A 144179-nucleotide genomic window follows, 5' to 3' on the forward strand; every position below is an offset into this window, starting at 1 on the left:
TATTGGTAATCTGGCTAGTGGTGTCAAGAAGGCATGCAACCAGTAAATTTTGTATGCATGTAAACTTTGTATCTCTTATTGAACCCACAAGTCCAAAAGAAGCATTGAAAGATCCTAGTCAGGGAGGTACTATGCAGGATGAACTTTCTCAGTTTGAAAGGAATAAGGTATGAAATTTGGTACCCAAACCTAATGATGATGAGAAGAAAAGCATTGGTACCAAGTGGGTGTTCAAAAACAAAATGGATGAAGATGTAGTTGTGATTAGAAATAAGGCTAGACTGGTAGCCTAAGGGTTTAGGCAAGAAGAAGGTTTAGATTATGGAAAGACATGTGCACTAGTAGCAAGGATGGAAGCAATCAGAATATTCTTAGCCTTTGTTGCTCATATGAAATTCAAGGTGTTCCAGATGAATGTCAAATCTGCCTTTCTTAATGGAAAACTACAAGAAGAAGTCTATGTCAAGCAGCCTCCTGGTTTTGTAAGCAGTAAATATCCAAACCATGTCTACAAGTTAGACAAAGCTCTTTATCGTCTGAAATAGGCACCTAAAGCTTGGTATGAGACACTTCATGTGTATCTCACTGGATTAGATTTTAAAGTTGGAACAATTGATACCACTCTATTTTCAAAGGAGATAGATGGTGGTCTCTTGCTGGTACATGTATATGTGGATGATATTATTTATGGTTCTAAAAATGAAAAACATTGTCAAGATTTTTCAAAACTTATGTCAAAGACATAGGAAATGAGTTTACAACGAGACTTGCAATACTTCCTTGGATTGAAAATCAAACAACTTGATGATGGAATTGTTATAAGTCAAGAAAAATATATCAATGATATGTTAAAGAAATTAAGTCTGGCCTGTTTAAAAGATATAGGGACTCCAATGGCAGCATCCATTAAAATAGATGCTGATCCCACTGGTGAACCAGTCAATATCACTGAATAAAGAGGTATGATTGGATCCTTACTTTATCTTACAGTCAGCAGACCAGATATTATGTTTGCCATATGTCTTTGTACCAGATATCAAGCTGATCCTAAAGAGTCACACATGCTTGCAGTAGAAAGGATATTTAGGTATCTAAAGGGTACTCCCAAACGTGGTCTCTGGTATCCCAAAGACCAAGATTTTGAACCACTTGGGTAATCAGATGCAGACTTTGCAGGTTGTAAAATAGACAGGAAAAGTACTACTAGTGGTTTCTAGTTACTGGGTGGCAGGCTAGTCAGCTGGACCAGCAAAAAACAAGATACTGTGTCCACACCTACCGCAGAAGCATAAGGTGTTTCTGCTGGTAGCTGTACTGCTCAAGTGTTGTGGATGCAAAGCCAGCTGAAGGACTATGGTGTTAACTTTACGAAGACTACAATCTATTGTGACAACATGATAAGGCTAAAAAGGAACATATATTTCATAGCAATATCCCTTCTAAATAATAGGTTTTCATATGTAATTGTATTATATTTTCATTGTAATTATTTAAATAAATAAGTGCGAAGACAAAAGGCGAAAACGAAGATTTGAAGACACAAACGTCCAAAAAGCTCAAATGTACAAGATACAATTCAAAAGGTTCAATTTATTGATGAGAAACGTCTAAAAATGACAAGAGTACAAGTTACAAAACGCGAAGTACAAGATATTAAATTATACGAAAGGACGTTCGAAAATCCGGAACCGGTACCCGAGCCAACTATCAACGCTCGACGCAACGGAGCTGAAAGTACAAGTCAACTATGCACAAGAATATAATATAATATTTAAATAATTCATAATAAGAATAATAATAAATAATAAAAAGTTGTTAATTGAGCATAGTTAAGGGGTCATAAGTGAAAATTTCAATTCAATATTTGCCTATAAAAGGCAATTCATTTGATCGATTTATGTACACCTTTTCTTCTTTCTTTCTCTTTACATGTAATATATATATTTATAATTTTAATTTTAATTTTAGTTTAAGTTTAATAATAATTGGGTTATTGTAAGGAATGTTTTACGGGTTTTAAAGTCGAAACTCTGTCCGTGTAACGCTACACGATTAATAATCACTGTAAGTTATGTTCTTCCTTTTTAAATTAATGTCTCGTAACTAAGTTATTATTATGCTTATTTAAGCCGAAGTAATCGTGATGTTTGACTAAATATTAAGACGGGGTTATTGGATTTTGTACCATAATTAAGGTTTGGGCAAAAGACCGACACTTGTGGAAATTGGACTATTGACTATTAATAGATGGGCGGGTATTATCTAATTGAATGACAACTCATTGGGGTCTATCGAACCTATCTTCAAATTAATTATCCTCATAATTAATAATGATTATGGTTGTCCTATTTAGTGACGTTCATATGGAATCTATTATAATCATTTAATTAATTATTCGGGTTGGGTAATTGATTATTCAAACTGATCAAGTGGGTAAATTAATATTCATATCTAATCAAAACAGGGGTAGATTACATACAGTGATAACTGGTGTAATTGTTGACAGAAGTGATAACTGCGTCACAGTTTAAATCCTTAATTAGTTGGAATATTTGACTTCGGGTATAAGGGTAATTTGACAAGGACACTCGCACTTTATATTTATAACCGATGGACTATTATGGATAAAAACCAGATAGGTATCAAATAAACCATGACAAAGGACAATTAACCCGAGTAACAATTAATTAAAATCAAAACGTTAAACATCATGATTACGGAAGTTTAAATAAGCATAATCCTTTTATTTCATATTCTATCGCAATTTTATTTATTGTTATTTTATTTATTGTCATTTATATATTTTACGCACTTTAATTATTGTCATTTATCTTTACGCTTAAAAATATAAAATCGACAAACCGGTCATTAAACGGTAAAAAAACCCCCTTTTATAATAATATTACTACTTATATATATATATATATATATATATATATATATATATATATATATATATATATATATATATATATATATATATATATATAGTTTTATAAAAATATAGTACGTAATCACTAGCTCCCTGTGGAACGAACCGGACTTACTAAAAACTACACTACTCTACGATTAGGTACACTGCCTATAGTGTTGTAGCAAGGTTTAGGTATATCCCATCCGTAAATTAATAAAACTTGTGTCATATTTTATAGTATTTTGTATTAAAAATAATACTATTCCGTACCCTCACGCTACATCATCACAACACCAGTGCCATTGCCATCACCAACAATCATGTGATGCACTCAAGGACCAAGCACATTGACGTTTGATACCATTTCATAAGGGATCATGTTCAAAAAGGAAATGTGGAACTGCACTTCATATCAACTATTCAACAACTAGCAGACCTGTTCACAAAGCCCTTAGATGAGAAACGTTTTACCTATCTCATCTCTGAGCTGGGTATGCTGGAACTTTAAAATAAAAGACAACTTTGTTGTTGTGCTGGTTCCATAACATACAGGGCAAACCAGTGTGACATACTTTGTTGTCTACTGCCCGTGTATAGACCACCCAGCATGACAAGGTCTTTTAATTGATTACTATTTGTAAAAAGAAGTAATAAATAGCTCACATAATTAAAAAGATACCCTTTTAATGGACCTCGTTTAATTCCAATGATTTAAATTAAATTCACGACAAATTAAATGTAATAAAACAATTTTTGAATTTACTACACAAAATGTCTTGAGGTTTTTAAAATCTTAAATTTGAATTAAAACCTACTGCATTTAACGCCTAATGGGATTCATGAGTGTTCAATCCGGTTAAACGTCATTTCTGCTGCACCTCGAAAATATGCCAGACTGTCACATCTGCCCACGCGCCTGCAGACGACAGTTGCCATTTTCTCTCTCCTGCACTTTTTTAGCCAATCTATATGGTTTAAATAGGGTGTTTCATTTTCCTTTTTACCCTTCAGTTATTCAACATTCAAAATCACTATTTTCTCTCAAAAACCCCCCAAATCTTCAAATCTTCATCTTCATTTTCATCTTCTCAAATTTAACAATAGCATAACAACAACAACAAACCATCCAGAACCAACCTTAGGAGCAACAGCAACCACAACAGCAAGAGGAACCCTAACAACCACAGTAGCTGGAGGAGCCCCAACCACAAGCTCTATTCTCCCTTCACCCAAACCTCATCAGGGCAGAACCTGTACCATCTCATGAACGTATTTGCCTGTTAAGAGGCAACACTACTCATACTTTGTTTATCCCTAAGTCAAAGTAGAATTTGGGCTTTGAATCCATCATTGAATACCCGAAGAACTCCCCCATTGCCAGATTTGTTCTAGGTGTTCCATCTCGATTCTATCCAGCGTGTCTTGGCTGCTTCTGGTATACGGAAACCATTGTCAGAACTTCTGAGGGTAATCCATGCATTCGAGGCATGGTCACTGAAACCCTAGATTTCTCTATCACTTCTGAAGCTATTCGCCAAGCTCTTCAACTGCCATCAAGGCCATTTATTGATTCTTTGACAAGTGATGAGTTCAGGAAGGAGGTACTGCAGTTCATCGACTATTAGGGTGGAGTTACTGGTCACAGTCCCTTGAGGATGAACATGCCATCAATCTGGAATTACTTCTTTGGCATACTGACTCAAGTCAAAAATCAGGTAGTTTCAACCAGTGTTCTAACTTTGAGCTGAAAAGTGGACATGGGTTAATCTTCAATCGAAACATTGACTATGTTGCTGAGATTTACACCAGGTTAAGGAAAATGGTGGTTGCACCAACACAAAGCGAATTGATCCCCTTTCCAAGATTCTTAAGTCTTGTGTTTAAAAATAATCTCGATGATGTCTATGGGAGCATCACTGATCCGACTGCTGAGCAGAAACCAAAACAGGGTGGTATTTCAAAAGATGCCCCAGTTGCACCTCATACTGGTCCTTCACTAGCAATGCTCCAATATCTAGCTGCTAAGCGAGGAGCTCACCTTAAGATAGCCTTTGTTGATGCACCAGTTGAGGGGGAGGGTTCTTAGTGAAAGCCGGCAGCACCAACGAAGCAACCAGCTACCACAACTGGAACAGCCACTGCCGCAAAAACTGGTAAAGCAGTAGTTGTATTAGAATCTAGTGCTCTCTGATAATATTGAACATCCCTAGTCTTATATACTGACTACCCATCTCTAGTTTTGGAATCTGTTGCTCATCCATTTCTTGGTAACATGCAAGTCTTAACATGCTAAAGCTGGCTCCAAGCATGCCAAAGGGGAAAAAGCACCAGTCTCAACTGATGTTCCTGTGAAGGAGTAGGCTATGGAACCTGGTACGTCTCTAGACCAATCAGCAGCAATCACTAACATAATTCCAAATATTTTATCTACTGACACAAATATTGAAAGTGGAGTTAAATGTATTATCTTTACTTCCAAGCTGACTGTTTTAAAACTAGTGTTAAGAGGAATAACAACCCATGTTCTTCTAACCAGATACTTCCACATATTTCAAAAACATTCTTCAAGAAATATCCTCTACTGACAGTACAACCAACAAAGAACATACTTGACCCCCAAAGCAGACTTGAGCTGGGTCTTTATCGTGTTGAACCAGCTCATGCTATTGCATAGCCCAGTTGTAACTTGGACCATGAAAAGAGTCACACTAATATATCTAAACCTTACAAAACTCTTACACAATCTGAGTCAACATGTGTTGCCAATGAGTCAGTAGAGCCACATCTGCACTTACAGACACCAAACTCTATCTCAATCGAAGGGCTGACTAAAACACAAGTTTGTACCCAGAGACCAACAACAGATGCAATTGTTGAGTCAAATTTATTTGGTTCTACTTTTGCTAACATTAAATGTTACCTTTGTTACAGATGATAAGCTTGCAGAGGGCGGAGAAGCTGATGCAATTGAAAAGACTTCCTCTGCTGATGTTGGTACTGGTGAAACTGATACTGTTGATGAGGAGATGGCTACTGCTGGTGATGTAGTCATTCCTAATGTTATTAGTGCTGATGACCAAACTACTGATGGTCATGTAGCTGATGATATGGTCATTGATTCAATTGTTGCTGGTAGTAATCTGGATGCTGATACTGCTATTCCCAGGCATTTCATTTATGTGAATGGTGTTGGTGATATTATTGTTTCTGATGAGGCACCAGATGTTGGTTCCAGGGGTGACTCTTGTGACGACCCGACAAAATCGCTATTGACGGCGCCATCAACTTAGGTCCCGTTACGTGGTCATAGTCCCTAAATGAGACGCGTTTGACCAAAATTATGTCGCATTCATTTGAATCGTATAAGACTTACAAAGTTTAGTTTACCCAACGGTTCGGAAACAAGTTCAAGTTTACAAAAGTATAAGGTATTATTGAAATAACTTGCGACATAATTACTTGAAAATCACAGTTGTTATAAATAGCGTACGTAGGTATGCTTTAAGTTTAAATCCAAAGGTGCTATTCCTAGCATATGCATGCGTGGTTGACCCCAAGCAAGTAATCAAAGTGTGCGAAAGCATGTATCAAGTAGCCAATCAAGAACCTGAGAAACATATAGAAAACTGTCAACGAAAAACGTTGGTGAAATCATAGGTGTATTTGTAAACGTTGTTTTTAAACCACAAGATTTCGTATTTCCATAAAGTTGATTATCCAAATCATTTACATTCCAAAAGTTTTTGTTATTCACGAGCACCCAATTATCAAGACTAAACTGTACACGAACCCCATAAACATAGTGTTAGAACCTACACTTATCCTCAAAAATACATTTCATCCGTCAACGGTCGCACCGTTCAAATGAGGGTTTGTCAAACCCGTATGGCCACACAACGTAAGTTCTCGCTTACACCCTGCAAGTGTAACTAATGATAATCGAATTGAGGCTTTTTGTTCTAACTCGCACGTGGAATGTTTGTTTTCGTACTTGTGTTCAAAGCATAAAAGTAAGTAGTATAAAATGTATATGTTTCTCATCCCATGATTTAAAAGAGTAAAAGTTATTGAAAATATGGGACTATGATCTCACCGTAGTCGCACGCCAAAGTATTTGAAATTAAACGTTGTGCAAATGAAAGTTGCTTAGCCTTGACCTAAACAAATAAGTCGTATCAATTACCGGTAACGACACAAGGTCGGGCGAAATGTGTTTAATTAGTCTTATGGCTCGTTACGACTCGATTAATATAGCATGTGAATCAAATTTTCAAGTTTCATGTGAGATATACGTATAAAAGCACGTTAGAACGATTGCATAAGTGTTTGGTTAAGTTTGACTAAAAGTCAAACTTGGTCAAAGTCAAAGTCAACTGGGTCGGGTCGAGTTTCCGATAATTTTTCCATGATGAGAAACCACATATAAGTATGTTGTCCAAGTTTCATGTTAATCGGAGTTGCGGTTAAGCGGGGGTGAAACTGTGGAATCACAAAGTGAGTTTGATCAGCCAATTTCAGGCCTTTCAGACCCTGCTCCGTGATCGTGGAGGTTTGTGTGTGGGGAGCTCCACGATTTCAAAGGTGGATTTTCCAGGAGCTGTTATGCTAAATTTTTCATATGCACGATTCAAACTCCAAACAAACATAACTAATGAACCGTAAACATTCAAAACACGTATCTTATATCGTTAGAAAGGTAATTTAACGAGGAATACAACTAAACACATATCATCAATCAAGTACATCATTTGAAATAACCGAATCCTCGTCGAATGATCATTATTTAACGTTTCAAGCTCAAAAATGCAAATGGTGATTCGGGCATCCAATTTACACATACGATATGCCGTTTCGAAGGTAATTAAACATACATTGCAACTAAACACTTACTAACCACATTTCATAGCATTCAAAGCATCAAAAGTTCATTTTAAAAGCTATCAAACCCTAACCAAGAATCAAGAATTTTACATTTATGTTAATGAAGTTTTTCTAAGTCAACCAACATACCAAAACAAAGCTAATGATGCTAGTAACACATTTAATATATGAACTTTAACATTTAAACAACATTTAATCCACCAAATCTCAAGATTAAGCACACCCATTTCAAGTTCATGCTAGTTTATGCAAAACAACAAGATCGAGCAAATAAATCACATATTCATGCTAGACTCGAGCTATAGACAATAACTAACACTATTTCAAGTCTATAAAACTAATTTAGAGAAATCTAGAGTTTTAGAAAAGTTACCCAAAAGTGATGAAGTTAGTATCAAAACGTAGAGGAAGATGCAAGGATTTCAAAAGTACAATTTGTTTGAGTTGAGGCTTGCTAGATCTTGAGTAGATGATGAATCTTTGTTGAAGATGAAAAGGATGCAAAAAAATGGAAGTATTACTTGAAAGAAAATGGAAAAGGAAAAAAAAGAAATGAAATGAATGGAGGAGGTGAGGTGGTTGACTAGTTGACCTAGTCACCACTTTGACCACTTGACACGATTAGTCCCTCAAGTTTAAAAGCGGATGCGTGAATTAACCGAACGAATTATTTTTAAATACGCTAGAGTAAATGAAAGATGTTATAATTAAATAACGGGAATATTAAGAATGTTAGTTAACGAAATGTATGAATTTAGATAACGAAAGACATTATTTTAAAAAAAGACGGGCGTTAAAATGAATTAACGAAAAAAGTCGGGTTGTTACAACTCTATGGGTGGTGATGATCAAACTACCACTGCTGATGTTCTTGATTCTGATGATATGGTTTTTGAAACAATTTCTCCTACTGCAGCTGGTAAGATGGTTATATCTGATGTTGCCCCTGATGCTGGTACTCAGGGTGAGAGTGTGGATGCTGGTAGCAACAAAGCTGATAAAGTTGAATCTGCTAAGGGTGTTGTACTGATAACATGCCCACAGTTGCTGATCCAGATGAGGTTGTCCCTAAGTTTGTTTACAAGGGAGTAACCATTGCTCCAAAAATTTCAATACTGGTTGATCAACTAACTATTGATTCCCAGAGTGCACTGGTTGCAGCCAGCAAACTGCCTGATGAGGAGTTGGTAGAGCTGCTTCAACAGTTAGATGAACCAGCTCGTGATGAAGTGTTTGAGAGGCTGGCCACACTTGAAAATATAAATGAGCAGCCATACTATCACTATTTTGGTATGCGTCCTAATAACATAACAATAACAATAATAATAATAACAATAATACTAATAATAACAATAATAATAATAATAATAATAATAATAAAGTAAGATTACTCATTGACTATTGCACTGACTGGTTAGGATAATTTTCTCCAATTAAATTACTAAATTTCTGTTTTGAATGAGCAAGTTGGGAGTGGTAAAGCACCCCGAAGCCGGATGACCCTAACAGGTGAAGCTAATGGTACTGTTTTTTTATATTGGATCTATTCTATATAGCGTACCAATGAACCCACTCCATGCAGTCGGTTAGTTCAACCCGGAGCCAGGTACAAAAGCTTAAGCTTGGTGATGTGATTGCAATTGCAGTTTGTGTTATAACAGTCCTCTATTCCTCTTTTCACAAAAAGGAATCAGACGGAAGAAAGACTTGATAGCTAATCGGACTTATGGTTAAAGGACTGTTATGACACAAGCTACAAGTAAAGAATCAGAAGGAAGATAGACTTGATAGGTAATCAGACTTATGTTTAGAGGCCTCTTATGAAACATGCTACAATTGCAATCACGACACCAATTTTAAGCTTTTGTACCTGTTTTCGGGTTGAACTACCCGACTGCATCGAGTGGGCCTGGTACGCTATATAGAATAGCGTCAATGTAAAAAACAGAACCATGAGCTTCACCCTGAGAGGGTCATTCATCCCTAAAAATGTCTTCACATTCACGGAGAAGAGTACCATGATCATGTCAAAGACAAACATCACGATGGATTTGACTTTCGTGTGAAATTTTAAATGTAACAATAGTAACCAAGATATATTATCTGTAACAACAACAGTACACTCGATGGTATCAATAACTCCAAACTCGAGCCATGAACCAATAACCACCACGTAACACCACAACCTAAAATCACCTAAGACCACTTGAAAGCACATAGAATAATCTCCTGAGACCACTACTCGAAAGCACAAAAGAAAAATCACCAATAAAACTGATTTTGACAACAAAAATATCACCACCCAAAAACGATCATCTAAGAACCATCTAAGACTTGAATGAAACTAAAAATACAATCCTTGCAATAGAATAAGTAGTTCATCCTTTCAATACTCAAATTAAACCTACCTTCCAACCTCAAGAAAGAAGAAGAAGAACACCTCTGACAAAAGAATATTTGTGACATGGACATCGATGTTTTCTTTCTATGTTTTTTTTTTTTTTTTTTTTTTTTTTTTTTTGCAATGTATTACTAACAATATTAGTAGATTATTATGGATACTTTATACGTATAAGACATATAGTATTTGACCTTTCAATTTTATCTAATGTTAATTTCATTTTTGAAAAGTAAATTGTTTGTGTTTATATAATGCTAAATTACATGACTATGTAATATCATTCAATTCCGCTTCGTCGTCGTCCTCGTCATCGTTATCGTCATCACACACAGAAAGTAAGCTGTTTTGATGAAAATCTCGATAACACGCATCACACACAGGATTGCACGCTCATGCGTGTTACGTGATGCGTGCTTAGATGGCATTTTTGAAATTACGTTTTTATAGAGCATATTGCTAAACAATTTTCTGAAATGAGGACATTTTGACCAATTTCCCATTTTATTTATATGATGGAGTAATTTTATTTTATAATAATAATTCCACAATACAATATTTCCTATCTAATCTGTAATTTACTGTAATTAGTAGATTGAAGAAGTTTATCAATTTAATCAAATTTAATAAAATAAAATAACAAATGTATTTCAAAGTCCATTTACAAGAGTAATTAAAAAATAAAGCAGTTATATGCCGATAAAATTATCTCCTATCCTCATACTCTATCTACCCTCCATAACAGATATGGTCATATTGTTCACTGAAGCATCGATCTCCTTGCTTTCGCCCGCAGTTGACTTTGACTCCACTCTGCCAATGACGAATGCTGGTCTATTTGGTGTGGGTAGTGAGACAGTATCATTAAGAAGCATGGTGATCATATCTGATGTCGTTGGTCTATCTGTTTCACTTTCTTGGACACACAAAAGAGCAACATGAACAGTCCGCAACAACTGTTGCTCTACAACAAATGTATCTTCAAGCGTTGGATCCTTCAACTCCAATGTATCTCCTTGTTTCCATAGCTCCCATGCCTAAATCATTAAGAGTAAAAACTTTTTCATCAATAATATTTATCATAGCATAAGCTGTTTGGACTCACTGAAAATAAGGTACTTCCTGCTGTATGACATGACAATAATAAGCAATTGGATGTTGCAGGAGTTTTATATGGATAGGGAGTAGACTTACATAGCCAATAAGATTGAATGTAAGGTCAAGATAAACGAAACTACTATTTTTTATTCCACTGATGATTTCTAGGATCAATACTCCGAAGCTGAAGATATCGGACTTGATGGAGAAAGTCCTTTCCATTGCATACTCAGGAGGCATATAGCCACCGAAAACACACAAAATTTTGCTTAAGGTATCAAGAAACATATATATATATATATATATATATATATATATATATATATATATATATATATATATATATATATATATATATATATATATATATATATATATATATATATATATATATATATATATATATATATATATATATATATATATATATATATAAATCTGACCAACATCAAATTCATACATACAGATTGACCATGAAGAACGATAACTTACTATGTTCCAACCACCCTGTTAGTCATTGCTTCTGTTTCATTCTTTTTGAAAATTCTTGCCATACCAAAATCAGAAATCTTAGGGTTCAAATTATCATCTAAAAGAATATTATTGGCTTTTAAATCTCTATGAATAACTCGCATTCTTGAGTATTTATGAAGATATAACACTCTGAGCAACTCCTTCTATGATGTTGAATCTTTTGGGCCAATCTAGCTCTGCCTTTCTATTTTCATCTGAAAGACATTATAAGATTGTATCATGCACAAACATCATCAAAACAACCACATTATAAATCAACTTATGATATAGAAATTCCTACCAAAGAGAAAAAAATCCAAGTTTTTGTTAGGCATATATTCGTAAATTAACATTTTTCCATCTCTGTGAATACAACAACCAATGACTCGAACAAGATTCATGTGTTGGAGTTTGGATATAAGAACGAGTTCATTCTTGAATTCCACTAGCCCTTGACCAGATGCTCTTGAGAGCCTTTTTATCACAATTTCTGGTCCATCACTTAGTTTTTCCTGTTTTATTTTAGTTACATTAGATTTTTAATTCGTCAGAATACTTGTACAATTGCAAGAACCAAACAAGTCTATCAAATATAGCTTGTAAACCGGTCTAAAACCACCTTGTCCTAACTTATTCTCATGTGCGAAATCATTTGTGGCGGTCATAATAGACGCAAAACTAAATAATAATACATTATTCCCTTTCCCGACATTGTTTTGGAGCTCGTGTATATCGTTGAAACTTTCAGAAGCCGTCAACTCTAGAAAATATCTATCTCTCTTTCGCCTCTCGTGCTCTATAATAAGTATATCAATAAGTAGAAACTACTACTTTGGATAATACAACGTAACTATAACATAAGTTCATTGCTATCATTATAGTAGTATATGTACCTTCTCGTTTATGCTTACGCTTCTTTATAAACCATAAAAGCCCCATAAAGATTATAACCAAAGGAATGACAGCACCAATTACTATCCATGTCCATTTCATGTTTCCTGCATATCACATTTTTAGATTCAAAACTGTAACAAAAACAATAGGTATAAACATTAATACCTGTACTTGGATTGATTGGTTGGTGGTTAATCACATATCTTAGCGTAGAGTTGTGATGCGGATTATTTTTAAACTTATTACTTCTGGTCCAAATAACACAGCCAGTTCCATTAGTAGTACTGTTATTGAATCCCACACAGTTACAGTTTCTCCAGCACTTAATGAAACAGTCACTAATACTTAAACTTGAATCATCATCATTGGTAACACTTTTTGTCAAAAACGGATCAAAATCGCCATTCTTTTCACTAAAACTGTCATTCTCTCTAATACATCGAGGAAAAGTAGAGTGTACACATCCATTACTTGAATCGTACCCATAACAAAACTCAGGCATCCACACATAGAATCATCACCATCTCTTAGCTGCCCTTTGGGTGTCAAAATCCACATGGGGAAATCAGTATAAGAACCTTTAAGGCTAATATAACCTGATTTGCTACGCAGCCCGTTTAATGCAAACTAATCACAAAATGATCTAGGGCAAATGGCCCAAAAAGGTAACATAAGTTACCAAATTTAACAATAAAGGTAACCCCAAAAAAGATGCCTGAAAAGGATTCCAATTTAATTTTTGTGCAAGAAAAGGATTGCGTGTTTAAATTTTTTTTTAAATTGAGGTAATATCCAATGAAAAAAAATCTAAAATCGAAAATTACTTCATATTGAAAGTTGGAACAGATTCCTAGTGCTTCGAATAGCATTTGTTGTGAAGCAACTTGATCCAAAACATCACGAAAAACAACGAATCGAGATGAACAAGTCGTTTGAACAAAACGACTTGTTCATCTCGATTCGTTGAATTTCACTGTCTCTAATTTGTCCTTTTGGTGTCAAAATCCACATTGGTAAAACAGAATTAGAACCTTCGTAGCTAATATAACGCTCTTCATCTGTGTAGAACCTTCTCTAATTTGCAACCTGTTTGGCCCCAGATACGGCTGTTCCATCCGGAAGAAACTTTAAATGGGAGTGAAGCACCCTTTGTGAGCTCGAATCCAGTTTTGTTGAAATCTCGACTGTCGGAGGGTGTAATTTTGGAGATTCCTGGCCAAACAATGAAGCCACAGTTGTTGACAACAGTAATAAAACAGGTTCAATTTATTTATTTATTATTTTTTTGTGTAGTACAAAGTACAGAGACAGTAGGATATACAGTAGATAAGTACAAGTAAAAAAAGAAGAATAAGGTTATAGATGATGATGATGGTGATAAAGAATACATGTTTGAATATAATAAAATAAAAGAAACTTTTTAGTTGAACTGAATAATTAATCCAAAGTTGTAGAAGAGGTCAAGTAAGTCTGTGTAGGTTCATTTGATGATGGTGCTGGACGATTAGTTCACAAAGTTTACCTAATTTCACCTGATGAGAAATTGGAAGAGATGGAGATGATTTTGATGAAACCCATTTGTTCAACACTCCGATCTATATAGTGTATTTAGTCAATTTCTCGATCAGTTTTGAATGTTCAATTGAATGAGAAGAGCTAATTTAGGTACAAGTTGTAGATCCAATATACCGTACCATCAATGTACTTAAGAATTTATTTAGTGAATTACTCAATTTAATGTGTTTTGAGTCGACCTGTATAGGAATTTATTTTATACGTAGTTTCTTAGACCCACCGGGTTAGAATGCATGACCCACCAGATCATCTGCTAAGTATTTTGGTGTAGAGACCCGTTCTAATCCATCTGGACGAAGTCCATATCGATTACAAACGATTCACAATAGTTGACTACATCGCAAGGTACTTGACCTCTATATGATACATTTTACAAACATTGCATTCGTTTTTAAAAGACAAACTTGTTTTACATCGAAAGTTGACGGCATGCATACCATTTCATAATATATTCAACTATAATTGACTTAATAATAATCTTGATGAACTCAACGACTCGAATGCAACGTCTTTTGAAATATGTCATGAATGACTCCAAGTAATGTCTCTAATATGAGCTAATGCACAGCGGAAGATTTCTTTCATATCCGAGAATAAACATGCTTTCAAGTGTTAACCAAAAGGTTGGTGAGTTCATTAGTTTATCATAATCATTCATTTTCATCATTTTAATAGACCACAAGAATTTCATTTCCAGTTCTCATAAATATACGTCTCATGCATAGAGACAAAAATCATTCATATGGATTGAACACCTGGTAACGGACATTAACAAGATGCATATAAGAATATCCCCTATCATTCCGAAAAATCCTTCGGACATGATAAAACAACATCGAAGTACTAAAGCATCCGCTCCAACGGATGGGGTTCGTTAGGCCCAATAGATCTATCTTTAGGATTCGCGTCAATTAGTAGATCGGTTTACTAATTCTTAGGTTACCAAGCAAAAGGGGCATATTCGGCTTCGATCATTCAACCATATAATGTAGTTTCGATTACTTGTTTCTATTTCGTAAAACATTTATAAAAATTTCGCATGTATTCTCAGCCCAAAAATATAAAGGGTAAAAAGGCAAATGAAACCCACCTATTGAATTTTATAGTAAAAATACATACGACGACACTGAACAAGTGTAAGGTTGGCCTCGGATTCACGAACCTATATCATTTGTATATATATTAATACATATAATCATAATCGAACAATTTTATATTTTATCTTTAATTATATATTATACTTATTTAGTTTGTGCATATATTCAAATTGTTTAATATCATATATATATATATATATATATATATATATATATATATATATATATATATATATATATATATAAGGTTAGCATTATATAAAAAGATATCAATAATTTGTTATATATAAGTATTTATATAAATATTATTATTATGTTTGATATGTAGGTATATAAACTATTAATATAATTATAATATATGTATTAAGTATATTTTAGATACAAAATAGTTATTTGTAACAAAATGATAGTTTTGATAATAATGATTTACCAATAATAATAACGATATTTGTTAAAATCGATACTTATGTTAATAATAATAATAATAATAATAATAATAATAATTGTAATGATGTTAGTTTTTAATAATAATAACAAATTAATAATTTTATTAAAAATGTTAATTTCGATGATAGTACCAATTTTTAAATAACATGATAGATTTTAAAAGAAATGATATTTTTTTGGTATTAACGGTAACAATATTAGTACTGATAATAATAATACTTATAAAAATATCCAATTTTACTACTAATAATAATATTGATAAAAGGTTTAATAATAACAATACTAATAATTCTATTAATAATAGAGATGATATTATTTATAATTACACTCCTTTCATTAATAATAATAATCGTAAACATAATAATGATAATAATACAAAAATGATAATAATAATAATAATAATAATAATAATAATAATAATAATAATAATAATAATAATAATAATAATAATAATAATAATAATAATAATAATAATAATAATAATAATAATAATAATAATATTAGTAATATTTATAATAATAATTTAACAATAATGATAATAACAATAATAGTAATACTTAAAGATAATACTTATAATTCAATTACTTATATCAATTATAATACTAACATTAACAATAATAATCACAATAAGGGCAATAATAATAATAATAGTAATAATAATAAGGAAATAATGAACATAAAAAGAAAATAACTACCTTAAGAGGATAGGCTTTTTAAAAAATAAAACGACTTAGCCCGGGCTCGAACCCATGACCTCCCGCTTAACCGATACACCTCTAACCATTCGGCCATTTATATTTTCCTGATATAATCTCGACCCAAAACCATATAATCCGTATTATCTGACTCCTCTTTTTCATCTTCAACCTCTCGATCAGTGACCAAATCGACCAGGGTGGAAACACAAATCAATTATTTAACGATTTAGACCACTTGATAACAACAGAAAGAAATAATAACGATATTTGTATGTAATGAAAACGAATTTAATATATATATATATATATATATATATATATATATATATATATATATATATATATATATATATATATATATATATATATAACAGACCTTCTGCTCGTCGAAGGTGTTTTAAAAAAAATTGATTTTCGATTTCGGAAGCGTTTTAGACTAAACATACAACACGAATTAGTTTTCTAAACATGTCTAGAAACTATTAGAATCGCCAATTGAAGCTAATACATCGAAACACTTACGAATTTCTTCATGAACGAATTTGTTGACTTTTTAAAATTCAAGTTTGACTCCAAAATTCGAATTAAATATGAAGAATTGGAGAAAGATCTTTTGTAGATAATTTACAATAACGAATCCTAACCAAACTGCATTATTACTTTTTGCAATTTGTTTAGGATTTGAGTTTTTCAAAATTTGGAACACGAACAGGGACAGTGGGTGTTCATCGTGTATTTTTTTTATATAAATTTCACAATGTAAAAGCTGTTTTTGTGACTTGTAATTGATAGTGGTAGTGTTATATAACAACCCGGAAATTTCCTACCAAATTTAAACCTAATCTTTATCTGATTTTGACACGTTAAGCATAGCCTGTTTTCATGAATTCATTAAACTTCGACAAATTCTGACGATTCACGAACAATTATTTGTAAATAATTATGTATTAATATTAATTTGTTATATTTATTATCATTAAATCATTTACAATTATTATTATTATCAATATTAATAATATTATCATATAACACATAAATATGAAACTTGATACGCGTAAGTTGTTATATTAGTACTATTATCATTATTAATATTAATATTATTATTATCATTATTATTGTTATTAATTAATATAATTACTAATATTATTAATATTATTAGTAATATCATTATTACTAAAATTATTAAAATTATTTTAATTGTTATTATAATACAACTTATTATAATCATTAATATTATTATTATTAATATTATTACTAACAATATTATTAATAATTATCATGATACTTGCTATTAATATTATTATTATTATTATTATTATTATTATTATTAATATTAAAAGTATTATATTTATTAATATATAAAAAAACAAAAAGATCAGATAACAAAATTAGGTATCTATTTCCAGATCATGAACGAGCATTGTATAATTTTTTTTTTCTGGTTCCTGTCTGATATCATCGTGAATTCCTATCTGTTTCCTATTTATTTTTATTTTATTAACCTGATTTATGTATTTTAATCTGATCCTGTTTCTGTGCTTGAGCAATCGACACCCATAAAATTCTTATATAACGTGATCAAATTCATTTGAGTATCACACAATTATTAACAAATATCAATTATCAATTTCAATTAAACAGAAGATTTAAGAAACCCAGTCGAATACCTCTGTTCATGTTCCATTTTTTAAATTATTCAAAAACGAATCAATATTCAAAATTCTTAAATGCAGTTCTATTAGAAATCCTTTACTCAATCAATCTGCAAAATCCTAGGTTTCAATTCCTAGTATCGAATTCAAAATCACGAGTCAAAGTTTGGGTTCAAAAAGTCAAACGATTTTTCTTTGAACAAATTCGAGTTACCTGTTATGTTTTAAGTTAAATTGACGATTCTGAAAGTTTCTAGGAAGGATTTACAACGTATTTCATGTAGAAATCATTATCTAAAAGTGATCGAAGTTTGAAATCATTGTTGGAGTTCCTCTCGTATTTTTCTTCACAGATATTTTTTTTTTTTGGTATCTGTTAATCAAAAAAATCACATTTTATAAGTTGATTCTGTTTTATCTACGAACCCAAAACGAATCATGATATTTATGTGTTGATTCTGTAAAAGTTGGTCGATCGAATTAGTGTGAAGAAAAGGGAGATAATTTGTTACGGGTTATATATATATATATATATATATATATATATATATATATATAGACAGAAAGATAGATCTGTTCAGCTGATTTGAGTACTTGACGGGTTTCGAGAGGTCACGGGTTCGAGTCCCGTCTTGGGCATTTTTTTTTAGAAGGGCTCTTAAGGTAGTTTCCATTTCTAATATTAATATTATTATTATGATTATTATAATTATGAGTATTATTATTATTATTATAGTTATTATTAATTATTATTATTAAAACAAGTGGAGTAATATTATAAAGATTATCATTTATATTATTACTATTATTACTAATATTATCATCATCATTAAAATTAATATTATTATTATTATTACTAAAAATATTATTACTTTTAAATCTATCCTTGGTATTATCATTTAAATTAACATTTTTAATAAAAATATCATTTTGTTATTATTATCTTTATTAAAATTATCAACATTATTTATTATCATTAATATAAGTATTATTGTTAATGTTGTCATTATTATCACCAATATGATTAACCTTATTATTAAAAGTGTTATTTTTATTAAAACTACATTTCTATCTTAACAATAATATTAAAACTTTTACTTTATTATTATTACTATCATTATTATTATTATTGTTATTATTTACTATTATTATTATTTTGCTAAATAAGTATTAAGTCATATGTATTATACTTATTATATAACAATTATCAATAAATCAGTTAATTAAAATAGTTTAATAAAACATATAATTTATTGAAACAACAATAAAAATTTCACCATTAATAAAATAATTGTTCAATTACAATTATAGATTTTAATATATAAACTTGATATAGGTTCGTGAATCCGAGGACATCTCTGTATTTGTTCAAGTGTTATCATACGCATATCATACAAACTATCGTATCGTGAGTTTCATATGATTTCTTTTACTCTTTACATTTTTGTGCTGAGAATACATGCACAACTTTTATAACTGTTTTACACGTATCAACTATTAAACTGTGATATGTTGGGCTATGACCAGCAAGTCCCCAACCGACAAGTATAAACGATAACTTGTACGGGGCAAACTTGAAAGTCTAGTCTAAATATCAGTACCAACTATTAAACTGTGATATGTTGGGCTATGACCAGCAAGTCCCCAACCGAAAAGTATAAACGATAACTTGTACGGGGTAAACTTGAAAGTTTAGTCTAAATATCAGTACCAACTGTTAAAACTATGCTATACCCGGCTATGTCCGACTAAGTCCCTACAGTGATATTTTTAATTGCTGCGGCATTCTTAATTATTGGGGATAGGCCTATCGGGAGTAACGTCCCCAATACATTTGACTAAGTCTTTGTATTACTTGATAATGAAATTAAACGACAAGGACAGAACAATTTGTCACGGGGCAAATAACGTTTAGTCTAAATATCACGCACTGGCATAACTTTTTGATCCTGCAGGAGATCAACTTGACTGGATCTGAGTGATCTACTTATGAAAACAAATCTCGTGGTCTAACACTATTACTGAAATCATTATTTATGACAAACCTATGAACTCACTCAACCTCGTGTTGACTTTTTAAGCATGTTTATTCTTAGGTACTTGAATATTGCTTCCGCTGTATATCTACTGCTTTGATGATGATTGCTTGCTATGCTTGGAGTCTCCATTACATATCATATCAATTAAAGGCATATTTATCTTCCGCTGCAAAACTCAACAAAACGTCTCATGTAGAGTCATTCTCGTTTATACAACCGTGATTTGATATAATTAGACACAAATACCTCAGGCCCTGTTTGGGGGTGTCACAGATTGGTATCAGAGCAGGTTGTTGTAGAGAACCAGGATTGCATTTTATTTGTGCCTTATACAATTAGGTACCTTAGTAATGTAGGACTACAACTTTCCCTGACCATAGTGCCTTTAATTGTTGTCTTTAATTGTTAAATGCTACACTATACCTTAGAAACTATGCTTATTAAATTCTTTAATATTTCTTAGAATGCCGAGCCAATCAGAGAACTCTGTCTACTCTCCAATTATGCCACCACATTCAAATGCGATACCTGTTGATTCTGCTGACTCTGGCTCTAATCACTCACCGGTATATAAACTAACGAGTACGTCTGAATGGGAAGCTATTCAAAGCCTTCCTAACTACAATGGTGACTACTCAGGCTACGAGCCCGAAAAAGAGCCTATTGAGGAATCGTCTAAAAACTTATCTCTAAAGAGAAAGCAAACCGAAACCGCTACTGCTGATAAAGCCGGTCCATCAAAAAGGGCTAGCTCACCATCTCGTGAAAACATCGCTCAGATAGAGGCGCGACTAAATAACCTAGAGAAAGAAAACAAAATCTTGAAAGAAATCATCATAGAATCCTTTGAAACCCAAACCGAAAGGCTAGAAAAACTTGTAAAGTATAACACAGAAAAAGTGATGGAGGAGGTGATGAAAGTGAAGGACGATGAAGAACGCAATACCCACTGGGGAAAACAATCTCTTACCTATTTGAGAGAAGATGTTGACCTTAGATTTAAGATGGAGGAAGACCACATGAATAGTCAACTTTCTATGAGGGACTACATGTACCATGTAATCAACAATGATGTTTCCAATCTTTATGATAACCTCGAGTATCTTTATGAGGAATAAAAGGAGAAGAACGAGAAAATTGAAAAGTTTATGAAGAAGGTTGAGGACGAGAAAAAGAAATATGAAGACTACTTCAATCTTAATATTTCCTAGTTATTTTTTTATCTATGCAAAGGCTAGGCCTTAAACTATTTCTATCCCCGAATCTTGTAAAAAGAAGGCTTGTTTAAAGCCTCGTTCTTAATAAAATAAAGTGTTTCGTTTATATCATATTCATCTTTATTCCACTTAATTTTTTTTTCAAACTTATGACCTATCAGATTTATCAAACTTCTATATGTTATTGAAGATAATGGTTCGTCCACGAGCTCCTGCTACTACTTCAAACACTCACGTATCTTATGCCTTTATGCATCGGTTTGCGAACCAGAAAATGTCACTAGGTTATCACAGTATACGAATTGAAATTCTTTAATCAATATCTGGTTACAAATCTCAACACGTCATACCACCATTATTACATAAATGGATGACACATCATATCTCATCATATCTATCCCAGTAAACTTTGTCTACCACTTTTCCTAAATTTCCTCCGTAAATTACAGAAATCTTTTTGCTATAAATACATATTCAAGGAGACGAATATATCATTCAGTATTCAATACCCATTTCATATCAAACCCTATTCCAAACACATAATATGAATTTCTCGAACTCCTCGAGCTCCCACGGCAGCGTAACCGGAACAAACGAACCAATCAGCCATCATCTATTCTGGATGAATTGGGGATGGGTTCGTAGCTGACTCAATCAATGGAGGCAAGAAGAAGGTGATCCCTTTCACCAACCAAATTCATATCTTGGCGAAGAACCTGAAGCACTTACCGGAAAACCAGTCCGAAACACCATTTTCTCTCTTCATTCCAGGGTATCCCGTCACGAATATATAATATCGAAGATTTTAGATCTTATTCACCCCCTTGTTCCAACCGCCAATCATCCCGGAATAGTAGAAGAAGTCAATAAGCTTCGCGCTCGAGTGGTGGCTCTGGAAAATTTGGTGCGAAACCTATGAACACCAGCAGCAGCACCTGCAGCATGACCAGTACCATCATCACCACCAACAACAACATCCGCATCACACTCAGTACCTCAAATATCAACATCATACGCCCATAGATACCAAGGAATATTAGCAATAAAGAGTTAAGATGTATTGACTCATTCTTCGTGAAGAATTATATATGTATACCTTATATATATATGATTTGGAATAATAATAAATTTTATCGTACTAAGCAATTATGTGAGAATCTCAACTAGTATGTACTACTTGGTTAATTCATATCACTAATATGCTATGTTGTACACCCTTCGCTAATGACTTAACACTTGTTAATCACTGCTTCAGCACAATAAACTCCATTTCATAATAAATCAAGTGTAACGATGAATGTATTGATTCATAACTTCATTAGCGAAATATTTCGCGACAATTATGAAATCTCTAAGGTTTTGGAGATTATTTACTCTCTTTTCAAACTGCAAATCAGATGAATTTAATATATATTAACTCATTAAATCCATGATTACATCTGAAGAACACATATATGAATGTATATCTTCATAAAGATTGTAAATTCTATTGTACAAACTGTTAATTGTGAAAATATTTTAACGGGTAGGTAATACCGGAGAAATATTTACATCTCACATTAATACACTGTACATTCTTCAATTTCGATTCATAAATCATTAATTATACTCACTACCTTCACTGTGATACACAATCATTTTCATACAAATTTAATTACACATTCTGAAATTAACATACCAGAATTCAAGTAAAGCTTTAGCAGGTGTTATCTTCCTAAAGATCACTACATTCATGAATTATATTCATTCGTATTCTATGATGAAGTATCACATCAAACCACTGAAATTATCATCAACAACGCGTATTCGCTAACCATTAGATCCGTTGATGATTACAATCAGCGTTTAATCATCTAAAAATAAAATTTCTTGAAACCATCTCGGATTGATAACCAATGATTCAGATATGGTAGCATTAAATGCAGAGGAAACAAAAGAATTTTCCTCGTCATTGGATCTTAGAAATTCTAAGATATCATTGTATTTTTCGTTATAAATATCCTCTATATTTCTGAAGATATCTTCATAACGATTGTTGATTGCAATTAATTGTCTCCTTGCGATATCTTTATCACATCATAAAGGAAACTGTTTTAGTTTCTATAGTTTAAAATATGAATGATTTGAAGTAGTGTTGGGAATTGAAGCATGATTTAGTATAATATAATGACGTCAGGCCAACGTGATTATATTACAGTAAGTCATGCTAAATTTTTAATGGAAAATGATGATTCATAGACTTTATAATCATCATTTGCCATGTTACACAACTCTTACATTCTACTTAAATCTCTAAACATATCAAGAACATATTTTCTTGATGATTCGGTCTTTTCCAGATATTCTGGTAATTTGACAAATCAAATCGTGCTATTACCTTTCCTTCTGCTTTGAATATTATGATCATTCGAAACTTCATACCTATGAATTCTGGACCGTTACTTGCTTTACAAAAGCATGAAACTTCGACATATAAGGGAAAATATAAAGCCCGATAACGATATCGAAATTACAAACCGTGTATATCAATGCGTATAGCAATATAAAGACACGGGAGAACTAAAAACACAATAAATCCTAGAGCATAATAGAAGTAAACAGACTCCTCTGGTGGAAGTTGGAAAAGAAGGAAAATTGTGGCAATAACCAATATAAGGTCAAGAACAAGAACTGGATTGAGCATATTAACAAATCTTTGAAAGTATGAATTGAGAAGTGGTGAAGATAATAAAACGGAAGAAGCTAATTTATATCAAAATTTCAGACACAGCAATCGAGGCAATTCACCGCATTTAATTAAAGAAAATCCTAATTTCCGTAATTACCGGAGAATCAAATCTTATAAAGATTTCGAAGATTTCTTTAATTCCTTGAAATCCGGAAATCAATCGTAACTACATCAAAAGTTAAGGCGAACATTTAATTTTCTCATTCACTCTTTTATGATAGCTTCGTTTATACTCTTTCTATAATCGAATTACTTTATCCATATTAAATATGTCGATAAAACTCTAATTCATCATTCTTGTTGTAAAGAATGACGATCTCTATCAAATTTCATGACTATAATTTTCATGAACTCCTCTCTGTTTTGTCTGCCCTAATATTGTAGCATAAACACACAAGGTTTAAACAAGCTCACTATTATTCATAACACATTTCATGTGTATTGAAATGCTTGTATAGCGTTATTATCTCTTTCTGAGAAAATCTAATCAATCCACTCTGGTTAAATTCTTTAGATAATCTCCGCATTAATAATAAAATGCACTTCGTAGAATTTATGGATCATATGATTTAAACCCTCGAAACAAAACAATATTCTATCGAATGAAATTCACGCAAGGCCCCGAGTATACCTGGGAAAGTGAAAACCAAATAAAACGTAAATATCCTCGTCTATGTACGAACAACGCCGATTGATGGCAACAACTAAATTTCGGGACGAAATTTATTTTAACGGGTAGGTACTATAACAACCCGAAAATTTTCGACCAAATTTAAACCTAATCTTTATCTGATTTGACACGTTAAGCATAGCCTGTTTTCATGAATTCATTAAACTTCGACAAATTCTGACGATTCACGAACAATTATTTGTAAATAATTATGTATTAATATTAATTTGTTATATTTATTATCATTAAATCATTTACAATTATTATTATTATCAATATTAATAATATTATCATATAACACATAAATATGAAACTTGATACGCGTAAGTTGTTATATTAGTACTATTATCATTATTAATATTAATATTATTATTATCATTATTATTGTTATTAATTAATATAATTACTAATATTATTAATATTATTAGTAATATCATTATTACTAAAATTATTAAAATTATTTTAATTGTTATTATAATACAACTTATTATAATCGTTAATATTATTATTATTAATATTATTACTAACAATATTATTAATAATTATCATGATACTTGCTATTAATATTAATATTATTATTATTATTATTATTATTATTAATATTAAAAGTATTATATTTATTAATATATAAAAAAAACAAAAAGATCAGATAACAAAATTAGGTATCTGTTTCCAGATCATGAACGAGCATTGTATAATTTTTTTTTCTGGTTCCTGTCTGATATCATCGTGAATTCCTATCTATTTCCTATTTATTTTTATTTTATTAACCTGATTTATGTATTTTAATCTGATCCTGTTTCTGTGCTTGATCAATCAACACCCATAAAATTCTTATATAACGCGATCAAATTCATTTGAGTATCACACAATTATTAACAAATATCAATTATCAATTTCAATTAAACAGAAGATTTAAGAAACCCAGTCGAATACCTCTGTTCATGTTCCATTTTTTTAAATTATTCAAAAATGAATCAATATTCAAAATTCTTAAATGCAGTTCTATTAGAAATCCTTTACTCAATCAATCTGCAAAATCCTAGGTTTCAATTCCTAGTATCGAATTCAAAATCACGAGTCAAAGTTGTAGTGACCCGAACTTTTCCATGTTTATATATATTAATTGAGATTGATATTTACATGATTAAATGTTTCCAACATGTTAAGCAATCAAACTTGTTAAGACTTGATTAATTGAAATATGTTTCATATAGACAATTGACCACCCAAGTTGACCGGTGATTCACGAACGTTAAAACTTGTAAAAACTATATGATGACATATATATGGATATATATATATAGTTAACAGGATACTATGATAAGTAAACATATCATTAAGTATATTAACAATGAACTACATATGTAAAAGCAAGACTACTAACTTAATGATTTTGAAACGAGACATATATGTAACGATTATCGTTGTAAAGACATTTAATGTATATATATCATATTAAGAGATATTCATACATGATAATATCATGATAATATAATAATTTAAAATCTCATTTGATATTATAAACATTGGGTTAACAACATTTAACAAGATCGTTAACCTAAAGGTTTCAAAACAACACTTACATGTAACGACTAACGATGACTTAACGACTCAGTTAAAATGTATATACATGTAGTGTTTTAATATGTATTTATACACTTTTGAAAGACTTCAATACACTTATCAAAATACTTCTACTTAACAAAAATGCTTACAATTATATCCTCGTTCAGTTTCATCAACAATTCTACTCGTATGCACCCGTATTCGTACTCGTACAATACACAGCTTTTAGATGTATGTACTATTGGTATTTGATAATGCTAAAAACGAACATATATTTCATAGCATTATTCCTCAAGAAAGACAAGCTTTTAGTTGCAATTGTTCTATTTAAAAGTGATATTCGTTTAAATAATAAAAGGTGAAGACAAAAGACAGATTCGACGAATTGAAGACGCAAACGACCAAAAAGCTCAAAAGTACAAAAGACAATCAAAGAGGTTCCAATTATTGATAAGAAACGTCTCGAAATTACAAGAGTACAAGATTCAAAACGCAAAGTACAAAATATAAAATTGTACGCAAGGACGTTCGAAAATCCGGAACCGGGACCAGAGTCAACTCTCAACGCTCGACGCAACGGACTAAAAATTACAAGTCAACTATGCACATAAATATAATATAATATTTAAATAATTCTTATAATTATTTAATATATTATATTTATTAAAAACCGTCGGTAAACAAAGAGCCAAACTCCTCTGAGCTGTAAAAGCAAACTCCGCGACTCGCGGAGTTTGAAGGCCAAAAAGGCCGCGAGTCGCGGAACCCCAATTTCAGAAACTCCCTATAAAGCTCGCGCATTCTGATCGTAAAATATAATCTTTTTTCTCTTCTCTCATTCATACGTAAAATATATATATATATTTATAATTTATATTTTAATTTTAATTATAATTCTAATAATAAGGGTATGTTAGCGAATGTTGTAAGGGTGTAAGTCGAAATTCTGTCCGTGTAATGCTACGCTATTTTTAATCATTGTAAGTTATGTTCAACCTTTTTATATTAATGTCTCGTAGCTAAGTAATTATTATGCTTATTTAATCCGAAGTAATCATGATGTTGGGCTAATTACTAAAATTGGGTAATTGGGCTTTGTACCATAATTGGGGTTTGGACAAAAGAACGACACTTGTGGAAATTAGACTATGGGCTATTAATGGGTTTTATATTAACTAAACAATACCTTGTTAATTTAATATACAAACTTATAATTTGACGTATTTATATATAACCACATACGCTTGACTGGGTACGGTGGGCGGGATATCTATAAATACCAATAATTATTCATTTTACCGGATACGGAACTGGATTAATAGTTAATAAACTTGTTGAAACAGGGGTGAATTACATTCAAGGGTAATTGGTGTAATTGTTAACAAAGTAGTAAAACCTTGGTTTACACGCAGTCGATAACCTGGTGTATTCATTAAACAAAGTATTAAAACCTTGTTACAATTCGAATCCCCAATTAGTTGGAATATTTGACTTCGGGAATAAGAATAATTTGACGAAGGCTTTCGCTCTTTATATTTATGACTGATGGACTATTATGGACAAATCCGTATGGACATATTAAATAATCCAGGACAAAGAACAATTAACCCATGGGCATAAAACTAAAATCAACACGTCAAACATCATGATTACGGAAGTTTAAATAAGCATAATTCTTTTATTTCATATTTAATTTCCTTTATTTTATATTTAATTGCACTTCTAATTATCGCACTTTTATTTATTGTTATTTAATCGCACTTTTAATTATCGTACTTTTTAATTATCGCAATTTTATTTTATCGCACTTTTATTTATTGCAATTTCATTATCGTTATTTATTTTACGCTTTAAATTAAGTCTTTTATTTATTTAATATTTTACATTAGGTTTTAACTGCGACTAAAGTTTTAAAATCGACAAACCGGTCATTAAACGGTAAAAACCCCCTTTATAATAATAATATTACTTATATATATATATGTATTTCTATAAAAGTAAACTAATATAGCGTTAAGCTTTGTTTAAAAAGATTCCCTGTGGAACGAACCGGACTTACTAAAAACTACACTACTGCACGATTAGGTACACTGCCTATAAGTGTTGTAGCAAGGTTTAAGTATATCCATTCTCTAAATAAATAAATATCTTGTGTAAAAATGTATCGTAATTAATAGTATTTCCTGCTAAAATTTAATAGTATTTAATACCCCTTAGCTTTGACATCAAGTATTTTTGGCGCCGCTGCCGGGGAGTCTCTTAAAAGCCGGAAACGCAACGCTAATATAAAATTTTTTTTATGTATTTTTAAGATTTTATTAAATATTTAAGTTTTATAAAGTTTCTTTATTTTTATTTTATAAAAACATAAGTTTTATTTAAGTATTTTATTTTTATTTAAAAACATAAAAAATATATATATATAAATCTAGTTTTAAGCATTTTATTAATTAAAATTATAAAGTAGTTCTATTTTATTTAAGTTTTTAAAATATAAGTTTTTATTATACACATATTTTTTTTAAACAGAAAAAATTAAAAACAGAAAATAAAAAAAAAATATATAAAGAAAAACGCGTCGAATTTAAATAAGCTGTCATCTGAATTTCTGAACCCCGCGACTCGCGGAGTTTGCAGCTTTAAATACCGCAACTCGCGGAGTAATTCTGACACACGACAGAAACCCTAAACTGCATTTATTACGGATAATTATTAATTAAAATTATTATTAACCCTAATTATTATTATTATTATAATTAGTTTTATTTTAATTTAAGTTTTATTTAATTTATATTTTAGTTTATTAAGTTTAATTAAATTGTAAAATTAATAGTTTAATAAAATAAATAATATAAAAATAATATTTTTATAAAAATTGTAATTTTTACAACTTTTTGTATATTTTTATATTTTGTCCCTTTTTAATCGTTTTAGCGTAACTTTTGTATTTTTAACTCATATTTAGTTTTAAACTTAGTTTTTGCCATAGTTATTTTTACTCCTAGATTTTTAGTCTTTGCCGTAGAATTCCTTAAGTGCTTTTTCTTTAGACTAAGATTTAGGTGCTTTAGAATTTTGCGACGCCTTTTTAAGTTTTAGTTTCTTTTTAAGTTATTTTCATTTGGGATTTAGTTTTCCTGTAAGCTTTAATATTTTTAGACACCTTTTACCTATGTATCAATTATCATTCCAATTAGTAATTTCAATTTGCGATTATAATTTTAAGTTAGTTGTAGTAATAAGGTTAGGTTAGTCAAGTATTTTTAAGTTTTATAAGTTTCTTTTATTTTTCCGTCACCTTTTATTTTTCAACCATTTTTCTTTTTCAATCTTTTTCGACGAACTCTTTTTCTTTCTTATTTCTCGCTATTCTAGTTTTAGGACATAGATTTTTATTCTACTTCTTATCTAAATTTCTTAAAATTACGAAAATTTATTTTAAGTGGTTAAATTGATAGACATCAAAATTTTCTGGTTCGTAGTAATAGTTGGATTTGTACGTGGACCGGGTTATTGGAGCCAAACAGTCCTCAATTATATTGAGACCAAACGAATCCTGCCCCTCTGCTGCATCTTTTGGCTATTCGAAACGTGGGCAAAATCAGAAAAGTCTATTAATTGGATAACTTATTATAATTTTTCTTTCCTTTTAAAAACTAATAGGATATTCAGTGAATGCACCGAGCAAGACGTTCACCACCTTTTGTACGTTCACCACCTGTAACTAGATCAAGACATTTAGCAAATATTACCGCCGTTGATTTTTCTTTAGAATCGTCATCCAGTCGACCCAGTACTTCAGTTCAAATTTCCGATAATCCATTTTTTGAACCCGACCTCACAATTGAGAATCCGGAGAATATTTAGGAACGATTCGTAGATCCTGAACCACTAAACTTTCCTCCGGAACCACCAATCATTCAAACAGAGATTGTTGAGGAACGAACCATTAAATCAGAATCCTCTAGTGATTCCGATTCAACAAATTCAATTATGGAGAATCTGGAACCTTTAAGTATGGAAGACCGAATGAGAGCTAAACGCACTGGCCAAGGTCACGCAATTACTCATCCAGACATTAATGCGCCAGATTATGAAATCAAAGGACAAATTCTACACATGGTGACTAATCAATGCCAATTTAGTGGTGCGCCGAAGGAAGATCCAAATGAACATCTACGTACCTTTAATAGGATCTGCACACTATTTAAAATCCGAGAAGTGGAGGATGAACAGATATATCTCATGTTATTTCCCTGGACTTTAAAAGGAGAAGCCAAAGATTGGTTGGAATCGTTACCTGAAGGAGCGATCGATACATGGGACGTTTTAGTTGAAAAATTTCTTAAACAATTCTTTCCGGCATCTAAAGCCGTAAGACTTCAAGCAGAAATTGTTACGTTCACACAGAAACCAAATGAAACTCTATATGAGGCATGGACTAGATATGGAAAGTTGTTAAGAGGATGTCCGCAACATGGTTTAGACACCTGTAAAATAGTACAAATATTCTACCAAGGATGCGACATCACTACAAGAAAAGACATAGATATAGCAGCTGGTGGTTCTATTATGAAGAAAACCGAAACTGATGCTTACAAAATTATTGATAACACTGCTTCCCACTCACATGAATGGCACCAAGAAAAAGATATCGTTAGATCATCTAAAGCAGCTAGAGCCGATTCTAGCCATGACTTAGATTCCATTTCCGCAAAGATAGATGCTGTGGAGAGACGAATGGAAAAGATGACTAAAGATATTCACTCAATACGAATTAGTTGTGAGCAGTGTGGAGGACCACATTTGACAAAAGATTGTCTCAGTATTGAATTAACAATGGAACAAAGAGAGAATATTTCATACATAAACCAAAGGCCTGGAAATAATTATCAGAATAATTATCAACCGCCAAGACCGATTTACAATCAAAACCAGAATTATAACCGAAATATTCCATACAACAACCAACAAGGTCCTAGCAATCAACAAGTATCCAATAATACTTACAATCAGCAAAGACCTAATTTTCAAAACAAACCACCACAACAAACCGATGATAAAAAGCCGAATTTAGAAGATATGATGACAAAGCTAGTTGAAACTCAAACGCAGTTTTTCACATCTCAAAAACAAACCAATGAACAAAATGCTCAAGCATTTAGAAATCAACAAGCTTCTATTCAAAATCTGGAACAAAAAGTGAGTAACCTAGCAAGGTTAATAGGTGAAAGAAAACCGGGAAGTCTACCTAGTGATACAAATGCTAACCCCCGGAATGAAACAGCTAAAGCCATTACCACAAGAAGTGGTGCAACACTTAAACCACCTGAAATACCTGTAACTTCTGATAAAACTATTCCTACTCCACAAGAACCATAACCTGATCAAGATAAGGAAAAAGAACCGGTAGTTGAAAAGGTTAATGAAGATAACACAGTTAAGGATAAACCTTATGTTAAACCATACCAACCACCACTTCCTTACCCGAGTAAAATGAAGAAAGAGAAACTTGAAGCCGAGCAATCCAAATTCTTGGATATGTTTAAATAGATAAATGTAAATCTTCCATTCATTGATGTGATTTCAGGAATGCCTAGATATGCTAAATTCTTGAAAGATCTAATCTCAAATAGAAAGAAAATGGAAGAACTCTCGGCTGTTACTATGAATGCTAATTGTTCAGCAGTGCTGTTGAATAAGATACCAGAAAAACTATCTGATCCAGGAAGTTTCACAATTCCATGTTTTCTGGGTAGTCTTAGTTCAATAGAAGCATTGGCAGACTTAGGTGCTAGTATAAATTTAATGCCATATTCACTATACGCTAAACTAGACCTTGGAGAATTGAAACCAACCAGAATAAGCATACAACTAGCCGATAGATCAATAAAATATCCTAGAGGGATAATGGAGAACATGCTAGTTAAAGTTGGTACTTTAGTATTTTCAGTAGATTTTGTTGTTTTGGACATGGAAGAAGATTCTCAAGTTCCTCTCATATTAGGAAGACCATTCTTAAACACGGCTAAAGCAATGATAGACGTGTTCGGTAAGAAATTGACTCTAAGTATAGAGGATGAGAGTGTTACCTTTTCAGTTGATAGAGCAATGCAACAACCACAATCTGCAGATGTACATGTTATTATATTCAAACTATAGATGCACATGCAGAATTATTAGAAGAATTTCCAGAATTACAAGGAACAGGAGAATGTTCTTTAGGAGAAGGTAATGAACCAATTGATGAAGCTGAAATGTTAGCTACACTTATAGCTAATGGATATGAACCAACAACAGAAGAAACTCAAATGCTAAAAGAAGAAGACAGATATCGATATAAATCATCGATAGAAGAACCTCCGAAATTAGAGTTAAAGCCACTTCCAAACCATTTGGAATACGCTTATTTACATGGTGAATCTGAATTACCTGTAATAATATCGTCTTCTCTTAATGAAAATGAGAAATCACAACTCATTTCTGTGTTGAAAGCTCATAAACCAGCCATTGCATGGAAGATTCATGATATTAAAGGAATAAGTCCTTCGTATTGCACACATAAAATCCTTATGGAAGAAGGTCATAAAACATATGTGCAACGCCAACGAAGACTAAATCCTAATATGCAAGATGTAGTTAAGAAAGAGATTATTAAACTGCTAGATGCAGGTCTAATTTATCCAATCTCTGATAGTCCATGGGTAAGCCCAGTTCAATGCGTGCCTAAGAATGGTGGCATGACTGTCATTACAAATGAGAAAAATGAGCTTATTCCTACTAGGACTGTAACAGGATGGCGTGTATGTATTGATTATAGAAAATTAAATGGCGCCACCAGAAAAGATCACTTTCCCTTACCTTTCATAGATCAAATGTTGGAAAGATTAGCCGGAAATAGTTACTATTGTTTTCTAGATGGATTTTCCGGATATTTTCAAATTCTAATAGCACCCGAAGATCAAGAGAAAACCACATTCACGTGCCCTTATGGTACTTTTGCTTACAAACGCATGCCATTTGGACTTTGCAACGCCCCTGCAACCTTTCAAAGGTGTATGATGGCGATTTTTCACGACATGATAGAAGAATGCATGGAAGTATTCATGGATGACTTTTCAGTCTTCGGTGATACATTTGAATCATGTCTAGTTAATCTTGAACGAATGCTTATTAGATGCGAACAATCAAATCTAGTACTTAATTGGGAGAAATGCCATTTCATGGTTAAAGAAGGCATCGTTCTTGGACATAAAATTTCAAAAGAAGGAATTGAAGTGGATAGAGCTAAAGTAGATGTAATTGCTAAACTTCCACATCCCACCAATGTTAGAGGAGTTAGGAGTTTTCTAGGGCATGCCGGTTTTTATCGACGTTTCATAAAAGATTTTTCAAAAGTTGCCACTCCTATGAATAAACTCCTAGAAAAGGATGCTCCATTCATCTTTTCAGATGAGTGTATCAAATCTTTTAATATTCTTAAAGAAAAACTAACTAAAGCGCCGATCATGATAACACCAAATTGGAATCTACCATTTGAACTAATGTGCGATGCAAGTGATTTTGCAATGGGAGCCGTTTTAGGACAAAGGATTGAAAAACGATTTCAACCTATATATTATGCTAGTAAGACGTTATAAGGAGCACAAACGAACTATACAACTACTGAAAAAGAACTCCTTGCTATTGTCTTTGCTTTTGATAAATTTCGATCATATCTCGTTCTAGCAAAAACGGTGGTCTATACCGACCATTCTGCTCTTAGATACCTATTTTCAAAACAAGATGCTAAACCAAGACTAATCCGTTAGATCTTACTCTTACAAGAGTTTGATATTGAAATCCGAGATAAAAGAGGAGCAGAAAATCTCGCCGCTGATCATCTTTCTCGTCTTGAAAATCCTGAATTAGAAGTTCTAAATGAATCGGCCATACAAGACAACTTTCCTGACGAATATCTATTGAAGATAGATTATAATGAAATTCCATGGTTTGCAGACTATGCAAACTACTTAGTTTGTGGATTCCTTGAAAAAGGATTATCGTACCAAAGACGAAAGAAATTCTTCAGTGATATAAAACACTATTTTTGGGAAGATCCACATCTGTTTAAAAGTTGTCCCGATGGAATAATACGCCGATGTGTATTTGGAGATGAAACTAGTAAAATTTTAAACCATTGTCACACAGGACCAACAGGAGGGCATTATGGGCCTCAATTAACAGCAAGAAAAGTTTATGATGCTAGATTCTATTGGCCTACAATTTACAAAGACGCACACCTTCTTTGCAAATCCTGTGATGCTTGTCAAAGGGCCGGAAAAATAAGTCAACGTGATGAAATGCCACAAAATGTCATCCAAGTATGTGAAGTATTTGACATTTGGGGTATTGACTTTATGGGTCCATTTCCAAAATCTCATAATAATCTATATATACTCGTAGCCATTGATTATGTATCTAAATGGGCGTAAGCACAAGCTCTCCCAACTAACGATGCACGAGTTGTAGTCAACTTTTTAAAACGTCTTTTTGCAAGGTTTGGAACACCGAAAGCTTTAATAAGTGATCGGGGTACTCATTTCTGTAATAATCAACTTGAGAAAGTTCTTAAAAGATATGGAGTAACTCATAAAATCTCCACCGCATATCATCCACAAACAAGTGGACAAGTTGAAAATACCCACCGAGCTTTAAAACGTATTCTAGAGAAAACTGTAGGATCAAATCCGAAGGAATGGTCCATTAAATTGGAGGATGCACTCTGGGCTTTTAGAACAGCCTACAAAACTCCAATTGGAACCACACCTTTTAAACTTGTTTATGGAAAAGCATGTCATCTTCCAGTAGAAATTGAACACAAAGCATTTTGGGCTTTGAAGACATGTAATCTTGATTTACATGAAGCTGGACGTCTACGATTAAGTCAACTAAACGAATTAGAAGAATTAAGACATGAAGCATACGATAATTCGTTAATCTATAAAGAAAGAACGAAGAAATGGCATGATAAAAGAATCAGAAGTTCAAAAGAATTTAAGGAAGGAGACAGAGTTCTTCTTTTCAATTCACGATTCAAGCTATTTCCTGGAAAATTGAAATCAAGATGGTCTGGACCATTCATAGTCAAAAGAGTTTTCTCATACAGAACGATAGAATTAATAAATTCAAATGGGATTGAATTTAAAGTTAATGGTCACAGAGTTAAACATTACATACATGGTCCGATGGAAGTCGACAACGAAGTTAATCACAATTTCGACACCACAGCTAACTAAGTGTGGGGATAATCAAGTCTTTAAAGGATAATATGTATTTCTATTAGAGTTAGATTGTCTGTTTTCGTGTAGTTCTCGAAAATGGAACCCGAATGGTCTTTCCCTAGCAGACCCTAAAGAACTAGTCTTCTCCCCCCATTCTGAATTTTTATTTTTTTTAGGTTTTTACGAAATGAAGACTGCCTGTGAACTAAACCATGGTCTAATGCTACACGCTTTGATCACTAAACGAAATAATGACATATTACCGAGTGAATTAGTATCAGTAATCAGAGAAAGAATGGACGGAGTTAGAAAAGAATCCAGATGCGAAGATAATAAGTTACAATTTGGTAAAGGAAAATCAAAATCCGCAGCGAAAAGAAGAGCACGACACCTATAAAGATGTCACAAATGCGGAAAATGGTCACATGGAGGTAAATGTTCAAATAATCAAACCTATTCAAACACCGAATTTGTTACTTTATGCAGAGACGGACCATTCATATGTTTAGAAGAAAAGACACTAAATGCTCGAGGTTACGCCTATGTAACCATGGAAAACCAATTAAACCGACTATCTTATGAATGGGATAGATCATATAACTAAGAAATCTATTTCACACGTAAGTCTGTACAGTTTTTATTTTATTTTATTTTTAACCTTTTGATAATAAACGCTAATTTGTTCGCTAAAAAGTATTAAATTGGTATTGAATAAAATTAGGTTTGGCGACCGAAATTATTGATATCATACAAAAATTTATTACATCACTGCGAAATTTAACGTTTATTCTTAAGGTATAAATATCTTTAATCAATCAACACAAAATATTTCAAAAATTCGTCATGAGTTAAATTAGGTATTGGAACCGAAATTACTTTACCGAAAAGAGGGGCGCATATTTTTGATAATATTTGATTGATTAAAGTGGGATAAAAAGCCAAAAAGATTTTTAATTTTATTTTTACCATGTTTTTAAAATTAATATTTAAATCTTAAATTAATATTGTAAACTTTTTAAAAACAATATATTTAAAATTGTAAATATTTGAAAAATTAATATAAGTTTGGTATGAATTTATAAATTTTTAAATTAAGTTTGGTGTGAATTTTTAATTTTTAAAATATGAAATTTTAATTTTATGCATTTCAAATTTTAAGTTTGGTGTGAATTTTTAATATTAATTTTGAATTTTATATTTAAATTGTGTGAATTTAAAAACAAAAATTTACTTTATCTCATTAAGTTAAGAATATGATTTTTAAAATTCGTCGTAAGTTGAAGACTAGGTCTTTGAACCGAAATTGCTTTACCCGAGGGAGGGACGAGAACTTTTATTATCATTATTTTTAATCTTATTGAATTAAAGTATGCCAAAAACATTAAAAAACCCAAAAATCTTAGCTTTTAAAAACAATCGCTACAAAAAGACAAATTTTAAAATTTTGTCTGAGGACGAACTAGGACATCGATCCGAAACGACCTCGTCCTAAATAACAAGGGAAACAAAATTTTAAATTAATTAATTAATTGTTTTAATTAGTATAAGATGTAAAAAAAAAAAAAAAAAAAAAAAACAAACTCCGCGACTCGCGGAGTTTGAAAGGGAAATCTCCGCGACTCGCGGAAGGACCAAAACCCAGAAAAAAATAAAACGTAAAAAACTGATCAGTTTGAAACCACACACCACAAACTCAAAGAAAACTGCGAAAATAACTGCCGAAAAAACCCCAAAAACACCCCCAAAAATCAAAATTTTTAACCGTTAATCACCAAATCTTTTACTAAAATCATGTTGAGAAGGATGCTATCAAGGAATTACTCAAGAAAAACGGTAAATTTCTACACCTAAACACCAATTAATTCGAAAATTAGTGTTCTTGAGCAATTTTTTCCCCAATTTGATTTTGATGCTTTTTAGTGTAATTAGGCTTAAATTGTTTATGTATTATGCTTGTATAACCTAGATTGATGCTGTTTAACATGATTAGAAGCCTTAAACTTCAAATTTTGAGTAATCTAGGGTTTGTGTTCTTGAGCAAATTTGGGGATTTTTGATATAAACAGGTTATGGCCGATTTTTGTCATGAATTGTTGCTAAATTAAGTAGTGTAACATGTCTAGGTAGTTAAATGATCCAAACTTTAAGCCTAAACATGATTTTGAGAATTAAAGTGGACTTTTTCAAGTCTAAAAATTCACGAACTTGATTTTTGAGAGATAATGCCATTTGAAACTTGTTTAATTGCTAGTAATGATTATTTTGACATGTTATTTGAGTTGAATGCTTATGAACTTGGCGAACATTTTCGTATATGCTTATTTGAAAAAGTGTAGATTTGATAAAAATGTGAAAATGAGCTTAAGTTTGATATAAATTGATCATGTCATTGTAATTATTTTGATTGATGATTTTGCTGACACTAATGCATATTTGGATGCACAAAAATTGTGTTTGATGTGTTTTGCAGACTGAAAGGGGTGAATCTTCATCCCAAGCTCGCAATGCTCCTGCTGAGAATGCGGAACAACAGGAGGTGGATAACTACTACAAGCAGGATATACCTCATCCAGTCATGACCTTTTCTGATATGCACTTGGAAGAGTTGCACCCGAACCTGAGATTTGACAGACTTTGGATAGATTATCCAAAATATTAAAGGGGTTTGCATACTCTTCATTCTAAGGTTGTTGAGGTACCGAGGGTCATAGAATGGGGACCCTTAGAAGCTGTAGAATTGGCCGGGCCAATTAGGGAATTACTTGTACAGAGGTATGGTAATTCTACTTTTAATGACTGGGTACGTCTATTCACCATGCGTAGACCTGTATATAAAGTATGGTGTGAAGAATTGTTATGTAGTATAGAGTTGAATGATCGGGTAGCTAGTTTAACCGATCGATCTTTTATTAGATTTTTGTTAGGCGGTTCGATGCGCCACATGTCTTTACTAGACATGGCTCAGGCTTTACGTATATATACGCCTGAGGAGTTAGCATCTGCTGATTGTAGAGGGTTGATACTAAACGGTAGAAAGATAGATGAAAATTTTGATACACACGGTGTGTGGAGTCAAATGACAAGCCATCACCGTTTCAAAGGGGGAAATTACTCTTATTTGGACATAGATAGAGCTGAATTAAGAGTAATTCATAGGTTTTTAGCTAATTCGATTACACAAAGGGGTAAGAACAAGGAAAAAGTAAATGAACAGGATTTGTTTTACCATATGTGTATTCGAGACCCACAAAGCGCTGTAAGTATACCGTATTGTGTGGGTTATTATTTATCAGCTATGGTTCAGGGGATGAGACCGCATAGCATAATAGGAGGTGGTATTTTTATTACTTTGATTGGTGAATATCTCGGTGTGGATATAAGTCGGGGGGGATTATTAGTAGAAGAACCAGAACCCCGAGATACTATAGGTTTAAATGTATACCATGGTGCGAAAGTCTTGTAGAGGCGAAATAACGCCGCAGTACCATACCATGGTAGACATCCACAGGTTGAGAGAAACCAACAGCAAGGTAATGTAGGAGGGGGGAATGAGATGCAAGAAATGCAAAGGTTTATAGCTTCTCAGGAGTACGAAAATGCTAGACAGAGAGCATTTGAAGATTGGCAAGTTCATCAGAACCAAATCATAGCTCATTGCCAACATATAGGTAGAAACTATATTCCTACACCGAAACCCATCTTCCCTCCCTGGTCTATAGAGATGCAGCCACCGTATCCTACGTATAACCCTGCCGAAGCATTCTATAGCACCAATGGTTATGCCTGGAACCCCTATTGGTATCAATATCATCCCTAGTTTACTTATTATATTTTTTATTTTTATTTTGTAATTTGTAATGATTGATACGTTTAATACTTTTGTTAATATTGTAATAGTTTTTATAATTGTCTAACTTTTATTCTTAGATTTTAATAATTTTTGAATGTGGGGTAATATACCAAACTTCAAAAATATGTATATATGTTTGCAGTTTATCTTATGTACACAACAGGGTAAAACAACGCATTTTCAAAGACTGGCATTAAGTTTAGCAAAAGCAACTAATTTTGACGACAAGATGCAAAATATATGTGAAATAACAACAAGACGGAATGAACAAATGATGTGCACCATTTATCATTCAGCAAACAAACACCAATATATTTGGAAACTTTGGTAAAAATTTAATCATTTTCACACAAATCACCCTCAATAATTTAAATTATTACTGATTTCTTGCAAATGAGGGCATTGCAAGATCTTAAGTGTGGGAAGGGGTTAAATTCTTACGGATTTTAAAATTTTTATCTTAAACACTTGGTTACCATTAAAAATACTAGTAAAGCAGTAGTTGTATTAGAATCTAGTGCTCTCTGATAATAAAGAACAGCCCTAGTCTTATATACTTGACTACCCAATTCTAGTAAAATTTTTCAAAATTTTCAATTAAATGAACTCAAAATCATGTTTATACATATTTATGAACGATAAAACTAGGTTTTAACACCGAAATTATTGTTACCTCAAAAAGGACATAAATTGAGAAACAAACCAAAATGTTAAAATTCATTTAAAATGGAATAGAGGACGATAAAAAGGAAAATAAAAGCCAAGTGTGGGAAAATTTACCAAGTTATCTTAAACATATGTCACATATATCTGTAACAAATAACTGAAAATACTTTTGCTTTGGACTAAACTAAACTGTTTTACCCGATGAAAGAAAAGAAAAGATGGATCTACACGATGAATCAATTCCATCATTAAAAGGAAGTAAAGTCTTCCGAAAAAGACACGCGCTTCTTGATTTAGGTCATGAAGTTGTCGTCCAGACCAGCTGTAGGTTGACGAAAAATCCAGAAAAGTCATCACTAAAATCAGCAGGAAATCCACGGACCTCAGCATTAAACAGGGTCGCCAAGTGGTCAGATTTATCCTGACCATGAGAAGGACTTATCTCGTACAATGGGGGGCACCATGCAAATTAGCTGGATAAGACTAATGAATCAGATCCCCAGAAAGGATAATCTCCTTAAAGATTAAAAATCAGCTTTTAAGACTGATATTACTCAATCCTAGAGATTGACCTTAAAGATTGAGAATTACAAACTCATGGAATTCGATGATATCTAAACTCGAGCTTGAACGAGAAAATATTTTGATCAAAATTACAAACCGATTTGTTTTCTAAAAACCCTATTTTCAATGCGTTCATTACCATTGAACGTAAAATCCTAGGAATTCACCTGGAATTCATTAGGTCACCTGAACCAAATCGGGTGTCAACCGTAAGAACGGTGGTTGCATAGTGGTCAAAGACAGGACCTTGTGCCAGACCGAAAAATTATAAGGGTGAGCCTTACTATTGCTCCTACCAAGGATAGTAATTGCGTCCGACACGTTATAGACCATAATTAAAAGCATGTCAGGGGACATTGCCTTAACAGTTGCTTGTTCAACGCTTTCCTTTACAACCGGACGGTAGTTTACCGAAAAGTAATATACGGGACAAGTAAACTGGACGTGTTGCTTTCCAAATACAAGGTTAGCAAGTGGGTGACACAAAACCATAAGTTTTGAGCTAAAATTTTCAAATCTGAAACCCACCAAACCCACAAAAATATTTTGCAAACACCGGTGAAGGGTTATTCCGGAAAACTTATCTAGGGTAAAAACTAGATTTAATTTTCAAAAGATCAAATGTTTTCATAAAGATCCAATTTCCTTAATGGATCTAAATTTTTATAGTCATGTGAGACTGTAAACCATATCGTTACTACCATTGTTTATACCACCGTATAGAAATCACTGATGTACAAAGTGTGAAGAATAAAGAAGTGATTCTAGTATTTCAAGACGATATTGCTTGAGGACAAGCAACGCTCAAGTGTGGGAATATTTGATAATGCTAAAAACGAACATATATTTCATAGCATTATTCCTCAAGAAAGACAAGCTTTTAGTTGCAATTGTTCTATTTAAAAGTGATATTCGTTTAAATAATAAAAGGTGAAGACAAAAGACAGATTCGACGAATTGAAGACGCAAACGACCAAAAAGCTCAAAAGTACAAAAGACAATCAAAGAGGTTCCAATTATTGATAAGAAACGTCTCGAAATTACAAGAGTACAAGATTCAAAACGCAAAGTACAAAATATAAAATTGTACGCAAGGACGTTCGAAAATCCGGAACCGGGACCAGAGTCAACTCTCAACGCTCGACGCAACGGACTAAAAATTACAAGTCAACTATGCACATAAATATAATATAATATTTAAATAATTCTTATAATTATTTAATATATTATATTTATTAAAAACCGTCGGTAAACAAAGAGCCAAACTCCTCTGAGCTGTAAAAGCAAACTCCGCGACTCGCGGAGTTTGAAGGCCAAAAAGGCCGCGAGTCGCGGAACCCCAATTTCAGAAACTCCCTATAAAGCTCGCGCATTCTGATCGTAAAATATAATCTTTTTTCTCTTCTCTCATTCATACGTAAAATATATATATATATTTATAATTTATATTTTAATTTTAATTATAATTCTAATAATAAGGGTATGTTAGCGAATGTTGTAAGGGTGTAAGTCGAAATTCTGTCCGTGTAACGCTACGCTATTTTTAATCATTGTAAGTTATGTTCAACCTTTTTATATTAATGTCTCGTAGCTAAGTAATTATTATGCTTATTTAATCCGAAGTAATCATGATGTTGGGCTAATTACTAAAATTGGGTAATTGGGCTTTGTACCATAATTGGGGTTTGGACAAAAGAACGACACTTGTGGAAATTAGACTATGGGCTATTAATGGGTTTTATATTAACTAAACAATACCTTGTTAATTTAATATACAAACTTATAATTTGACGTATTTATATATAACCACATACGCTTGACTGGGTACGGTGGGCGGGATATCTATAAATACCAATAATTATTCATTTTACCGGATACGGAACTGGATTAATAGTTAATAAACTTGTTGAAACAGGGGTGAATTACATTCAAGGGTAATTGGTGTAATTGTTAACAAAGTAGTAAAACCTTGGTTTACACGCAGTCGATAACCTGGTGTATTCATTAAACAAAGTATTAAAACCTTGTTACAATTCGAATCCCCAATTAGTTGGAATATTTGACTTCGGGAATAAGAATAATTTGACGAAGACTTTCGCTCTTTATATTTATGACTGATGGACTATTATGGACAAATCCGTATGGACATATTAAATAATCCAGGACAAAGAACAATTAACCCATGGGCATAAAACTAAAATCAACACGTCAAACATCATGATTACGGAAGTTTAAATAAGCATAATTCTTTTATTTCATATTTAATTTCCTTTATTTTATATTTAATTGCACTTCTAATTATCGCACTTTTATTTATTGTTATTTAATCGCACTTTTAATTATCGTACTTTTTAATTATCGCAATTTTATTTTATCGCACTTTTATTTATTGCAATTTCATTATCGTTATTTATTTTACGATTTAAATTAAGTCTTTTATTTATTTAATATTTTACATTAGGTTTTAACTGCGACTAAAGTTTTAAAATCGACAAACCGGTCATTAAATGGTAAAAACCCACCTTTATAATAATAATATTACTTATATATATATATGTATTTCTATAAAAGTAAACTAATATAGCGTTAAGCTTTGTTTAAAAAGATTCCCTGTGGAACGAACCGGACTTACTAAAAACTACACTACTGTACGATTAGGTACACTGCCTATAAGTGTTGTAGCAAGGTTTAAGTATATCCATTCTCTAAATAAATAAATATCTTGTGTAAAAATGTATCGTATTTAATAGTATTTCCTGCTAAAATTTAATAGTATTTTATACCCCTTAGCTTTGACATCATATATACACTCCAATGATCAGCTCTTAGCAGCCCATGTGAGTCACCTAACACATGTGGGAACCATCATTTGGCAACTAGCATGAAATATCTCATAAAATTACAAAAATATGAGTAATCATTCATGACTTATTTACATGAAAACAAAATTACATATCCTTTATATCTAATCCATACACCAACGACCAAAAACACCTACAAACACTTTCATTCTTCAATTTTCTTCATCTAATTGATCTCTCTCAAGTTCTATCTTCAAATTCTAAGTGTTAATCATAAATTCTACAAGTTCTAGTTACATAAAATCAAGAATACTTTCAAGTTTGCTAGCTCACTTCCAATCTTGTAAGGTGATCATCCAACCTCAAGAAATCTTTATTTCTTACAGTAGGTTATCATTCTAATACAAGGTAATAATCATATTCAAACTTTGGTTCAATTTCTATAACTATAACAATTTTATTTCAAGTGATGATCTTACTAGAACTTGTTTTCGTGTCATGATTCTGCTTCAAGAACTTCGAGCCATCCAAGGATCCGTTGAAGCTAGATCCATTTTTCTATTCTCCAGTAGGTTTATCCAAGGAACTTAAGGTAGTAATGATGTTCATAACATCATTCGATTCATACATATAAAGCTATCTTATTCGAAGGTTTAAACTTGTAATCACTAGAACATAGTTTAGTTAATTCTAAACTTGTTCGCAAACAAAAGTTAATCCTTCTAACTTGACTTTTAAAATCAACTAAACACATGTTCTATATCTATATGATATGCTAACTTAATGATTTAAAACCTGGAAACACGAAAAACACCGTAAAACCGGATTTACGCCGACGTAGTAACACCGCGGGCTGTTTTGGGTTAGTTAATTAAAAACTGTGATAAACTTTGATTTAAAAGTTTTTATTCTGAGAAAATGATTTTTATTATGAACATGAAACTATTTCCAAAAATTATGGTTAAACTCAAAGTGGAAGTATGTTTTCTAAAATGGTCATCTAGACGTCGTTCTTTCGACTGAAATGAATACCTTTACAAAAATGACTTGTAACTTATTTTTCTGACTATAAACCTATACTTTTTCTGTTTAGATTCATAAAATAGAGTTCAATATGAAACCATAGCAATTTTATTCACTCAAAACGGATTTAAAATGAAGAAGTTATGGGTAAAACAAGATTGGATAATTTTTCTCATTTTAGCTACGTGAAAATTGGTAAAAAATCTATTCCAACCATAGCTTAATCAACTTGTATTGTATATTATGTAATCTTGAGATACCATAGACACGTATACAATGTTTCGACCTATCATGTCGACACATCTATATATATTTCGGAACAACCATAGACACTCTATATATGAATGTTGGAGTTAGCTATACAGGGTTGAGGTTGATTCCAAAATATATATAGTTTGAGTTGTGATCAATACTGAGATACGTATACACTGGGTCGTGGATTGATTCAAGATAATATTTATCGATTTATTTCTGTACATCTAACTGTGGACAACTAGTTATAGGTTATTAACGAGGACAGCTGACTTAATAAACTTAAAACATCAAAATATATTAAAAGTGTTGTAAATATATTTTGAACATACTTTGATATACATGTATATATTGTTATAGGTTCGTGAATCAACCAGTGGCCAAGTCTTACTTCCCGACGAAGTAAAAATCTGTGAAAGTGAGTTATAGTCCCACTTTTAAAATCTAATATTTTTGGGATGAGAATACATGCAGGTTTTATAAATGATTTACAAAATAGACACAATACGTGAAACTACATTCTATGGTTGAATTATCGAAATCGAATATGCCCCTTTTTATTAAGTCTGGTAATCTAAGAATTAGGGAACAGACACCCTAATTGACGCGAATCCTAAAGATAGATCTATTGGGCCTAACAAACCCCATCCAAAGTACCGGATGCTTTAGTACTTCGAAATTTATATCATATCCGAAGGGTGTCCCGGAATGATGGGGATATTCTTATATATGCATCTTGTTAATGTCGGTTACCAGGTGTTCACCATATGAATGATTTTTATCTCTATGTATGGGATGTGTATTGAAATATGAAATCTTGTGGTCTATTATTATGATTTGATATATATAGGTTAAACCTATAACTCACCAACATTTTTTGTTGACGTTTTAAGCATGTTTATTCTCAGGTGATTATTAAGAGCTTCCGCTGTCGCATACTTAAATAAGGACGAGATTTGGAGTCCATGCTTGTATGATATTGTGTAAAAACTGCATTCAAGAAACTTTATTTTGTTGTAACATATTTGTATTGTAAACCATTATGTAATGGTCGTGTGTAAACAGGATATTTTAGATTATCATTATTTGATAATCTACGTAAAGCTTTTTAAAACCTTTATCTATGAAATAAAGGTTATGGTTTGTTTTAAAAATGAATGCAGTCTTTGAAAAATGTCTCATATAGAGGTCAAAACCTCGCAACGAAATCAATTAATATGGAACGTTTTTAATCAATAAGAACGGGACATTTCAAAAGTGTGGGTTCAAAAAGTCAAACGATTTTTCTTTGAACAAATTCGAGTTACCTGTTATGTTTTAAGTTAAATTTGTAGTGACCCGAACTTTTCCATGTTTATATATATTAATTGAGATTGATATTTATATAATTAAATGTTTCCAACATGTTAAGCAATCAAACTTGTTAAGACTTGATTAATTGAAATATGTTTCATATAGATAATTGATCACCCAAGTTGACCGGTGATTCACGAACGTTAAAACTTGTAAAAACTATATGATGACATATATATGGATATATATATATAGTTAACATGATACTATGATAAGTAAACATATCATTAAGTATATTAACAATGAACTACATATGTAAAAACAAGACTACTAACTTAATGATTTTTAAACGAGACATATATGTAACGATTATCGTTGTAAAGACATTTAATGTATATATATCATATTAAGAGATATTCATACATGATAATATCATGATAATATAATAATTTAAAATCTCATTTGATATTATAAACATTGTGTTAACAACATTTAACAAGATCGTTAACCTAAAGGTTTCAAAACAACACTTACATGTAACGACTAACGATGACTTAACGACTCAGTTAAAATGTATATACATGTAGTGTTTTAATATGTATTTATACACTTTTGAAAGACTTCAATACACTTATCAAAATACTTCTACTTAACAAAAATGCTTACAATTACATCCTCGTTCAGTTTCATCAACAATTCTACTCGTATGCACCCGTATTCGTACTCGTACAATACACAGCTTTTAGATGTATGTACTATTGGTATATACACTCCAATGATCAGCTTTTAGCAGCCCATGTGAGTCACCTAACACATGTGGGAACCATCATTTGGCAACTAGCATGAAATATCTCATAAAATTACAAAAATATGAGTAATCATTCATGACTTATTTACATGAAAACAAAATTACATATCCTTTATATCTAATCCATACACCAACGACCAAAAACACCTACAAACACTTTAATTCTTCAATTTTCTTCATCTAATTGATCTCTCTCAAGTTCTATCTTCAAGTTCTAAGTGTTCTTCATAAATTCTACAAGTTCTAGTTACATAAAATCAAGAATATTTTCAAGTTTGCTAGCTCACTTCCAATCTTGTAAGGTGATCATCCAACCTCAAGAAATCTTTGTTTCTTACAGTAGGTTATCATTCTAATACAAGGTAATAATCATATTCAAACTTTGGTTCAATTTCTATAACTATAAAAATCTTATTTCAAGTGATGATCTTACTTTAACTTGTTTTCGTGTCATGATTCTGCTTCAAGAACTTCGAGCCATCCAAGGATCCGTTGAAGCTAGATCCATTTTTCTCTTTTCCAGTAGGTTTATCCAAGGAACTTAAGGTAGTAATAATGTTCATAACATCATTCTATTCATACATATAAAGCTATCTTATTCGAAGGTTTAAACTTGTAATCACTAGAACATAGTTTTGTTAATTCTAAACTTGTTCGCAAACAAAAGTTAATCCTTCTAACTTGACTTTTAAAATCAACTAAACACATGTTCTATATCTATATGATATGCTAACTTAATGATTTAAAACCTGGAAACACGAAAAACACCGTAAAACCGGATTTACGCCGTCGTAGTAACACCGCGGGCTGTTTTGGGTTAGTTAATTAAAAACTATGATAAACTTTGATTTAAAAGTTGTTATTCTGAGAAAATGATTTTTATTATGAACATGAAACTATATCCAAAAATTATGGTTAAACTCAAAGTGAAAGTATGTTTTCTAAAATGGTCATCTAGACGTCGTTCTTTCGACTGAAATGACTACCTTTACAAAAATGACTTGTAACTTATTTTTCCAACTATAAACCTATATATTTTCTGTTTAGATTCATAAAATAGAGTTCAATATGAAACCATAGCAATTTGATTCACTCAAAACAGATTTAAAATGAAGAAGTTATGGGTAAAACAAGATTGGATAATTTTTCTCATTTTAGCTACGTGAAAATTGGTAACAAATCTATTCCAACCATAACTTAATCAACTTGTATTGTATATTATGTAATCTTGAGATACCATAGACACGTATACAATGTTTCGACCTATCATGTCGACACATCTATATATATTTCGGAACAACCATAGACACTCTATATGTGAATGTTGGAGTTAGCTATACAGGGTTGAGGTTGATTCCAAAATATATATAGTTTGAGTTGTGATAAATACTGAGATACGTATACACTGGGTCGTGGATTGATTAAAGATAATATTTATCGATTTATTTCTATACATCTAACTGTGGACAACTAGTTGTAGGTTACTAACGAGGACAGCTGACTTAATAAACTTAAAACATCAAAATATATTAAAAGTGTTGTAAATATATTTTGAACATACTTTGATATATATGTATATATTGTTATAGGTTCGTGAATCAACCAGTGGCCAAGTCTTACTTCCCGACGAAGTAAAAATCTGTGAAAGTGAGTTATAGTCCCACTTTTAAAATCTAATATTTTTGGGATGAGAATACATGCAGGTTTTATAAATGATTTACAAAATAGACACAAGTACGTGAAACTACATTCTATGGTTGAATTATCGAAATCGAATATGCCCCTTTTTATTAAGTCTGGTAATCTAAGAATTAGAGAACATACACCCTAATTGACGCGAATCCTAAAGATAGATCTATTGGGCCTAACAAACCCCATCCAGCATAGCCGCAGTACAGGCTGTGCTACATACCAACAATAACCTTGGATCTAGCAGTACAGGAAATCGTGTAGGATGCACCTACAAAGAATTCACTGCCTGCAAACCTTTGAAATTTGATGGAACCGAAGGACCGATCGGATTGAAACGGTAGACCGAGAAGGTCGAATCGGTATTTGCCATAAGTAAGTGTACTGAAGAGGACAAAGTGAAGTACGCTACACATACCTTCACAGGTTCTACGTTAACATGGTGGAATACCTATCTAGAGCAAGTGGGACAAGACGATGCGTACGCACTACCGTGGTCAGCATTCAAGCACTTGATGAACGAGAAGTACCGTCCCAGAACCGAGGTTAATAAGCTCAAGACAGAACTTAGAGGGTTACGAACCCAAGGATTTAATATTACCACGTACGAAAGACGATTCACAGAATTGTGCCTATGGTGTCCGGGAGCATTCGAATATGAGGAAGAGAAGATCGACGCGTTTGTGAAAGGATTACCGGAAAGAATCCAAGAAGATATAAGTTCACACGAGCCCGCCTCCATACAACAGGCATGTAGAATGGCTCACAAACTAGTGAACCAGATTGAAGAAAGAATTAAAGAACAGACTGCTGAAGAGGCCAATGTGAAGCAAGTCAAAAGAAAGTGGGAGGAAAACGGTGATAAGAATCACCAATACAACAACAACAGCAATTACAATAATAATCGCAACAATTATCCCAACAATCGCAACATCAATCGCAACTACAACAAATGGCCCAACAACAACAAATGGCCCAACAACAACAACAACAACAACAACAACAACAACAACAACAACAACAACAGCAGCAACTACAACAATCATCCCAACAACAATAATAACCGCAACAACAACAACAATCAGAAGCAGCTATGCCAAAGGTGTGAAAAGTATCACTCGGGGTTCTGCACCAAATTTTGCAACAAGTGTAAAAGAAATGGTCATAGCGCGGCGAAGTGTGAGGTCTACGGACCAGGGGTTAATAGAACGAAAGGAACAAATGGTGTCGGAACGAGTAATGGCGGAGCAAGTAGTGTCGGAGCAAGTTATGCCAATTTAGTTTGTTATAAATGTGGAAAACCGGGCCACATTATTAGAAATTGCCCGAACCAGGAGAACACGAATGGACAAGGCCGCGGAAGAGTTTTCAATATTAATGCGGCAGAGGCACAGGAAGACCCGGAGCTTGTTACGGGTACGTTTCTTATTGACAATAAATCTGCTTACGTTTTATTTGATTTGGGTGCGGATAGAAGCTATATGAGTAGAGATTTTTGTGCTAAATTAAGTTGTTCATTGACGCCTTTGGATAGTAAATTTTTACTCGAATTAGCAAATGGTAAATTAATTTCAGCAGATAATATATGTCGGAATCGAGAAATTAAACTGGTTAGCGAAACATTTAAGATTGATTTAATACCAGTAGAGTTAGGGAGTTTTGATGTGATAATCGGTATGGACTGGTTGAAAGAAGTGAAAGCAGAGATCATTTGTTACAAAAATGCAATTCGCATTATACGAGAAAAGGGAAAACCCTTAATGGTGTACGGAGAAAAGGGCAACACGAAGCTACATCTTATTAGTAATTTGAAGGCACAAAAATTAATAAGAAAAGGTTGCTATGCTGTTCTAGCACATGTCGAGAAAGTACAAACTGAAGAAAAGAGCATCAATGATGTTCCCATTGCAAAAGAATTTTCCGATGTATTTCCGAAAGAATTACCGGGATTACCCCCACATCGATCCGTTGAATTTCAAATAGATCTTGTACCAGGAGCTGCACCAATAGCTCGTGCTCCTTACAAACTCGCACCCAGCGAGATGAAAGAACTGCAAAGCCAATTACAAGAACTTTTAGAGCGTGGTTTCATTCGACCAAGCACATCACCATGGGGAGCTCCTGTTTTGTTTGTCAAGAAGAAAGATGGTACATTCAGGTTGTGTATCGACTACCGAGAGTTGAACAAACTTACCATCAAGAACCGCTACCCACTACCGACAATCGACGACTTATTTGATCAACTACAAGGCTCGTCTGTTTATTCAAAGATTGACTTACGTTCCGGGTATCATCAAATGCGGGTGAAAGAAGATGATATTCCAAAGACTGCTTTCAGAACACGTTATGGTCATTACGAGTTTATGGTCATGCCGTTTGGATTAACTAATGCACCAGCTGTGTTCATGGACCTTATGAACCGAGTGTGTGGACCATACCTTGACAAGTTTGTCATTGTTTTCATTGATGACATACTTATTTACTCAAAGAATGACCAAGAACACGGTGAACATTTGAGAAAGGTGTTAGAAGTATTGAGGAAGGAAGAATTGTACGCTAAGTTTTCAAAGTGTGCATTTTGGTTGGAAGAAGTTCAATTCCTCGGTCACATAGTGAACAAAGAAGGTATTAAGGTGGATCCAGCAAAGATAGAAACTGTTGAAAAGTGGGAAACCCCGAAAACTCCAAAACACATACGCCAGTTTTTAGGACTAGCTGGTTACTACAGAAGGTTCATCCAAGACTTTTCCAGAATAGCAAAACCCTTGACTGCATTAACGCATAAAGGGAAGAAATTTGAATGGAATGATGAACAAGAGAAAGCGTTTCAGTTATTGAAGAAAAAGCTAACTACGACACCTATATTGTCATTGCCTGAAGGGAATGATGATTTTGTGATTTATTGTGACGCATCAAAGCAAGATCTCGGTTGTGTATTAATGCAACGAACGAAGGTGATTGCTTATGCGTCTAGACAATTGAAGATTCACGAACAAAATTATACGACGCATGATTTGGAATTAGGCGCGGTTGTTTTTGCATTAAAGACTTGGAGGCACTACTTATATGGGGTCAAAAGTATTATATATACCGACCACAAAAGTCTTCAACACATATTTAATCAGAAACAACTGAATATGAGGCAGCGTAGGTGGATTGAATTGTTGAATGATTACGACTTTGAGATTCGTTACCACCCGGGGAAGGCAAATGTGGTAGCCGATGCCTTGAGCAGGAAGGACAGAGAACCCATTCGAGTAAAATCTATGAATATAATGATTCATAATAACCTTACTACTCAAATAAAGGAGGCGCAACAAGGAGTTTTAAAAGAGGGAAATTTAAAGGATGAAATACCCAAAGGATCGGAGAAGCATCTTAATATTCGGGAAGACGGAACTCGGTATAGGGCTGAAAGGATTTGGGTACCAAAATTTGGAGATATGAGAGAAATGGTACTTAGAGAAACTCATAAAACCAGAAACTCAATACATCCTGGAACGGGGAAGATGTACAAGGATCTCAAGAAACATTTTTGGTGGCCGGGTATGAAAGCCGATGTTGCTAAATACGTAGGAGAATGTTTGACGTGTTCTAAGGTCAAAGCTGAGCATCAGAAACCATCATGTCTACTTCAACAACCCGAAATCCCAGAATGGAAATGGGAAAACATTACCATGGATTTCATCACTAAATTGCCAAGGACTGCAAGTGGTTTTGATACTATTTGGGTAATAGTTGATCGTCTCACCAAATCAGCACACTTCCTGCCAATAAGAGAAGATGACAAGATGGAGAAGTTAGCACGACTGTATTTGAAGGAAGTCGTCTCCAGACATGGAATACCAATCTCTATTATCTCTGATAGGGATGGCAGATTTATTTCAAGATTCTGGCAGACATTACAACAAGCATTAGGAACTCGTCTAGACATGAGTACTGCCTATCATCCACAAACTGATGGGCAGAGCGAAAGGATGATACAAACGCTTGAAGACATGCTACGAGCATGTGTTATTGATTTCGGAAACAGTTGGGATCGACATCTACCGTTAGCAGAATTTTCCTACAACAACAGCTACCATTCAAGCATTGAGATGGCGCCGTTTGAAGCACTTTATGGTAGAAAGTGCAGGTCTCCGATTTGTTGGAGTGAAGTGGGGGATAGACAGATTACGGGTCCGGAGATTATACAAGAAACTACCGAGAAGATCATCCAAATTCAACAACGGTTGAAAACCGCCCAAAGTCGACAAAAGAGCTACGCTGACATTAAAAGAAAAGATATAGAATTTGAAATTGGAGAGATGGTCATGCTTAAAGTTTCACCTTGGAAAGGCGTTGTTCGATTTGGTAAATGAGGGAAATTAAATCCAAGGTATATTGGACCATTCAAGATTATTGATCGTGTCGGACCAGTAGCTTACCGACTTGAGTTACCTCAACAACTCGCGGCTGTACATAACACTTTCCACGTCTCGAATTTGAAGAAATGTTTTGCTAAAGAAGATCTCACTATTCCGTTAGATGAAATCCAAATCAACGAAAAACTCCAATTCATCGAAGAACCCGTCGAAATAATGGATCGTGAGGTTAAAAGACTTAAGCAAAACAAGATACCAATTGTTAAGGTTCGATGGAATGCTCGTAGAGGACTCGAGTTCACCTGGGAGCGTGAAGATCAGATGAAGAAGAAATACCTGCATCTATTTCCAGAAGATTCGTCAACACCTTCAACAGCTTAAAATTTCGGGACGAAATTTATTTAACGGGTAGGTACTGTAGTGACCCGAACTTTTCCATGTTTATATATATTAATTGAGATTGATATTTACATGATTAAATATTTCCAACATGTTAAGCAATCAAACTTGTTAATACTTGATTAATTGAAATATGTTTCATATAGACAATTGATCACCCAAGTTGACCGGTGATTCACGAACGTTAAAACTTGTAAAAACTATATGATGACATATATATGGATATATATATATTTAACATGATACTATGATAAGTAAACATATCATTAAGTATATTAACAATGAACTACATATGTAAAAACAAGACTACTAACTTAATGATTTTTAAACGAGACATATATGTAACGATTATCGTTGTAAAGACATTTAATGTATATATATCATATTAAGAGATATTCATACATGATAATATCATGATAATATAATAATTTAAAATCTCATTTGATATTATAAACATTGTGTTAACAACATTTAACAAGATCGTTAACCTAAAGGTTTCAAAACAACACTTACATGTAACGACTAACGATGACTTAACGACTCAGTTAAAATGTATATACATGTAGTGTTTTAATATGTATTTATACACTTTTGAAAGACTTCAATACACTTATCAAAATACTTCTACTTAACAAAAATGCTTACAATTACATCCTCGTTCAGTTTCATCAACAATTCTACTCGTATGCACCCGTATTCGTACTCGTACAATACACAGCTTTTAGATGTATGTACTATTGGTATATACACTCCAATGATCAGCTCTTAGCAGCCCATGTGAGTCACCTAGCACATGTGGGAACCATCATTTGGCAACTAGCATGAAATATCTCATAAAATTACAAAAATATGAGTAATCATTCATGACTTATTTACATGAAAACAAAATTACATATCCTTTATATCTAATCCATACACCAACTACCAAAAACACCTACAAACACTTTCATTCTTCAATTGTATTCATCTAATTGATCTCTCTCAAGTTCTATCTTCAAGTTCTAAGTGTTCTTCATAAATTCTACAAGTTCTAGTTACATAAAATCAAGAATACTTTCAAGTTTGCTAGCTCACTTCCAATCTTGTAAGGTGATCATCCAACCTCAAGAAATCTTTATTTCTTACAGTAGGTTATCATTCTAATACAAGGTAATAATCATATTCAAACTTTGGTTCAATTTCTATAACTATAAAAATCTTATTTCAAGTGATGATCTTACTTGAACTTGTTTTCGTGTCATGATTCTGCTTCAAGAACTTCGAGCCATCCAAGGATCCGTTGAAGCTAGATCCATTTTTTTCTTTTCTATTAGGTTTATCCAAGGAACTTAAGGTAGTAATGATGTTCATAACATCATTCTATTCATACATATAAAGCTATCTTATTCGAAGGTTTAAACTTGTAATCACTAGAACATAGTTTAGTTAATTCTAAACTTGTTCGCAAACAAAAGTTAATCCTTCTAACTTGAATTTTAAAATCAACTAAACACATGTTCTATATCTATATGATATGCTAACTTAATGATTTAAAACCTGGAAACACGAAAAACACCGTAAAACCGGATTTACGGCGTCGTAGTAACACCGCGGGCTGTTTTGGGTTAGTTAATTAAAAACTATGATAAACTTTGATTTAAAAGTTGTTATTCTGAGAAAATGATTTTTATTATGAACATGAAACTATATCCAAAAATTATGGTTAAACTCAAAGTGGAAGTATGTTTTCTAAAATGGTCATCTAGACGTCGTTCTTTCGACTGAAATGACTACCTTTACAAAAACGACTTGTAACTTATTTTTCCGACTATAAACCTATATATTTTCTGTTTAGATTCATAAAATAGAGTTCAATATGAAACCATAGCAATTTGATTCACTCAAAACGGATTTAAAATGAAGAAGTTATGGGTAAAACAAGATTGGATAATTTTTCTCATTTTAGCTAGGTGAAAGTTGGTAACAAATCTATTCCAACCATAACTTAATCAACTTGTATTGTATATTATGTAATCTTGAGATACCATAGACACGTATACAATGTTTCGACCTATCATGTCGACACATCTATATATATTTCGGAACAACCATAGACACTCTATATGTGAATGTTGGAGTTAGCTATACAGGGTTGAGGTTGATTCCAAAATATATATAGTTTAAGTTGTGATCAATACTGAGATACGTATACACTGGGTTGTGGATTGATTCAAGATAATATTTATCGATTTATTTCTGTACATCTAACTGTGGACAACTAGTTGTAGGTTACTAACGAGGACAGCTGACTTAATAAACTTAAAACATCAAAATATATTAAAAGTGTTGTAAATATATTTTGAACATACTTTGATACATATGTATATATTGTTATAGGTTCGTGAATCAACCAGTGGCCAAGTCTTACTTCCCGACGAAGTAAAAATCTGTGAAAGTGAGTTATAGTCCCACTTTTAAAATCTAATATTTTTGGGATGAGAATACCTGCAGGTTTTATAAATGATTTACAAAATAGACACAAGTACGTGAAACTACATTCTATGGTTGAATTATCGAAATCGAATATGCCCCTTTTTATTAAGTCTGGTAATCTAAGAATTAGGGAACAGACACCCTAATTGACGTGAATCCTAAAGATAGATCTATTGGGCCTAACAAACCCCATCCAAATTACCGGATGCTTTAGTACTTCGAAATTTATATCATATCCGAAGGGTGTCCCGGAATGATGGGGATATTCTTATATATGCATCTTGTTAATGTCGGTTACCAGGTGTTCACCATATGAATGATTTTTATCTCTATGTATGGGATGTGTATTGAAATATGAAATCTTGTGGTCTATTATTATGATTTGATATATATAGGTTAAACCTATAACTCACCAACATTTTTGTTGACGTTTTAAGCATGTTTATTCTCAGGTGATTATTAAGAGCTTCCGCTGTCGCATTCTTAAATAAGGACGAGATTTGGAGTCCATGCTTGTATGATATTGTGTAAAAACTGCATTCAAGAAACTTATTTTGTTGTAACATATTTGTATTGTAAACCATTATGTAATGGTCGTGTGTAAACAGGATATTTTAGATTATCATTATTTGATAATCTACGTAAAGCCTTTTAAACCTTTATTGATGAAATTAAGATTATGGTTTGTTTTAAAATGAATGCAGTCTTTGAAAAACGTCTCATATAGAGGTCAAAACCTCGCAACGAAATCAATTAATATGGAACGTTTTTAATCAATAAGAACGGGACATTTCAAAATTGACGATTCCGAAAGTTTCTAGGATGGATTTACAACGTATTTCATGTAGAAATCATTATCTAAAAGTGATCGAAGTTTGAAATCATTGTTGGTGTTCCTCGCGTATTTTTCTTCACAGATATTTTTTTTTGGTATCTGTTAATCAAAAAAATCACATTTTATAAGTTGATTCTGTTTTATCTACGAACCCAAAACGAATCATGATATTTATGTGATGATTCTGTAAAAGTTGGTCGATCGAATTAGTGTGAAGAAAAGGGAGATAATTTGTTACGGGTTATATATATATATATATATATATATCAGAGAGAGATATAAACAGAAAGATAGATCAGTTCAGCTGGTTTGAGTACTTGACGGGTTTCGAGAGGTCACGGGTTCGAGTCCCGTCTTGGGCATTTTTTTTTAGAAGGGCTCTTAAGGTAGTTTCCATTTCTAATATTAATATTATTATTATGATTATTATAATTATGAGTATTTTTATTATTATTATAGTTATTATTAATTATTATTATTAAAACAAGTGGAGTAATATTATAAAGATTATCATTTATATTATTACTATTATTACTAATATTATCATCATCATTAAAATTAATATTATTATTATTATTATTATTACTAAAAATATTATTACTTTTAAATATATCCTTGGTATTATCATTTAAATTAACATTTTTAATAAAAATATCATTTTGTTATTATTATCTTTATTAAAATTATCATCATTATTTATTATCATTAATATAAGTATTATTATTAATGTTGTCATTATTATCACCAATATGATTAACCTTATTATTAAAAGTGTTATTTTTATTAAAACTACATTTCTATCTTAACAATAATATTAAAACTTTTACTTTATTATTATTACTATCATTATTATTATTATTGTTATTATTTACTATTATTATTATTTTACTAAATAAGTATTAAGTCATATGTATTATACTTATTATATAACAATTATCAATAAATCAGTTAATTAAAATAGTTTAATAAAACATATAATTTATTGAAACAACAATAAAAATTTCACCATTAATAAAATAATTGTTCAATTACAATTATAGATTTTAATATATAAACTTGATATAGGTTCGTGAATCCGAGGACATCTCTGTACTTGTTCAAGTGTTATCATACGCATATCATACAAACTATCATATCGTGAGTTTCATATGATCCCTTTTACTCTTTACATTTTTGGGCTGAGAATACATGAACAACCTTTATAACTGTTTTACACGTATCAACTATTAAACTGTGATATGTTGGGCTATGACCATCAAGTCCCCAACCGACAAGTATAAACGATAACTTGTACGGGGCAAACTTGAAAGTCTAGTCTAAATATCAGTACCAACTATTAAACTGTGATATGTTGGGCTAAGACCAGCAAGTCCCCAACCGACAAGTATAAACGATAACTTGTATGGGGTAAAATTGAAAGTTTAGTCTAAATATCAGTACCAACTGTTAAAACTATGATATACCCGGCTATGTCTGACTAAGTCCCTACAGTGATATTTTTAATTGCTGCGGCATTCTTAATTATTGGGGATAGGCTTGTCGGGAGTAACGTCCCCGATACATTTGACTAAGTCTTTGTATTACTTGATAATGAAATTAAATGACAAGGACAGAACAACTTGTCACGGGGCAAATAACGTTTAGTCTAAATATCATGCACTAGCATAACTTTTTGATCCTGCGGGAGATCAACTTGACTGGATATGAGTGATCTACTTATGAAAACAAATCTTGTGGTCTAAAGTGATCTACTTATGAAAACAAATCTTGTGGTCTAACACTATTACTGAAATCATTATTTATGACAAACCTATGAACTCACTCAACCTCGTGTTGACTTTTTAAGCATGTTTATTCTCAGGTACTTGAATATTGCTTCCGCTGTATATCTACTGCTTTGATGATGATTGCTTGATATGCTTGGAGTCTCCATTACATATCATATCAATTAAAGACATATTTATCTTCCGCTGCAAAACTCAACAAAACGTCTCATGTAGAGTCGTTCTCGTTTATACAACAGTGATTTGATATAATTAGACACAAATACCCCAGGCCCTATTTGGGGGTGTCACATGTTAGGTTAACTGCTAAACTCATTAGCTGTAAAGGGTCGATTATATGACACTTGCAGGTGTGGATTTTTCTCAATAAGACAACAAGGACATTATATATACTAAAATAAAATGAAAAGCTGATTTTAGATATCAACATATTTGATTTCTGCTTGTAACAAAATCAAAGACATGAACAAAAATAGTTACAGATTGATGTTTACAGTTAACAACTTTGTACGATATCCCCATTTATATAACTTATATAATTGAAATTAATATTAATAATAATCAATAAATAAATATATTAGTGATATTAATAATTTTATATAATTAATAATTATAAATAATAATGATACTAATAAAAAATGATAATAATTATATTATTAATGATAACAATAATCAATTGTATTATTTTCTATTAATAACAACTATGATATAAAAATAATAATATGATAATATAGTTAATAACAATAATGATAATCATAATAATACTAATAATAACATAACAAATTACATGTAACAAGTTTTCATATTTGTTATTCTAATGATACTAATAATACTAATAATTATTGTAATAATAATATAACAACCATAATTTAATTTGTAATTATATATTCATTTGCAAGTAAATTTGATATATATCTTATTAACTATATAATTATATTATATATATATATATATATATCCTATGCTAACATTTATTGGATATTGAATATTTATATATTTTATATATATTATAATATGATAATAATTATTAACAGAAATTATATATATACATATAAATTCATAATAACATCATGTATACATTTATACATATTTATTTTAATTGTACATATATTCTTTTTATATTTTTTTTGTTTTTAATTCTAATTTAATGGAAATGTATTTTCTTTATTCAAATATTATATATACCCTTATTTATATTTTTATATAAATATATTTATATTTGTATTTATATACAATTGTTCGTGAATCGTCGGAAATAGTCAGAGGTATAAATGAATCTATATAAATAGTTCAAAAGTTTGTAGACTCAGTTTAACCGGCTTTGCTTATCAAGTCGCAATCATATAAAAATTAAATTTAAATTTGGTTGGAAATTTCCGGGTCGTCACAGTACCTACCAGTTAAAGAAATTTCGTCCTGAAATTTGATTGGGATGGTTATGGTTGACAATAAATATATTTTCATGACGAATATGAGTTGATAAATAGAATTTTATCATTATTGACTAATATAGATAAAACAATTCGATTATGTGAAGCGTACGAGTGAAGCAGTCACAACCGTTTGAGATAAATATTTAACTTTTGATGTAGTCGCGGTGGATTTCCGGAATTCAAGAAGTTTACAGAAAATCTTCGTGATCTGATTCTTCGGCGAATAAGGAAATCAGGATCTCTCTAATTAAATGCGGAGATCTGCCTTGGTTACTCTGTCTGATATTTTCATTATAAGTTAAGCTCTTCCGTTCCATTATTCTTACCATTCCTATACTTTCTTTCTTAGTTTATACATCCAAAAGATTATGAAAATGCTTAATTCAGTTCTAATCCTTGATATTTCCTAATTATCATTTCTGTCATCCTTCTTTTCAATCTTCCACCAGAAAATCTGTTTACTTATACTATTACCTTAGGGTGATATTATTCTTAATTCTACCGTGTCTTTATATTGCTAAACATATTAATATCCACGATTTGTAATCTCCGTGTTATTATTGGGCTTTATATTTTCTCTTATATTTTGGAGCTCATTGCCTTTTCATTCTCTTCTCGACCTCTAGTAAAGCGAGTAACGGTCCAAAATTCTTAAGTATGGATTTTCGAATGAACTTAATGTTCTAAATAAGAAAGAACGTAATAGCACGATTTAATTTGTCAATTTACCAAAATCACTGAGAATAAAACTATCAAGAATTTACTTTCTTGATATGTTCAGAAGTTAAGCAGAATGAAAGAGTTATGTAACATGGCACATGATGACGTTATGATTCTGTGAATCATCACATCCCATTAGAAACCCAGCATGACTTACTGTAATATAATCACGTTGATCAAGTGTCATTATATTATACTAATTCATGCATCAGTTTCCAACACTACTTCAAAATCATTCATATTTCAAGCTTGAATTTTTAAAGAAATTTATAAACTAAAGTAGTTTCCTTTATGATGTAGTATAGATAGCACGAAGAGATAAATAATTTCGGACGAGAATATTTATGAAAATATCTTCAGAAATATCGAAGATATTTTGATGATATTTTGGAATTTTTAAGTTCGAAGGTTGATGAAGAAAAATTTTCCGCACGATTTTAACATGACTTTGGAGCAAGATATTCTCTAAAGATTTCATCGGATCCAGAATTATCTGGATTCTTTGAATATAGGGTATGGTCCTTGTATTTGTCCTTGGTCTCCTTCGTGGTTAGCTCAATCCGTTTTTCAGTTCCAACTTGTAGAGACCCGGCCTAATCCATCCGGTCGAAGTCCATATCGATTATAAATGATTCACAACAGTTGATTACATCACAAGGTACTTGACCTCTATATGATACATTTTACAAACATTGCATTCGTTTTGAAAAGACAATCTTTCATTATATCTAAAGTTGACAGAAATGCATACCATTTCATAATATATCCAACTATAATTGACTTAATAATGATCTTGATAATCTCAACGACTCGAATGCAACATCTTTTGAAATATGTCATGAATGACTCCAAGTAATATCTTTAAAATGATCAAATGCACAGCGAAAGATTTCTTTCGTACCTGAGAATAAACATGCTTTCAAGTGTCAACCAAAAGGTTGGTGAGTTCATTAGTTTAGCATAAATAATCATTTCATAATTTTAATAGACCACAAGATTTCATATTTCCATTTCTCGTAAACATACGTCCCATGCATAGAGACAAAAATATCATTCATATGGATTGAACACCTGGTAACCGACATTCACAAAATGCATATAAGAATATCCCCATCATTCTGGGATCCTCCTTCGGACATGATATAAATTTCGAAGTACTAAAGCATCCGGTACTTTGGATGGGGCTTGTTGGGCCCGATAGATCTATCTTTAGGATTCGCGTCAATTAGGGTGTCTGTTCCCTAATTCTTAGATTACCAGACTTAATAAAAAGGGGCATATTCGATTTCGATCATTCAACCATATAATGTAGTTTTAATTACTTATGTCTATTCCGTAAAACATTTATAAAAGCAACGCATTATTCTCAGTCCCAAAAATATATATTGCAAAAGCATTTAAAAAGGGAGCAATGAAACTCACCTAATGTATTTTGTAGTAAAAATACATATGACTTTATTGAACAATGCAGGGTTGGCCTCGAATTCACGAACCTATACCATTTGTATATATATTAACACTTATAATCGTATTCAAACATATTTGTATATTATATCTTAATTTATGTATTATATATATTTAACTTGTGTATATTTATATAATTATATTATTATGTATATATACATATATATAGTTATTTAAAAATACTTCATTTGTAAAAAAAAATGTTAATATGATTAATACATACTTATACATAATATTACTTATAAGTATATTTTTATATAAATAATAGTAACATAATTTGTATTTGAGTATAAAGGTAATAATAATAATAATAATAATAATAATAATAATAATAATAATAATAATAATAATAATACTAATAATATTTAAAGGGTACAGTTTATAATAATCTTAATATTATCTTTAAAATTTTTATTTTCCTACACGTAATTATTTTTAGTAATAATGGTATTAATAATAATACTAGTACAGCTAATCATAATAATTACAAAAATTTTTACTACAATGATAATATTGATAATAATAATAATGATACAATAATAATAAATACAATTAATAATAATGATATTACTAATAGTTTTATATGACAATACTAGTAATGATAATATTATAAGTTATATTAATAATAATAATATTAATCTTATAAATAATAATGATAACTAGCATATTAACAATAATTAATAATAATTTGATTATCAATAATAACAATAGATAATAATGATAATAATATTAATAATAACAATAAAAATAAAACTAATAAATATAAAAACTACCTTTAAAGGCTTAAAAGGAGTAAACTGCTAGAGCCGGGACTCGAACCCGCGACCTCTCGCTCACACGAACCACTCCTAAACCACTCTTCCACTTCTTCTCTTCTGAAATTAGTTCGCTCCCGATAATATATAAGTCTTTTATTCGCCTTGTTTCAGCCCAACTTATTAACAGGTCACGGCCCAAACAAAACAGCCCAACAATTTGTCTGGGTTTAATATCGTGCAGATGGCCCATGAAACAAGGGTTTGGTTAGAATATAAACACAAGACAACACAGTAATTCGATGATATATAAAATAAAAAATATCATACACATCGTGGCAGCAACAGTTGGTCAATCATCATCATCTTTATCAAATATCATCATCATAAACGTTGTCTAACTATCATCTTCAACATCGATCACCATCATTATTATGATTCACATAAAATCATAACAATACCGTATATCATATATCATCCCATTGTTATCATTATCAATATCCGGTCATCACCTATCATTATCATGACATCATAACATCATCATCACGGTTGCAGCTGAAAATGCCATCGTGCACAGCCTGCTTCGAACAGAAACAGTAGACACAGGAAACAGGAACCATACGCAGGTGGGTGGCGATTAAATGGGTTTTGGTGGTTTTTAAACAGGACAGAAACAATTGCACAAGCTTCAGTTTAACAGAAAAATATCGAGTAATAATAACAACAGCTTATCATCTTCACGTCATCATACTGTTCATCATCTTCCTCACAGGTATACTGTAGCAGCAGCAGTAAATCAAATCATTGGTTTTTCTGGTTTCGTTAAACAGGAGACAGAAACAATACGTATAGTAGCAGCATAAACAAACAGTAAAAAAAATTACGTGGGGTCCCTGGCCAAGCATTACAGCCCAACTAAAAAAATATTCGGCTCATTAGTATGAAATTTGGAATACAGCCCAGATGGAAAAATTCAATGAATTTGATTATAAATGATTATAACCGATGTAATTTTCACAGTAGGGTTAACTAGTTGAGATTGTCGGTGATGACAAGAAGATTATTAAATAGAAAGTGGATATTAGCGGTTCCTTTTTATCATCCCACTATCAACAAAAATCGACTTCTTTTCTTTTCCTTATTGATTGGTAGCCTACAGCTGGAAAGGTTTTTCCCTTTTCTTTTATATAACCCGCCATGAAACAAAACATAATGAAACGAATAATGGTGGTGACGGCTGTGAATTAGGAACCAGAGAAAAGAAAAAAAAATTACGTGACTAGTAGCATCATCGATGGGTGTGGTTGTAGAGTGAAGCAAGAAACAGGAAAAATTATATATATAGAAGATGGTGGTTCTTGGTAGAAGAAAGAGAGAGTAAGGTAGATGATTGATACATTCAAGGTATATATCTAATATATGTGTGTATATATAGTATGAGATAAAGAGATTAAAGATGGTGGTTGTTTGATCATCACCGTGAACCTTATGGTGGTGAAGGGAGGTGATAGTAGCCGGTGGTTGAAGGTATCTCGAGCATGGTGGCAATTTAGTAGGTGGTGTAGGAGAGTGTTAATGGTGCAGTGGGTTTGATCAAAGAAGAAAGAAGTAAGAATGTAATGGTGATTGTTTTGTAGTGTTTAATTTAGTAGACAAGAATATCAATCAAGAATAGAAAAGAGAATAAAATAATAAAAGTTGGAATTGATTTCTAACTGAATTTGGGATGGATCGATTGTCTTATAGTACTGAGATATTTGATTCCATTGCTTTTAAGAGACAGAAAAAAAATATAATTTCATAAGGATGTAATTCTTGTACTCATATGATTTTTATATATTAATTTAAATTTAATAAATAAATAGAAATATATCAATACTAATAATAATAAATAATAAATATGATAATAATAATTATTAATAATAATGTTTAAAATGTTATTAATACAATGATAATAATAATAATAATAATAATATTAACAATCACAATAATTATAATTTTTTTTAATATTATTAGTAATAATAATATTAATATTAATAATAGTAATAATGATAATAATAACATAACCAATATATTGTAACTTGTAATTAATTTAATATACAATATCACACATTAATATTTTTTTGTAATATTTAATAACTATATATTATATATAATAATATATTTTGAACATTTATTATTTATTACAAAATACATATAATAATAAGTATGTATATAAATCATATATATATATATATATATATATATATATATATATATATATATATATATATATATATATATATATATATATATATATATATATATATATATATATATATATATAACAACATTATTACTTTATACACTATTTTACATTTCTAATTTTTCTAATTCAATTAGTAAATTTGTATCTTATCATTTCAAATTGTTATACATACCTTTATTTATTATAATATATATATATATATATATATATATATATATATATATATATATATATATATATATATATATATATATACTACAATTGTTCGTGAATCGTCGGAATCGGTCAAAGGTTAAATGAATTCATGTAAACTTGTTCCAAAAATTTTGAGACTCACTTTACATAATTTGCTTATCGTATCGGAAACATATAAAGATTAAGTTTAAATTTGGTCGGAAATTCCCGGGTCATCACACAACTTTTCTGAGCTTTTCCAACGTATCCTTCTTTACCATCAAACTTCTGACTGTTACGGTCGTTTACGTTATCTACAGTTTCTGCTACTTCATTCAACTTTTCAATATTCAGAGTGTTGATTTGTAGACTGAATGCTCTTCAAAATTTCAGAATGGAAGATGATAATTCTATAAGATAAATGTTATATGTATACATATAACTTTTGATGTAGAAACGCTGCGAGATTCAAAATACTGATTGCTAATTTCCTGATACTTGGTATGGCAATTCTCGTTACAAGATGCCGATGATTTCATAATAAGACTTCAATAGATAAATATAGTGATTTGTCGAAGAGATTTAAGCCAAGGAGCAACGAGGTTCCTGGTACGTCTGCTGGTAATATGATGGAATATAAAAGTTTCCCCGGTAACAATAACAGAGCACGCATATATATCAAGGTTATAATCAGGTTGTTTCGAATGAAAAGTCGAAGTTGACTTGCTGGAACTGTGACAAAATTGACTAATTTGAAAGGAATCATCAAGTTATTTTGGGTAGTAATAACACTAAAGGAATTAGCACAGATACGTGTTAAACATTTACTCAGGTTCCGAGTGTTTTTTAGGTGCAACACTATATGCATCAATCTTTTCTTCCGTAAATGAAGTGCAGTTGGATTCACGAACCTATATCATTTGTATATATATTAATACATATAATCATAATCGAACAATTTTATATTTTATCTTTAATTATATATTATACTTATTTAGTTTGTTTTATATTTTATCTTCATAGTTTCTTTAGTGGTTGAACACTTTTACTCTCTTCGAATACCCTCTGTTCATCGTCAATAATCACTTATCATCGGCAATGGCTCCGAATAAATACGAGAAGATTTACATGGTTACATCTGTGCATCATCTTATTCCCGTCAAACTAGACCTAGGAAAACTTAATTACTCTCATTAGAAGAAACTATTCACCATGCATTTTGCTAGATTTAAAGTTTCAAACTTAACCCTTCGTGCATTCACTCCTGAAGAACGCACAGATGCAGATTGGGTGAAAGCTGATGCTGTAGTTTATACATGGATATTCTTGACGATCTCTGAATCCTTACTTGAACGAGTGTTAAACTTGAAACCCACCATGGCTCAAAATACGTGGATGTTCCTGGAAAAGCTCTTTCTCGATAACAAACGTTCAAAACAATGGAACTAAATGCCGAGTTGCGCGGTATTGCAATTGGCGATCTCACGGTCAACGATTATTTTCTCAAAATCGACCACCCCCCAACGCAACTTTGGAACTTGGGTGCTAAGGTTGAAGAATGACTTGGTCAAGTATGAGGTTAATGGCATTAACGATAAGTTCGCCCATGCCTTTCATATTATCATTCATCGAGATCCTTTCCCGGACCTCGACACAGATCGATCAATGCTCGCAATGGCGGAGATGATGCTAAATCGAAAAATTGCACCTCTCTTGAGCCGCCACCAAACCCCTCTAGCCCTTCGACTCTGGTGATTCAGGCCAATTTGCCATCGTGAAGTAGTGGTCCACCTCCAGTATGCCGAAATTTTTCCAGAGGATTTTCAAGGTTCGCTGAAAAATGCCACATTGTACACCATTGGAATAATCGACGTGGTCCAACAACCCATGATTCTAAATTGCAACAGCCCACCAGGCCCAACAGCATGAGCCAGGCCCTGCTGCTAAACATAATCATGGCCTAACAACAGCTTGCGCAAACTGGTTCTTATCGGGCCCAAATCCACGCACTTACGGCCCAGTAGCAGCATGGTTTGTTCTCTAGTCACGGGTCCAAACTTTAATAGCCACAGGCTCATCAGCGTGGCATTCTTCCAAGCCGACTAGGTTTTCCGCGGGTTTCAATTGTTCCTGTTGGGCTTCCGTAGCCCGGATAACCCACTGTTTTTGTTGGGCCTCAGCAGCCCGGTCAGCTACTGGATATCCGGCCCACAGTTATTATACTGCACCTCTTGCTGGTTTCGGTTCATTTATAGTGGACCCAATTTCCTAAATGCAGGAGACAATTCTTCCTAATGCTTTCAGTGCCATGAAACTTCGGGATTACGGTGCAACTGGTTGTAACATGGACACTGGTGCGTCTACACATCTTACTTCCCGTATTAAAAATCTTAGTACTGTTTTTAATAATTACGAATATCTATCAGTCGCCATGAGTGCCGGAAACACCAATCCTCTCACAAATACAAGCCATAGCTTGTTACTTAATCTTCATTGACCCCTTCACTTACATAACGCACTTGTTACCCTTAACATTGTTAAAAATCTTATCTATGTCCATGAATTTACATGTGACACTATTGTTTATGTTGAATTGACCCCTTTAATTTTTCTGTGAAGGATTATCTGACGCGTCATCTTCTTCTTCGACGTGACAGCACCTAGGACTTATATCCCGTGATACCTAACTCACCCCAGCATGCTTTTCTCACCAGCCCCATTACCTGGCATCAATGTCTTGGACATCCTAGGTCTGATGTTTTTCGTAGACTTCTTTCTAATAAAGATATTATGTGTAATAAATATACGTCTTCTTTATTTTGTCTTGCGTGTCAACTTGACAACATGCTCGTCTTCCCATTTCAGTATCTAGTTTTAATGTTACTTTGCATTTGATATTATTCGATCTGATTTATGGACTTCTCCTATTGCTAGTATTAGTGGTTTAAAATATTATATTATCTTTCTTGATCACTTTACTCATTATGTTTGGGTTTTTCCATTACTTTATAAAACTGATGCACTTAATATCTTCGTTCAATTTTTTTTACATTTATAAAAACTCAATTTAAACAAGAAATAAAAGTGTTCCAATGTGATCACGGTGGTGAATTCGACAACAAAGCATTTCATCTTCTTCAATATGGCATTCAATTCCGATTCTCCTGTCCTCAGACTTTTCAGTAAAACGGGAAGTCCGAACGTATGCTTCGCACCATTAACAATCTAATTTGCACTCTTCTTTTTCAATCTCATCTCCCAGAGTCGAAGCCCTACATATGGTTTCTTATCTGCTTAATATTCTCCCGTCTTTCGCTATTAACCATGACATACCACACACTTGTCTCTAAAAACAAAAGCGTAACTACAACACTCTCAGTGTCTTCGGATGCCTCTGTTACCCTCATATTGACACCACAACTAAACTCGCTCCTCGCTCCACTCCATGCATTTTTCTCAGCTGTCTATCTCATCATCGAGGGTACCGATGCCTCGACCTTACCACCAACAAAATTATATTATCCCGTCACGTAACCTTTGATGAAACCTTTTGTCCATTCGGCTCCACGACTCTCACTTAGCCACCTTCTTAAGACTTTCTGAATCCCCCACCAAATCTATTTTCTCCCACTCTTCATTTCTCGAATCCTGACATCCTCTCTATTCCCTTCACTGCGCACTCTTTGGAGACACAACCTCCTCCTACTGAGGCTACCGCTTCTAATACAAAAACGAAGACACACCTTCCTCCTTTTGAGGCCACCACTTCTACAGCCTCCTCCTGCTAAGGCTACCGCCACTACTACCTCTGAGTCCACTCATCCAATGATTACGCGTACCCACCTTGGTACCACCAAACCTATCCAACAACTTAATATCAAAACATCTATCAAATCTCCTATCCCACGTACTTATACTGACACTCTTCGTGATCTTAATTGGAAACAAACTAGGACTGACGAGTTTAATGCTTTAATTGATAACAGTACTTGGAAACTTGTACTTTGCCCATCGGACACGAACATAGTTCACTCCATGTGACTATTTAAACACAAGTTTAATGCATATGGTAATATGAGTAGGTATAAGGCGCATATCGTTGCTAACAGTCACATGTTTTGATGAGACCTTTAGTTTGGTTGTTAAACTGGCTATGATTCAGAATGTTCTTAGTTTGGCGGTATCTCGACACTGGCCCGTTCATCAGCTAGATGTCAAGAACGTCTTTCTTCATGGTCAGCTCTCTAAGACTGTTTACATGCATCAGACGCCAGGGTTTCGAGATCCTTGATACCCAGATCATGTCTGCTTATCGCAGAAATTTTTATACGACCTTAAAAAGGCCCCATGTGCATGGTTTCAACGGTTTGCAGGGTATGCTCAGCGGATTGGTTTTCGACACAGCCGTTGTGACACCTTTTTGTTTATTTATCGACAGGGATCTGATATTGCTTATCTACTTTTATATGTTGATGATATTGTATTGACTGCTTCTTCCACATGTTTACTTCAGCCAATTATTTGTTCCTTACATAGGAATTTGCTTTGATTGGTTTAGGCCAACCAAATTACTTTCTTGGGATTCAAGCCACTCGTACTTCTTCTGATCTCTTCCTCTCACAGAAACTTTACGCAATCGAGATTATTGACCAGGTTGGTATACCCACATGTCATCCTTGCAGGACCCCGGTTAAGCCAAGTGCCAAACTTACTAGTCACGACCCTCCTGTTAAGGACCCGATTCTCTATCGGAGCCTTTCCGGAGCATTACAGTATCTCATACTAGACCGGATATTTCATATGTTGTTTAGCATGTATGTCTCTTCATGCATGATCCCCGAGATTAGCACATGCACGCCCTCAAACAGATCATTCGATACATTCAGGGAACCAATGACCTTGGTCTCCTGTTATATGCATCTACTCCCACCACATTGGTTGCATACTCCGACGCTGATTGCGCGGGCTGCCCCACTACTAGATGATCTACCTCAGGTTACTATGTTTTTCTCGGCAACAACCGTCTCTCCTGGTCGTCTAAGCGGCAACTCACGCCCTCTTGCTCCAGTGCAGAAGTAGAGTATCGTGGGGTTGCCAATTCAATTGCTGAGACTTGCTGGGTTTATAATATTTTTAGAGAGCTACATTGTCCTCTCACATCAGCTACTTTGGTATGTTGTGATAATATCAACTCGGTCTACCTTTCTACTAATCCTGTTCAGCACCAGCGAACAAAGTATATTGAGATCGAAATTCACTTTGTTCGTGATCTCTTTGCTCGGGGACATGGTCAGGTCCTTCATGTAACGTCCGGATATCAGTTTGCAGACATCATCACCAAAGGACTACCTTATGAACTATTTGATGACTTCTGATCCAGTTTGATCGTCTGCAGCACTTTCGCTCCAACTGCGGGGATGTTAGACTAGCTATGTTAGCCCATGTTATATCTTGTATTGGGCTTAGCCCATATTGCATTTGTAGGGTTATATTCTTTATGTACGTAACTTGTATGTACCGATGGGATTCATTCAAAAATAATATGTATCATTATTCAACACTTAAGACGCCGAACTTTAACATATTAGTACACTAAAATAATTCAGTCATTGGGGCGGCAAATCCGGTTGCACAACACTGGATCCGCTTCTTATAGTAGATAATAAAGCATAAATCAACTATAAAGGGAGTGTTCTTACTATGTTCCAACTACTCTTTTTGTCACTGCTGCAGTCTCATTTTGTTTAAAAATTCTTGCCATACCAAAATCGGATATCTTGGGATTCATATGTTCATCTAATAAAATATTACTAGCTTTAAGATCTCTATGAATAACTTGCATTCTCGAGTATTTGTGCAGGTAAAGCAACCCTTGCGCAATTCCTTCAATGATGTTCCATCGTTTTGGCCAGTCTAGCAGCGCCTTTCTAGTTTCATCTATATAATCATTCACCTCACAAAAAGATAATACATAAAAATCAACAAATATTCAAATCAGTGATCGAAATATAGCTTTAAAACTTTCTTACCAAATAGAAAACAATCCAAACTCTTGTTCGGCATATACTCATAGATTAACATCTTTTCGTGTCGATGGACACAACAACCTAGAACGCGTACAAGATTTGTATGTTGAACTTTTGAAATAAGTATGAGTTCATTCTTGAACTCCACAAGCCCTTGTCCTGAAGTTCTTGAAAGCCGTTTGATTGCGATTTCTCGTTCATCACTAAGTTTCCCCTATTTTCAACATCACATTTATCTTATTATGCAAATATCTTAATTTGAAGATGAAAATTGTGTTAAGTGTGGTGAAGAATTAAAACAAAAAAAAGTGGGACCAGCATAATGTCACTCCTGGTGACATATTGTCATCATTGGTGACATGAAGTGGTAAAACATGAGAATAAGGATTGAGACTTTTTGAGCTGATGTTGGTAGCATGTCACCAATGGTGACATATTGACACCAAATGTGACATCTTATCTTGGTCAGCAAGTCAGACAAATTTTTTCCTTATTTTGTGTTCCCCTATAAATATAACCCCCATGTGTGTAAAAGTGTGCACAAAAATAAAAATATAGTAATAATATCTGGTTTGCGCCCGTGAACTAAACCCTTCTTCGTGTTTGGAGTTGCGATATAATCACGTTATATGCTTGTGTCATTTTATGCTTTTATTGATCGTTCTTATGCTTTTATTATTCGTTTGTCATTCGTGGCTTTGGTTGTAGTGACCCGAACTTTTCCAAGTTTATATATATTAATTGAGATTGATATTTACATGATTAAATGTTTCCAACATGTTAAGCAATCAAACTTGTTAAGACTTGATTAATTGAAATATGTTTCATATAGACAATTGACCACCCAAGTTGACCGGCGATTCACGAACGTTAAAACTTGTAAAAACGACATGACGATATATATATGGATATACATATGGTTAACATGAGATTATGATAAGTAAGTATCTCCATAAGTATATTAACAATGAGTTATATACATATAAACAAGACTACTAACTTAAGGATTTCGAAACGAGACATATATGTAACGATTATCGTTGTAACGACATTTAAATGTATATATATCATATTAAGATATATTAATATATCATAATATCATGATAATATAATAATTTAACATCTCATTAGATATAATAAACAATGGGTTAACAACATTAATTGAGATCGTTAACTTAAAGGTTTCAAAACAACACTTACATGTAACGACTAACGATGACTTAACGACTCAATTAAAATGTATATACATGTAGTGTATTTAGATGTATTAAAATACTTTTGGAAGACTTCAAGACATATATCAAAACACTCATAATTAACGAAAATGGTTACAGTTACTTTTCCATTCTTTTCTTTCATCAAGAATTCTAGTCGTATTCTTACCCGTATTATACACAGCTTCAAAACGTACTTACTATGGGTATATATCAATAGGAACTAGCATGGGATTCCACTCTTGATTATGTCATGTATGACTAATCAATTTTAACTTCTACCATGAGCTAGTCAACTAACTAGAACTCCTTTTAACCCCACTCACCACTCACCAATTACCACTCATCATTCACTCCATTTCACTTCCAATTCTCTTTCTAATTCTCTCTCAACACACACACACACACACACACACTATTATGAACGTATTTTTCCAGTAGTTAATCATCATCTTCATCAAAAATCACTTCAAGAATCAAGCTATAATCATCATAGGAAGAACACTTCAAGAACACTTCAAAAATCCCTTCAGGTTTACTAATTTACTTCCAAGCTTTCTAATCTATTCCAAGTAATCATCTAAGATCAAGAAACCTTTGTTATATACAGTAGGTTATCTTTCTTATTCAAGGTAATATTCATATTCAAACTTTGATTCAATTTCTATAACTATAAACTATCTTAATTCGAGTAAAAATCTTACTTAAACTTGTTTTTGTGTCATGATCCTACTTCAAGAACTTTCAAGCCATCCAAGATCCTTTGAATCTAGATCATTTCTTGTCACTTCCAGTAGGTTTACCTACTAAACTTGAGGTAGTAATGATGTTCATAACATCATTCGATTCATATATATAAAACTATCTTATTCGAAGGTTTAAACTCGTAATCACTAGAACATAGTTTAGTTAATTCTAAACTTGTTAGCAAACAAAAGTTAATCCTTCTAACTTGACTTTTAAAATTAACTAAACACATGTTCTATATCTATATGATATGCTAACTTAATGATTTAAAACCTGGAAACACGAAAAACACCGTAAAACCGGATTTACGCCGTCGTAGTAACACCGCGGGCTGTTTTGGGTTAGTTAATTAAAAACTATGATAAACTTTGATTTAAAAGTTGTTATTCTGAGAAAATGATTTTTATTATGAACATGAAACTATATCCAAAAATTATGGTTAAACTCAAAGTGGAAGTATGTTTTCTAAAATGGTCATCTAGACGTCGTTCTTTCGACTGAAATGACTACCTTTACAAAAATGACTTGTAACTTATTTTTACGACTATAAACCTATACTTTTTCTGTTTAGATTCATAAAATAGAGTTCAATATGAAATCATAGCAATTTGATTCACTCAAAACGGATTTAAAATGAAGAAGTTATGGGTAAAACAAGATTGGATAATTTTTCTCATTTTAGCTACGTGAAAATTGGTAACAAATATATTCTAACCATAACTTAATCAACTTGTATTGTATATTATGTAATCTTGAGATACCATAGACACGTATACAATGTTTCGACCTATCATGTCGACACATCTATATATATTTCGGAACAACCATAGACACTCTATATGTGAATGTTGGAGTTAGCTATACAGGGTTGAGGTTGATTCCAAAATATATATAGTTTGAGTTGTGATCAATACTGAGATACGTATACACTGGGTCGTGGATTGATTCAAGATAATATTTATCGATTTATTTCTGTACATCTAACTGTGGACAACTAGTTTTAGGTTACTAATGAGGAGAGCTGACTTAATAAACTTAAAACATCAAAATATATTAAAAGTGTTGTAAATATATTTTGAACATAATTTAATATACATGTATATATTGTTATAGGTTCGTGAATCAACAGTGGCCAAGTCTTACTTCTCGACGAAGTAAAAATCTGTGAAAGTGAGTTATAGTCCCACTTTTAAAATCTAATATTTTTGGGATGAGAATACATGCAGGTTTTATAAATGATTTACAAAATAGACACAAGTATGTGAAACTACATTCTATGGTTGAATTATCGAAATCGAATATGCCCCTTTTTATTAAGTCTGGTAATCTAAGATTTAGGGAACAGACACCCTAATTGACGTGAATCCTAAAGATAGATCTATTGGGCCTAACAAACCCCATCCAAAGTACCGGATGCTTTAGTACTTCGAAATTTATATCATATCCGAAGGGTGTCCCGGAATGATGGGGATATTCTTATATATGCATCTTGTTAATGTCGGTTACCAGGTGTTCACCATATGAATGATTTTTATCTCTATGTATGGGATGTGTATTGAAATATGAAATCTTGTGGTCTATTGTTACGATTTGATATATATAGGTTAAACCTATAACTCACCAACATTTTTGTTGACGTTTTAAGCATGTTTATTCTCAGGTGATTATTAAGAGCTTCCGCTGTCGCATACTTAAATAAGGACGAGATTTGGAGTCCATGCTTGTATGATATTGTGTAAAAACTGCATTCAAGAAACTTATTTTGTTGTAACATATTTGTATTGTAAACCATTATGTAATGGTCGTGTGTAAACAGGATATTTTAGATTATCATTATCTGATAATCTACGTAAAGCTTTTTAAACCTTTATTGATGAAATAAAGGTTATGGTTTGTTTTAAAATGAAAACAGTCTTTGAAAAACGTCTCATATAGAGGTCAAAACCTCGCAACGAAATCAATTAATATGGAACGTTTTTAATGAATAAGAACGGGACATTTCAGTTGGTATCCGAGCGTTGGTCTTAGAGAACCAGAATTTTGCATTAGTGTGTCTTATCTAGTTTGTTAGGATGCATTAGTGAGTCTGGACTTCGACCGTGTTTACTTGAAAAATGATTGCTTAACAAATTTTGTTGGAAACTATATATTTTTAACATGTGAATATTATGTGATATATTAATCTCTTAACGCGTTTGATATTATGTGATAGATGTCTACCTCTAGAACAAGTCTCATTGACTCACCTAATAATAATGAAGAGTCAAATGTAAATTGGAATGATTCGTGGACTGATTCACAAGTTCCCGAAGAGGAACCGGAAGAAGAATCGGAACCGGAAGAAGAATCGGAACCGGATGAAGAAATAGAACCGGTGGGGGAAATAATAAAACGGTTAAGTAAAAGAAAATCCTCAACCAACCGACCAAGGTTAATTATGGTCAATGGTGTTTCCGCCAAGGAAGCAAAATATTGGGAGGATTACCAATTCTTCGATGAATCGGATTCCGACGAGAATTCCGATGATGTTATAGAAATTACCCCAACTGAATTTAAAAAGGCAAAAGAAAATAATAAGGGAAAGGGCATAAAAATAGAGAAATCTAATTCCAACCCCGATGAACTTTATATGTATCGTCAACCCCCGAAGTCCTTAAGTTGTAACAATGACCCGGGAACATCTAAACCACCAGGTTTTTCTAAACCAATGTGGATAACGACGGCTCGTATTAGGGGAACATCATATATCATATATCCCTAGAAACTTGGCAAAACGAACCAAAACCGAAGAAGAAGAAACAAGCGAGTCGGAATAAGATAGTTGTATTCGTGTGGTGTAATATAAAAAATATAGTGTGCTTATGCTTTATGATATATGTAAAAATTGCTTGTATTAATAAGTATTTTTTTTTATGAATCTAACTTTTGTCTATTTTACAGTATAAAAACACAAAATGGATAGACAACCCAATATTTTAAGAGACCTACCCGGAGACATGATTGATGAAATCTTGTCTAGAGTCGGTCAGAATTCTTCGGCACAACTATTTAAGGCGAGATCAGTTTGTAAGACATTCGAAGAACGTTCCAAGAATGCCTTGGTTTATAAAAGGCTTTCGTTCGAAAGATGGGGGATATCACATTGGGAAATCCATAAGTTACGATGTGTTTACTTTGACGCATATATTGCGGGGAACCCAAATGCTATTTTACGCAATGGATTAAGAAATTATTTTGACTCAATATATCCGAATATTGGACTTCGTGATTTAGAAAAAGCGGCTAACATGCAACATAAAGAAGCATGTTATGCTTACGGATTAGTAATGTTCGCTTCTCACCAAAGTGAGAACAAGAACATCGGGCTACAACTATTAAACAAAACGTTCCCACAAGTGACGGAGTCGGTAATTGGGGTAAGAAATGAGGTTTTTAGATTGTTACGGGACTGTTGGACATTACGTAACCCTCGTCCCTTTGACGATGTTACAACACGCTGTCTTATCAACGGCCATAACGGTTATGTTCCACAAGACCAAGGATGGGAAGTAATCCTAGTAAAACCAGAATGCATGACTTGTTTCTGGACGTATGAATTACGTGTCTTTATTGCCTTTGCTGAACGACTTGTGTACTAGCTAGAATTATCTTCACAACCATCTTGTATCAAATTTATTGTGTGCTATATTTCATGCTATATGTAAAATAAGCGGTATTGTAAGTTTGTAAAATATTGTGTAAAAGTTTGAACGCGAAATATTATTATAATCAGTTTTTCATATAGAATTGTAGTAGTTGAATTGTATATTAGCTACTAAGTATGAACTTAACGGGTAGGTACTACCCGAATTTAAACTTATAAAACGCTAATATGAAGAAAAAGCTTTTATAAATGAGTTCATATTATGCTACGAAATACTATTAACTACTCTTAATATTCTGTATGATTAACTTGTTCCATTTGACTATTTTGAAGGAAATGGCACCGACTACTCGACACACCGTGAATATGAATGAAGAGGAATTCCGTACTTTTCTAGCTTCAAACATAGTCGCAGTATAGGCTGCGCTACATACCAACAATAACCTTGGATCTAGCAGTACAGGAAATCTTGTAGGATGCACCTACAAAGAATTCACTGCCTGCAAACCTTTGAAATTTGATGGAACCGAAGGACCGATCGGATTGAAACGGTGGACCGAGAAGGTCGAATCGGTGTTTGCCATAAGTAAGTGTACTGAAGAGGACAAAGTGAAGTACGCTACGCATACCTTCACAGGTTCTGCGTTAACATGGTGGAATACCTATCTAGAGCAAGTGGGACAAGATGATGCTTACGCACTACCGTGGTCAGCATTCAAGCACTTGATGAACGAGAAGTACCGTCCCAGAACCGAGGTCAATAAGCTCAAGACAGAACTTAGAGGGTTACGAACCCAAGGATTTGATATTACCACGTACGAAAGACGATTCACAGAATTGTGCCTATTGTGTCCGGGAGCGTTCGAAGATGAGGAAGAGAAGATCAACGCGTTTGTGAAAGGATTACCGGAAAGAATCCAAGAAGATATAAGTTCACACGAGCCCGCCTCCATACAACAGGCATGTAGAATGGCTCACAAACTAGTGAACCAGATTGAAGAAAGAATTAAAGAACAGATTGCTGAAGAGGCCAATGTGAAGCAAGTCAAAAGAAAGTGGGAGGAAAACGGTGATAAGAATCACCAATACAACAACAACAGCAATTACAACAATAATCGCAACAATTATCCCAACAATCGCAACATCAATCGCAACTACAACAAACGGCCCAACAACAACAACAACAACAACAACAGCAGCAACTACAACAATCATCCCAACAACAATAATAACCGCAACAAAAACAACAATCAGAAGCAGCTATGCCAAAGGTGTGAAAAGTATCACTCGGGGTTCTGCACCAAATTTTGCAGCAAGTGTAAAAGAAATGGTCATAGCGCGGCGAAGTGTGAGGTCTACGGACCAGGGGTTAATAGAACGAAAGGAACAAATGGTGTCGGAACGAGTAATGGCGGAGCAAGTAGTGTCGGAGCAAGTTATGCCAATGTAGTTTGTTATAAATGTGGAAAACCGGGCCACATTATTAGAAATTGCCCGAACCAGGAGAACACGAATGGACAAGGCCGCGAAAGAGTTTTCAATATTAATGCGGCAGAGGCACAGGAAGAACCGGAGCTTGTTACGGGTACGTTTCTTATTGACAATAAATCTGCTTACGTTTTATTTGATTCGGGTGCGGATAGAAGCTATATGAGTAGAGATTTTTGTGCTAAATTAAGTTGTCCCATGACGCCTTTGGATAGTAAATTTTTACTCGAATTAGCAAATGGTAAATTAATTTCAGCAGATAATATATGTCGGAATCGAGAAATTAAACTGGTTAGCGAAACATTTAAGATTGATTTGATACCAGTAGAGTTAGGGAGTTTTGATGTGATAATCGGTATGGACTGGTTGAAAGAAGTGAAAGCAGAGATCGTTTGTTACAAAAATGCAATTCGCATTATACGAGAAAAAGGAAAACCCTTAATGGTGTACGGAGAAAAGGGCAACACGAAGCTACATCTTATTAGTAATTTGAAGGCACAAAAACTAATAAGAAAAGGTTGCTATGCTATTCTAGCACACGTCGAGAAAGTACAAATTGAAGAAAAGAGCATCATTGATGTTCCCGTCGCAAAAGAATTTCCCGATGTATTTCCGAAAGAATTACCGGGATTACCCCCACATCGATCCGTTGAATTTCAAATAGATTTTGTACCAGGAGCTGCACCAATAGCTCGTGCTCCTTACAGACTCGCACCCAGCGAGATGAAAGAACTTCAAAGCCAATTACATGAACTTTTAGAGCATGGTTTCATTCAACCAAGCACATCACCATGGGGAGCTCCTGTTTTATTTGTCAAGAAGAAAGATAGTACATTCAGGTTGTGTATCGACTACCGAGAGTTGAACAAACTTACCATCAAGAACCGCTACCCACTACCGAGAATCGACGACTTATTTGATCAACTACAAGGCTCATCTGTTTATTCAAAGATTGACTTACGTTCCGGGTATCATCAAATGCGGGTGAAAGAAGATGATATTCCAAAGACTGCTTTCAGAACACGTTACGGTCATTACGAGTTTATGGTCATGCCGTTTGGTTTAACTAATGCACCAGCTATGTTCATGGACCTTATGAACCGAGTGTGTGGACCATACCTTGACAAGTTTGTCATTGTTTTCATTGATGACATACTTATTTACTCAAAGAATGACCAAGAACACGGTGAACATTTGAGAAAGGTGTTAGAAGTATTGAGGAAGGAAGAATTGTACGCTAAGTTTTCAAAGTGTGCATTTTGGTTGGAAGAAGTTCAATTCCTCGGTCACATAGTGAACAAAGAAGGTATTAAGGTGGATTCGGCAAAGATAGAAACTGTTGAAAAGTGGGAAACCCCGAAAACTCCGAAACACATACGCCAGTTTTTAGGACTAGCTGGTTACTACAGAAGGTTCATCCAAGACTTTTCCAGAATAGCAAAACCCTTGACTGCATTAACGCATAAAGGGAAGAAATTTGAATGGAATGATGAACAAGAGAAAGCGTTTCAGTTATTGAAGAAAAAGCTAACTACGGCACCTATATTGTCATTGCCTGAAGGGAATGATGATTTTGTGATTTATTGTGACGCATCAAAGCAAGGTCTCGGTTGTGTATTAATGCAACGGACGAAGGTGATTGCTTATGCGTCTAGACAATTGAAGATTCACGAGCAAAATTATACGACGCATGATTTGGAATTAGGCACGGTTGTTTTGGCATTAAAGACTTGGAGGCACTACTTATATGGGGTCAAAAGTATTATATATACCGACCACAAAAGTCTTCAACACATATTTAATCAGAAACAACTGAATATGAGGCAGCGTAGGTGGATTGAATTGTTGAATGATTACGACTTTGAGAGTCATTACCACCCGGGGAAGTCAAATGAGGTAGCTGATGCCTTGAGCAGGAAGGACAGAGAACCCATTCGAGTAAAATCTATGAATATAATGATTCATAATAACCTTACTACTCAAATAAAGGAGGCACAACAAGGAGTTTTAAAAGAAGGAAATTTAAAGGATGAAATACCCAAAGGATCGGAGAAGCATCTTAATATTCGGGAAGACGGAATCCGGTATAGGGCTGAAAGGATTTGGGTACCAAAATTTGGAGATATGAGAGAAATGGTACTTAGAGAAGCTCATAAAACCAGATACTCAATACATCCTGGAACGGGGAAGATGTACAAGGATCTCAAGAAACATTTTTGGTGGCCGGGTATGAAAGCCGATGTTGCTAAATACGTAGGAAAATGTTTGACGTGTTCTAAGGTCAAAGCTGAGCATCAGAAACCATCAGGTCTTCTTCAACAACCCGAAATCCCGGAATGGAAATGGGAAAACATTACCATGGATTTCATCACTAAATTGCCAAGGACTGCAAGTGGGTTTGATACTATTTGGGTAATAGTTGATCGTCTCACCAAATCAGCACACTTCCTACCAATAAGAGAAGATGACAAGATGGAGAAGTTAGCACGACTGTATTTGAAGGAAGTCATCTCCATACATGGAATACCAATCTCTATTATCTCTGATAGGGATGGCAGATTTATTTCAAGATTCTGGCAGACATTACAGCAAGCATTAGGAACTCTCTAGACATGAGTACTGCCTATCATCCACAAACTGATGGGCAGAGTGAAAGGACGATACAAACGCTTGAAGACATGCAACGAGCATGTGTTATTGATTTCGGAAATAGTTGGGATCGACATCTACCGTTAGCAGAATTTTCCTACAACAACAGCTACCATTCAAGCATTGAGATGGCGCCGTTTGAAGCACTTTATGGTAGAAAGTGCAGGTCTCCGATTTGTTGGAGTGAAGTGGGGGATAGACAGATTACGGGTCCGGAGATTATACAAGAAACTACCGAGAAGATCATCCAAACTCAACAACGGTTGAAAACCGCCCAAAGTCGACAAAAGAGCTACGCTGACATTAAAAGAAAAGATATAGAATTTGAAATTGGAGAGATGGTCATGCTTAAAGTTGCACCTTGGAAAGGCGTTATTCGATTTGGTAAACGAGGGAAATTAAATCCAAGGTATATTGGACCATTCAAGATTATTGATCGTGTCGGACCAGTAGCTTACCGACTTGAGTTACCTCAACAACTCGTGACTGTACATAACACTTTCCACGTCTCGAATTTGAAGAAATTTTTTGCTAAATAAGATCTCACTATTCCGTTAGATGAAATCCAAATCAACGAAAAACTTCAATTCATCGAAGAACCCGTCGAAATAATGGATCGTGAGTTAAAAGACTTAAGTAAAATAAGATACCAATTGTTAAGGTTCGATGGAATGCTCGTAGAGGACCCGAGTTCACCTGGGAGCATGAAGATCAGATGAAGAAGAAATACCCGCATCTATTTCCAGAAGATTCGTCAACACCTTCAACAGCTTAAAATTTCGGGACGAAATTTATTTAACGGGTAGGTACTGTAGTGACCCGAACTTTTCCATGTTTATATATATTAATTGAGATTGATATTTACATGATTAAATTTTTCCAACATGTTAAGCAATCAAACTTGTTAAGACTTGATTAATTGAAATATGTTTCATATAGACAATTGACCACCCAAGTTGACCGGCGATTCACGAACGTTAAAACTTGTAAAAACGACATGACGATATATATATGGATATACATATGGTTAACATGAGATTATGATAAGTAAGTATCTCCATAAGTATATTAACAATGAGTTATATACATATAAACAAGACTACTAACTTAAGGATTTCGAAACGAGACATATATGTAACGATTATCGTTTTAACGACATTTAAATGTATATATATCATATTAAGATATATTAATATATCATAATATCATGATAATATAATAATTTAACATCTCATTAGATATAATAAACAATGGGTTAACAACATTAATTGAGATCGTTAACTTAAAGGTTTCAAAACAACACTTACATGTAACGACTAACGATGACTTAACGACTCAGTTAAAATGTATATACATGTAGTGTATTTAGATGTATTAAAATACTTTTGGAAGACTTCAAGACATATATCAAAACACTCATACTTAACAAAAATGGTTACAGTTACTTTCCCATTCTTTTCTTTCATTAAGAATTCTAGTCGTATTCTTACCCGTATTATACACAGCTTCAAAACGTACTTACTATGGGTATATACCAATAGGAACTAGCATGGGATTCCACTCTTGATTATGTCATGTATGACTAATCAATTTTAACTTCTACCATGAGCTTTTCAACTAACTAGAACTCCTTTTAACCCCACTCACCACTCACCAATTACCACTCATCATTCACTCCATTTCACTTCCAATTCTCTTTCTAATTCTCTCTCAACACACACACACTATTATGAACGTATTTTTCCAGTATTTAATCATCATCTTCATCAAAAATCACTTCAAGAATCAAGCTATAATCATCATAGGAAGAACACTTCAAGAACACTTCAAAAATCCCTTCAAGTTTACTAATTTACTTCCAAGTTTTCTAATCCATTCCAAGTAATCATCTAAGATCAAGAAACCTTTGTTATATACAGTAGGTTATCTTTCTTATTCAAGGTAATATTCATATTCAAACTTTGATTCAATTTCTATAACTATAAACTATCTTAATTCGAGTAAAAATCTTACTTGAACTTGTTTTTGTGTCATGATCCTACTTCAAGAACTTTCAAGCCATCCAAGATCCTTTGAAGCTAGATCATTTCTTGTCACTTCCAGTAGGTTTACCTACTAAACTTGAGGTAGTAATGATGTTCATAACATCATTCGATTCATATATATAAAACTATCTTATTCGAAGGTTTAAACTCGTAATCACTAGAACATAGTTTAGTTAATTCTAAACTTGTTCGCAAACAAAAGTTAATCCTTCTAACTTGACTTTTAAAATTAACTAAACACATGTTCTATATCTATATGATATGCTAACTTAATGATTTAAAACCTGGAAACACGAAAAACACCGTAAAACCGGATTTACGCCGTCGTAGTAACACCGCGGGCTGTTTTGGGTTAGTTAATTAAAAACTATGATAAACTTTGATTTAAAAGTTGTTATTCTGAGAAAATGATTTTTATTATGAACATTAAACTATATCCAAAAATTATGGTTAAACTCAAAGTGGAAGTATGTTTTCTAAAATGGTCATCTAGACGTCGTTCTTTCGACTGAAATGACTACCTTTACAAAAACGACTTGTAACTTATTTTTCTGACTATAAACCTATACTTTTTCTGTTTAGATTCATAAAATAGAGTTCAATATGAAACCATAGCAATTTGATTCACTCAAAACGGATTTAAAATGAAGAAGTTATGGGTAAAACAAGATTGGATAATTTTTCTCATTTTAGCTACATGAAAATTGGTAACAAATATATTCCAACCATAACTTAATCAACTTGTATTGTATATTATGTAATCTTGAGATACCATAGACACGTATACAATGTTTTGACCTATCATGTCGACACATCTATATATATTTCGGAACAACCATAGACACTCTATATGTGAATGTTGGAGTTAGCTATACAGGGTTGAGGTTGATTCCAAAATATATATAGTTTGAGTTGTGATCAATACTGAGATACGTATACACTGGGTCGTGGATTGATTCAAGATAATATTTATCGATTTATTTCTGTACATCTAACTGTGGACAACTAGTTGTAGGTTACTAACGAGGACACCTGACTTAATAAACTTAAAACATCAAAATATATTAAAAGTGTTGTAAATATATTTTGAACATACTTTAATATACATGTATATATTGTTATAGGTTCGTGAATCAACAGTGGCCAAGTCTTACTTCTCGATGAAGTAAAAATCTGTGAAAGTGAGTTATAGTCCCACTTTTAAAATCTAATATTTTTGGGATGAGAATACATGCAGGTTTTATAAATGATTTACAAAATAGATACAAGTACGTGAAACTACATTCTATGGTTGAATTATCGAAATCGAATATGCCCCTTTTTATTAAGTCTGGTAATCTAAGAATTAGGGAACAGACACCCTAATTGACGCGAATCCTAAAGATAGATCTATTGGGCCTAACAAACCCCATCCAAATTACCGGATGCTTTAGTACTTCGAAATTTATATCATATCCGAAGGGTGTCCCGGAATGATGGGGATATTCTTATATATGCATCTTTTTAATGTCGGTTACCAGGTGTTCACCATATGAATGATTTTTATCTCTATGTATGGGATGTGTATTGAAATATGAAATCTTGTGGTCTATTATTACGATTTGATATATATAGGTTAAACCTATAACTCACCAACATTTTTGTTGACGTTTTAAGCATGTTTATTCTCAGGTGATTATTAAGAGCTTTCGCTGTCGCATACTTAAATAAGGACGAGATTTGGAGTCCATGCTTGTATAATATTGTGTAAAAACTTCATTCAAGAAACTTATTTTGTTGTAACATATTTGTATTGTAAACCATTATGTAATGGTCGTGTGTAAACAGGATATTTTAGATTATCATTATTTGATAATCTACGTAAAGCTTTTTAAACCTTTATTGATGAAATAAAGGTTTTGGTTTGTTTTAAAATGAATGCAGTCTTTGAAAAACGTCTCATATAGAGGTCAAAACCTCGCAACGAAATCAATTAATATGGAACGTTTTTAATCAATAAGAACGGGACATTTCATTGGTGATTGGTTTAAATCACCTGTTTGGTTGGGTCCTAAATTCCTATGAAGTGGTATCAAGAGCTTCAAGGCTATGAGTTTGGGCACGATGGCGAACTGAAAGAAAGTTTTTTTCGATAATGGTTGATGAATCAGTTTTTTCATTAGGGTTACTAAACGACGAGCCTAGGGTTTTGTTTGCAACATGTATCGAGACTAGGTGACTTAGTTGTTCATGATGAACTCACGGGTATGTCTATGTATCTGAGAGAGTTAACACCATTGGGATTCAGTTAACAGTTCTTGAAAGTTATTTTGTAATCGGGATGCTGATTGCATCATGATGGTGATTTTTTCGCGAAGGGTTACGGAGTCAGAAGTCAGGTCAATGGGTTTTTTGCAGAGAGATTATTTGGGAGATCCGGGTGACAGATCTGAGTTCTCGTTCCTCGCAATCCCGTGCGAAAGAATGATTGAACTTTCAAATTCGGAGTTTCAGGAGCTGATGTAGAATAAAATACATAACCGCTTCGTTAACTGTTAGATCTAGGTGAATTTTTGCTTGTGGATAGAAGACATACTGGTCTACAAGTGGTAAAAATTCGAGGCTGATCTGACCGTTGGATCTTGAGATATGACTTTTCGAATCAGGGCAGTTTTCAGGGTGAACTTTTCGGGTTTGATGACGGGAGCGCGAGATGGTTTTGTCTCGAAAAATTCAAGCGATACGAACTGTATTTTCAGAGATGTGGGTTTGTTATGGGAGCTCAGGAGGTTTTTTTTCCTCAGGTTACAGCGGTTACGTAACGAACAAGATGCATCGGTTGAAAGTCGATTGTGGGAGTATCCGTGAAAGTTTGATGCTTGCGTGTTTTGAAACGGGGGACCAAGAGTATAGTCAAATATTCCAAGTCAATGGAATATGCGGGCAGGTTTGAGCTTCTCTAACTAAAGGTAATTGATTGTCGAAGGGTGTCGAATAGAACTTCGACCGGTGCTCAGGTTTTGGGTGATGTTTGGTTCAACAAACGAGCGGTATCTTCGCGGTGACCAATTAGGAGTCTTTAGGTGATGGAAGAGGGTCGGATAATATTGTAAGTTCTGGAACTTGAGCTTTCTAGGATTGTTAAGGGTGTCGAGAACTCGGTGTGAGTTTGGTAACCGATGAAAGTTATCGAGCTAGTGAGAGTTAGACAACTAGTGGGGTTATGGAGATGGTTGAGCGAGTTGTTTCTCCAACGTTCTCATGTTTAGTGTGTTGATTCCGGTAACACTAGGGCTTCAAATATTTGTTTTACTCTCCGATGACAAAGTAATTTGTGACTAACCAGTGATACAAAACAAGTTTCTTCTCGAGTAGTCGCGGTTTAATTCTTGCTCGTACAGTGGGAGCGTGCTTGGGTGAGAAGATGGGGTTTGTGAATTCATATCGCTACGAGGAGGTTAGTGTACCAACGAGAAAGCGGAAAGTTGAAAAGATGATAGAATTCGAGGTGGTGATTGCGTTGTCACTAGCGAACCTTGATAAATGGTCTACAAAGCCGTTTGTTGGGGTTTTCTTACTATTGGTAAAGGATATCATAGATAGACGGGGATAATTTGTACGAGTGATCGTTGACGTGTGAGTTTAGGATTGGACGTTTCTAGAGCGATGGGTGAGGCGATGTTGTCTCCTGAAAGAATCCTATAATTGAAATCTCGCTCACTTCAATTGGTCTTCTAGCGTAAGACCTTCGTGTTAGAAGATGGTGGCGCAGAAACCGAGATGACCCAAGCTAGTGACTAAGAGATTGGATTATCACTCAGTGACATTTTTTGGTGTCAAAAGACTTCATTTGCTCGTGGGTTAACGAGTGAAATGCGGCGTGATTCGGGTAGTTTATCCGGCGATATCAAAAGGAGTTGGTAATCGGCTAGTCTAGAGTTATTGTGGGCTATTTAAACATGGTTTACATGTATGATGGATATTCTGTTGAAGATCGGTGTGGGTTGTTCAAAGTCCTTGATGTTCTGCGAGGTGTATATAAAATAGCTTTAATTTTACAACGAAATACTATTAAATATGATACAATTTTTACACAAGATATTTATTTATTTATAGAATGGATATACTTAAACCTTGCTACAACACTTATACGCAGTGTACCTAATCGTACAGTAGTGTAGTTTTTAGTAAGTCCGGTTCGTTCCACAGGGAATCTTTTAATCAAAGCTTAACGCTATATTTGTTTTAAATTATAAAAATACAAATATATAAATAAGTAATATTATTATTATAAAAGGGGGTTTTTACCGTTTAATGACCGGTTTATCGATTTTAAAACTTTAGTCGCAGTTAAAACCTAATGTAAAATATTAAAAATAAATACAAGACTTAATTTAAAGCATAAAGTAAATAACGATAAAGAAATTGCGATAAATAAAAGTGCGATAAAATAAAATTGCGATAATTAAAAAGTACGATAATTAAAAGTGCAATTCAATACAATAACAATAAATAAAAGTGCGATAATTAGAAGTGCAATTAAATATAAAATAAAGGAAATTAAATATGAAATAAAAGAATTATGCTTATTTAAACTTCCGTAATCATGATGTTTGACATGTTGATTTTAGTTTTATGCCCATGGGTTAATTATTCTTTGTCCTGGATTATTTAATATGTCCATACGAATTTGTCCATAATAGTCCATCAGTCATAAATATAAAGAGCGAAAGCCTTCGTCAAATTATTCTTATTCCCGAAGTCAAATATTCCAACTAATTGGGGATTCGAATTGTAACAAGGTTTTAATACTTTGTTTAATGAATACACCAGGTTATCGACTGCGTGTAAACCAAGGTTTTACTATTTTGTTAACAATTACACCAATTACCCTTGAATATAATTCACCCCTGTTTCAACAAGTCTATTAACTATTAATCCAGTTCCGTATCCGGTAAAATGAATAATTATTGGTATTTATAGATATCTCACCCACCGTACCCAGTCAAGCGTATGTGGTTATATATAAATACGTCAAATTATAAGTTTGTATATTAAACTAACAAGGTATTGTTTAGTTAATATAAAACCCATTAATAGCCCATAGTCTAATTTCCACAAGTGTCGTTCTTTTATCCAAACCCCAATTATGGTACAAAGCCCAATTACCCAATTTTAGTAATTAGCCCAACATCATGATTACTTCGATTTAAATAAGCATAATAATAACTTAGCTACGAGACATTAATGAAAATAATATAAACATAACTTACAATGATTAAAAATAGCGTAGCGATACACAGACAGAATTTTGACTTACACCCTTACAACATTCGCTAACATACACTTATTATTAGGATTTAAAATTAAAATTAAAATTAAAATATAAATATATATATATTACGTATATATTGAGAGAGAGAGATAGATTATTGGATATTTTTACGATCAGAATGCGTTGCCTTTTATAGGAATTTTCGTCCAGGTGAGCTCCGCGAATCGCGGCCTTTTCCTTCTTTGAACTCCGCAAGTCGCGGAGTTCGTATTTCCAGCTCACACCATTTTGGCTCCTTTCTTGCCGACGGATTTTTATATAAATATAATATATATATATAATTTATATAATTAATTATATATTATATTATATTTATATACATAGTTAACTTGTAATTTTTAGTCCGTTGCGTCGAGCGTTGAGAGTTGACTCTGGTCCCGGTCCTGGATTTTCGAACGTCCTTGCGTACAATTTAATATCTTGTACTTTGCGTTTTGAATCTTGTACTCTTGTAATTTCGAGACGTTTCTTATCAATAATTGGAACCTCTTTGATTGTATTTTGTACTTTTGAGCTCTTTGGTCGTTTGCGTCTTCAATTCGTCGAATCTGTCTTTTGTCTTCACCTTTTATATTTTAAACGAATATCACTTGTAAATAGAACAATTGTAACTAAAAGCTTGTATTTCTTGAGGAATAATGCTATGAAATATATGTTCGTTTTTAGCATTATCAAATATTCCCACACTTGAGCGTTGCTTGTCCTCAAGCAATATAGTCTTGAAATACTAGAATCACTTCTTTATTCTTCACACTTTGTACATCAGTGATTTCTTTACGGCGGTATAAACAATGGTAGTAATGATGTGGTTTACAGTCCCACATGACTATAAAATTTAGATCCTTTAAGAAAATTGGATCTTTATGAAAATATTTGATCTTTTTGAAAATTCAATCTAGCTTTTACCCTAGATAAGTTTTCCGGAATAACTCTTCACCGGTGTTTGCAAATTCTTTTTGTGGGTTTGGTGGGTTTCAGATTTGAAATTTTAGCTCAAAACTTGTGATTTTGTGTCACCCACTTGCTAACCTTGTATTGGGAAAGCAACACATCCAGTTTACTTGTTCCGTATATTACCTTTCGGTAAACTACCGTCCGGTTGTAAAGGAAAGCGTTGAACAAGCACTGTTTAAGGCAATGTCCCCTGACATGCTTTTAATTATGGTCTATAACGTGTCGGACGCAATTACTATTCTTTGTAGGAGCAATAGTAAAGCTCACCCTTATAATTTTTCGGTCTGGCACAAGGTCCTGTCTTTGACCATGCTATGCAACCACCGTTCTTACGGTTGACACCTGATTTGGTTCAGGTGACCTAATGAATTCCAGGTGAATTCCTAGGATTTTACGTTCAATGGTAATGAACGTATTGAAAATGGGTTTTTAGAAAACAAATCGGTTTGTAATTTTGATCAAAATATTTTCTCGTTCAAGCTCGAGTTTAGATATCATTGAATTCCATGAGTTTGAATTCTCAATCTTTAAGGTTAATCTCTAGGATTGAGTAATATCAGTCTTAAAAGCTGATTTTTGATCTTTAAGGAGATTATCCTTTCTGGGGATCTGATTCATTAGTCTTATCCAGCTAATTTGCAGGTGCCCTCCCCATTGTACGAGATAAATCCTTCTCATGGTTAGGATAAATCTGACCACTTGGCGACCCTGTTTGATGCTGAGGTCCGTGGATTTCCTGCTGATTTTAGTGATGACTTTTCTAGATTTTTCATCAACCTACAGCTGGTCTGGACGACAACTTCATGACCTAAATCAAGAAGCGCGTTTCTTTTTCGGAAGACTTTACTTCCTTTTAATGATGGAATTGATTCATCGTGTAGATCCATCTTTCTTACAGTAAATCGGGTAAAATAGTTAATTATCGTTCAAAATAAAAGTATTTTTAATTATTTGTTTTAGAAATATGTGACATATATTTTGAATAACTTGGTGAATTTTTCCACACTTGGCTTTTATTTTTTCTTTTTGTTCTCCTCTATTCTATTCTTAAATGAATTCTAACATTTTGGGTTGTTTCTCAATTTATGTCCTTTCCAAGGTAACAATAATTTCGGTGTTAACACCTAGTTTTATCGTTCATAAATATATATAAACATGATTTTGAGTTCATTTAATTGGAAAAAAAAATTTTAAAATTTTTTACTAGAATTGGGTAGTCAGTATATAAGACTAGGGCTGTTCTTTATTATCAGAGAGCACTAGATTCTAATACAACTACTACTTTACTAGTATTTTTAATGGTAACCAAGTGTATAAAGTAAAAATTTTAAAAATCCGAAAGAATTTAACCCCTTCCCACACTTAAGATTTTGCAATGCCCTCATTTGCAAGAAATCAGTAACAATTTTAAATTATTGAGGGTGATTAGCGTAGAAAAATGATTAAATTTTACCAAAGTTTCCAAACATATTGGCGTTTGTTTGCTGAATGATAAATGGTGCATATCATTTGTTCATTCCGTCTTGTTGTTACATCACATTTATTTTTCATCTTGTCGTCAAAATTAATTGCTTTTGCTGAACTTAATGCCAGTCTTTGAAAATGTGCTGTTTTACCCTGTTGTGTACATAAGATAAACTGCAAACATATATGCATATTTTTGAAGTTTGGTATATTACCCCACATTCAAAAATTATTAAAATCTAATAATAAGTTAGAAAATTATAAAAACTATTACAATATTAACATAAGTATTAAATGTATCCACAATACAAATAATAAAATAAATATAACTAAATAAACTAGGGATGATACTGATACCAGTAGGGGTTCCATGCATAACCGTATGTTTTATAGAATGCTTCAGCTGGGTTATAAGTAGGATACGGTGGTTGCATCTCTATAGACCAGGGAGGAAATATGGGCGATGGAGTAGGAATATAGTTTCTACCTACATGTTGGCAATGAGCTATGATTTGGTTTTGATGAACTTGCCAATCTTCAAATGCTCGATGTCTAGCATTTTCATACTCTTGTGAAGCTATAAACCTTTGCATTTCTGTCATTTCATTTCCCCCTCCCACATTACCTGGCTGTTGGTTTCTCTCAACCTGTGGATGTCTACCATGGTATTGTACTGCGGCGTTATTTTGCCTCTTCAAAACCTTCGCACCATGGTATACATTTAAACCAATTGTATCGTGGGGTTCTGGTTCTTCGACTAATAATCCCCCCCGACTTATATCCACATTGAGATACTCAGCAATTAGTGTAATAAATATACCACCTCCTATTATACTGTGCGGTCTCATCCCCCTAACCATAGCTGATAAATAATAACCCACACAATAAGGTATACTTACAGCGCTTTGTGGGTCTCGAATACACATGTGGTAAAACAAATCCTGTTCATTTACCTTTTCCTTATTCTTACCTCTTTGTGTAATCGAATTAGCTAAAAACCTATGAATTACTCTTAACTCTGCTCTATCTAAATCCAAATAAGAGTAATTTCCCCCTTTAAATCGGTGATGGCTAGTCATTTGACTCCATACACCATGCGTATCAAAATTTTCATCAATTTTCCTACCATTTAGTATCAACCCTCGACAATCGGCAGATGCTAGCTCCTCAGGCGTATATATACGTAAGGTCTGAGCCATGTCTAGTAGAGACATGTGGTGCATCGAACCTCCTAACAAAAATCTAATAAAAGAACGATCGGTTAAACTAGCTACCCGATCATTTATTTCTATACTACACAATAATTCTTCACACCATACTTTATATACAGGTCTACGCATGTTAAATAAACGTACCCAGTCGTTAAAAGTAGAATTACCATACCTCTGTGTAAGTAATTCTCTAATTGGCTCGGCCAATTCTACAGCTTCTAATGGTCCCTATTCTATTACCCTAGGTAGATCAACAGCTTTAGAATGAAGAGTATGCAAGCCCCTTTGGTATTTTGGATAATCTATCCAACGTCTGTCTATTCTCAAGTTTGGGTACAAATTTTCCACGTGCATATCTGAAAATGTCATAACTGGGTGAGGTATATCTTGTTTGTAATAGCTATCAACATCCTGTTGTTCTGCATTCTCAGGAGGAGCATTGCGAGCTTGGGATGAAGATTCACCCCTTTCAGTCTGCAAAACACATTAAACACAATTTTTGTGCATCCAAATATGCATTAGTGTCAGCAAAATCATCAATCAAAATAATTACAATAACATGTCCAATTTATATCAAACTTATGCTCATTTTCATATTTTTATCAAATCTACACTTTTTCAAATAAGCATATACGAAAATGTTAGCCAAGTTCATAAGCATTCAACTCAAATAACATGTCAAAATAATCATTACTAGCAATTAAACAAGTTTCAAATGGCATTATCTCTCAAAAATCAAGTTCATGAATTTTAGACTTGAAAAAGTCCACTTTAATTCTCAAAAATCATATTTAGGCTCAAAGTTTGGATCATTTAACTACCTAAACATGTTACACTACTTAATTTAGCAATAATTCATGACAAAAATCGGCCATAACCTGTTTATATCAAAAAGCCCCAAATTTGCTCAAGAACACAAACCCTAGATTACTCAAAATTTGAAGTTTAAGGCTTCTAATCATGTTAAATAGCATCAATCTAGGTTATACAAGCATAATACATAAGCAATTTAAGCATAATTACACTAAAAAATATCAAAATCGAATTGGGTATAAAATTTGCTCAAGAACACTAATTTTCGGATTAAATGGTGTTTAGGTGTAGAAATTTACCGTTTTTATTGAGTAATTCCTTGATAGCATCCTTCTCAACATGATTTTAGTAAAAAATGTGATGATTAATGGTGAAAAAATCGGATTTTAGAGGTGATTTTCGGGTATTTTCGCAGTTTTTGTGGGTGGTAGTGTGCAACTGATCTGTTTCCAGCATTTTTATTTTTTTTTCTGAATTTTGGTCTCTCCGCGACTTGCGGTGTTTGACCCTTACAAACTCCGCGAGTCGCGGCCTTTTTTTTTATTTTTTATTTTTTTAAGCCTTAACTTATAAAACAAATATAAAATAAATTTAAAATTTTGTTTTCCTTTGTTTTAGGACGAGGTCGTGTCGGAACGATGTCCTAGTCCGTCCCTCGACAAAATTTTAAAATTTGTCTTTTTGTAGCGATTGTTTTAAAAGCTAAGATTTTTTTGGGTTTTTTAATGTTTTTGGCATACTTTAATTCAATAAGATTAAAAATAATGATAATAAAAGTTCTCGTTCCTCCCTCGGGTAAAGCAATTTCGGTTCAAAGACCTAGTCTTCAACTTACGACGAATTTTTAAAAATCATATTTTTAACTTAATGAGAAAAAGTAAATTTTGGTCTTTAAATTCACACAACTTAAATTTAAAAATGCATAAAATTAAAAATTCACACCAAACTTAATTAAAAATTCATATTATAAATTCACACCAAACTTATATTATATTTTTGTTTTTATACATACAAACTTAAAAATATCAATTGTTCAAATATTTACAATTTTAAATATATTAATTTAAAAAGTTTACAATATTAATTTAAGATTTTTATATTAATTTTAAAAACATGGTAAAAATAAAATTAAAAATCTTTTTGACTTTTATCCCACTTTAATCAATCAAATATTATCAAAAATATGCGCCCCTCTTTTCGGTAAAGTAATTTCGGTTCCATGACCTAATTTAACTCATGACGAATTTTTGAAATATTTTGGGTTGATTGATTAAAGATATTTATACCTTAAGAATAAACGTTAAATTTCGCAGTAATGTAATAAATTTTTGAATGATATCAATAATTTCGGTCGCCAAACCTAATTTCATCGAATATCAATTTAATACTTTATAGCGAACAAATTAGCGTTTATTATCAAAAGGTTAAAAATAAAAATAAAAAATAAAAACTGTACAGACTTACCTGTGAGATAGTATTCTTAGTGATATGATCTATCCCACTCATAAGATAGTCGATTTAATTGGTTTTCCATAGCTACATAGGCGTAACCTCGAGCATTCAGTGTTTTTTCTTCTAAACATATGAACGGTCCGTCTCTGCATAAAGTAACAAATTCGGTGTTTGAATAGGTTTGATTATTTGAACATTTACCTCCATGTGACCATTTTCCGCATTTGTGACATTTTTCAAGGTGTCGTGCTCTTCTTTTCGCTGCGGATTTTGATTTTCCTTTACCAAATTGTAACTTATTATCTTCGCATCTGGATTCTTTTCTTACTCCGTCCAATCTTTCTCTGATTACTGATACTAGTTCACTCGAAAGTGTGTCATTATTACGTTTAGTGATCAAAGCGTGTAGCATTAGACCATGGTTTAATTCACAGGAAGTCTTCATTTCGTAAAAACCTAAAAAAAAAAATAAAAATTCAGAATGGGGGGAGAAGACTAGTTCTTTAGGGTCTGCTAGGGAAAGACCATTCGAGTTCCATTTTCGAGAACTACACGAAAACAGAAAATCTAACTCAAACAGAAATTCATAAACCTCCCTATACTTACTTGAAATTGTGATTAACATTATTTTCAATTGAATCATCAACAACTTATATATCTTTGACTTTTACTTTAATCCATTTGTTGATTTCCTCCGTAACTTTCACAAATTCAACTAACATCGCCTTTTCTTTTGACGATAAATTGGATATTAATCGGTTACATAACTTAAAGTTTCCTTTAATCTTAGCATCGTGAATCCGTTTATAAAGTTTCTTCGTTGAACTGTTAAAAATGGGTTCATCTAATTTCGTATCATCAACGGCATTCTTTGTGATTGGATCATCATTAAGTGTTTCTTCATCTTCCCCACACTTATGCGTTTTTATTGGTCTAACAGTTTTGGTTGGTGGAGATCTAAACTTTCGGTTCACAAAGGTGATCGATGTATCACTATCCCTAAGTGTCATTCTACCTTCTCTTACATCAATGAATGCCTCGGTGGTTGCTAAAAATGGGCGACCTAGAATTAGAGGAATATCAAGGTTTTCCTCCATATTAATCATTATGAAGTTTGCAACAAAGGTCAAACTTCCCACGTTAACAAGTAAATTATTTGCTATTCCAACCGGGTGTTTAATGGTTTGGTCAAATGATTGAACACCTATTTTGGTTGGTTTTAATTTACCCATGCCTAATCTTTTGTATAAGGAAAGAGGCATAATATTTGCACTTGCTCCTAAATCTGCGAGTCCATTATATACAGCACCATCGTTATGCAAGCAAGAAATGATAAATTCACCCGGGTCTCCTGCTTTAGTAAGTCGAGTTGGTTTGTAAACCTTTTTCGGGTGTTCTTTTCTTGGTTCTTTCACTTCTATTTGAACTTCTTGTTCACATTTTTCTTCGTTTCTTGGAATGGGAGGTTTGTATAAGAATTCTTCTTCATCACTCAAATTTGAATCCTCCCTATATTCCAATTTTAATTTTTCATATGTTGTTGATAACATATTTATGTTTTCATTTTGAAGGTTTTCTTGGGTGGGGAAATTATGATTAACTTCATTGTCAACTTCCATCGGACCATGTATGTAATGTTTAACTCTGTGACCATTAACTTTAAATTCAATCCCATTTGAATTTATTAATTCTATCGTTCCGTATGGAAAAACTCTTTTGACTATGAATGGTCCATACCATCTCGATTTCAATTTTTCAGGTAATAGCTTGAATCGTGAATTGAAAAGAAGAACTCTGTCTCCTTCTTTAAATTCTTTTGAACTTCTGATTCTTTTATCATGCCATTTCTTCGTTCTTTCTTTATAGATTAATGAATTTTCGTATGCTTCATGTCTTAATTCTTCTAATTCATTTAGTTGACTTAACCGTAGACGTCCAGCTTCATGTAAATCAAGATTACATATCTTCAAAGCCCAAAATGCTTTGTGTTCAATTTCTACTGGAAGATGACATGCTTTTCCATAAACGAGTTTAAAAGGTGTGGTTCCAATTGGAGTTTTGTAGGCTGTTCTAAAAGCCCAGAGTGCATCCTCTAATTTAATGGACCATTCCTTCGGATTTGATCCTACGGTTTTCTCTAGAATACGTTTTAAAGCTCGGTTGGTATTTTCAACTTGTCCACTTGTTTGTGGATGATATGCGGTGGAGATTTTATGAGTTACTCCATATCTTTTAAGAACTTTTTTCAAGTTGATTATTACAGAAATGAGTTCCTCGATCACTTATTAAAGCTTTCGGTGTTCCAAACCTTGCAAAAAGACGTTTTAAAAAGTTGACTACAACTCGTGCATCGTTAGTTGGGAGAGCTTGTGCTTTCGCCCATTTAGATACATAATCAATGGCTACGAGAATATATAGATTATTATGAGATTTTGGAAATGGACCCATAAAGTCAATACCCCAAATGTCAAATACTTCACATACTTGAATGACATTTTGTGGCATTTCATCACGTTGACTTATTTTTTCGACCCTTTGACAAGCATCACAGAATTTGCAAAGAAGGTGTGCGTCTTTGTAAATTGTAGGTCAATAGAATCCAGCATCATAAACTTTTCTTGCTGTGAGTTGAGGCCCATAATGCCCTCCTGTTGGTCCTGTGTGACAATGGTTTAAGATTTTACTAGCTTCATCTCTGAATACACATCGGCGTATTATTCCATCTGGACAACTTTTAAACAAATGTGGATCTTCCTAGAAATAGTGTTTTATATCACTAAAGAATTTCTTTCGTTTTTGGTACGACAATCCTTTTTCAAGAAATCCACATACTAAGTAGTTTGCATAGTCTGCAAACCATGGAATTTCATTATAATCTATCTTCAATATATATTCATCAGGAAAGTTGTCTTGTATGGCCGATTCATATAGAACTTCTAATTCGGAATTTTCAAGACGAGAAAGATGATCAGCGGCGAGATTTTCTGCTCCTCTTTTATCTCGGATTTCAATATCGAAGTCTTGTAAGAGTAAGGTCCAACGGATTAATCTTGGTTTAGCATCTTGTTTCAAAAATAGGTATCTAAGAGCAGAATGGTCGGTATAGACCACCGTTTTTGCTAGAACGAGATATGATCGAAATTTGTCAAAAGCAAAGACAATAGCAAGGAGTTCTTTTTCAGTAATTGTATAGTTCTTTTGTGCTCCTTGTAATGTCTTACTAGCATAATATATAGGTTGAAATCGTTTTTCAATCATTTGTCCTAAAACGGCTCCCATTACAAAATCACTTGCATCGCACATTAGTTCAAACGGTAGATTCCAATTTGGTGTTATCATGATCGGCGCATTAGTGAGTTTCTCTTTAAGAATATTAAAAGATTTGATGCATTCATCTGAAAAGATGAATGGAGCATCTTTTTCTAGGAGTTTATTCATAGGAGTGGCAATTTTAGAAAAATCTTTTATGAAACGTCGGTAAAAACCGGCATGCCCTAGAAAACTCCTAACTCCTCTAACATTGGTGGGATGTGGAAGTTTAGCAATTACATCTACTTTAGCTCTATCCACTTCAATTCCTTCCTTTGAAATTTTATGTCCAAGAACGATGCCTTCTTTAACCATGAAATGGCATTTCTCCCAATTAAGTACTAGATTTGATTGTTCGCATCTAATAAGCATTCGTTCAAGATTAACTAAACATGATTCAAATGTATCACGAAGACTGAAAAGTCATCCATGAAAACTTCCATTCATTCTTCTATCATGTCGTGAAAAATCGCCATCATGCACATTTGAAAGGTTGCAGGGGCGTTGCAAAGTCCAAATGGCATGCGTTTGTAAGCAAAAGTACCATAAGGGCATGTGAATGTGGTTTTCTCTTGGTCTTCGGGTGCTATTGGAATTTGAAAGTATCCGGAAAATCCATCAAGAAAACAATAGTAACTGTTTCTGGCTAATCTTTCCAACATTTGATCAATAAAAGGTAAGGGAAAGTGATCTTTTCTGGTGGCCTCATTTAATTTTCTATAATCAATACACACACGCCATCCTGTTACAGTCCTAGTAGGAATAAGCTCATTTTTCTCATTTGTAATGACAGTCATGCCACCTTTCTTAGGCACGCATTGAACTGGGCTTACCCATGGACTATCAGAGATCGGATAAATTAAACCTGCATCTAGCAGTTTAATAATTTCTTTTTTAACAATATCTTGCATATTAGGATTTAGTCTTCGTTGGCGTTGCACATACGTTTTATGACCTTCTTCCATAAGGATTTTATGTGTGCAATACGAAGGACTTATTCCTTTAATATCATGAATCTTCCATGCAATGGCTGGTTTATGAGCTTTCAACACAGAAATGAGTTGTGATTTCTCATTTTCATTAAGAGAAGACGATATTATTACAGGTAATTCAGATTCACCATGTAAATAAGCGTATTCCAAATGGTTTGGAAGTGGCTTTAACTCTAATTTCGGAGGTTTTTCTATCGATGATTTATATCAATATCTGTCTTCTTCTTTTAGCATTTGAATTTCTTCTGTTGTTGGTTCATATCCATTAGCTATTAGTGTAGCTAACATTTTAGCTTCATCAATTGGTTCAGTTCCTTCTCCTAAAGAACATTCTCCTGTTCCTTGTAATTCTGAAAATTCTTCTAACAATTCTGCATGTGAATCTATAGTTTGAATATAATAACATGTATCATCTGCAGATTGCGGTTGTTGCATTACTCTATCAACTGAAAAGGTAACACTCTCATCCTCTATACTTAGGGTCAGTTTCTTACCGAACACGTCTATCATTGCTTTAGCCGTGTTTAAGAATGGTCTTCCTAATATGAGAGGAACTTGAGAATCTTCTTCCATGTCCAGAACAACAAAATCTACTGGAAATACTAAAGTACCAACTTTAACTAGCATGTTCTCCATTATCCCTCTAGGATATTTTATTAATCGATCGGCTAGTTGTATGCTTATTCTTGTTGGTTTCAATTCTCCAAGGTCTAGTTTAGCGTATAGTGAATACGGCATTAAATTTATACTAGCACCTAAGTCTGCCAATGCTTCTAACTAAGACTACCCAGAAAACATGGAATTGTGAAACTTTCTGGATCAGATAATTTTTCTGGTATCTTATTCAACAGCACTGCTGAACAATTAGCATTCATAGTAACAGCCGAGAGTTCTTCCGTTTTCTTTCTATTTGTGATTAGATCTTTCAAGAATTTAGCATATCTAGGCATTCCTGAAATCAAATCAATGAAAGGAAGATTTACATTTATCTGTTTAAACATATCCAAGAATTTGGATTGCTCGGCTTCAAGTTTCTCTTTTTTCATTTTACTCGGGTAAGGAAGTGGTGGTTGATATGGTTTAACATAAGGTTTAGCCTTAACTGTGTTATCTTCATTAACCTTTTCAACTACCGGTTCTGTTTCCTTATCTTGTTCAGGTTGTGGTTCTTGTGGAGTATGAATAGATTCATCAGAAGTTATAGGTATTTCAGGTGGTTTAAGTGTTGTACCACTTCTTGTGGTAATGGCTTTAGCTGTTTCATTCCGGGGGTTAACATTTGTATCACTAGGTAGACTTCTCGGTTTTCTTTCACCTATTAACCATGCTAGGTTACTTACTTCTTGTTCCAAGTTTTGAATAGAAGTTTGTTGATTTCTAAATGCTTGAGCATTTTGTTCATTAGTTTGTTTCTGAGATGTGAAAAACTGCGTTTGAGTTTCAACTAGCTTTGTCATCATATCTTCTAAATTCGGCTTTTTATCATCGGTTTGTGGTGGTTTGTTTTGAAAATTAGGTCTTTGCTGGTTGTAAGTATTATTGGATACTTGTTGATTGCTAGGACCTTGTTGGTTGTTGTATGGAATATTTCGGTTATAGTTCTGGTTTTGATTGTAAATTGGTCTTGGCGGATGATAATTATTCTGATAATTATTTCCAGGCCTTTGGTTTATGTAAGAAATATTCTCTCTTTGTTCCATTGTTAGTTCAATACTAAGACAATCTTTTGTCAAATGTGGTCCTCCACACTGCTCACAACTAATTCGTATTGAGTGGATATCTTTAGTCATCTTTTCCATTCGTCTCTCGACAGCATCTATCTTTGCGAAAATGGAATCTAAGTCATGGCTAGAATCGGCTCTAGCTGCTTTAGATGATCTAACGATATCTTTTTCTTGGTGCCACTCATGTGAGTGGGAAGCAGTGTTATCAATAATTTTATAAGTATCAGTTTCGGTTTTCTTCATAATAGAACCACCAGCTGCTATATCTATGTCTTTCCTTGTAGTGATGTCGCATCCTTGGTAGAATATTTGTACTATTTGACAAGTGTCTAAACCATGTTGCGGACATCCTCTTAATAACTTTCCAAATCTAGTCCACGCCTCATATAGAGTTTCATTCGGTTTCTGTGTGAACGTAACAATTTCTCCTTGAAGTCTTACAGCTTTAGATGCCGGAAAGAATTGTTTAAGAAAATTTTCAACTAAAACGTCCCATGTATCAATCGCCCCTTCAGGTAATGATTCCAACCAATCTTTGGCTTCTCCCTTTAAAGTTCAGGGAAATAACATGAGATATATCTTTTCATCCTCAACTTCTCTTATTTTAAATAGTGTGCAGATCCTATTAAAGGTACGAAGATGTTCGTTTGGATCTTCCTTCGGCGCACCACTAAATTGGCATTGATTAGTCACCATGTGTAGAATTTGTCCTTTAATTTCATAATCTGGCGCATTAATGTCAGGATGAGTAATTGCGTGACCTTGGCCAGTGCGTTTAGCTCTCATTCGGTCTTCCATGCTTAAAGGTTCCAGATTTTCCATAATTGAATTTGTTGAATCTGAATCACTAGAGGATTCTGATTTAATGGTTCGTTCCTCAACAATCTCTGTTTGAATGATTGGTGGTTCCGGAGGAAAAATTAATGGTTCAGGATCTATGAATTGTCCCTGAATATTCTCCGGATTCTCAATTGTGAGGTCGGGTTCAAAAAATGGATTATCGGAAATTTGAACTGGAGTACTTGGTCGACTGGATGACGATTCTAAAGAAAAATTAACGGTGACAATATTAGCTAGATGTCTTGATCGAGTTACAGGTGGTGAACGTACAAAAGGTGGTGAACGTCTTGCTCGGTGCATTCACTGAATATCCTATTAGTTTTTTAAAAGGAAAGAAAAATTATATAAGTTATCCAATTAATAGACTTTTCTGATTTTGCCCACGTTTCGAATAGCCAAAAGATGCAGCAGAGGGGCAGGATTCGTTTGGTGTCAATATAATTGAGGACTGTTTGGCTCCAATAACCCGGTCCACGTACAAATCCAACTATTACTACGAACCAGAAAATTATGATGTCTATCAATTTAACCACTTAAAATAAATTTTCGTAATTTTAAGAAATTTAGATAAGAAGTAGAATAAAAATCTATGTCCTAAAAACTAGAATGGCGAGAAATAAGAAAGAAAAAGAGCGCGTCGAAAAAGGTCGAAAAAGAAAAGATCGAAAAATAAAAGGCGTCGAAAAATAAGAAAAAAAATTGACTAATAGAACTTAAAAACACTCGACTAACCCAACCTTATTACTATCACTAACTTAAAATTATAATCGCAAATTGAGATTACTAATTGGAGTGATAATTGATACATAGGTAAAAGGCGTCGAAAAATAAAAATAAGAAAGTAGCGTGTTGAAACTTAAAAAGGCACTAAAAATTAAAAATTAAAAGTTGCTTCTAAAACTATTAAAGCTTACAAGTAAAACTATATCCCAAATGGCAATATCTTAAAAAGGAACTAAAACTTAAAAAGGCGTCGCAAAATTCTAAAACACTTTAATCTTAGTCTAAAGAAAAAGCACTTAAGGAATTTTACGGCAAAGCCTAAAAAATCTAGAAATAAAAATAACTATGGCAAAAACTATGTTTAAAAACTAAATACGAGCGAAAAACACAAATATTACGCTAAAATAATTAAAAAGGAACAAAATATAAAAATATACTAAAAGTTGTAAAAATTACAATTTTTATAAAAATATTATTTTTATATTATTTATTTATTTAAACTATTAATTTTATATTTTAATTAAACTAAATAAAACTAAATAAAACAAAATAAACTAATTAAAACTAAATATTATAATAAAAATACCCTAATAAGGGTTTAGAATTAATAATAATAATAATTATCCCGTAATTAATGTTGTTAGGGTTTCTGTGTACCTGTGTCATGGTTCCTCCGCGGGTCGCGGTTCTCGAAGCTGGAAAACTCCGCGAGTCGCGGAATTTCAAATTTCAGATCAGGTTGTTTCGTTTGACAGGTTCAACGTAATTATATATATATATATATATATATATATATATATATATATATATATATATATATATATATATATATATATATATTTATATATTTTTTTTATGTTTTTAATAAAACAAAATATTTAAATAAGACTTATATTTTTATAAAATAAAAATAAAGAAACTTTATAAAACTTAAATATTTAACAAACTCTTAAAAATATTTATATTTTTGTTTTCTTTTCTATGTTTTCGAATATTTAAAACGTATTTTTACAAAAACGTATTTTTATAAAAGTAAACTAAAAATAAAAATCTTTTTTTTTTTTATATTAGCGTTGCGCTTCCGGCTTTTAAGCTAGATTTTAAGTTCCCCGGCAGCGGCGCCAAAAATACTTGATGTTCTGCGAGATGTATATAAAATAGCTTTATTTTTACAACGAAATACTATTAAATATGATACAATTTTTACACAAGATATTTATTTATTTATAGAATGGATATACTTAAACCTTGCTACAACACTTATAGGCAGTGTACCTAATCGTACAGTAGTGTAGTTTTTAGTAAGTCCGGTTCGTTCCACATGGAATCTTTTAATTAAAGCTTAACACTATATTAGTTTTAAATTATAAAAATACAAATATATAAATAAGTAATATTATTATTATAAAAGGGGGTTTTTACCGTTTAATGACCGGTTTGTCGATTTTAAAACTTTAGTCGCAGTTAAAACCTAATGTAAAATATTAAAAATAAATACAAGACTTAATTTAAAGCGTAAAGTAAATAACTATAAAGAAATTGCGATAAATAAAAGTGCGATAAAATAAAATTGCGATAATTAAAAAGTACGATAATTAAAAGTGCAATTCAATACAATAACAATAAATAAAAGTGCGATAATTAGAAGTGCAATTAAATATAAAATAAAGAAAATTAAATATGAAATAAAAGAATTATGCTTATTTAAACTTCCGTAATCATGATGTTTGACATGTTGATTTTAGTTTTATGCCCATGGGTTAATTGTTCTTTGTCCTGGATTATTTAATATGTCCATACGGATTTGTCCATAATAGTCCATCAGTCATAAATATAAAGAGCGAAAGCCTTCGTCAAATTATTCTTATTCCCGAAGTCAAATATTCCAACTAATTGGGGATTCGAATTGTAACAAGGTTTTAATACTTTGTTTAATGAATACACCAGGTTATCGACTGCGTGTAAACCAAGGTTTTACTACTTTGTTAACAATTACACCAATTACCCTTGAATGTAATTCACCCCTGTTTCAACAAGTCTATTAACTATTAATCCAGTTCCGTGTCCGGTAAAATGAATAATTATTGGTATTTATAGATATCCCGCCCACCGTACCCAGTCAAGCGTATGTGGTTATATATAAATACGTCAAATTATAAGTTTGTATATTAAATTAACAAGGTATTGTTTAGTTAATATAAAACCCATTAATAGCCCATAGTCTAATTTCCATAAGTGTCGTTCTTTTATCCAAACCCCAATTATGGTACAAAGCCCAATTACCCAATTTTAGTAATTAGCCCAACATCATGATTATTTCGATTTAAATAAGCATAATAATAACTTAGCTACGAGACATTAATGAAAATAATATAAACATAACTTACAATGATTAAAAATAGCGTAGCGTTACACGGACAGAATTTCGACTTACACTCTTACAACATTCGCTAACATACCCTTATTATTAGGATTTAAAATTAAAATTAAAATTAAAATATATATATATATATATATATATATATATATATATATATATATATATATATATATATATATATATATATATATATATATATATATATATATATATTACGTATATATTGAGAGAGAGAGAGATAGATTATTGGATATTTTTACGATCAGAATGCGTTGCCTTTTATAGGAATTTTCGTCCAGGTGAGCTCCGCGAGTCGCGGCCTTTTCCTTCTTTGAACTCCGCAAGTCGCGGAGTTCGTATTTCCAGCTCACACCATTTTGGCTCCTTTCTTGCCGACGGATTTTTATATAAATATAATATATATATATAATTTATATAATTAATTATACATTATATTTTATTTATATACATAGTTAACTTGTAATTTTTAGTCTGTTGCGTCGAGCGTTGAGAGTTGACTCTGGTCCCGGTCCCGGATTTTCGAACATCCTTGCGTACAATTTAATATCTTGTACTTTGCGTTTTGAATCTTGTACTCTTGTAATTTCGAGACGTTTCTTATCAATAATTGGAACCTCTTTGATTGTATTTTGTACTTTTGAGCTTTTTGGTCGTTTGCGTCTTCAATTCGTCGAATCTGTCTTTTGTCTTCACCTTTTATATTTTAAACGAATATCACTTGTAAATAGAACAATTGCAACTAAAAGCTTGTCTTTCTTGAGGAATAATACTATGAAATATATGTTCGTTTTTAGCATTATAAGTCCTCAAGTGGGAGATTGTAAAGTGTGGCGAGGAATTAGAACAAAGAAAAAGTGGGACCAGCATAATGTCACTCCTGGTGACATATTGTCACCATTGGTGACATGAAGTGGTAAAACGTAAGAATAAGGATCGAGACTTTTTGAGCTGATGTTGATAGCATGTCACCAATGATGACATAATGTTACCAAATGTGACATTTTATCTTGGTCAGCAAGTCAGAAGACTTTCTTCCTTATTTTGTGTTTTCCTATAAATATAACCCTCATATAGCCTGTAAAAGTGTGCACAAAAATATAGTAAATAATCTTTGGTTTGCGCCCGTGGACTAAACCATTCTCCGTGTTTGGAGTTGGGATATAACCACATTAAATCTCTGTATTGTTTTATGATTTTATTAATCGTTCTTATGCTTTAATTATTCGTTTGTCGTTCGTGAGTTTGATGATTGGTTTAAATCACATGTCTTGTCTTGTTGGGTGCCAAATTCCTAACAAATTGTACCTTATAAACAGGCCAGGAACCACCTTCGCCAAGCTTGTTTTCATTTGAGAAATCATCTGTGGCGGCAACTACAGCAGAAAAGCTGAATACTAAAAATTCACTTCCTTTTCTGCCCTTGCTTTCAGGATAAGCTGCCCCATTAAAACTTTCTGAAGCCATCAGCTCAAGTAAATATGCATCATCTTTTTTTTGTTTCTCCTCTAAAATCAATAATCAAAATCACTATTTAAAATGTTTGAAATACCTATAAAACTTAACAAGTTAGCATCACTATCAAGTTAATCACCTTCTTGTCTAACAGGGGCGAAACATTTAAGGGACCAAAGGGAGTATCTGCCCCCCCTCGATTTCGGGGGAAAAAACATGTACACTAAAAAGGAAAAAAAAAAATTACGAAAAAATAAGGTTTTTTTTTAGTGTTTGCCTCCCTTCGATTAGTTTCGCCCCCTCCCGAGTCGGGGTCAAGTTCCGCCACTGTTGTCTAAGATTCCACCTCTTACGATACGTCAATAGACCGATGCAAAAGAAAAACACAGTGCTAACACCAATGGGTGCCCAAATCCATTTTTTATCCTTTCCTGTAAAAAATAACATAACCCACAAATTAGCATCACGCCATCACCATCAAGTTAATTACCTTCTTGTCTAATATCGTGTAAACGGATAAATTTTTCACTGTCCACCCTCATTAAAATAACATAACCCACAAATTGTCCAAACTTATCATATAATCATTTACTATGCATGTTTCTAATTTTATTCTTCTTGAACACTGAAGCAACATCTAGAATCTATATGAATATAAATATAAACTAACATTAAAACAACACAAAATATCACGAATGATCCATATGGTTTGTATTGGAAATCACCAGTGGTCGGTCACTGTACTATTTCCCGTCATGAGTGGTCCATGTGGTTTGCATTTGAATCACCGTTGGTCCATGTTGTACAAACCGCATGAACCATCCGTGATGAAAAAAATGCAAACCACGGGATTACCGGTGATTCAAATGCAAACCACATAGACAATCCTTAAACGGATTAATGTATAGGGATCAATGGAATTTCAGATACAAACTACATGCGTTAGAAAACGGTTTGCAAATTGATAATCCCTAATTGTTTCTTGAATCGTGAAACACTTTCCTAACTAAGTATTTCGACCCTTACAAGCCTTGGTTGCACGAAATCTTAATTGGGATAAGACAAGAAATCAACTCGACTGTAGGCAAGAACAATTCGAGTTATAGTATTAGTGAGAATATGATTTTTCTGTATGTGTTCTAATGAAAAGCAATCCGCCAAAACTGAATTGATATTATGTTTTCATTGGAGGTTGAAAATGAAAGGGCAATGCCCCTTGGACCCCGCAAGGGGGCGCAACCCCTTAACCCCCGCAATTTTCGCGGCAGTGTCTAGTCGACTCTTATGGGTGTGCATTTCGCACTCTCCGAACCCGTTGCCAAGTATAACTAGATAACTCTTGCTTTTTAAGTAAATTTCAATTACCTAAAATGAAAATGATTATTAGATGACACTAAAATCACCAACAAGGATAAAAATAACAACCAAGCCACAAATTCTCCAACTTATGATATCATCATTTACCTTTATTACGTGTAGTAGTTGCAGCAATCAGCACATAGTTGTTTACAGAAGTCCCATGAACATTGACCGTGAAGTTATTGACTGATTTAGTCCCGGTCCATGTAACACAACCAGTTCCATTGCTAGAAGATGTGATAAACCCCAAACAACTACAATCGTTCCAGCATCGCTCCATACAATCGCCAACACTTAGCTGTGAATTATCTATCGAACGGCTAGTCGTATCAGGAGCAAAATCACCATTTACTAGACTAACTTTATCATCAGGACTCCTACAACTAGGCAAGTTCGTACCTTCCGCACACCCGTTGTGACCCGAAGTAAACCCATAACAAAATTCGGGGCTCCAAATTATGGAACTATCACCATCCATGAGTCGGCCACTTGGAGTCAAAATCCACATGGGCCATACACCATTAACGGCGCGATAATTAAAGTTTCTTTCTTCGTTATTGTATACATAACTGATATTATACCAGTATCTACTAATTGGATTATTAACACTCATAAAATCGAATTTTTGGTTATCTAAATACCCACTAGTCCAATAAGGCTGCCCACGTCGTCGAACCATTAATTTCTGATTATATTCTCCGTCCGGTTCCCAGCTCAAACTAAAAGCACCTGGATCAGGGACGTCATCGCTCAACCAAGAAGTCAAGTACCAATTCTTACCCGTTATAAGGTCCGACCCAAGTTTCATACCTGGTAAAAGTACGTTACTTGGGTAATCGAAACTCTGCCACAGCGTCTGGTTGTCTGTTTCATTCTTTAGCCGAAAATTACCAGTGTCTTCTAGAACTGCGATCAAATTAGCCCCACCACGAGATTGGTTATCTGATATATTTACAAGATTTGTTCCTCCATCTGATATGATCAATTTCCCAGTGTCAGGATCGATCATTAGGACGCTAGAATTTGATACTAACGGTGTGGATGGATTGGCTACCCATACTTTTGTTGATGGATCTTGGGTGGTGTACCAAATTCCCAAATAAATGTATTTTGTTGCAGGAATGGTAAAAAAATCCCAAGGTGAAGTTGGAATTTGGGGACACAAGTTGAGAAGTGAAGTTTAAATGGCCGTTAACGTTGATCGATGAAACACCGGCAGCCGGATAAGATTTGATGATCAAGTTAATAGATAGTACTGTGAAGATGATGAATGTTATCATACTTACCATCCACAGGGAAGGAAGGAAATTTTGTGTAGTTAAATTTGAATATGATATATGGGTTTGACAGTTACTATAATATATATAGAAATAGAAATCAGCTGCCACTATACACCATATTTATTTTTCTTTTATATTTTGAACGGCAGCATAGACCATATATCATTTGTCAACTCCAAATCTCTAATGATATTTTCTTTTGTCAACTCCAAATCTCTAATGATATTTTCTTTTCTTTTTTTATAGGATTCAAATTAATATTAATATTAATATTTTAATATAAAAATTAAAAAATTCACACATTTGTATATTGACTAATTCTGTGATCAAAACCCGTATGGTTCCATGTGAATTTTGACCAGGGATGGCAAAAATACCTGTACACGAGGAAATTCAAAACTTGATATTTTTGGGCCGAGTTTGTTCTACAGATATACATGTCTAGGTCAGGTATGGAGACGTTTTTAGATTTTTATGTGGGTCTGGGTATGGAGACATTTTCAGATATAAACCCAATTATCCAGTCATATAACCGAATAAAGATACAAATTCATATATGCGATCCGTTTAAAATCTATCTATCTATCTATCTATCTTCTTCTATACACATGTATAAATCATGTGAATAAATCTGACGTGTCATTTGATTAATAACCTGCTAATCACAATTACTGAAGTGTAATTATGTAATTAACAGAAATTAATCCTAATCAGTCTCTACAAAATTACACGTGGACGTATAAGTTGAAGGAAGGAAACGATCACGACATTAATACAATTTTGGAGTTTCCTTTTGCTACCTAATTAGGGGTTCTAATTCATAGACCAAATATACTGATGGTTGGCGATGGCGATGGCGATGGCGATGGTTTCTTTTCGACCAACCAACAAACTTTACATGAAAATCAATTGTGGTGGTTTTAACGGCTGCGCCGTTTGCGGTGGATTTTAATCGACGGCTTTAACCTGCGGAGATCAAAACCACTCAATCACTGTCTAATCGGTAACATTTATTGAAATCAATTGTCTTCTGTGTGCATCTCTAGTTCCGACTTCATTTTAGTATATGTTTTACATGGCATACAACTAGGGGTGTTCAGTATTTTGTTTCAAACCGTTTAACCCGAAGACTGAACCAAAACCAAACCGAAAAAAAACAAACCGAATTTAATAAATGGATCGAGCAAAACCGAAATCAAATTTGAATTCGGTTTCGGTTCAGTTTTCGATTTTGAAAATTCTGAATTTGGTTTAACCGAAAACCGAATTAAAGACCGAATTCAGATAATAGCATATCAATTTATATATTAAGTTATTAGTATTATTGTATATATGTACCACATTTGATTTTTTTAGTACAAATTTCAACTTTTCTAGTCAAATTTTGTTTAAATTGTGTTTAGTCATATTTGAAATCCTATTTAAATCCTCTATTTCACGTTTTTCTTAATTTCTTTCACTACACACCATTGAAACCGTAACCATTTCAAGTCTTATCTTTTGTTCAAGTCAATCATTCTTGACTCTCTAATAACGTTATTTATTTTTCGAATTTTTTTTTAAGACCAATTATAAATTTAACCATATATGTGTATATTATATAATCATGCATATTTTATAGCTACATATGTTGTTGAAGGAGTTTTTAATGAAATTTCATTTTTATTTTATTTGGTTTTAACCGAAACCGAACCGAAAACCAAAGTCAAAAGTCAAAACCGAATTGAATTCAAATTTGGTTTTCGGTTCTGTTTTTGGGTTTGCTTTAAGAAGTTAAAAAACCGAACAAACCGAACCAATTAAATTGAACAAATCGAAAACTGAACCGATGAACACCACTACATACAACGATCGATCATTGCGTTTAAACGACCAATAGATGTAATTAAATTTGTGGTTTCCGATGTTGATCATCCACATGGAGAATGACTCAATTGAAACATGTTATATGATGTTGTTGATGGAAAACCGTGTGCACTTTTAAATTAAAACGGATATATTTTATTTCATGAATAAATATGTTTTATTCTGTTAAACTTGCACACAGTTAATGGTTCTACCAAAATCCAATTACACCACTAATAATTGTCAATATAGTAATTTACAAGGTGAAGTTTAGATATGCCTTCGTGATTAATCTTCACGTTTAGGTTGAAACATATATTCAAAATTATGATTATGAATATTTCTTTGGTTGATCTATACAACACGTCGAACAACACTAATCGAATAGTAGTCCGTATAAACCGAACTTCTATAATAACTGAGAAAGTAAAATAACTAAAACTTTTCTCAGTTATCTCAATCCTATCGATCGCAATACATACGCCAAGAAAGAATTAATTTAACATCTTAAATTGTGAACCTTTGGTCCAATATGCTCACGTACAAAGAGGAAGAAACAAAGGTTTTGGTGTGTTATATTTTTTGTAGCCGTCATCTACCAAGACCAAAAAGACACTCCATTTATTTTATTTTATTTTATTTTAGCCGTCACCATGAGTGTAATCACAAACCCTTTTTTTCTTTGCCGTCAATTATATCTAGGGATGGCATCAGATCGGGTTCACGTAATTCAAGACCCGAACCAGATTAGAAAAACCTGCCCAAATCCGGCCCGAATTCGTCGGGTCCCCATTTAGTTACTAACTAGCGGGTAAACGGGTTTTCTCACGGGTATTCGGGTCCCTATTTTCTAACAAACTATTGGGTAAGTGGGTTATCCCACGGGTATTCGAGTCTTTTTCGGGTATACGGACCGGATAATCGGGTATATGGACTCAGGTCTTTTTTCGGGTATACGGGCCGGATAATCGGGTTTGTGTCTAAAGGGAATATAGCCAAAATGCCCATTCCCAGCAAGTTTCTTGCGCTGGAGCCCAAAAAAATTTTTTTTTGCCAGGTTGCCCTCGCAAGACGCAAGGTGCCTTGCGAGTTGCCCTCGCAAGGCGCAAGCTTGCGTCCTTGCGTCTTGCGAACTTGCGACCTTATCTGATCAGAAATACGATTTTGTGGATAAGATTTCGTCAGATATCCTAGATTTTTACGGACAATATTTTGTCCCTATATATAGATTGACCCTGAGACTTTGAAATCACAGTCTCATAAAAATTTCAAAAGTTTTCAATGCAGAGCTTATACCCACGTTAAGGTACTATTTTAACCATTTTTTCACTAATTTTTGTCATTATGAATTGTGTTAATGATGATAAATTTGTTGTTAATATATGTTGTGGGGGTTCTTTTGAGTACATTAACAACACACGAGATTGTTTTAGAATTCGGTTAAGACTCCCAATTGCGCCCGTAAAACCAATGAATCGGAGAATATTGTTAAAAAATATTCTTAAAAAGATTGACTTCCCACCTAATGCAGCTGTTTCAATGAGATACATTTTTAATAATCAAGTTTTTGATATTACTGATGATGATGAAGACTTTCAAGAGTTTTTACAATATGCAATTGTAAATGGTCATATTGATATTTATATTGTCGATAGAGTAATAATGCATCAGCCACAACGAAATCTAGAAACAAAATACTCGACAAACCAGCCACTACTACAACAAAACCAAGAAAAAGAGGTACCAAAAAAACCAAAATACCAAAACCACCAAAACACCAACCACAACAATTCTTACTACAACATGATACCGAAGAAAACCTCGCAAGTAACAATTTGAAAGTGGAAGAACCTGAATTGCCACTTCCAAACACAGAAGAGTTTGATTTGCATAACTATGGTCTTGAAAACGTATGTAAAATTAAAGAATTAGACCACCCGTTTGAGGTACCTCTTGTCGAAGATAGTGATTCAGATGGAGGAAAAGATCGAGACGCAGAATTCCAATATGAAGAAGAAAAGCAAGATCCGTTCTGGAATATGCCAACTCTTTTGTGACGATCGCTCCAAATCTATATGGACAATACATCATTCATCGATTTCATTGCGAGGTATTTGACCTCTATATGATACGTTTTGTAAACATTGCATTCTTTTGAAAAGGCACACCATAAATGCATATTTAAATCAAAGGTTTTCGACATCTGATGATTTCTACATATAGACAATCATCGTAATATAATAGTTTACAATGATACTTCCGTTGACAATGCAGTCAAAATAAGATACATGGTGATGATTTGGTGAATGCAACGTTTCCTTGAAAAGTATGTCATGTAAGACTCCATGAACATAGCTTGTCTAACATATAAGCAAACAGCGGAAAACTTCTAGGAAACCTGAGAATAAACATGCTAACAAGTGTCAACACAAAGGTTGGTGAGTTCATAGTTTTAGTGTTTCGTATAATCTGTATATAAAAGTGGATCACAAGATTTCAGTTTTTCATCCAGAAACGTTTATCAAAATATTCTAATAAATTGAGCACCCTGGTAACTAAACTTAACGTATATATAATTTGTACCCTTTGTATAATCATCTTAATAATACACGCAAACCAACGTGTACGCTTCTCAAATAGTATACATCCGTTAAAAGGCTAGTGCTCTAGCTCGGACGGGGATATCAAGCCCTATGGATCCATATACTACTACTCGCGCCCACCAGTTCTTATAACTGGCAGTTACTAGTTACCAAAGCTAAGGGATTTTCGGTTCAAACTCAGTGTAGAATTTAGTATGTACTTGTATCCATTGTGTTTAATATAAAGTGCATGTATTCTCAGCCCAAAAATATATATTGCAAAAGCAATTAAAAAGGGAGCAAATGAAACTCACGCATATAAATATTGTAAAACATTTAATAAAGCATTTGCATGTATTCTCAGCCCAAAAATGTAAAGAGTAAAAAGGGTAAATGAAACTCACCTTAGCAGCATATAAAGTCGTTCACCAAAATGTGATCGAAACTCGGATTACCAAATAATCGTAGATCTCAACCTAGAGAACATATGTTGGTCAATAAACGTCTATCAAGCTAGGTCAGGTCATAGTGTATCACAATCCTAATGCTCGAGATCGACATACAAAAGTTATCCAATGTCGTTTCAAAAAGTCAATTTTGACAGTTGTTTAACAAAACGAGACGTACCTTATATAAGGATTCATTTACTCGGTTGGTAATATTCAAAAATCCAAATTATCAATCTCGTAAACGAGTTGTTTAAATCTTAATTGTAGATTCAAAAGCAATTTCAATTAACGTCAATCATAATTCAGTTGATCATATCTTTTAATCCGTTCATCGAAATTATTCGATATCTAAATGAAAAGTTATTGATTTTTCGCCAGCTTTCCAAAAACATGTATATCATATACTTTTTACTAGTAATATATGTATTTAATTCGTGATTCATTATAACTGTTTAACAACGAAATTTAGCATACAAGCATATATAAATATATATATACTCGAGCACTAGACATGGATACACAATTAATATATAAAAGATAAAATATGAGTGCTTACGTATAAATATTGAGATTCAATATTGTAGGAAAGTACGTAGACGTAACGGAGATGATAAACACTAGATTTGATTCACAAATATACCCCTGAACATTACCCATAACCTCCTTGGCAATAACCCATAATTTCCTTAGCTCTATCCCGCTCAAAAACCCATTTTGAAGGTGACACGCTCATAACCTCGTCGTAGTATTTTAGGTATATATACTACTAATAATAATATTATAATAAGATTAATAATAATAATAATAATAATAATAATAATAATAATAATAATAATAATAATAATATAAAAAATAATAATTCGGAGGAATGAACTGAGCTTTTATAGTATGTGGCCTGCTACAGTACCTCATGCGATCGCATGAGTTTTCAATGTTTTTGCCATGCGATCGCATGGCCGCCTTATCTGTTTTTGTTTGCTAGTTCGTCGACATCAAATAGTGTTTACTGTAGCAAATAGTGTTTTACTGTAGCAAATAACTGTAGCAAAATACGGTTTCACTGTAGCAAATAGTGTTTTACTGTAGCAAATAGTGTTTTACTGTAGCAAAGTCATTTTACTGTAGCAAATAGTGTTTTACTGTAGGAAAGTCGTTTTTACTTGTACATATATATATATATATATATACATACATATAATTGTTCATGAATCGTCGAAAACAACCGAAAGGTATTTGAATATATGAAAGTAGTTCAAAAATTTTGAGATTCAGTTTTACAGACTTTGCTTATCGGGTCAGAAATATTGATCATTCAAAGATTAAGTTTAAATTTGATCAAAAATTTCCGGGTCATCATAGTACCTACCCGTTAAAGAAATTTCGTCCTGAAATTTGACTGAGGTCGTCATGGCTAACAATAAAAATGTTTTCATGACGTATATGAGTCGATAAATAGAGTTTTATCACCGTTGAATAATACGGATAAAACAATCCAATTACTCGAAGCGTATGAGAGAAGTTATCGTAATCGAGTGAAATGGAGAATAGAGATGCGTCTTATCTCTTGACGTAGTAACGACTGATTTCTGGAATTTAAGGAATAGAAAATCTTCATAATCTAAATAAGATTTGATTCTTCGGATTTTAAGGAAATTAAGATTTCCTTTGATTAAATGCGTAATCTGCCTCGATTGCTATGTCTGATATTTTGCTATAAATTAACCACTTTCGTTTCATTATTTTCATCACTCCTACATCTTCTTCCTTAATTCATACTTTCAAAAGATTGTGAAAATGCTTCATCCAGTTCTGATTCTTTATATACTCTTAACTTTCATATCTGTCATTCTTCTTTTTCATCTACCACCAGAGGAAGTTATTTTCTTCTACTATTACCTTGGGGTTATAGTGTTTTTCATTCTCCCGTGTCTTTATATTGCTATACGCATTGATATACACGGTTTGTAATTTCGGGGTTGTTATCGGGCTTTATATTCTCTATTATATTTCGGAGCTTCATGCTTTCGTTTTCTCTTCCCGACCTTAAGTCAAGCTGATAATGGTCAAGAATTCGTAGGTATGAAGTTTCAGATGAACATAACTAATGTTCTAAGAAAGAAATGGTAATAGTACAATCTGACTTGTCAAATTACCAGAATACCTCGAAAAAGACCGAATCATCAAGAAATATATTTTCTTGATATATTTAGAGATTATATAGAATGAAAGAGTTATGTAACATGGTTCATGATGATGGTGGGATCTGTGAACCTTTATCACGTTCCATTAGAAACCCAGCATGACTTACTGTAATATAATCACGTTGATCAAGTGTCATTATATTATACTAATTCATGCTTCAGTTCCCAACATTACTTCAAAACATCCATTTTTCGAATTTTTCAGATTTTAGAAACTAAAATAGTTTCTTTTATGATGTAACAAAGATAGCGTGAAGAGATAAATGATTTCAGATAAGAATAGTTATGAAAATATCTTCAGAAATATGGAGGATATTTACAATGGAAGATACGATGATATCTTAGAATTTCTAATATCAGAGGATGATGCGGAAAATCTGTCTGTGAAGGTTTAGAATAAGAAGTAAGGTTCTTACTAATGGTTTCTGCTGACACTGAATCATTTGGATTCTTTGAAGGTAGATTTCGTCTTTGTGATTTGTCCACAGCCTCCTTCATGGTCTACTCAATCCGTTTTCCAGTTCCAAACCTTCTCTTTTTCTCAGCTTTACCACCATACTATTCTTTATCATCAAACTTTTGACTGTTAAGGTCGTTTACAGTTTTTGCTGCTTCATCAACATTTTTCCAAAATTCGGAGAACTAGTTTCGTAGTTTGGGATGTTTTTCAGAAACTTCACATTCGAAGTATGTAAGTCTAGAAGATAGACATTATATGTATATATATAACTGTTGACGTAGAATTGCTGCGATATTCGAAATACTGATTGCTAATTCCCGGTAGTTGATATGGCAATTATTGTTACAAGATGTGGATGAGTACATGATAGGGTTTCAATGAATATTATGATTTTTTGGAAGGTCAAAGATCAATGGAGTTGTTGGTAAATTTACTGCTAATGTGGTGGAACATGAAAGGTTTTCCAGTAACAAGAACGTATATATCAAAGTCACAATAAGGCTAATATGAAAAGTCGAAGTTGGTTGGAAGTGTGATAAAACTGGATACTTTGAAAAGCATTGTAAGATTATTTTCGGTAAAAACAACGCTAAAGGATCTTGCACAGTTTTGAAGTCAAAATATAGCTTTGAAAGATGTCGAGATCTAAGAATGATGTCACCGGTTCAGAGTTATGACTTGGATTCTGATCCGTCAATATGTAATCGAATTTGTATGAAAACGATTGTATATAGTTGTGAGCATTGTTAATAATTTTTGAATCAAAGTTGAAGAATGTACAGTATAACATATTAATTGTGAACTTATATATTTTCCGAGTATTACCTACCCGTTAAAGATTTCACAATTAATACTTTGTACAAAAGAATTTTTATTACCGTTTTTATGAAAATATATTTATGTATATTTTCTTCAGATGTAATACAGATTTAATGAGTTAATATCATATTAAGCTCATTTGATTTTCGGCTTGAATTAGAAATGAATAATCTCTAAAATATTAAAGATTACATAATCTTTGCGGAGTATTTCGCTAATGAAATCAATACTTCATTATTTATTCCTATTGATATTCCTTGGTGAAGGGTGTTGATATTCGTGGAATTCTTGCAAACTTCGCAAGGTGCAAATGATGTTTTCTAGAAAGTTTTGAGTGCATCGAAGATGAAAGTGTAAAATCAACCATATTATTGAATAATACACTTGGTTTATTATGAAACGGAATTATTTGGATTGAAACAGAGATTTTAGTTAACGAAGGTTAAGTTGTTAACGAAGGATGTACATCATAGCATATTAGTAATATGAATTTAACCGAGTAGTATTTACCCTTTTTCAATTCATACTTAATAGCTTAGTACGAAAAGATTTATGATGGTTTTAAAATATATATAAGATATACATATAAATTCTTCAGAGGGAATGAGTTAATATTTCATAACTCGTTGATACAAATATACGCGTTGTTGACTTGTAATAATATCCACGGTGCTTTCTTGAACTGGCGGAGCTTGTGACGTTAGAGGTGCTGATGATTCTAATGATGTTGACAGCACTAACTGTGCTGGTGAGGCTAAGGGTACTATTGATGCTGTTGGTAAAACAAGTCTAGCTTGTACCTTACGCATCATTCTTGTCAGAGTTTCTATTCTTCCTTCTATTTATCTGATTTACGGTTAGAACTGGGATAAATAATCTCTAAGATTTTAGAGATTACATAATCACCGTAGAATATTTCTTCGATGAAGTTATGAATCAGTACTTCATCATTTATTGTTGTTGGCACTCCTTGGTATCTACGGTGCGTATGATGTTGATATCCGAAGTACAGTTTTTAGATGTGATATTGAGGTGTAGGATGCGGATGTGATTGTTGGTGGTGGTAATGGTACTGTTGTTGTTGATGATGGTGGTACTGGTTATGCTGCTGGTGTTGCTGCTGGTGTTTGTAACCTTCGCACCATTTTCTCCAAAGCCACTACCTGAGCGCGAAGCTCGTTGACTTCTTCTATTATACCGGGATGATCGGTGGTTCGGACGAGCGGACGAATAAGATTTAGAATGTGAGATAGTATATAATCATGACTAGATACTCTGGAAATGAGAGAGAAAATGTTATTACGAACAGGTTCGCCGGTAAGTGCTTCAGGTTCTTCGCCAAGAGGGCAATGTGGTGGATGGAAGGGATCACCTTCTTCTTGTCTCCAATGACTAAGTAAGCTATGAACCCATCCCCAGTTCATCCAGAATAGATGATGGCTAATTGGTTGATCCATTCCGGTTACACTGTCTTCGGAGTTCAGGTGAATATCCATATTGGAATAGCTGTCGGAATTTAAGGAATTTGAACTAGATACGGGATCCATCTTGTATAATTAGAGAGATGATTTTTGATATGAATTAGATTATAGAATTTAGTTTGGTATTCTTCAATACATAATTTACATATCTATATATAATACCAAATTCCAAAAATCACGGAGAAATTTTCGGAAGATGTCAGGAAAAGTTTACAGTAACAGATACGCTAAGATATGAATTTTGTCTATACACTATTCATGCAATCAATGCAGTAAAACGTGTCTAGACTTAAGAATGATAAGCATGTAAATTTCCACGAGAAATTATAAGCAAAACTTTTAACATGCAGACACGGTCGAAGTCCAGACTTACTAACGCATCCTAACAACTATCAGTTAGACAAACTCATACAAGACCTGGTTCACTAGGACCAACGCTCTGATACCAACTATGACGATTGCTCCAAATCCATATGGACAATACGTCATTCATCGATTTCATTGCGAGGTATTTGACCTCTATATGATACGTTTTGTAAACATTGCATTCTTTTGAAAAGGCACACCATAAATGCATATTTAAATCAAAGGTTTTCGACATCTGATGATTTCTACATATAGACAATCATCGTAATATAATAGTTTACAATGATACTTCCGTTGACAATGCAGTCAAAAAAAGATACATGGTGATGATTTGGTGAATGCAACGTTTCCTTGAAAAGTATGTCATGTAAGACTCCATGCACATAGCTTGTCTAACATATAAGCAAACAGCGGAAGACTTTTAGGAAACCTGAGAATAAACATGCTAACAAGTGTCAACACAAAGGTTGGTGAGTTCATAGTTTTAGTGTTTCGTATAATCTGTATATAAAAGTGGATCACAAGATTTCAGTTTTTCATCCAGAAACGTTTATCAAAATATTCTACGAAATTGAGCACCCTGGTAACTAAACTTAACGTATATATAATTTGTACCCTTTGTATAATCATCTTAATAATACACGCAAACCAACGTGTACGCTTCTCAAATAGTATACGTCCGTTAAAAGGCTAGTGCTCTAGCTCGGACGGGGATATCAAGCCCTATGGATCCATATACTACTACTCGCGCCCACCAGTTCTTATAACTGGCAGTTACTAGTTACCAAAGCTAAGGGATTTTCGGTTCAAACTCAGTGTAGAATTTAGTATGTACTTGTATCCATTGTGTTTCATATAAAGTGCATGTATTCTCAGCCCAAAAATATATATTGCAAAAGCAATTAAAAAGGGAGCAAATGAAACTCACGCATATAAATATTGTAAAACATTTAATAAAGCATTTGCATGTATTCTCAGCCCAAAAATGTAAAGAGTAAAAAGGGTAAATGAAACTCACCTTAGCAGCATATAAAGTCGTTCACCAAAATGTGATCGAAACTCGGATTACCAAATAATCGTAGATCTCAACCTAGAGAACATATGTTGGTCAATAAACGTCTATCAAGCTAGGTCAGGTCATAGTGTATCACAATCCTAATGCTCGAGATCGACATACAAAAGTTATCCAATGTCGTTTCAAAAAGTCAATTTTGACAGTTGTTTAACAAAACGAGACGTACCTTATATAAGGATTCATTTACTCGGTTGGTAATATTCAAAAATCCAAATTATCAATCTCGTAAACGAGTTGTTTAAATCTTAATTGTAGATTCAAAAGCAATTTCAATTAACGTCAATCATAATTCAGTTGATCATATCTTTTAATCCGTTCATCGGAATTATTCGATATCTAAATGAAAAGTTATTGATTTTTCGCCAGCTTTCCAAAAACATGTATATCATATACTTTTTACCAGTAATATATGTATTTAATTCGTGATTCATTATAACTGTTTAACGACGAAATTTAGCATACAAGCATATATAAATATATATATACTCGAGCACTAGACATGGATACACAATTAATATATAAAAGATAAAATATGAGTGCTTACGTATAAATATTGAGATTCAATATTGTAGGAAAGTACGTAGACGTAACGGAGATGATAAACACTAGATTTGATTCACAAATATACCCCTGAACATTACCCATAACCTCCTTGGCAATAACCCATAATTTCCTTAGCTCTATCCCGCTCAAAAACCCATTTTGAAGGTGACACGCTCATAACCTCGTCGTAGTATTTTAGGTATATATACTACTAATAATAATATTATAATAAGATTAATAATAATAATAATAATAATAATAATAATAATAATAATAATAATAATAATAATAATAATAATAATATAAAAAATAATAATTCGGAGGAATGAACCGAGCTTTTATAGTATGTGGCCTGCTACAGTACCTCATGCGATCACATGAGTTTTTAGTGTTTTTGCTATGCGATCGCATGGCCGCCTTATCCGTTTTTGTTTGCTAGTTCGTCGACATCAAATAGTGTTTTACTGTAGCAAAAAGTATTTTACTGTAGCAAATAACTGTAGCAAAATACGGTTTCACTGTAGCAAATAGTGTTTTGCTGTAGCAAATAGTGTTTTACTGTAGCAAAGTCATTTTACTGTAGAAAATAGTGTTTTACTGTAGGAAAGTCATTTTTACTTGTACATATATATATATACATACATATAATTGTTCATGAATCGTCGAGAACAACCGAAAGGTATTTGAATATATGAAAGTAGTTCAAAAATTTTGAGATTCAGTTTTACAGACTTTGCTTATCGCGTCAGAAATATTGATCATTCAAAGATTAAGTTTAAATTTGATCAGAAATTTCCGGGTCATCACATCTTTTGAGTCAACATGAGGAAGAGCATGAACAGACGACTGAACTACCAACCACGTATAGGGTGTCAGATTTAATTAAAGTCCGTCAAACTTTCTTGAACAAAGAAGAGTTTATAAACACCCTATTTACAAAATGTCTTAAAGAAAACTTCCTAATAAAGCCTGTAAAGTCAGACTAATCTTGATACACCGCTAAATGTGTGTTGCCAAACTGTGAGTGGAAATGTAGTGCTTACAGAATACGATTCACTAAAAACTTTATGGTAAAGAAACTGCATGACGTACACACATGCTCACGCACACTAATTATGGGAAACAATAAACATGCAACCAAAAATGTGTTGGGTAGTATGCTTGTGGATTCATTCAAATCTGCAAACCGGGAATATAAAGCAAACGATATACGTGCGGATATAGGCAGCCGATTCGGTGTCAGCATATCTTACAATCAAGCATGGAGGGCCAAATGTCATACATTATAGATGCTTCGTGGGAGTAGTGAAGAGTCGTACCAAATGCTTCCAATTTACCTGCATAACATTAAGATTCACAACCCCAGAAGCGTAACGAATTTCATCACAGACAAAGAAAATAGATTTCTGATGTGTTATTATTCCCTTGGCATAGTTGTAAGTATCACTATTACCATTTAATAAAAATTTTAATGTTTGCGTTCCTTGCGTATCGATTAAAAAATTAAAAACATATTGGTTTTAACATTGTTAATTCCTGCAGATTCAATCATTTGTTCAACATTGTCGCCCGATAATCATCGTCGATGGAGCGCATTTGAAGGCTGGATATTTGGGTACGAATTTAGTTGCTGTTGCGATGGATGGCAATAATGGAATTTTGCCATTGGCTTATGGAATTGCTGTAGCTGACCTCCTCGGGGCCTTTTTCACATCCTTGCTAAGACTGAAAAACTTGAAATCTCCATCTGGAATATCCAGAATCTCACCAAACTCCTCCAACGTCCAATCGTAGGAATAACCAAACATGTTCACGTGAACACATTTCAGTTTACGTGGATCAAACACATAGTGATGACTCTCCTTGTGATGGTCGGTGTGAAGCTCTAGCTCTTCTGTCCATGGATATTAACTGAGATTAACTGTAAATAACAAACTAATTAAAAATAATCATCATACAAACATATAATAAATACTATAATTAGTGAAGAAAAATGCTTAATTTAGTACCTTAAAGTGCCTTTAATCAATGAATTGCACAAGGATGGAATTTTTATGAGACTCTGAAATCAAAGTTCCAGAGTCATACTATAAATAGGGTAAAATCTTATCCGACAAAAATCTAAGAAATCTTACTAAATCTTATCTGAAAATCCAACATCTTATCAGATAAGGTTGCAAGTTCGCAAGACGCAAGGACGCAAGCTTGCGCCTTGCGAGGGCAACTCGCAAGGCACCTTGCGTCTTGCGAGGGCAACCTGGCAATTTTTTTTTTGCGCTCCAGCGCAAGAAACTTGCTGGGAATGGGCATTTTGACTATAATCCCGTGTCTAAAACCATCCCCAGAGCCGGACCCGCAAAAAAATTAAAAACTATCTCATACTCGACCGTAGACCTATTTACCCGACCCAAAATATTGGGTTTCGGATTTCCCCATCGGTTACGGATTTTTTTGCCATCCCTAAATATCACTTTTTTTTAGCATTTTATGTTAAACTATATTTGAATTTAAAATAACAAACTTAATTGACAAGTCTTATATGCGATCAAAAGAAGCCCATCTGAAAATCATTGACCGGCCCAAAAATATTAATATTAATCAAATTTAATTAAATCATATATTTAATTTATTTATTTATTTACCTTATATACTAAAAGCGACCAGAATTTTGGTTGTTTTAGTTTTATGTAAAAGTGACCAGAATTTTGGTCGTTTTAGTTTTATCGCGTCGTCGTTTTCAGTTTGCGTTCACAATACAAACGGTCCCTCAACTTCCGCTCAAATTACACAACAACCCCTCAACTTTACACTTTTTCAGGGGTGGAAAGTGTAAATATATAATTTTGTTAAAATAAAAGAAACTAATTCCACCCGAATTTATAACGGGCCTTATCTTCTCGCTCGGTGCGAGTTAAATTTTTCCGAGACCACCATTCATCTTGAAAAAATCTGATAAACACAACGCGACTAACTATACGCAAAGCGGACATCGTTAAAAAAACACTAAATAACAGGCCATATATTCTCGCTCGGTGCGAGTTAAATTTTTCCGAGACCACCGTTTAACTCGAAATAATTTTACAAACACAACGCGACTAACTATACGTGAAACGTACATCGTTAAAAAAACACTAAATATTTTGGGCTATATTTCATACATATACATACACGTCCAACAAACAACCCAATCTACTAGATATATTAGGTAGCAAACAACGTATATCCAAATTTGACCCCGCGTTGAATACAACCGCAGCAACGCGCGGTCGAATTTATTTCTAGTTAAAAACTATAGGTTATAATTATATATCAACAATACATAATAACTAGTGTCTAAATGCTAAAGTGTGTGACCCAATAGGTTTGTATATAAGCGGTAGTATAGATTTGTGTTAGGAAGTGCAAACAAAGTCAATAAACTCCCACTTGTGCATGACATAACATCTTGAAAACTATGCAGACATGTATTGGCGTTTAGAAACACATCAATTCCCCCGAAAATATACAAGTATTTGTTTCAGCTAAACGAACTATCATTAATAAAGATGATTTAATGATTGAGTGTCTGTTGTCCCTTTATTGCCGATACGGAGTGGACATGAGACATGGATCTAGTCATTCTCATTTGTCAACCAATTTTGTTTCTAGATCTAGAAAACTCAAATGCGATCACCAAGTTAAAATTGATCAACAATCAATATAGTTTAGATACGGCCGTGTAAATATCCATTCACTTTCATTGAGGGTCCCAGTGATATCATACTCTCATATGGAGTAATAAATCCTATTTTGATTATATACGTTCGTCATGTACTTCACATCATACTCAATGATGGCTTTTATAACTACCTTTTTCATGACAGCGTTTAACCATATTAAAGTATAATATGTCATACAATCGAAATCAACATATACATCTCAAGTCTAAGGACAAAAAAACATAATCATTACTAAACCCTAAACACTATTTTTCATCAATCAAAAGTCTTTTTTTTTGTTATCATACATCTGGAACAGTTGTTAACATACATCAGTATGTTAACAAGCCAGTTAAAAAAAATTTAATTTATTTTATGAATCTATACAATGTAAATTGATACGAGATTTATTTTTTTTTATTTTTTATTTTTAAAATCAGAGCTGTGGAACTAAATATATAAATAATCACAAAATCACTTATCCCCAACATCTCCCTTAGCGCTAGATCTTATATATATATATATATATATATATATATATATATATATATATATATATATATATATATATATATATATATATATATATATATATATATATATATATATATATATAAGTTGTTAATGTGTTTATTGTAACTATAAATTATTAACAATTATATTTACTATATGGAGCGAAATTATTTCCTGCAGCAACGTTTGGACACTTTCTGCTCGTTTATAAACTAGTGGGTGGCTTGGTGGCCCACTTCGTTGGGCCGGATTTTTTTTCAAAATTAAAAGAAAATATAGGTGAAAGACAAGATAGCTAACGTAAGCTGAGCTGATGTCAGCTTGATACTATTCCTATTGACCCACAAACTATGGATATTTATTTACCTTATATACTAAAAGTGACCAGAATTTTGGTCGTATTAGTTTTATCGCGTCGTCGTTTTTAGTTTGCGTTCACAATACAAACGGTCCCTCAACTTCCCTTCAAATCACACAACAACCCCTCAACTTTACACTTTTTCAGGTGTGGAAAGTGTAAATATATAATTTTATTAAAATAAAAGAAACTAATTCCACCCGAATTTATAACGGGCCCTATCTTCTCGCTCGGTGCGAGTTAAATTTTTTCGAGACCACCGTTCAACTCGAAAAAATCTGATGAACACAACGTGACTAACTATACGCAAAGCGGACATCGTTAAAAAGACACTATATAACAGGCCCTATATTCTCGCTCGGTGCGAGTTAAATTTTCCCGAGACTATCATTCAACTCGAAATAATTTTACGAACACAACGCGACTAACTATACGTGAAACGTACATCGTTAAAAAAGCACTAAATGTTTTGGGCTATATTTCATATATATACATACACGTCCAACAAACAACCCAATCTACTAGATATATTAGGTACCAAACAACGTATATCCAAATTTGACCGCGCATTGAATACAACCGCAGTAACGTGCAGTCGAATTTATTTCTAGTTATACTTATTAAGAATGTCCAATCCTGAACTTGAACTCACAATCTGTAACGACCCGACTTTTTCGACTTTTAATTGTACTTATTTCTTTCACAAAACTGCGTATTTGTGCGTACTGTGATAGATTATTTTCTGGGATCATTAATTATGTTAATTACTTTCGTTAATGCCTTACTACGTGTTTTTAAGTACTAGGTTACTTAACGTGATCCTAAATTGCTTTTACGACCGTTAGTGTCACTTATCGATTTAAACGAGATACGAACTTAGTACACGATGAACTTTTGCCATGATTGGAATATTATGGCTACGAAAGCGTAATTGTTACTTACTAATGATAATTACTTAGTTTTATGGCCCCTTAATTATGGTTAGTGCCTACTAAGGCTTACTAATTATCTTATTGGGCTTAACACCTTAATGGACTTCCATGGCCCAACCTACTCAACTTAAGTGGGCTAGTAATGGGTTAATTAGCCCATGTAATTATAATTAAGCCCATGAAGTAATGAGACAAGTAATGTGCATGCTTATGTACTAATCCTTATCCTTTGTTGCATGCCACCCAACATTCCAACATTCTTTTGTACCACCACCATGGACCACACCATGCCACCACCACATGAGGCCAAAATGGTCCCACCCCTTGCCCCAAACTACCAGCCACCATCACCATCACCACCCTCACCCTCACTTTATTTTGTTTTTAAGGCTCATTTCTCTCATTTGCATTTCATTTCAAACACACACACTTCTCTCTACTTTCTCACTCTAAAGTTTTTCTCTCAAACTTGAAGAAATTGTAAGTATTTTTGGTTTTCTTTTTCTTCTTTTTCTTCTTCCTTTTTCGTGATCCATCATCATTATTATCAAAGATTCATGTTTTGTAATTTGAATCTTCATAACACTTGTAGATTCAAACTTTGATTTGAAAAATTCAAGAACATGGAGGATTAATGCTTTTTAGCTTTTAATCTTCCTTACTTATGTTAGATCTAAGTTTAATTACTTAAGATCTCTTTATTTATGTTTTAAGATCAAAACTCATATTTATGATCTTCATGTAACTTGAAGACCCAACACTTTACTTTATGGATCTTCAAGAAAGTTTGAAATACAAGCTTACTAGCTTGATGTTTCTACAAAAAGTTGAGATAAGATCAAAGTTTGTTAGTTTATGATCTTCTTTTGTTTGTTGTAGTTTAGATTTGTGACTTGTGTTTCATGAAACAAAAGATGCAAGCTCACTAGCTTGAGATCTCATAAGTGTTGTTAGAAATCCAAGCTCACTAGCTTAGGGTTTCATTTTTGTGTTTGATCTAAGTTGTGTAACTTATGATCTTCTATTTTGTTTAAGAGAAAGCTTCTTAGCTTATGATCACTTACTTTACAAGATCTAAGTTTCCTAACTTATGGTAGTGTAAAGATTGAAGGTCTAAGTGTTATAACTTAGGGTTTCATCAAGATCATGAGATCTAGACCTTTTGGTCTAAGATTTTTAACATACCTAGTTAAGATCTAAGCTCTCTAGCTTAAGGTCTTGCTTATTTAGTTTGATTCAAAGATTGTAGCTTAATGGAACTTGTACTTGTGTTGAAACTAAGAAAATTGATGTAACCTGTGATGACCCGGAAATTTACGATCAAATTTAAACTTTAATCTTTATATGTTTCCGACACGATGAGCAAAATCTGTAATGTTGAGTCTCGAAAGTTTTAAAATTTATATTCATGTAATCAATTACCCTTTGACCATTCCCGACGATTCACGAACAACCGGATGTAAATATACATATATATGTACAAATATAAATATAAGTATATTTATAATATTTTAAAAATTAATAAAGTATACTTTAATCATTTAAATTAAAATATTAAATAATATATAGAGTAATTAAGTTGTTATCAAAATAAATATTATATGACTTATATATACAATTAATATTACATGTATATTGTAAAATACATAAAAGTTATTATTATTATTACCAATATTAATATCTTTTTATGATTAGTCTTATTTTGTTATTAGTATTATTAATATTATTATTATTATTATTATTATTATTATTATTATTATTATTATTATTATTATTATTTGTATTTAGATTATTATTATAATTACATTTACTAATAAAACTAATCATAATTATAAATGTAATTATATAAATAAAAGAGATATGCAAATATGGATATAAAAAAAATAGATATATGAATAATTGTTATATACAGATTTTAATTCAATATATATACATATACAAAATACTGAGATATATATATATGTATAAATACAAATACGGATATAATATCTTTTTAAATATATAAATATAAATAAATACAGAAAATTACAGTTTTAAATCGTTTTCAATCTGTAGATGAGTTGATTTCTTGTCTTCAAATTCGTACCAATCAGGGATTCAATCACTGGAAAGAATCCAAATTCTATTAGGATCGATTGGAGTTTTCGTAAATTTTCTTCTGATTTGATTAATTTGGTCGTACCTTTTAATCTAGAAAACAAACGTTGAAGGAGTTACATTATATGTAATTATATCTGTTAACATCCATATAACTATGCATACATAGACAGGAGATACTTAACAAGAAACCCTTCGATCAACATGGAAAACTTCTACTTCTTGTTTCCTAAGAACACCACCGATTTCCCTCACCACATTAAAACCAATCACCCTTACATATCTCATCTTCTTCTGTGAACTCGATAACCAATGCCACCACCACTTCTTCTTCGAGCCAACTAAATCACTACTGCTATTTTAAAACTAAACAACCACAACTTGTAGCCTTCGTTATTCCTGTTTCTAATTCCTTCTTTGACGAACCAAGAGTGAACCCAACAACCAACTTCCTCCACAATCATTAACACGCTTTTATGTTTCTTACTTGAACCCGACACCTTATTATACCACCATCTTTGAACACTATACCTTCGGCTTAACAAAAGAACAACCATCACCACCTTCGAGCTGCTACACGTACGTTCTCTATATTTCTATTTTTAATTCAAGTAACCATCGAACCCATGAGACAATCACCACCTTATGATCACCATCACAACTATTAATCACCACCACCTGCAACATCTATTCTTCTTTCTGTTCCCTATCCGTTCGAGAGGCAAATCTTTTACTGCATGCGTGTCTTTTATCTCTAAACAATTACAACTACAAGATGATATGGATAGAAGAATAGAATGATTTAGCTAAATGATTGAATTGTAGTAGGACCGACACCCACTAAGCCATCATAATACCCATTTTCAAATTGATAAACTATTATAAACTTCTTTGAGACCGATTCAAATAAGGTACTGCCATTCCATTCTTTTGTTTGCTTTTGATGATGGCCGACAATTGATTAATCAACACTCATGGAAGTGGACCCATGCTATACTCAAAATCATAAAACGTTCAATATATGGACGGCCATATTTAGTTTATATATTGGACCGAAAGTATTCAATAAAGTTAGAGATAAATGGAAAGATTATCTGTCAAATGATTTATCCGGTTTACATACACGAATTTTTTTTCCTTTTGATGGGGCCACTTATATTTTTTCAATTTGCCGAAGCACTAGGTGAAGTTTTTATCCTACTGTATAATATTATTTAGGAAGATTATGTGATGACCCGGGAATTTCCGACCAAATTTAAACTTGATCTTAATATGTTTCCGACACGATAAGCAAAGTTTGTAATGTTGAAGTCTCATAAACATTGAACTGTGTTCATGTATACATTTGACCTTTGAACTCATTATATTGATTCAGTGGACCTTTGACTATTTCCGACGATTCACGAACAATTATGGTTAATAAATATGCATATATATAAATATATGTGTATAAATAATAATGGGAAATAATAAATTACAAACTAATCATTAGAATTAAATATGTAAAATATTATATAATATAATAATGTTGTTATTAAAAAGAATCTATATATATAAACATATATGCTAACTATACATAATTATTATTATATGTATATTGTAATATATATAAAAGATATAAATATTATGTGTTGAAATTTATAATATCTATTTCCATTATGGAAAAATTATAGTAAATAGATATATAATAATAATAATTATATATAACATTATTAATGAATTCATATTTACATATATAATGTACAAAATAACAACAAGTTAAAAATGTAATAGTAATGACAAATTATATTATTACTACTTTCATTATTATTAATATTATTATTAGTAATATTAATAAATGTTAAATATTAAAATTTTAATAAATTTAAGATCATGATTATCAAAATAAATACTTAAAAATAAATATTACTATAAGGATGATTAAAAATTATTAATTAGATGTAATTTAAATATAATTAGTTATTTTGATTAATTTTATTATTATTATTATTATTAATATCATATTATTATTATTATTATTTGTTATTATTATTAATAAAATCATTTTTAATATTATTAGTATCATTATTAAGATATGTAATTATTAATTATTGATATTATTATCCTTAATATTAACTTTACTATTATTATTATAGCTATAACTAATATTAGTATCAATACAGAATATAATCAAATACATATAGATATATATATTTAAAATACAGCTAAGCATATAATTAAATACATATACTGATATATAATTATCTAAATACAGTATATAGTTATATATATAAATAGATATATACGTATTTATATTTAAAGAATCTGATTATGCATAATTTTTTGTTGTTTCCTTTCAATTCAGTTTCCCATCTCAATCCATACTGTATCAAATTCTTGTTTCTGTCTCCTAAATTGTTATAAATCATAATCGATCGTACATTCTATTAAAAATCAATCGAGCTTTATGATATTCCTTCAATTATTTTACTTCCTGCCAAAGTTATTTTTTTTCGATCTTAAACTGTTATTAACCCATTTCAGTTGATAAACAATATGCCGTATCGCTTACATTTCCATTTATCAACTACAAGTATCTTTAACAGTCTTTGTATGATTAAATTTTAAATAGAAATTAAGAAGAAGAACACGATATCACTGTTCTTGATCTATTTTTACCAAAAGCTCAACACGATTTCAATTTCAAAAAGTAAAAATGCAGATTGGCTAGGAATTCTCTTGTCTAACTATCTGCAAAATTTCATCTTCTAATTCCTCCAATTGATTTCGAATTTAGAGGTCAAAGTTTTAGAAATAAAAAGTCAAACTTCTGTTTTCATAGAAATTAGAGTTCCTTTTGATGTTTTGATTTTAATTGACGATCCAGATAGTTTCAAATGATCATTTAGAACCTTTTTCATTTATAAGTCGTGATCTAAAACCCTTTCAAAATCGAGATTGATGTTTGAGGTCATGAGGAGAATGAACGAGCTGTACAGACTTCTTTTTTTTAAATTCTATTTTTGATTTAACTAATTTAATCACTAACTAATGATTCCTGTATTGTTTTTAAATCCTAAATTAAAGAAAACACTAGTTATTGATATGGATTGAACCCTGGTCGTTTTTGAATTGATGATGAAGAAGAAGAAAAATAGAAATCAGAAAAATACAGTTTAAATTTAATTAGGTTAGTATAAAATCAGGAAAGCAGTGAATGGAGGAATGGTTGAGTGTGTGTTCGGGTGAGCAAGAGGTCGGGGGTTCGAGCCTGGTCTTGTGCAATTCTTTTTAGGATGAATTTTTAAAGGGTATACCTTATTATTTCTTTTACATTTATTATTATTACTATTATTATTATTATTATTATTATTATTATTATTATTATTATTATTATTATTATTATTATTATTATTATTATTATTATTATTATTATTATTATTATTATTATTATTATTATTATTATTATTATTATTATTATTATTATTATTATTATTGTTATTATTTTTATTATTATTATCATTATTATTATTATTGTTATTACTATGATTATTGTTATTATTGTTATTATTAGCATTATTGTAATTATTATTATTAATATCATAGTTGTAAGAAATACATGTATTACTAATGTTATTATTATCATTATTAAATGTTATGAAGATTATGATTATTATTATTATTAGGTATTAGAATTATAATTATTATTAGTATTATAAATATCATCATCATTATTATTATTATTATTACTAATAAAAGTGTATTTATAAAAGATATCATCTAGTACTAATATAATGTTAGAAACAAATATGATTATTATTAAGATTGTTATGAAAGTAATAAGGATTATTATTACTTTCATTAATATTAGTATTAGTATCAATTTTGTAACTATTAGTATTGTTATTATTATTATTATTATTATTATTATTATTATTATTATTATTATTATTATTATTATTATTATTATTATTATTATTATTATTATTATTATTATTATTTAAACCAATGTATCATTATCAAAACTATTATTTTCACTATGATTATTATTAAACTTTTCATTTTACTAAAACTACTGTTATTATCATAAGATTTATTATTAAAACTATCATTAATATTATTATTAATAAAATCATTAATACTATTATCATTATTATTAATATTAGTATTATCATCATCACTAATTTAATCACTACTGATGTTATTTTAGTATTATTATAATTACTATTTTAACAAACAGATGTATTATATACATATAAAATATTTGATACATATAACATAACTAACGTTATATTTTCATATAGTAACAATGAAATATATAAATTAATAATATAAAACATTATATCAAATATCAATAATAAATAATATATATAATAGTTCGAAAACAGGTATATGTATTAATATATATATGAATGATATAGGTTCATGAATCCGAGGCCAACCCTGCATTGTTCAGTTGTTCAATGTCGTCATATGTATTTTTACTACAAAATACAGTACTGTGAGTTTCATTTGCCCCTTTTACTCTTTACGTTTTTGGGCTGAGAATACCTGCAAATATTTTATTAACTGTTTTACAATATTTATATGCATGAGTTTCATTACTCCCTTTTTAAATGCTTTTGCAATATATATTTTTGGGACTGAGAATACATGCGCTTTTATAAATGTTTGACGAAATAGACACAAGCAATTGAAACTACATTCTATGGTTGAATTATCAAAATCGAATATGCCCCTTTTTATTAAGTCTGGTAATCTAAGAATTAGGGAACAGACATCCTAATTGACGCGAATCCTAAAGATAGATCTATTGGGCTTAACCAACCCCATCCAAAGTACCGGATGCTTTAGTACTTCGAAATTTATATCATGTCCGAAGGAGGATCCCGGAATGATGGGGATATTCTTATATGCATATTGTTAATGTCGGTTACCAGGTGTTCAATCCATATGAATGATATTTTTGTCTCTATGCATGGGACATACGTTTATGAGAAATGGAAATATGAAATCTTGTGGTCTATTAAAATTATGAAATGATTATTTATGTTAAACTAATGAACTCACCAACCTTTTGGTTGACACTTTAAAGCATGTTTATTCTCAGGTACGAAAGAAATCTTCCGCTGTGCATTTGCTCATTTTAGAAATATTACTTGAAGTCATTCATGGCATATTTCAAAAGACGTTGCATTCGAGTCGTTGTGTTCATCAAGATTATTATTAAGTCAATTATAGTTGGATGTATTATGAAATGGTATGCATGTCTTCAACTTTCAATGAAATGAAAGTTTGTCTTTTAAAAACGAATGCAATGTTTGTAAAATGTATCATATAGAGGTCAAGTACCTCGCGATGTAATCAACTATTGTGATTCGTTTGTAATCGATGTGGACTTCGTCCGGATGGATTACGACGGGTCTCTACAGTTGGTATCAGAGCGGTGGTCTTAGCGAACCAGGTCTTATATTAGCGTGTCTGACTGATAGCTGTTTAGATGCATTAGTGAGTCTGGATTTCGACCGTGTCAGCATGTCAAAAGTTTTGCTTATCATTTCGTGTCGAAAATTACCTGCTTATCAATATTAGAAAATCATTTGCTTATCGTCCTTAGTCTAGACACATCATACTGCAATGATTGCATGAATAGTGTAAAGACAAAAATTCATATCTTAGCGTATCTGCTAATTTATATTCTAGCGTATCTGTTACTATAGACTTTACCTAACAGCTTCCGTAGATTCACCCGTAACTTATGGGATTTTAGTATTATATATGCATATGTAAATTATGTATTACAGGGTACTAATCTACATCTTATAATCTATTTCCTATCGAAAATCCTTAATCTGATCGTACGAGATGAATCCCTCAACCAGTTCGAATTCCTCGGATTCCGACAGCTATTTCGATATGGAGTTTCACCTAAGCTTCGAAAGCAGTGTCACCAGAGTGAATCAACAAATCATCCATCCCCAATTCATCCGATGGATTCGTAGTCGACTTAATCAATGGAGATTCGCAGAAGGCGATCCCTTCCACTAACCGAATTCCCCTTTTGGCAAAGAACCTGAAGCACTTACCGGCGAACCTGTACGTAACACCATTTTCACCCTCATTTCCCGAATATCTTGCCACGACTATATCATAACTTAGATTCTAAACCTTATTCATCCGCTCGTTTCGACCGACAATCATTCCGGAGTAATAAAAGTCAACGAATTTCGCGCCCGAGTGGTAGCCTTGGAAAATATGGTGCAAAACGTACCAGCTTCAGCAACATCAACAGCATCAACAGTACCACCAGCAACAACATAAACCACAACAACACACGCCTCAACATCACAATCTATACTTCAAGTATAATCATCGTTCTATGTATCGTTGTACATCTATTATCTTCGTTCTTCACGGCGATTATGTAATCTTTAAAGTTTTAAAGATTATTTATTCTAGTTCCAACCGAAAATCAAATGAGATTAATATCATATTAACTCATTAAATCCATGATTACATCTGAAGAAAATATAAATGTAAGTATATTTTCACAAAGATTGTAATTAAAAATTCTTTCGTACAAACTGTTAATGGTGAAAATATTTTAACGGGTAGGTAATACCCGAGGAATATTTAGACTTCACATTAATAAGTTACACTGTACATTCTTCGAATCTGGTTCAACAAGTCATTTACTATCCTACTTACATCTACCGATATACGAATCCGTTCACCACAGAATAACAATTTTTATTAAATTTCATATTTGGATTTTGATTTATCAGAATCCAACAAGTGGCATAATGAAGAACACATTTGACGAAATAAAAATTTGATAGAAACAAACATATTAACTACGAAAAAAAAAATTTGTTAAGAATCCACGCTAACTATTCCAGCTAACTGTTCCTAGCTAACTGATTACATTTTATTTATCGCAGTTTATTTATCGCAATTTAATTATCGCAATTTTATTTATCGTCATTTAATTTCTGTTATTTACTTTACGCATTTTATTTATCGTCATTTAATTTCTTTATTTATTTTACGCACTTTAAATATCGGGACACGTATACAAGGTTTTGACATATCATATCGACGTATATATATATATATATATATATATATATATATATATATATATATATATATATATATATATATATATATATATATATATATTATTTGGAATCACCATAGACACTCTATATGCAGTAATGATCGAGTTAGCTATACAGGGTTGAGGTTGATTCTCAAATAATATATATACTTTGAGTTGTGATCGAGTCTGAGACATGTACACGGGTCACGATATGTATAAATTAATTCAAATATTATATATTAAATTATATATGAATTATTGGACTGTTAACTGTGAACTATCGACTGTGGACTACTAGTATTGGAAAATTAAAAAGAATTAAAATATTGATTATAACATATGAAACTAAACATTTCTTCAAGTTTGCCACTTGATTTCATCTAAAACCTCATTTGTATCTTGATGATTACAATCTGCGTTCAAACCTTTCATGATTCTTGAAAACACCTCAATCGATAGGATGAATCAACCGGACTTCATCCACGGAAGGAAAGATTTATGCATATAGTTATGCACCTGAGAAACTTTCGGCAACTGAGTAAACGTTTAACTCGTAGCTGTGCAAATTCCTTAGTGCTATTATTACCCAAAATAACTTGGTAATCCCTTTCAAAGTAGCAAATCTTGTCACAGCTTCAGCAAGTCAACTTCGAATTTTTGTTCGAAGCAACCTTATTATAACCTTGATATATATGTGTGCTCTTTTATTGTTACCGGGGAACCTTTTATATTCCAACATATTATCAGTATATGTATCAGCAACCTCGTTGCTCCTTGGCTTAAATATCTCCGACAAATCACTATATTTATCTATCGAAGTCTCATCATGTATTCATCCGCATCTTGTAACAAGAATTGTCATACCAATTACCGAGAACCAGCAAATCTGTATTGTGAGACTTGCAACGTTTCTACATCAACAGTTATATGTATCCATATAACATTTATCTCTTAGAACTATAATCTTCCATTCTGAAATTCTGAAAACAGCTAGTCTGCGAATTAATGCTCTGAATTTTGAAAAGTTGAATGAAGCAACAAAAACTGTAAAAGACCTCAACAGCCAAAAGTTGATGATAAAGAATTGTATGTTGGCAAAGCTCAGAAAAAGTTTGAAACTGAAAAACTGATTGACCAAACTACAAAGGAGTCTCTGAACAAATCACAAGGACTATACTTGCACGTTAAGAATCCTGATGATTCTGTTTCTGATAAAATCTTTAGCGAATACCTTGCTTCTGTAGTGACACGAACTTTTCCATGTTTATATATATTAATTGAGATTGATATTTACATGAGTAAATGTTTCCAACATGTTAAGCAATCAAACTTGTTAAGACTTGATTAATTGAAATATGTTTCATATAGACAATTGACCACCCAAGTTGACCGGTGATTCACGAACGTTAAAACTTGTAAAAACTATATGATGACATATATATGGATATATATATAGTTAACATGATACTATGATAAGTAAACATATCATTAAGTATATTAACAATTAACTACATATGTAAAAACAAGACTACTAACTTAATGATTTTTAAACGAGACATATATGTAACGATTATCGCTGTAAAGACATTTAATGTATATATATCATATTAAGAGATATTCATTCATGACTTATTTACATGAAAACAAAATTACATATCCTTTATATCTAATCCATACACCAACGACCAAAAACACCTACAAACACTTTCATTCTTCAATTTTCTTCATCTAATTTATCTCTCTCAAGTTCTATCTTCAAGTTCTAAGTGTTCTTCATAAATTCTACAAGTTCTAGTTACATAAAATCAAGAATACTTTCAAGTTTGCTAGCTCACTTCCAATCTTATAAGGTGATCATCCAACCTCAAGAAATCTTTGTTTCTTACAGTAGTTTATCATTCTAATACAAGGTAATAATCATATTCAAACTTTGGTTCAATTTCTATAACTATAACAATCTTATTTCAAGTGATGATCTTACTTGAACTTGTTTTCGTGTCATGATTCTGCTTCAAGAACTTCGAGCCATCCAAGGATCCGTTGAAGCTAGATCCATTTTTCTCTTTTCTAGTAGGTTTATCCAAGGAACTTAAGGTAGTAATGATGTTCATAACATCATTCGATTCATACATATAAAGCTATCTTATTCGAAGGTTTAAACTTGTAATCACTAGAACATAGTTTAGTTAATTCTAAACTTGTTCGCAAACAAAAGTTAATCCTTCTAACTTGACTTTTAAAATCAACTAAACACATGTTCTATATCTATATTATATGCTAACTTAATGATTTAAAACCTGGAAACACGAAAAACACCGTAAAACCGGATTTACGCCGTCGTAGTAACACCGCGGGCTGTTTTGGGTTAGTTAATTAAAAACTATGATAAACTTTGATTTAAAAGTTGTTATTCTAAAAAAATGATTTTTATTATGAACATGAAACTATATCCAAAAATTATGGTTAAACTCAAAGTGGAAGTATGTTTTCTAAAATGGTCATCTAGACGTCGTTCTTTCGACTGAAATGACTACCTTTATAAAAACGACTTCTAACTTATTTTTCCGACTATAAACCTATACTTTTTCTGTTTATATTCATAAAATAGAGTTCAAAATGAAACCATAGCAATTTGATTCACTCAAAACGGATTTAAAATGAAGAAGTTATGGGTAAAACAAGATTGGATAATTTTTCTCATTTTAGCTACATGAAAATTGGTAACAAATCTATTCCAACCATAACTTAATCAACTTGTATTGTATATTATGTAATCTTGAGATACCATAGACACGTATACAATGTTTCAACCTATCATGTCGACACATCTATATATATTTCGGAACAACCATAGACACTCTATATGTGAATGTTGGAGTTAGCTATACAGGGTTGAGGTTGATTCCAAAATATATATAGTTTGAGTTGTGATCAATACTGAGATACGTATACACTGGGTTGTGGATTGATTCAAGATAATATTTATCGATTTATTTCTGTACATCTAACTGTGGACAACTAGTTGTAGGTTACTAACAAGGACAGCTGACTTAATAAACTTAAAACATCAAAATATATTAAAAGTGTTGTAAATATATTTTGAACATACTTTGATATATATGTATATATTGTTATAGGTTCGTGAATCAACCAGTGGCCAAGTCTTACTTCTCGACGAAGTAAAAATCTGTGAAAGTGAGTTATAGTCCCACTTTTAAAATCTAATATTTTTGGGATGAGAATACATGCAGGTTTTATAAATGATTTACAAAATAGACACAAGTACGTGAAACTTCATTCTATGGTTGAATTATCGAAATCGAATATGCCCCTTTTTATTAAGTCTGGTAATCTAAGAATTGGGGAACAGACACCCTAATTGACGCGAATCCTAAAGATAGATCTATTGGGCCTAACAAACCCCATCCAAAGTACCGGATGCTTTAGTACTTCGAAATTTATATCATATCCGAAGGGTGTCCCGGAATGATGGGGATATTCTTATATATGCATCTTGTTAATGTCGGTTACCAGGTGTTCACCATATGAATGATTTTTATCTCTATGTATGGGATGTGTATTGAAATATGAAATCTTGTGGTCTATTGTTACGATTTGATATATATAGGTTAAACCTATAACTCACCAACATTTTTGTTGACGTTTAAAGCATGTTTATTCTCAGGTGAATACTAAGAGCTTCCGCTGTTGCATACTAAAATAAGGACAAGATTTGGAGTCCATGTTTGTATGATATTGTGTAAAAACTGCATTCAAGAAACTGATTTCGATGTAACATATTTGTATTGTAAACCATTATGTAATGGTCGTGTGTAAACATGATATTTTAGATTATCATTATTTGATAATCTACATAAAGCTTTTTAAACCTTTATTTATGAAATAAAGGTTATGGTTTGTTTTAAAATGAATGCAGTCTTTGAAAAACGTCTCATATAGAGGTCAAAACCTCGCAACGAAATCAATTAATATGGAACGTTTTTAATCAATAAGAACGGGACATTTCAGTTGGTATCCGAGCGTTGGTCTTAGAGAACCAGAATTTTGCATTATTGTGTCTTATCGAGTTTGTTAGGATGCATTAGTGAGTCTGAACTTCGACCGTGTTTACTTGAAAAATGATTGCTTAACAAATTTTGTTGGAAACTATATATTTTTAACATGTGAATATTATGTGATATATTAATCTCTTAACGCGTTTGATATTATGTGATAGATGTCTACCTCTAGAACAAGTCCCATTGACTCACCTATTAATAATGAAGAGTCAAATGTAAATTGGAATGATTCGTGGACTGATTGACAAGTTCCCGAAGAGGAACCGGAAGAAGAGTCGGAACCGGAAGAAGAATCGGAACCGAAAGAAGAATCGGAACCGGATGAAGAAATAGAACCGGTGGGGGAAATAATAAAATGGTTAAGTAAAAGAAAATCCTCAACCAACCGACCAAGGTTAATTATGGTCAATGGTGTTTCCGCCAAGGAAGCAAAATATTGGGAGGATTACCAATTCTCTGATGAATCGGATTCCGACGAGAATTCCGATGATGTTATAGAAATTACCCCAACTGAATTTAAAAAGACAAAAGAAAATAATAAGGGAAAGGGCATAAAAATAGAGAAATCTAATTCCAACCCCGATGAACTTTATATGTATCGTCAACCCTCGAAGTCCTTAAGTTGTAACAATGACCCGAGAACCTCTAAACCACCAGGTTTTTCTAAACCAATGTGGAAAACGACGGCTCGTATTAGGGGAACATCATATATCCCTAGAAATTTGGCAAAACGAACCAAAACCGAAGAAGAAGAAACAAGCGAGTCGGAATAATATAGTTGTATTCGTGTGGTGTAATATATGTAATATAGTGTGCTTATGCTTTATGATATATGTAAAAATTGCTTATATTAATAAGTATTTTGTTATTTTTTATGAATCTAACTCTTGTCTATTTTACAGTATAACAACACAAAATGGATAGACAACCCAATATTTTAAGAGACCTACCCGGAGACATGATTGATGAAATCTTGTCTAGAGTCGGTCAGAATTCTTCGGCACAACTATTTAAGGCGAGATCAGTTTGTAAGACATTCGAAGAACGTTCCAAGAATTCCTTGGTTTATAAAAGGCTTTCGTTCGAAAGATGGGGGATATCACATTGGGAAATTCATAATTTATGAGGTGTTTACTTTGACGCATATATTGCGGGGAACCCAAATGCTATTTTACGCAATGGGTTAAGAAATTATTTTGACTCAATATATCCGAATATTGGACTTCGTGATTTAGAAAAAGCGGCTAACATGCAACATAAAGAAGCATGTTATGCTTACGGATTAGTAATGTTCGCTTCTCACCAAAGTGAGAACAAGAACATCGGGCTACAACTATTAAACAAAACGTTCCCACAAGTGACGGAGTCGGTAATTGGGGTAAGAAATGAGGTTTTTAGATTGTTACGGGACTGTTGGACATTACGTAACCCTCGTCCCTTTGACGACGTTACAACATGCTGTCTTATCAACGGCCATAACGGTTATGTTCCACAAGACCAAGGATGGGAAGTAATCCTAGTAAAACCAGAATGCATGACTTGTTTCTGGACGTATGAATTACGTGTCTTTATTGCCTTTGCTGAACGACTTGTGTATTAGCTAGAATTATCTTCACAACCATCTCGTATCAAATTTATTGTGTGCTATATTTCATGCTATATGTAAAATAAGCGGTATTGTAAGTTTGTAAAATATTGTGTAAAAGTTTGAACGCAAAATATTATTATAATCAGATTTTCATATAGAATTGTAGTAGTTGAATTATATATTAGCTACTAAGTATGAACTTAACGGGTAGGTACTACCCGAATTTAAACTTATAAAACGCTAATATGAAGAAAAAGCTTTTATAAATGAGTTCATATTATGCTACGAAATACTATTAACTACTCTTAATATTCTGTATGATTAACTTGTTCCATTTGACTATTTTGAAGGAAATGGCACCGACTACTCGACACACCGTGAATATGAATGAAGAGGAATTCCGTACTTTTCTAGCTTCAAACATAGTCGCAGTACAGGCTGCGCTACATACCAACAATAACCTTGGATCTAGCAGTACAGGAAATCGTGTAGGATGCACCTACAAAGAATTCACTGCCTGCAAACCTTTGGAATTTGATGGAACCGAAGGACCGATCGGATTGAAACGGTGGACCGAGAAGGTCGAATCGGTGTTTGCCATAAGTAAGTGTACTGAAGAGGACAAAGTGAAGTATGCTACGCATACCTTCACAGGTTCTGTGTTAACATGGTGGAATACCTATCTAGAGCAAGTGGGACAAGATGATGCTTACGCACTACCGTGGTCAGCATTCTAGCACTTGATGAACGAGAAGTACCGTCCCAGAACCGAGGTCAATAAGCTCAAGACAGAACTTAGAGGGTTACGAACCCAAGGATTTGATATTACCACGTACGAAAGACGATTCACAGAATTATGCCTATTGTGTCCGGGAGCGTTCGAAGATGAGGAAGAGAAGATCGACGCGTTTGTGAAAGGATTACCGGTAAGAATCCAAGAAGATATAAGTTCACACGAGCCCGCCTCCATACAACAGGCATGTAGAATGGCTCACAAACTAGTGAACCAGATTGAAGAAAGAATTAAAGAACAGACTGCTGAAGAGGCCAATGTGAAGCAAGTCAAAAGAAAGTGGGAGGAAAACGGTGATAAGAATCACCAATACAACAACAACAACAGCAATTACAACAATAATCGCAACAATTATCCCAACAATCGCAACATCAATCACAACTACAACAAACGGCCCAACAACAACAACAACAACAACAACAACAACAACAACAACAACAACAACAACAAAAACAACAACAGCAACTACAACAATCATCCCAACAACAATAACAACCGCAACAACAACAACAATCAGAAGCAGCTATGCCAAAGGTGTGAAAAGTATCACTCGGAGTTCTGCACCAAATTTTGCAACAAGTGTAAAAGAAATGGTCATAGCGCGGCGAAGTGTGAGGTCTACGGACCAGGGGTTAACAGAACGAAAGGAACAAATGGTGTCGGAACGAGTAATGGCGGAGCAAGTAGTGTCGGAGCAAGTTATGCCAATGTAGTTTGTTATAAATGTGGAAAACCGGGCCACATTATTAGAAATTGCCCGAACCAGGAGAACACGAATGGACAAGGCCGCGGAAGAGTTTTCAATATTAATGCGGCAGAGGCACAGGAAGACCCGGAGCTTGTTACGGGTACGTTTCTTATTGACAATAAATCTGCTTACGTTTTATTTGATTCGGGTGCGGATAGAAGCTATATGAGTAGAGATTTTTGTGCTAAATTAAGTTGTCCATTGACGCCTTTGGATAGTAAATTTTTACTCGAATTCGCAAATGGTAAATTAATTTCAGCAGATAATATATGTCGGAATCGAGAAATTAAACTGGTTAGCGAAACATTTAAGATTGATTTGATACCAGTAGAGTTAGGGAGTTTTGATGTGATAATCGGTATGGACTGGTTGAAAGAAGTGAAAGCAGAGATCGTTTGTTACAAAAATGCAATCCGCATTATACGAGAAAAAGGAAAACCCTTAATGGTGTACGGAGAAAAGGGCAACACGAAGCTACATCTTATTAGTAATTTGAAGGCACAAAAACTAATAAGAAAATGTTGCTATGCTGTTCTAGCACACGTCGAGAAAGTACAAACTGAAGAAAAGAGCATCAATGATGTTCCCATTGCAAAAGAATTTCCCGATGTATTTCCGAAAGAATTACCGGGATTACCCCCACATCGATCTGTTGAATTTCAAATAGATCTTGTACCAGGAGCTGCACCAATAGCTCGTGCTCCTTACAGACTCGCACCCAGCGAGATGAAAGAACTACAAAGCCAATTAGAAGAACTTTTAGAGCGTGGTTTCATTCGACCAAGCACATCACCGTGGGGTGCTCCTGTTTTGTTTGTCAAGAAGAAAGATGGTACATTCAGGTTGTGTATCGACTACGGAGAGTTGAACAAACTTACCATCAAGAACCGCTACCCACTACCGATAATCGATGACTTATTTGATCAACTACAAGGCTCGTCTGTTTATTCAAAAATTGACTTACGTTCCGGGTATCATCAAATGCGGGTGAAAGAAGATGATATTCCAAAGACTGCTTTCAGAACACGTTACAGTCATTACGAGTTTATGGTCATGCCGTTTGGTCTAACTAATGCACCAGCTGTGTTCATGGACCTTATGAACCGAGTGTGTGGACCATACCTTGACAAGTTTGTCATTGTTTTCATTGATGACATACTTATTTACTCAAAGAATGACCAAGAACACGGTGAACATTTGAGAAAGGTGTTAGAAGTATTGAGGAAGGAAGAATTGTACGCTAAGTTTTCAAAGTGTGCATTTTGGTTGGAAGAAGTTCAATTCCTCGGTCACATAGTGAACAAAGAAGGTATTAAGGTGGATCCGGCAAAGATAGAAACTGTTGAAAAGTGGGAAACCCCGAAAACTCCGAAACACATATGCCAGTTTTTAGGACTAGCTGGTTACTACAGAAGGTTCATCCAAGACTTTTCCAGAATAGCAAAACCCTTGACTGCATTAACGCATAAAGGGAAGAAATTTGAATGGAATGATGAACAAGAGAAAGCGTTTCAGTTATTGAAGAAAAAGCTAACTACGGCACCTATATTGTCATTGCCTGAAGGGATTGATAATTTTGTGATTTATTGTGACGCATCAAAGCAAGGTCTCGGTTGTGTATTAATGCAACGAACGAAGGTGATTGCTTATGCGTCTAGACAATTGAAGATTCACGAACAAAATTATACGACGCATGATTTGGAATTAGGCGCGGTTATTTTTGCATTAAAAACTTGGAGGCACTACTTATATGGGGTCAAAAGTATTATATATACCGACCACAAAAGTCTTCAACACATATTTAATCAGAAACAACTGAATATGAGGCAGCGTAGGTGGATTGAATTGTTGAATGATTACGACTTTGAGATTCGTTACCACCCGGGGAAGGCAAATGTGGTAGCCGATGCCTTGAGCAGGAAGGACAGAGAACCCATTCGAGTAAAATCTATGAATATAATGATTCATAATAACCTTACTACTCAAATAAAGGAGGCGCAACAAGGAGTTTTAAAAGAGGGAAATTTAAAGGATGAAATACCCAAAGGATCGGAGAAGCATCTTAATATTCGGCAAGACGGAACCCGGTATAGGGCTGAAAGGATTTAGGTACCAAAATTTGGA

General features: G+C 32.8%; 1 pseudogene; it reads right to left on the minus strand.

Annotated features, from left to right (window-relative positions):
* Window positions 1–10918: 10918 nt before the first annotated feature.
* On the minus strand, window positions 10919–108390 carry LOC139888319 (G-type lectin S-receptor-like serine/threonine-protein kinase CES101; annotated as a pseudogene).
* Between the last annotated feature and the right edge of the window lie 35789 nt (window positions 108391–144179).

This window comes from Rutidosis leptorrhynchoides, chromosome 2, assembly GCF_046630445.1.
Source record: "Rutidosis leptorrhynchoides isolate AG116_Rl617_1_P2 chromosome 2, CSIRO_AGI_Rlap_v1, whole genome shotgun sequence".
Lineage (NCBI taxonomy): Eukaryota > Viridiplantae > Streptophyta > Magnoliopsida > Asterales > Asteraceae > Rutidosis > Rutidosis leptorrhynchoides.